At 46.1% G+C, this 144,179-nt stretch overlaps 1 protein-coding gene across 3 annotated transcripts; it reads right to left on the bottom strand.

Annotated features, from left to right (window-relative positions):
* Positions 1 to 40,903: 40,903 nt before the first annotated feature.
* On the bottom strand, positions 40,904 to 116,054 carry FOXRED2 (FAD dependent oxidoreductase domain containing 2). 3 transcript variants are annotated; one of them, XR_011202714.1, is made up of 11 exons: positions 115,950 to 116,054; positions 91,634 to 91,693; positions 70,813 to 71,339; positions 70,447 to 70,698; positions 56,171 to 56,419; positions 54,952 to 55,118; positions 51,626 to 51,791; positions 49,347 to 49,594; positions 48,211 to 48,381; positions 47,099 to 47,436; positions 40,904 to 41,624 (listed from the first exon to the last, which is right to left on the bottom strand). XR_011202714.1 is itself a non-coding variant. In XM_069231180.1 (10 exons), the coding sequence occupies exons 3-10, from the start codon at positions 71,316 to 71,318 to the stop codon at positions 47,180 to 47,182; spliced, it is 2,016 nt and encodes a 671-aa protein (XP_069087281.1). In that variant the 5' UTR covers positions 71,319 to 71,339; positions 91,634 to 91,693; positions 115,950 to 116,054; the 3' UTR covers positions 40,905 to 47,179. The 3 variants fall into 3 exon arrangements, 2 of the variants coding, with proteins under 2 accessions (XP_069087281.1, XP_069087282.1); XM_069231180.1 differs by having other exon boundaries at positions 40,905 to 47,436; XM_069231181.1 differs by having other exon boundaries at positions 40,905 to 47,436; positions 70,813 to 71,336.
* Positions 116,055 to 144,179: the final 28,125 nt, after the last annotated feature.

Genomic DNA, 144,179 nt, shown 5'->3' with positions numbered 1-144,179 from the left:
AGTTTTCAGTATGCATGTGCAAGGATGCCCTTATGTATAAGAATATCCCTGCAGTCTTTGCAGCAGGAATAATGGAGAACTTACAAGAAGATCGAGCGGCGATATCTTACATTGATGACATATACGTTACAGATGATGACTTGACTAAACACCTCAATAGGGAGGACTAAATAATGACATTTCTGACCCGATTTGGGTATAAAATACATTTTAAGAAATCTAAAATTGAACATATTAATGTGATATTCCCTAGATCTAAATTATTCAGTGTGGGCAAAGGACTGGTACCTGACTTCCTATAAAAGTGTGCTACTTTACAACCTGTAAATACTTCGAGAAAGTTCCAAGCCCTGATGGGGTTTTTGATGTTTGGAAGGGCTTACAAGCCACATTATGGTGAATAATATAGGCCTAGACATGATTTAATACATTTTCTAAAAAGAATTGTATGAAGCTGACATGTTTGAGACCCAGGGCCTATTTAGATATTGGTGGATGTGTTACTCCACCACAACGGTGACAGATATCCATATGCTTCATTGGCTAATCAATATCCCTACCTCAAAGCAAAGAGTCATCAATAACTGTTTTCTCTTCCTCATTATGGACACCATTACGTTCATTGGATTGATAGCCTAAGATAAATATATAATTAAACACAGTGTGAGTATTGCCAGACAGCTCCGATTAACATTCCTAAACATTTTCAGAAAAAGTTTTTATTTTTAACAGAGATGACAGATCTGACCCATATGCATTTTATTATTCTCAGAAGTCTTAAAAGCTGAAAATGATTTTGATTAATCACGGTTTTATCTATTCACCAGAATTCATTGATTCAATTTTTAGAACAGGGTTATGCACAGTGAAGAAAAATATTGATAAGAATGTTTTTTGGAACTAAATTTTGTCAAATTTGGGGGGCTGATCCCAGTACAGAGGATTCATATTTACTAGCTGGCATGCGAGTCATTTGCAATGGCAGTTATACTATGATTTATAGCAGGGGAGGTTTGTGGTCTCACCGAAAGTACAACAGACCAAGGACCAAAGAGTTGTTCAATATCCTATTGCCTAGCCATTTCCTCTAGAAGGCCTAGGAGGCCGTCTGCTCTCGCACCACATTTTGCCCTTTCGGTTGAACACATAGTGATAAGAATCATCCTTACTCTCCATTAGAGGAATAGGTTTGGATTCCCAACAACAATATATCACTATTTTAGAGGACATTATGCTGTTCTTCTCATATACCTTAGTTTTGATCCTGTCATTGATGAGAATTCAGTTTGAATTTGAGATGTCCTGATACAATTCATGCCAACAATGTGGTGCTCATTCCAATTAACATCCCAGAAAAAGATAACTGTAACGTCCAGAATCTGCCAACATTTTGCAGTACACCTCAGTACAATACTTAGGCATTCATTTGACTGTACCATGTGCTAAACTACACACCGCTTATACACCGGCCCAGCTTGGTCCCATTAGGAAAGACATCACTAAATGGAGGAACCTGTACTGTCATTGTAAGATTTCTGTACATCTTCCAAGTCCCCAGATTAGAATTAGAAAAAGATGTTTGTGGAACTGCAAAAAGGTATATTAAACTTGGTGTGCAGGCAAACCCTGCTCCCTCTACACAGTGAGCTTTGCTAATGAAAGCCCTAGAGACAAGAGGTGATCTGGGCTTCCCATACATAAGAGATTAATATAGTGCAGCACAGATTTAGGTATGAGGGAAGTGGTCTCCGACAGAATCTAACAAACACTGGGTGCATATGGACCAGGCAGTGGCAAGCATATAGGGGATATAGTCTTGCTTTCAAAACGATCCAGGTCTCAGAACCCCTCTATTGCAGCCAGGTAACAAGCACTTTTATAAATGTTGAGAACTCCCTGGTGCTTCCTAAACACTTGATAACATTTTCTGCTACCTTGACACTCATTCATTATAATTCAGATTTTACAACAGTCTTGGACTGGAGGGCCATTGAGAGTTGGAAGTGGTGATTGCAGAACTTTTTAAAATGTGCTCAGGGACACATGTGAAATCCTAGGCAGACATTCATCCTTAGGCTCTGAGGTTTCAGCAACAGCAGGTAGGTCCTGCGACAGCTCCAGTACATTTTATGACATCATTCACTCTCAGCATTCCGGACACCAGCTCAGAATTATAGGCAATGGATGTGCACATGATACTATACACCTCCCTTTCTTACAAGCAACAAAACAATGAACATTCCCTTGCATGTAAAGTACAAGGACAATCTTTCACAATGAGTCTCCAACATAGCTTTCTTACATATTCACCCAACTGTTAAACTATCCAATTCCCATGTAGCCAAACAAAGATAACAAATCGCAGTCACAGAAACTCTGTGACAGGCCAAGATATACGGCACCCCATACCTCATTTCAAACAAAGAAATGAGCAGCTCGAGTATGATTACCATTGCACAACGGCTCTTCCACAAAGGGATTACCATCATCCCCAGGTCTACCAGTTAAAGGCACAAAACAAAACGCAAACGGAAAGTTCAACCCCCTCAATGCCACTGACCAGACTTCAACACGAAATGTGCCATCACAACTACACTCATACACTATGTCCCCAGACACCACCTCACTTGACTAAACTATATGGCACAAAGTCTCACAGCTTCTTCATTTTCCAAAAGCAATACACACATCCCCACAAAGACAACTGACTGTACTACAAACTAACACTGAAACGTGCAGCCCAACACTTCAAAACACCCCACATCCAGTCAAACTAGCTGTTCAAATCACCATGATCAGGTGATAGACCAAACAAAACACTTAGGTCCTCATTATGAACTCGGCAGGAAAACCCACCGAGTTCGGCACTGGCGGTCAACAAAGGACCATAAGCGCGTTGAAGACCCCGCCGGCCACATTATGAACATTCAGCTGGGCCGGCGGGCGGAAACAGTGTCATATTTTAACATTGCAATTGGAGAGATACCAGGCAAGCAATGTTTTAACTTCCCATGATTTTAGGAGACAAACACAACACCCAGGTCTGGACATTGTTGAAGGTCAATCACAAGAAAGTTGAGCTGCTATGCCCCCAAACACAATGCCTTTTTACTCCAGTTCAGACTGACTCGCACAGAAGAGGAAAGTCCAAGGTTTACTGCTGCTATGCATTTCCTCAAGGCCACTGTCCATCACCTTCTCTAGCCACTATGCACTGGATGAAATAAAATATGTGGAATTCCTCTACGTGCTGTCTCCTCAAACTTGATCAGGCCTCATGCGCTCAAGGAGGATTCTTGATCACAATGCAGCACACTTGCCTTTAGTTATGGAGGCAGAGCTGTCTCTCAACAGAGCAGTGACTGGACTCGTGAATGACGTATGAGCCAGCACCTGTGACTCCTAACATAAAATGGAAAAATGTGCAACCATCGCACTACACCAACACCAACCAGGCACACAGGAGCTCCAAAAGCATGAACTAGTTTGAGCCACAATCACCTTTATTGGTAAATCATACTGGCACTCAATAACACTTCTCCTTATGTGACCGTCACTGTTGAATGGCTTACTGCCTGAGGCTCCATGGGTCACTTCACCGTAAAGGAGATTTTACACTGTCTCCATCGCGTTGTCCTTGTAACATTGTCTCACTCGCTAGCAATGCCCTTAAGTGAGGGATGTATGATGCATCCACGCATGTGTTTACATGCATGCGTTTACAACACGGTAAGTACAACGCATGAGTCATTACCATGCATGATTTAGAACAAACGTTTTTACCACGCATATGCCTTTACCACGAAAATTTCATTGTAAAGGCATGGTTGGTAAAGGCATAAGCATTTTAAAAAGTAAAGTGATAAGTATAACCTATGTATGTGTGTAGATATATATATATATATATATATATATACTTAAATAATGATATATATATAAAAATATATACATGTATATGTTTGTGTAATTAATCAAAAACTCAGTGCCGTCTCATGGGGCACCAACAAGCCGCACAATATCCAAAAGCTCGGGCTGAGTGAAAAATGAACACAATTACAAAATGAGTGCAATAAATAATCTTTGGCTCTATTTATTTAAAGAGAGTTCATGAATGAAACGGCACTTTAGAAAATCATATACAAAAACGAGTAAAGCAATAAAGTGCCAAAAACAAACAACTCACACACGCTGTCCCGGCCAAATGTCAACGCGTTTCGGCGAAAGCCTTCAACTGGACATTGGCAGACATTTTTAAATTCATCTATTTAAATGTTCTAGTCCTTCTTCAGTCTTTAGCAACCTAACTAACCAAATGTGCAAAATGTGCAAAACAGCAGCCATATTGTAACGTCACAATGTTCAAAGTGAGTTTATCTATTAAAGTCCAAATACTTAGGTCTAAAACCTACCTACTACATTTTATACATTAACTATGATCCCTTATATAAACCAATTCCTTTGGAGAGTCTTATTTATGCATTTTTAAGCATTTTTTAACAAGGAGACCTTTTGAACATTATTGAACATCCCACATTGAAATTGTTAATACTGATATACAAAAAAGTTATATTATATTTGTTCTTTTCTTTTTCTCTTTCTTTTCTTCCTTTCTTTTGCAAAACTATACATATTTTCTAACATCACTCTTAAATATATTATATATATAAATAGATTACTCAAATATTTCTCAATCAGATTTTTAAATGCAATCAATGTAAATATATAATTATATAAATAGTAAATGATTCCCACTTTTATATTAAAAGGGGCTGATAAGAGAAACAATAAAACAGATCACTTTCAATAAATCAATAAATATAAATATTATCATGATTGATACCGATAAAATGTCTCAGTTTATCGCAACAATATATTAGTTTTATGTATAAAATAGAATTTATAAATAATCTGCAGGAAGAATTGTAACCTTATCCAATGTTGATAATGTATCAATGATGAAAAATCCAACTGTGAGTAAGGTCCTATAGTTCAAACAAATCTCTATATATATAAGCAAAAGGAAAAGGAAAAAGGGACCAATATATAGAGATGGACATACAATAAAATAGAAATGGACATATAATAGACTGCATTTCAATCTCCCAAGGTGCTAATAAAAAATAATTTCATTCTAGTGTATAAAATAGTGATAAAGGTGAAAGGGGCATGTAAAAAATATACATAATCCTAAAAATGTCTGTATCATAGTCCGGTGTCCATAATCATCATCACAGAATCAGAGAAATTTATCCTAATTATAAATGCCCCTGAATGTACCTAAAAATTCCATTGTATAAATGAATAAAGACTGTAAGCATTAGATTAATCACAGATGTACATGGAGTTCTGCATCCAAATTGTGTCCCCACGGGTTTTCAGAACCTAATAATAAAATCATTTTTGATTCAGTTTGTCTTAACAGCGAAGTTCTATTGCCCCCTGGAGGATTGCCAGCAATGGTTTTTATGACATAGAAGGTCAGAGAACTACAATTGTCTTCATGAACATCCCAAAAGTGTTTGGCTAAGGGGTAAGATGGATCACGATTTTTGATGGCTCTGAGATGTTGTAGAAACCTCACTTTGAGTTTGTGAATGGTGCTGCCTACATATTTTTTGTGGCAGCCACATTCAATCACATATATACGACGTACTCAGTGTCGCACGTAATGCGATCAGTTATTTTGCAAACTCTTCCCTCAAATGTCATGTATGAGTGTGTATTCTGAGCATATGCACAAGATTTGCAATGCCCACATTTCCAAAAGCCTAAACTTTTCTGAGATAACCATGATCGATTAGCTCTAGGACAGAACAAACTTCTAGTGAGGTGATCACCTAGTGATTGGGTTTTACGATAAGTGATCTGAGGATGTAAACCTATACTCTCTTTGATCGAAGGGTCATGTCTCAAAACATGCCCATTTTTCTGTATAATGTTGTTCAGTTGAGAATGATGAGAGTTAAATTAAAAAAACAACCTAGGCGGCGATCTACCATCTTGTTGATCAACATTTGTACATCCCGATTTGAAAAGCAATTTTTCTCTAGACATGTTTAATACTCTCAAATATGCATCATGCAAGATGTTCCGGGGATAACCTCTATCTAAGAATCTTTGTGTCATAGTAACAATTTAATCATTGAAAGATTCATAATTGGAACAGATTCTACGAGCCCGTAGAAGTTGGCTGTATGGAATGCTCCATTTAAGAGCTTTCGGATGACCGCTATTCCCATGTAAAATGGAATTACATGCAGTTGGTTTGCGAAATATGGTGGTTTGTAAAGTTTTCGTTATGGACTGTTACCAGAACATCTAAAAATTCTATGATATGAGAACTGTATTTCAAATCCAAATGAATGTTGAACTTGTTGTTATTGAGTATGTTGACATATTGTATTAAAGAATGTTCATCACCATCCCAAATGAGAAAGAGATCATCAATATATCTGACCCATAGCACAACTGGTTCCATATATTTACTATTGGAATCAGACCAAGCTATTTGCTTCTCCCACCAACCCATATAAAGGTTTGCATATGTTGGAGCAAATGAAGCTCCCATTGCTGTGCCCTGTTTCTGCATATAAAATTGATTATCAAATAGAAAAACATTGTGGGTAAGGCAAAATTCTAACATGGTCAAAAGCATATTGGTGTGTTGGAAGAATTCAATAGTACGAGTGCCCAAAAAATGTCTGCAAGCCTGAATACCATATTCGTGCATGATAGAGGTATAAAGAGCGGTCACATCCATGGTGACCAGTAAAAAACTAGGTTGCCAAGGGATATCGTGTATTTTGGCTAAAAAATCATTAGTGTCTCGCAAATAGGAGGGCAGTTCGGTTACATAGGGACAGAGGAAGAGATCCAAATACCGAGAAGTATTCTCTAGAAGGGAGGAGTTCATACTGACAATGGGACGACAGGGAGGATGATTCTTGTTCTTATGAATGTTTGGTAGGAAGTAAATGCAGGGAATTTTGGGAAATTCAATCTTTAAGTAGAGATACTCATTTTGGTCAATAAGGCCATTGGTGCACCATATGTCTAACATTTCCCAATAGATAGTTTGATATTGGGTAGTGGGATTGCTACCTAATTTTTCATAGTGATTTCTGTTGGATAGCTGATGATGGGCCTCCTTGACATAACTGTCTACATCCATGATTACTATATTGCCTCCTTTATCTGAGGGTTTGATGACAATAGTGTTATTAGATTTTAACTCATTCAATTCTTTCCAATCTGTGGCAGAAAAGTTGGTACCCTGGAGTCTTTTAGATCTATTGCCATTCCAACTGGTTCGAAAATGATCAATATCATCAACCATTAATTCATAAAACGTGTCAATAAGATTGCCAGTGGGTATTGGTGGATTAAAGCTACTGGATGGTTTGAATGCACTTGAAATTGTATGATCCACTGTAAATCCCATATTTTTCAAAATTTCATCATCGGTGTCTCTGGTGTTGCTAATGGTGTCTCCTATATTGGCCAAATCACTGATCTCTACTAAATCAGGGACATCATTAATGTGAAACCCAGATAGATTATCCACATTTCTATTGAGCCCCAATGGATTAGCTCGAGTTTTGTTGGAAAAATGTTTCATTAGACGCAACTTGCGTGTAAATTTGTATAGTTCTATTCTTGTGTCAACATAATTCCAATGCACATCAGGGCAAAAACTCAACCCTAGGTTGAGAATGCGTTCTTGATTCTGGGTCAGTTCAACCTTGGAAATATTTACAATGATGTTAGGGTTGTCAGATAAAGAATCTCCCTCTAATCTAGATGTTTATGTTTGTGTATATATATTTAAATGATAAATATAAATATATATGTATGTATAGGTTTGCATATATATTTAAATAATGATTAATAAAAAATTTGTGTGTGTGTGTGTATATATATATATATATATATATATATATATATATATATATATATATATATATATATATATTTGATCTAGTGGCAATTGCCACTAGGTAGTTATAGTTAGGACCATGTTTCCTTAGCAAAAGCGGTTTTTGACTTGCATATATCTTTGGCACCTTTTGACAAATCTTCACAAACATTTCCAAAAAAAGTGCCCCGGGGACTCTTGTTGCACAAGGAAGGTTTTGGGGTTATCTGTCCAGCAGGGCTGAGAAAAACTGAGGCTGGGAGGGGAGGTCAAAAAAGTTGTTTTTCCCATATTTCTTCCCATAGGACCGTTTAACAAGGCTACAGCCTGAAGCACCAGACAGAAGTACATCCAATTTAGCAGGAAGCTAGGTTTTGATACGCAGATTAAATTTTCACTTATTTGGCATAAATCTGCTTTAGAGATATTAAAGGGAAAGCAATTTTGTATACCTGATGTCGGAATGACTTTGCGAAGATTAAGAGCTTGTGCATGGCAAATGCACAGCTCTGATTGGCTGCTAACACTTCAACCAGGAAGTGTGGACAGCCATCTCGTGACCGGCCTTCAACCAAATTCTAACACAAAAGTGAAAAAAAAAAAAAAAAAAAAAGAGAGACAAGGGCCCAGGGTAGGGTAGAGTCACCCTGACCCCTTAGCTCTAGTGCTGGGGTCCCAAAGAGACCCCCCACTACCTCCCCAGGGTGTTCCTGTATCTATGCGTGGGGAGGGGGGGGATTGCGTGCCCCCCAGCGACCACCACCTACCTGGGGAAAATGTTGAAAAAAAGAAAAGGAGCTCGCAGCCCTTGGGATCACCAGCTCCCCGGGGCTCTTTTTGTTGGAGGGGGGCTGCACAGCTCCCCTCATTGAGCTACTGATGGCCCTGGGGACTGCCATCCTCCCAGGGCCGGCTCCTGCTATGTCCCATGGTACCTACCCCCTGGACATAGATGTTTGCTGTGGCTTGGCTGCAGATTTGACAGTTGCTGCCAAGTCACAGCAAGCACTCTGCTCGCACCGAGGGAGAGCTGTCCAACAGCTCTCCCTTGCTGCGAGCAGAGGTTTCCTCTTTCTCCCTGCCTGCAATAAACAATTGCTTTCACAGAGAGGAGCTACTTTAGCAGCTCCCTCTCTGTGACAGTAATGCTGGCTCCCACATGAGGTGGGGAGCCAGCTTCGACCATGGGGGTCTTCAGGCTCCCCCCCTATTGTCCCCAACATTGTAACTGGGTGCCCTGTTGGGCACCCAGGTCGCCTGGCCAGGCTTTGGGCGAAGGGATCCCAGGGGCTGAGATAGGCCAGGGGAGAAGGGGGGGGATGTGCAGCCCCCCTACCCCCAAAAAATTAAATATTTAGGCTGGGCCCCAGGGGATGGGTCGACACAGGGCCTGGCTGCAGATCCAGGCTCTTCGGCAATCACTGCTGCGCATGGACAAAGGCTGAACGTGGTGGTGGTTGGATTAACGGACTGTAATGAAAATTACTTTGTTAAAAATACCATAGACATTCACTGAAAAAACCCAAAGGTTACATGGACGTTATAGTTATGTTCTGAATTTACGCAAACAAAACCACAGAAATTCAGCAGTTATAGTTAGAGTTCTTTTAAGTAACTATAACTCCCGCCCTCACCATGCACTGCTAATTACCCCAGATATTAAAACAATCATGACAACTTCTATAATGTCATTAAAACTATAAATGAAACATTAGCAGTCAGAATTTTGAAGAAAAAGCTGTGCATAGCGGGAACGCGAGTTATTATTACCTTGGGGCGCAAGTTATAGTTACTTGAAATATCTCTAACTAGAACTGCTGAATTTCTATGGTTTTGTACAAGTAAATTCAGAAACTGTCTATAACATCCCTGTAACTTTTGTTTTTTTAGTGAAGAAGAAAAAAAAAATATATATATATATATATATATATATATATATATATATATATATATATATATATATATACACATATATATATAGATAAAAATGGAAAATATTGACCGTGGTTCTCCAGTATGCAGCACTGCTAGCATGCCGTTTTGAGTGTGCGTGGAACTTTATACCGGAGAAGTGAAGCATCGATTATACACGCAGCACCGTGCCCAGCTTCTGGAAATATGATATGTGCCACAGAACCACTGTAGGATTGTTCCTTTATTCTGGGGGGAGGGGGGTGGGGGAGGTCGGAGGGCACCCATAGCTAAAAGGCTCTTTACCGTAGATTCACGGGTGGCAGCTCCATTGAATAGCGGCGCACGTCCTGGACGTGCCAGTGGTTGGCGTTTCAAGTCCTTGTCAAATCAACAACAAGGAATAATGTATCCTAATATCACCAATAGGTGTTGAGGACTATGGCGGTCATTCTGACTTTGGCGGGCGGCGGAGGCCGCCCGCCAAAGTCCCGCCGTCAGAATACCGCTGCGCGGTCAGAAGACCACCACGGTAATTCTGAGTTTCCCACTGGGCTGGCGGGCGACCGCCAGAAGGCCGCCCGCCATCCCAGCGGGAAACTCCCTTCCATGAGGATGCCGGCTCCGAATGGAGCCGGCGGAGTGGAAGGGGTGCGACGGGTGCAGTTGCACCCGTCGTGATTTTCAGTGTCTGCTTGGCAGACACTGAAAATCTTGGTGGGGCCCTGTTAGGGGGCCCCTGCAGTGCCCATGCCAGGGGCCCCACGACACCCGTTACCGCCAGCCAGGTTCTGGCGGTCAAAACCGCCAGAACCAGGCTGGCGGTAAGGGGGTCGGAATCACCATGGCGGCGCTGCCTGCAGCGCCGCCATGGAGGATTCCCTTGGGCAGCGGGAAACCGGCGGGACACCGCCGGTTTCCCGTTTCTGACTGCGGCTGTACCGCCGCGGTCAGAATGCCCATGGATGCACCGCCAGCCTGTTGGCGGTGCATCCGCGGTCCCCGGCCCTGGCGGTAGGCAACCGCCAGGGTCGGAATGACCCCCTATATCTCATCTGCTTCTTCGTAAATATATATTATCGAACACTTTCAAACGCTGCCTCCAGTGAAGTTTTTTCCAGCACAATTTCAAAATTCCACATATTGAATTTGTTCTAAACGATGGGCAACACTCAACTGATTTGAGACTGAATTGTATGCGGCTTTCTTGTGATTTAAATACAATGGCAGAGCGTAGATTGCTATGGGAACAAGCAGCAGCCGAACTATTTGCTGAAACCAGGGAGGCCAATGTAGCTCATGGTACCCGTAGTCGCACAACATCAAACATTATTCACGAGCTAGAAAAAGCTGGTATTTCAGAACTAAAAAAGTGGTGGGAGATGACCTCACTAACAAAATATATAGAAAATGGGAGGGTACCACGAGGTTTACGTATTTTGATATCACCAACCCTAGGTGACATGGATTCGGATCTGTTAGAACAGTGGAGGATCCACACAGCGGACTGCTCCCTTAAACTCATGGGCACTTTGATTACCCAAGCCAAAAGACGCATGGAGGAACAGATTAAAATCATTGAACAACTGACCAAATAATTAGAAAGACCAGCCAATCAGCAAGAAGTACAACATCTATTAATGAAAATGGAGGAACAAATTAAGAAAAAAGAAGATGAGATAAAAACACGCAAGGCACACAAGTTCAATAGAGACTAAATGGATTATGAATATGGGAGGATCTATACCTTTGCACGTAAGTATGATACATTAAGATTGAAAGAGAAGATGAATAACGGAGGAGATGTGAATGTACATCATAATCATACAGATGAGAGTTCCGACCCGGGCTCCTCAGCGGATGAGGCGCCACTTAATAAATAGGATTTTCTAGCAAAAATGCGACTTATGCAAATGACCATGCTGCAATCAGGCAGAAGCAGCCGACGAGGTCGGGGAGGTACAAGACGAGGCGGGGGAAGAGACAACAAACACAAGGAATAGATATTGAGACCGATTTGAACAATGTTAACATCATTGTAAATTCTTCTAAAATCAATTTGACCCCTAATCAAGAACGCATCCTCAATTTAGGACTCCATTTTTGTCCAATTATTCATTGGGATTATGTGAAGACACATATTGAATTATACAAATTTGTTCGCAAATTGCGTTTGATGAAACACTTTTCCAGCAAAACCCCGGTTTCACATTCTAACAGAGAAACCAGTGAGGTCAATTTTTCAGGATTTAATATCGGTGATACTTCTGAATTGGTTTTGATTAATGATCTAACAAATTAAGTGGCAATAGGCAAACAACAGATAACTGAGAATGTATGCACAGATATTACTACATTAAAGAGGATGGGTATTATAACCAATTGTCATGCTACCAGTTCCCTAAAACCTTTAAGCAAGTCTAATTCTCAGCTACCAAGCGGAAATTTGATTTACACATTCCATGAATTGGAAGTTGAGGATATTGACAAATTTTGCACAAACTCTCAATCTAAGAAGTCTAGACTAACAAACTTCACTGTTAATGATTGGAAAGATTTGAACTCCCTTAAATCCAATACTACCATTATCATCAAGCCCTCTGATAAGGGTGGTAAGATTGTTATCATGGATGTACAAAACTATGTCAAAGACTTCAATTGACAACTAACTAATGTTGATCATTATGACAAATTATGTATTAATCCTACGGCCCAATATCAACAAATCTACCGGGAGGTGTTAGATGGTTGGCTCACAGAACGTCTCATTGATCATGATGAGTATCTATACTTAAAAATCGATTTTCCAAAAATTCCATGCATTTATTTTCTACCCAAAATTCATAGGAACAAATTTAATCCTCCAGGTAGACCAATTGTTAGCATGAATCAATCCCTGTTGGAAAACACTTCGCAATATTTGGATCTTTTCTTATGCACTTATGTCACTGAATTACCATCCTATTTATGTAATACCAATGATTTTATATCCAAAATACACAATATTCCATGGCACGAAAACTATCTGTTGGTCACCATGGATGTAGCTTCTTTGTATACATCGATTAAGCATCAATATGGGATGGAAGCTTGCAGATACTTTTTAAGAACACAACCTATTGAGTTCTCTCAACATGCAAATATCCTCATGTCTATGCTATTGTTTTGTCTTACACACAATGTTTTTCTTTTTGATAATGAATATTACTTTCAAAAACAGGGCACAGCTATGGGGACATCCTTTGCTCTGACCTGCGCAAATCTCGACATGGGATGGTGGAAGAAAGAAATAGCTTGGTCTGAGGCCCACAATATCTATATGTATAAAGTAGTACTATGTGTGCAACATATTGATGATCTCCTTCTTATATGGGATGGTCATGAACAGTTCCTGTTGGAGTATATTGGTGTGTTAAATAATAATGAGCTAAATATCCATCTTGAACTAGTATACAAGTATATGAACTAGCAGACACACTATTGAATTTGTGGATGTCTTGTTGAAGTTAAGAATGATAAGTTGGAGATCACAGTATACCGCAAACCCACTGCATGCAATTCTATATTGCATGGTAATAGTGGGCATCCTAAGGCATTGACATGGAGCATACCTTACAGCCAATTCCTGCGGGCTCGCAGGATATGTTCAGAGGATGATGGGTTTGAAGCAGAAATCATGGCAATGACCCAAAGATTCTTGAAGAGGGGATATCCACTTAAAAGTTTGATTGATGCACAGAACAGGGTTAAGAGTAAAACTAGAGAAGAATTGCTTTTTAAGAACTCACCCAGTGAGGATAATTTGAACATCAAAAGATCTCCTCAGCAACTATTTTTTTAAGTTAACCAACAACATGTGGCACTTAAAAACATTTTACAACGCAATTGGCACATTTTGCAACAAGATCCTCACATCACGGACAGTATTGGTCAACATCCCCAAATTACCTACCGTAAGGCTCACTCATTAGGAGATTATCTGACTAGGAGCCTTTTTTCTATAAAAGACAGTACATCATGGCTAACAAAAAGAAGTTTAGGTTTTTGGAAATATGGTCATTGCAAAGCATATAAATATGCACAGAATACACAGAATTACAGAACATTTGATGGTAAAAATTGTGAGATCAAAGATCAGATTACTTGTGAAACTGAATATGATGTATATGTCAATGAATGTGGCTGCCAGAAGAAATATGTAGGCAGCACCATTCATAAACTTAAGATCAGATTTTTACAACATTTTAGAGCAATCAAAAATCATGATAGGGCTTACCCTTTAGCTAAACATTTCTGGGATGTACATGTGGGAGATTGTGGCACTTTGACTTTTTATGGAATTAAATTGATCAGACTGAGTCCCAGGGCAGGTGACAGAACATCAGAATTGAGACTGATGGAATCCAAAATGATACTATTGCCCCCATGGGATCAGTTAAGGCCCCCCTAGAGGGACTGCCCTCCAGTTTGAAGACTCCTCCTTTACACTTAGGACCATACACACCTCAGTTTATAATTCCCTTCAATGGGCACCTTGTCCTTGCCAGACCTTGCCCACCCTCCTCACAGGGCTTCTTTTGTCCAGCAGTTTGATTTTACACCACTTTCCAGTGAAATAGAAATTAAGTTGCCTTAAACTGGTCCTCCATTGTACCAGTGCCATTTTACCTCTTTCCTCTCATGATAGACCTTCTCCCAAATGCCACAAGAGTCTGAATGCATCTTCATGCAGGTCCTTTTTTTCAACTCGTTGCCTAAATGCTGGTCAGAAGGCAGGGTCTTCATACGGGAGTATAGCCTTCAGCCACTCCGGTAGGAGCTAGGTCCTGTATTTCATGTAAGGCCCTTAGATTACAGCAGCAGGTAGCTTCAACCTGGGCTCCATTTTCCCTCCAGCTGGCACTCTCTCTTACCTAGACCACACACAAACATTTGGTTACATCATTTACTCTGAGGATGCATCATGGATTACCACAGGACTGATACAGTTTGTTGTACATGGGTTCTGCTCATCTAGTCCATCAGGATTTTTTGCTTATGACCACCCAGTTTTTGGATTTTTACTGTGGTCAGCGGTGGCCAGTAATTTGAGCAGACAGCGGGCAGGCGGGTCACACACATACATACATAATCACTCCCATCTACATGCACACTTACACCCATATTCACAAGCACGCACACACACACTCATCATTCCGAAGCACATACACACGTACACTCACAGCATGCACTAATGCACATACATTCATACATACACGCAGGTATGCACCAAATGTTAAGAAAGAAAAAAAGAAAGAAAAAAAAACAACTTACCAGGGCACAGCAGTGATCTCAGAAAGTGGGAGGGAAGCCTCAGAGTTTCCGGGAAGTTTGGAACTGACACCTCCTCTCATTGGCTGACCATGCATGAGTGAGTAAGAGAAGGCAGCAGTACCTTACTCATCACAGAGGGGGTTGGGGTCAGTGAGAGCTGCTGACCTCACACCACTCCGTGATGTGCATCACTGATGGACGCTCAGCCAAGGGCACTAACAAGCTTAAAACTGAAGCGCCCAGGTCCGAGGCTATCAGTGATTCGGCCCCTCATCATGAGGAGGAGGATCTCCAAGCACTTTGCCAGGCTGAGGCCATGCCTGCAGTGCTGTAAAAGCCTCAGTCCTAAAAAGTTCAGCTTAGGGAGCCATGCATCTATGCATTTAGCACATTAACAGCGCCTGGTTGTCTGAGCTGAACATGAAGAGTGTCTGTCAAGCTGACCTTTCCTCAGCTAGACAATCTTCTTGGTTGAAAAAAGATGGAGGTAAGGCCCCCCCGCCCTTAAGGATTGGCAGCGCATAACTGTGGGTGAGTCACTGCCTGAGTGTCACCCATGGTAAATTCACGGTAATTGGACTGAGCATGTTTGCCATCAGTGTCTACCTTTTAAGATAGGGTGGCTGCAAAATAGCTATAGAATGTCAAACTGGGGTGAAACATAACACACAGTTTGATTTTGCAGTTACCAACACGGTAAATCAACATTTTATGGGTCTTCAAAAATTGTCATGTTTCTCTGGCTCAGCTCATAATCAGATTACAGGCCTTTGTCCCTCCTACTGGAAAAAGGTGATTACTCTGCTCTCCAGCAGATGGAAAAAAGGCCTTCCCACCCAAAGAGGAGTCGTTCTCAGTGACTGACTCCTACTAGGAAAAGAAGGGGCAGGGGAAAATTTGCATCTAATAATTAGCTTGTCACACTGGACCCAGGAGACGACAACAGTGGAAGAATGACCAGCAGGAAAGAGAAGCCACCTGGATACACTGCCAAGCTAGACTAAGGACTTTGAAAGCAGATGACTCCAGGCCTTAGATGGCCCTCTCACTGGCCCCCGTAAACTCTCATTTGGGGGAACACTTGGACTTCACTGCCAACCCAGAGCTCTACAAGACAGCTGGGAGGCTCTGGGGTCTAGGAGTGCAGGCAGAAGGGAGTTATGCTAGCTGGTAGATGGGGTAGCTCTGTGAGATGCCCCCACCAGGAGTAGAGGTGCACCAAGGGCCAGGCAGAGGAGAAAGCTGGGAAAGGGAGCCAGAAAACCAAGATCCTAGCAAAGCGTGCTGATTTAGAGCCCAGAAGCCCTATTAAAAGTGTCTCTGGTGGATAGCTCTGGCCATACGGAGAAAAAACTAAGTGTGACGAAAATTGGCCCACTGGGACTGGAACTATGGTGCAGTAAAAAATGTGACCTTGGAAACAAAAGAAACACAAGCAGACTAGTGCACAGAGCTCCGCCCAAACTCCTCTTCACATGCACAGGGTGGGCCTGGCCCAGGAGTCAGCACACAATTGATTAATTACCTGGGGGAACGAAATGCATGGGACCCCACATCCCCTGAATGCTATTTGTCCCGGTGGACCCCATCTCCCTCGAGGCTGATGCAAAGAAATACCAAAGCCAGTGCATTATTGGAGGACCCTGGGACCCTATCCCTGTGGCACAGAGCAACACTGGAGCAATGAGGCTGCCTCCTCCACCCACTGTGCCTGTGTCTGCTGCTGCAGCACCTGCCTGCACTCTTCAGGGGCAGATAGGAGTTAGCCAGCCATACCGACTGGCTGGAGCAGGAGCACAGACAGGAAGGGAAAAGGAACTGGCATGGAAACACAGGAGTAGGCTTTCCGCACTGCCCCTACCAATGGTCAGGTTGTGGGGGTGTCTCTAGTGGAACAGGGACACCCCACAGAACAAAAAGAAACAAAAGACAAAAAAAAAAAAACCAAAAAAGACTTGCAGCATGAGGAGGGGCACCAAAGCTCAAGAGAGGAGCGAGTTGCTCATAAAATATTAATGGCTCCCGGCCTGGCAGCAGCTCATAATGTCCTGTGAAGGGTTATTTGCATATGATCTTTGTGCTTGTGGTGCCTCAGTGTGGGCATTGGCACCACCAATGTATTCTCTAAGTTTTGGGGGGGGGTGGTCTGCATGGAATGTAGCAGCCCCCAGCATGTTATTTTAACAAAATGCCAGTAATCCTGCGGACCCAGGGGCTGGAGATTCCACCATGGCCGTTAGGAATCTGTAACATATGGGGTTCTGCAATGAACAAGCCTGGGGCAATGACGTCAGTTACGCTGGTTGTCCTGACAACGCATCATTGGAGGAGGCGGTAAGAAAAAGGAACATGTCCGGACAAGAGGAGGTTGGCGGGATTCTGAAGTTGGAGATGGAGCAGGCGTGTGTGTGAGACAGAGAAGACTTTGGAGACAGAGAGAACCAGAACAAGAAGCAAGACGGGAGACAGACGGAAACCAGGATCCAAAACTCTGTGTGTATGTCCAGCGATTCAGAAGATACTGTGGCACGCACTGAGGTGGTTCAGAAGAACTGAGGCGCCAGGCAAGCCTAAGGGACTGGGAGCATGAGAATGAGGAGGTGGATGGAGGGACAAAGGGGCACTAACTAAAGGTTGGCCACAAGCAGTTAAAAATCACTAAACTACACTGGGTTTGAGCACCATACAACGTAATCAAGCACGGGTATGTAATGTCGCTAGGCCACGTTATCACTATGGTGGCACAAAAATGTTTAAGGGGAGCGGCACTAGTAAAGAGAACAAGTCCTTTGTCTAATCAAGGTGTTTTTGCTCTATTCTTTCCGAGGCGATTGCCAAGCATACTTCCTGTCCTGCCTCTTCCCAGACGGCTGTGACGAGTGGATCAGAGGGTCGGTGTTGGAACTACCCCACTCTGGTGGAACCAGGGGATGTAGAACAGGACAAGATTGGGAGAAAAGGAAGAGAAACAAACCTGTAAACTTAATAAACCCCAAGTGTAGGAAGTTGGCTCTGTATGTACTATTTCAAAGTAAGAAATAGCATGCACAGAGTCCAAGGGTTCCCCTTAGAGGTAAGATAGTGGCAAAAAGAGATAATTCTAATGCTCTATTTTGTGGTAGTGTGGTCGAGCAGTAGGCTTATCAGAGGGTAGTGTTAAGCATTTGTTGTACACACACAGGCAATAAATGAGGAACACACACTCGGAGACAATTCCAGGCCAATAGGGTTTTTGTATGGAAAAATATATTTTCTTAGTTTATTTTAAGAACCACAGGTTCAAGAATCACAAACAATACTTTAAATGAAAGGTATTTCACTTAGGAACTTTGAATTAGCAAAATAGCATATACAGTTTTCACATAAATGACATATAGCTATTTTAAAACTAGACACAGTGCAATTTTCAACAGTTCCTGGGGGGAGTAAGAGTTAGTTAGTTTTTGCAGGTAAGTAAACCACCTACGGGGTTCAAGTTTGGGTCCAAGGTAGCCCACCGTTGGGGGTTCAGACCAACCCCAAAGTTACCACACCAGCAGCTCAGGGCCGGTCAGGTGCAGAGGTCAAAGTGGTGCCCAAAACGCATAGGCTTCAATGGAGAAGGGGGTGCCCCGGTTCCAGTCTGCCAGCAGGTAAGTACCCGCGTTTTCGGAGGGCAGACCAGGGGGTTTTGTAGGGCACCGGGGGGGACACAAGTCCACACAGAAAGTACACCCTCAGCGGCACGGGGGCGGCCGGGTGCAGTGTGCAAACAAGCGTCGGGTTTTCAATAGGAGTCAATGGGAGACCAAGGGGTCTCTTCAGCGATGCAGGCAGGAAAGGGGGGGGGGGGCTCCTCGGGGTAGCCACCACCTGGGCAAGGGAGAGGGCCACCTTTGGGTCGCTCCTGCACTGGAGGTCGGATCCTTCAGGTCCTGGGGGCTGCGGATGCAGTGCCTTTACCAGGTGTCGGGTCTTTGAAGCAGGCAGTCGCGGTCAGGGGGAGCCTTGGGATTCCCTATGCAGGCGTCGCTGTGGGGGCTCAGGGGGGTCAACTCTGGCTACTCACGGTCTCGCAGTCGCCGGGGAGTCCTCCCTGAAGTGATTGTTCTCCACAAGTCGAGCCGGGGGCGTCGGGTGCAGAGTACCAAGTCTCACGCTTTCCGCGGGAAACGCGTGTTGTTTCAAAGTTGCTTCTTTGTTGCAAAGTTGCAGTCTTTGGTGAACAGAGCCGCTGTCCTCTGGAGTTCTTGGTCCTTCTAGATGCAGGGCAGTCCTCCGAGGCTTCAGAGGTCGCTGGTCCCTGTGGAACGCGTCACTGGTGCAGTGTCTTTAGAAGTGGGGAGACAGGCCGGTAGAGCTGGGGCCAAAGCAGTTGGTGTCTCCGTCTTCTCTGCAGGGTTTTTCAGCTCAGCAGTCCTCTTCTTCTTAGGTTGCAGGAATCGGAGTTCCTAGGTTTTGGGGAGCCCCTAAATACTGAATTTAGGGGTGTGTTTAGGTCTGGGGGGTTAGTAGCCAGTGGTTACTAGTCCTGAGGGTGGCTACACCCTCTTTGTGCCTCCTCCCTGAGGGGAGGGGGGCACATCCCTAATCCTATTGGGGGAATCCTCCATCTGCAAGATGGAGGATTTCTAAAAGCTAGAGTCACCTCAGCTCAGGACACCTTAGGGGCTGTCCTGACTGGCCAGTGACTCCTCCTTGTTTTTCTCATTATCTCCTCCGACCTTAATGCCAAAAGTGGGGCGTGGCCGGAGGGGGCGGGCAACTCCACTAGCTGGAGTGCACTGTGGAGCTGTAACAAAGGGGGTGAGCCTTTGAGGCTCACCGCCAGGTGTTACAGTTCCTGCAGGGGGAGGTGTGAAGCACCTCCACCCAGTACAGGCTTTGTTACTAGCCACAGAGTGACAAAGGCACTCTCCCCATGTGGCCAGTAACATGTCTGGAGTGTGGCAAGCTGCTAAAACCAGTCAGCCTACACGGGTAGTTGGTTAAGGTTTCAGGGGGCACCTCTAAGGTGCCCTCTGGGGTGTATGTTACAATAAAATATACACTGGCATCAGTGTGCATTTATTGTGCTGAGAAGTTTGATACCAAACTTCACAGTTTTCAGTGTAGCCATTATGGTGCTGTGGAGTTCGTGCATGCCAGACTCCCAGACCATATACTCTTATGGCTACCCTGCACTTACAATGTCTAAGGTTTTGCTTGGACACTGTAGGGGCACAGTGCTCATGCACTTATGCCCTCACCTATGGTATAGTGCACCCTGCCTTAGGGCTGTAAGGCCTGCTAGAGGGGTGACTTACCTATACTGCATAGGCAGTGTGAGGTTGGCATGGCACCCTGAGGGGAGTTCCATGTCGACTTAGTGGTTTTATCCCCACTAGCACACACAAGCTGGCAAGCAGTGTGTCTGTGCTGAGTGAGGGGTCCCCAGGGTGGCATAAGACATGCTGCAGCCCTTAGAGACCTTCCCTGGCATCAGGGCCCTTGGTACCAGGGGTACCAGTTACAAGGGACTTACCTGGATGCCAGGGTGTGCCAATTGTGGAAACAAAAGTACAGGTTAGGGAAAGAACAATGGTGCTGGGGCCTGGTTAGCAGGCCTCAGCACACTTTCAAATCAAAACTTAGCATCAGGAAAGGCAAAAAGTCAGGGGGTAACCATGCCAAGGAGGCATTTCCTTACACAACCTCCTCCCCCCAATCGAAAGAGGATGAGACTAACCTTTCCCAAGAGAGTCTTCATTTTCTAAGTGGAAGAACCTGGAAAGGCCATCTGCATTGGCATGGGCAGTCCCAGGTCTGTGTTCCACTATAAAGTCCATTCCCTGTAGAGAAATGGACCACCTCAACAGTTTTGGATTTTCACCTTTCATTTGCATCAGCCATCTGAGAGGTCTGTGGTCAGTTTGAACTACAAAGTGAGTACCAAAGAGGTATGGTCTCAGCTTCTTCAGGGACCAAACCACAGCAAAGGCCTCCCTCTCAATGGCACTCCAATGCTGCTCCCTGGGGAGTAACCTCCTGCTAATGAAAGCAACAGGCTGGTCAAGGCCATCATCATTTGTTTGGAACAAAACTGCCCCTATCCCATGTTCAGAGGCATCTGTCTGCACAATGAACTGCTCGGAGTAATCTGGAGCTTTGAGAACTGGTGCTGTGCACATTGCTTGTTTCAGGGTGTCAAAGGCCTATTGGCATTCTACAGTCCAGTTTACCTTCTTGGGCATTTTCTTGGAGGTAAGTTCTGTGAGGGCTGTCACTGTGGATCCATATCCCTTCACAAACCTCCTGTAGTACCCAGTCAAGCCAAGGAATGCCCTGACTTTATTCTGGACTGGGCAGCTCCAAAAACCCAGACTCGTCTGGATCTTAGGCTGGAATGGCTGAACTTGGCCTCCACCTACAAGGTGACCCAAGTAAACCACAGTTCCCTGCCCTATCTGGCATTTGGATGCCTTGATAGAGAGGCCTGCTGATTGCAGAGCCTTCAAAACCTTCTTTAGGTGGACCAGGTGATCCTGCCAGCTGGAGCTAAAGGCAGCAATATCGTCAAGATAAGCTGCACTAAAGGACTCCAAGCCAGCAAGGACTTGATTCACCAACCTTTGGAAGGTGGCAGGGGCATTCTTTAAACCAAAGGGCATAACAGTGAACTGATAATGCCCATCAGGTGTGGAGAATGCTGTCTTTTCTTTTGCTCCTGGTGCCATTTTGATTTGCCAGTACCTTGCTGTCAAGTCAAAGGTACTTAAGTATTTGGCAACACCTAGTTTGTCAATCAGTTCATCTGCCCTTGGAATGGGATGGGCATCTGTCTTGGTGACAGAATTAAGTCCTCTGTAGTCCACACAAAACCTCCTCTCTCTCTTTCCATCTTTGGTGTGAGGTTTGGGGACTTAGACCACTGGGCTAGCCCAGGGCCTGTCAGAGTGCTCAATGACTCCCAATTCCAGCATCTTGTGGACTTCCACCTTGATGCTTTCCTTAACTTGGTCAGACTGTCTGAATATTTTGTTTTTGACAGGCATTCTGTCTCCTGTGTCCACATCATGGGTACACAGGTGTGTCTGACCAGGGGTTAGGGAGAAGAGTTCAGCAAACTGTTGCAGGACCTTCCTACAGCCAGATTGCTGTTGGCCAGAGAGGGTGTCTGAATAGATCACTCCATCTACTGAGCCATCTTTAGGGTCTGTGGAGAGGAGATCAGGGAGAGGTTCACTCTCAGCTTCCTGGTCCTCATCTGTTACCTTCAACAGATTCACATCAGCCCTGTCATGGAAGAGCTTTAGGCGGTTCACATGGATCACCCTCTTGGGGGTCCTCTTAGTGCCTAGGTCCACCAGGTAGGTGACCGGACTCTTCTTTTCTAGCACTGGGTAAGGGCCACTCCATCTGTCCGGAAGTGACCTGGGAGCCACAGGCTCCAAAACCCAGACTTTCTGCCCTGGCTGAAATTCAACCATTGCAGCCTTTTGGGCATACCAAAACTTCTGGAGCTGTTGTCTGGCCTCAAGGTTTTTACTTGCCTTTTCCATGTACTCTGCCAACCTTGAACGTAGGCTTAGTACATAGTCCACTATATCTTGCTTAGGCTCATGAAGAGGTCTCTCCCAGCCTTCTTTCACAAGAGCTAGTGGTCCCCTGACAGGATGGCCAAACAGAAGTTCGAAGGGAGAAAACCCTATTCCCTTGTGAGGCACCTCTCTGTAGGCGAAAAGCAGACATGGCAAGAGGACATCCCATCTCCTTTTGAGTTTTTCAGGGAAACCCATGACCATGCCTTTCAATGTCTTGTTGAATCTCTCAACAAGGCCACTGGTTTGTGGATGGTATGGTGTGGTGAATTTGTAAGTCACCCCACACTCATTCCACATGTGTTTCAGGTATGCTGACATAAAGTTGGTACCTCTGTCAGATACCACCTCATTAGGAAAACCCACTCTGGTAAAAATACCAATGAGTGCCTTGGCTACTGCAGGGGCAGTAGTCGACCTAAGGGGAATTGCTTCAGGGTATCTAGTAGCATGATCCACTACTACTAGTATGTATAGGTTCCCTGAGGCTGTGGGAGGTTCAAGTGGACCCACTATGTCCACGCCCACTCTTTCAAAGGGGGCCCTCACCACTGTAAGTGGAATGAGGGGGGCCTTTGGGTGCCCACCTGTCTTACCACCGGCTTGACAGGTGGTACAGGAGACACAAAACACCTTGACCTTCTGGGACATGTTGGGCCAATAGAAGTGGTTGACTAGTCTCTCCCACGTCTTGGTCTGTCCCAAATGCCCAAAAGAGGAATATCATGGTCTAAGGTCAGAATAAACTCCCTAAACTCCTGAGGCACTACCACTCTCCTAGTGGCACCAGGTTTGGGATCTCTTGCCTCAGTGTAAAGGAGTCCATCTTCCCAATAGACCCTATGTGTTCCCGTTATCTTTCCATTGGACTCTTCAGCAGCTTGCTGCCTAAGGCCTTCAAGAGAGGGTCAGGTTTCTTGCCCCTTACACAACTGCTCCCTTGAGGGTTCCCCTGGGCCTAGGAGCTCAACCTGATAAGGTTCTAACTCCAGAGGCTCAGTTCCCTCAGAGGGCAGAACTTCTTCCTGAGAAGAGAGGTTCTCTTTCTCTTGTTGTGTTGAAGCTGGTTCCCCAGCCTTCTTTCCTTTTCTCTTGGTGGGTTGGGCCCTTTTTCCAGGCTCCAACACCACTTTTTCACCCTGAGCCTTGCACTGTGCCCTTGTCTTGACACACACCAGTTCAGGGATACCCAGCATGGCTGCATGGGTTTTCAGTTCTACCTCAGCCCATGCTGAGGACTCCAGGTCATTTCCAAGCAAACAGTCTACTGGGATATTTGAGGAGACCACCACCTGTTTCAGGCCATTGACCCCTCCCCACTCTAAAGTTACCATAGCCATGGGATGTACTTTAGTCTGATTGTCAGCGTTGGTGACTGGATAAGTTTGTCCAGCCAGGTATTGGCCAGGGGAAACCAGTTTCTCTGTCACAATGGTGACACTGGCACCTGCATCCCTCAGGCCTTCTACACTTGTCCCATTAATTAAGAGCTGCTGCCTGTATTTTTGCATGTTAGGGGGTCAGGCAGCCAGTGTGGCTAAATCCACCCCACCCTCAGAGACTAATGTAGCTTCAGTGTGACACCTGATTTGCTCTGGGCACACTGTTGATCCCACTTGGAGACTAGCCATTCCAATGTTAGCTGGAGTAGAGTTAGAAGTGGAACCTTTCTTGGGACAGGCCTGGTCTCCAGTTTGGTGTCCAGGCTGATTACAGCTACGACACCAGGCCTTTTTGGGATCAAAGTTTTTACCCTTGTACCCAAAATTGGATTGTGAGGAGGTTCTGGGCCCACCCTCCTGTGCAGGTTTTTGGGGGCCTGTAGAAGACTCTTTACTATTTTTCCCTTTGGATGTCTCAACACTCTTCCCCTGGGGAGGCTTTGTGACCCCTTTCTTTTGGTCACCCCCTGTGGAAGTCTTGGTCACCCTAGTCTTGACCCAATGGTCCGCCTTCTTTCCCAATTCTTGGGGAGAAATTGGTCCTAGGTCTACCAGATGCTGATGCAGTTTATCATTTGAACAATTACTTAACAGGTGTTCTTTCACAAATAAATTGTACAGCCCATCATAATCATTTACACCACTGCCTTGAATCCAACCATCCAGTGTTTTTACTGAGTAGTCAACAAAATCAACCCAGGTCTGGCTCGAGAATTTTTGAGCCCCCCTGAACCTAATTCTATACTCCTCAGTGGAGAATCCAGAGCCCTCAATCAGGGTAGCCTTCATAAGGTCATAGGATTCTGCATCTTTTCCAGAGAGTGTGAGGAGTCTATCCCTACACTTTCCAGGGAACATTCCCCAAAGGAGAGCACCCCAGTGAGATCTGTTTACTTTTCTGGTTGCACAAGCCCTCTCAAAAGCTGTGAACCATTTGGTGATGTCATCACCATCTTCATATTTAGTTACAATCCCTTTAAGGATTTTCAACATGTCAGGAGAATCTCTGACCCTATTTATGTTGCTGCCATCATGGATGGGACCAAAACCCATCTCGTCTTTCTTTTTCTATGGCTAGGAGCTGACTCTCTAAAGCCAATCTTTTGACCATCCTGGCTAACAGTAGGTCATCTTCACGGAGGCTATCCTCAGTGACTCCAGAGGTGCTGGACCCTCCTGTGAGGGAAGCAGCATCTCTGACTATCACATTTGGAGTCAGGGTTTGAGGAGCCCTGATCTCCCTAACTAGGACTGGAGGTGGGACTTCCTCCACATCACTAGTTTCTTCCTCTAGGAGGTCATCCTCAGAGGGGTTGTCTTTGGCAAACTCTGCCAACAGCTCCTGGAGCTGTAATTTGGTAGGGTTTAAATCAGCTTTAATAATTTTTAATTTGCAGAGAGACCTTAACTCTCTCATCCTAAGATGGAGGCAAGGGGTGATGTCGAGTTCCATCACATTCTCTTCTGCATTAGACATTATGGCGGTCATTCTGACCGCGGCGGTCAGCGGTCGCCGCCCGCCAAGCGTTTCCCGCCGAAAGACTGCTCCGCGGTCAAAAGACCGCAGCGGCCATTCCGGCTTTCCCGCTGGGCGACCGCCAGAAGACCGCCGCCCGGCCCAGCGGGAAAGCCCCTTCAACAATGAAGCCGGCTCCGAATGGAGCCGGCGGAGTTGCAGGGGTGCGACAGGTGCAGTGGCACCCGTCGCGATTTTCACTGTCTGCAAAGCAGACAGTGAAAATCTCTGTGGGGCCCTGTTAGGGGGCCCCTGCACTGCCCATGCCGGTGGCATGGGCAGTGCAGGGGCCGCCAGGGGCCCCACGGCACCCGTTCCCGCCATCCTGGTTCTGGCGGTGGACACCGCCAGAAACAGGCTGGCGGGAAGGGGGTTGGAATCCCCATGGCGGTGCTGCAAGCAGCGCCGCCATGGCGGATTCCCTGGGGCAGCAGGAAACCGGCGGGAAACCGCCGGCTCCCCTTTTCTGACCGCGGCTTCACCAATGTAGGAAGTTGGCTCTGTATGTACTATTTCAAAGTAAGAAATAGCATGCACAGAGTCCAAGTGGCAAAAAGAGATAATTCTAATGCTCTATTTTGTGGTAGTGTGGTCGGGCACTAGGCTTATCAGAGGGCAGTGTTAAGCATTTGTTGTACACACACACCAATAAATGAGGAACACACACTCAGAGACAATTCCAGGCCAATAGGTTTTTGTATAGAAAAATATATTTTCTTAGTTTATTTTAAGAACCACAGGTTCAAGAATCACAAACAATACTTTAAATGAAAGGTATTTCACTTAGGAACTTTGAATTAGCAAAATAGCATATACAGTTTTCACATAAATGACATATAGCTATTTTAAAACTAGACCCTTAGTGCAATTTTCAACAGTTCCTGTGGGAGGTAAGTGTTTGTTAGTTTTTGCAGGTAAGTAAACCACCTACGGGGTTCAAGTTTGGGTCCAAGGTAGCCCACCGTTGGGGGTTCAGAGCAACCCCAAAGTTACCACACCAGCAGCTCAGGGCCGGTCAGGTGCAGAGGTCAAAGTGGTGCCCAAAACGCATAGGCTTCAATGGAGAGGGGGGTGCCCCGGTTCCAGTCTGCCAGCAGGTAAGTACCTGCGTCTTCGGAGGGCCGACCAGGGGGGTTTTGTAGGGCACCGGGGGGGACACAAGTCCACACAGAAAGTACACCCTCAGCGGCACGGGGGCGGCCGGGTGCAGTGTGCAAACAAGAGTCGGGTTTTCAATAGGAGTCAATGGGAGACCAAGGGGTATCTTCAGCGATGCAGGCAGGCAAGGGGGGGGGGGCTCCTCGGGGTAGCCACCACCTGGGCAAGGGAGTGGGCCACCTGGGGGTCGCTCCTGCACTGGAGGTCAGATCCTTCAGGTCCTGGGGGCTGCGGATGCAGTGCCTTTACCAGGTGTCGGGTCTTTGAAGCAGGCAGTCGCGGTCAGGGGGAGCCTCGGGATTCCCTCTGCAGGCGTCGCTGTGGGGGCTCACGGGGGTCAACTCTGGCTACTCACGGTCTCGCAGTCGCCGGGGAGTCCTCCCTGAAGTAACTGTTCTCCACAAGTCGAGCCGGGGGCGTCGGGTGCAGAGTGCCAAGTCTCACGCTTCCAGCGGGAAACGCGTGTTGTTTCAAAGTTGCTTCTTTGTTGCAAAGTTGCAGTGTTTGGTGAACAGAGCCGCTGTCCTCGGGAGTTCTTGGTCCTTCTAGATGCAGGGCAGTCCTCTGAGGCTTCAGAGGTCGCTGGTCCCTGTGGAACGCGTCGCTGGTGCAGTGTCTTTAGAAGTGGGAAGACAGGCCGGTAGAGCTGGGGCCAAAGCAGTTGGTGTCTCCGTCTTCTCTGCAGGGTTTTTCAGCTCAGCAGTCCTCTTCTTCTTAGGTTGCAGGAATCTGAGCTCCTAGGTTCTGGGGAGCCCCTAAATACTGAATTTAGGGGTGTGTTTAGGTCTGGGGGGTTAGTAGCCAATGGCTACTAGTCCTGAGGGTGGCTCCACCCTCTTTGTGCCTCCTCCCTGAGGGGAGGGGGGCACATCCCTAATCCTATTGGGGGAATCCTCCATCTGCAAGATGGAGGATTTCTAAAAGTTAGAGTCACCTCAGCTCAGGACACCTTAGGGGCTGTCCTGACTGGCCAGTGACTCCTCCTTGTTTTTCTCATTATCTCCTCCGGCCTTGCCGCCAAAAGTGGGGCCGTGGCCGGAGGGGGCGGGCAACTCCACTAGCTGGAGTGCCCTGGGGTGCTGTAACAAAGGGGGTGAGCCTTTGAGGCTCACCGCCAGGTGTTACAGTTCCTGCAGGGGGAGGTGTGAAGCACCTCCACCCGGTACAGGCTTTGTTACTAGCCACAGAGTGACAAAGGCACTCTCCCCATGTGGCCAGCAACATGTCTGGAGTGTGGCAGGCTGCTAAAACCAGTCAGCCTATACGGGTAGTTGGTTAAGGTTTCAGGGGGCACCTCTAAGGTGCCCTCTGGGGTGTATGTTACAAACAAATGTACACTGGCATCAGTGTGCATTTATTGTGCTGAGAAGTTTGATACCAAACTTCACAGTTTTCAGTGTAGCCATTATGGTGCTGGGGAGTTCGTGTTTGACAGACTCCCAGACCATATAATCTTATGGCTACCCTGCACTTACAATGTCTAAGGTTTTGCTTAGACACTGTAGGGGCACAGTGCTCATGCACTTATGCCCTCACCTATGGTATAGTGCACCCTGCCTTAGGGCTGTAAGGCCTGCTAGAGGGGTGACTTACCTATACTGCATAGGCAGTGTGAGGTTGGCATGGCACCCTGAGGGGAGTGCCATGTCGACTTAGTGGTTTTATCCCCACCAGCACACACAAGCTGGCAAGCAGTGTGTCTGTGCTGAGTGAGGGGTCCCCAGGGTGGCATAAGATATGCTGCAGCCCTTAGAGACCTTCCCTGGCATCAGGGCCCTTGGTACCAGGGGTACCAGTTACAAGGGACTTACCTGGATGCCAGGGTGTGCCAATTGTGGAAACAAAAGTACAGGTTAGGGAAAGAACACTGGTGCTGGGGCCTGGTTAGCAGGCCTCAGCACACTTTCAAATCAAAACTTAGCATCAGCAAAGGCAAAAAGTCAGGGGGTAACCATGCCAAGGAGGCATTTCCTTACACCAAGTGTGAGCAACCTACAGCATGGTGTCGGGTCAGTTACTCTGATCAACCACAGGGATTACATTGCCTTAAGATTCTTGGGTCATGGAAATTAGGACCACCCTTGACAAACTAATCATGTTTCTAGGCACTCTTAGGGCTAGAGCTTTTGCTCTTAGGTTTTGGAGTGTGTGAAGCCCTAGTGATTTTCATTATGGCTGCATTATGTCATATGGATTTCCTCCTTGGGCACCATTGTCAAGCACAATTTCCAAGGCAACTCCAGTTCCCTGTGCGGTTCAGTTCTCGTCTCCAAGGCACCTCTGGTATCTTTGATGCTGCAGCATCTTATAGGCCATTTATCGTGTCCCTGCGCATGTCAGTCTTGAGAGCAAGCATGGAATTGTGAGACATATCCCTTTTCCTGTATGCATAGGAATTATCTTGTCTATGGTGTGGTATTAATATATATATATATAATAAGTCTTAATGCACACTATTGTATGAATGGATATACTTTTTATTATTTATGTTTAGTGTTTGTTTCCCCAAATCAAAAGGGTCGAACCCTTTTCTGGGTTACATCACATCCTGTTTGCGACTGTGGAAGGAGAGTACAGTTGTGCGTGCTAGATTGCTCACTGACTGGATTTATGGACTCTCTACCTTCTCTAGTTTTTGCTGGTTATGCCTTGCTCTTCACCTTGCTTCATGGCCTGGGCAGTTTGAAGGTTTTTCTGGCCTCCAGAGCATTATGAAAACTCTTCACCCTTCACCAAGAAGATATCATCTTGACATATGTGGTCAGAAAATGTTAAAAGAAAACCTTGGTCCCACACGTTTCTGACTGAATTGAAATGCTTTACGAATAATATTTCATTGGCAATTATTATTGATGAGCACTGCATACTTATACAGGGAGTGCAGAATTATTAGGCAAATTAGTATTTTGACCACATCATCCTCTTTATGCATGTTGTCTTACTCCAAGCTGTATAGGCTCGAAAGCCTACTACCAATTAAGCATATTAGGTGATGTGCATCTCTGTAATGAGAAGGGGTGTGGTCTAATGACATCAACACCCTATATCAGGTGTGCATAATTATTAGGCAACTTCCTTTCCTTTGGCAAAATGGGTCAAAAGAAGGACTTGACAGGCTCAGAAAAGTCAAAAATAGTGAGATATCTTGCAGAGGAATGCAGCACTCTTAAAATTGCAAAGCTTCTGAAGCGTGATCATCGAACAATCAAGCGTTTCATTCAAAATAGTCAACAGGGTCGCAAGAAGCGTCTGGAAAAACCAAGGCGCAAAATAACTGCCCATGAACTGAGAAAAGTCAAGCGTGCAGCTGCCACGATGCCACTTGCCACCAGTTTGGCCATATTTCAGAGCTGCAACATCACTGGAGTGCCCAAAAGCACAAGGTGTGCAATACTCAGAGAAATGGCCAAGGTAAGAAAGGCTGAAAGACGACCACCACTGAACAAGACACACAAGCTGAAACGTCAAGACTGGGCCAAGAAATATCTCAAGACTGATTTTTCTAAGGTTTTATGGACTGATGAAATGAGAGTGAGTCTTGATGGGCCAGATGGATGGGCCCGTGGCTGGATTGGTAAAGGGCAGAGAGCTTCAGTCCGACTCAGACGCCAGCAAGGTGGAGGTGGAGTACTGGTTTGGGCTGGTATCATCAAAGATGAGCTTGTGGGGCCTTTTCGGGTTGAGGATGGAGTCAAGCTCAACTCCCAGTCCTACTGCCAGTTCCTGGAAGACACCTTCTTCAAGCAGTGGTACAGGAAGAAGTCTGCATCCTTCAAGAAAAACATGATTTTCATGCAGGACAATGCTCCATCACACGTGTCCAAGTACTCCACAGCGTGGCTGGCAAGAAAGGGTATAAAAGAAGGAAATCTAATGACATGGCCTCCTTGTTCACCTGATCTGAACCCCATTGAGAATATGTGGTCCATCATCAAATGTGAGATTTACAAGGAGGGAAAACAGTACACCTCTCTGAACAGTGTCTGGGAGGCTGTGGTTGCTGCTGCACGCAATGTTGATGGTGAACAGATCAAAACACTGACAGAATCCATGGATGGCAGGCTTTTGAGTGTCCTTGCAAAGAAAGGTGGGTATATTGGTCACTGATTTGTTTTTGTTTTGTTTTTGAATGTCAGAAATGTATATTTGTGAATGTTGAGATGTTATATTGGTTTCACTGGTAATAATAAATAATTGAAATGGGTATATATTTGTTTTTTGTTAAGTTGCCTAATAATTATGCACACCTGATATAGGGTGTTGATGTCATTAGACCACACCCCTTCTCATTACAGAGATGCACATCACCTAATATGCTTAATTGGTAGTAGGCTTTCGAGCCTATACAGCTTGGAGTAAGACAACATGCATAAAGAGGATGATGTGGTCAAAATACTCATTTGCCTAATAATTCTGCACTCCCTGTATTTACAATTAATGCACTTGAAACATGGTTATTGATTCCATTGGTTTGAATGCTAAAACGTAACGTGATTATTCTTATATTAATGTGGTTACCACTTGACCAAGCCATTAGACCTGTGATATATATTCTGATGTGGTGACTACTTGATAAATTGTTAGGTATAATGACACACCCTTATAGAGTGATGCTACATCAGGTATATGTGGGGGACATTGTGGTTCTGGTGTTCAGGGCCCACAGGGGTGAAATGCAATTTGGAAGTGTCAAAGGAATTTCCATCTACCTGTTGTATGAGTTTGCAATTTGATGCATAGTATTTAGTAGCATGTGTGTAAGAAATGTACTTTTCCATTTTGAAAAGAAAAGGCCCTGACTGGACAATAGTTTATTGATTGTAGTTGTTGCATGACAGAGAATTGGGATTGATGGCCAACACATCCTCATCTGAGTACTCCTTGAAGTGTTCTGTTTGGATGCTCTGCTTCGCTACCCTGGGAGAGTCAAGTGCTACAATGGGGTACTTGGTTCCCAGTAAGAAAGCAAAACAACGCATGTAGGCCTCAGGGGATTGATCTAGGAGCTTCACAAAACATTGAAAATACCTAGACGAGTAGGTATACTTGCTGAGGTGGTAACAAATATTATGGGGAGAGAAGCCCGGGAGCACCGGTGGAAAGACATAACAAGAAACAATGTAGCAATAAGACTCCAGGAGTCATTGATTAAGGTTATGACAGGATGGCTTTGTCTGTACATATATGGGAGCCCAATAATTCACTGAATCCCAATAGTTCAATCAACCCAAAATTTACCTCTGGCAGCTCAGCTCCAGCACTCTTGATCTAGCGATAAGAGTAACCACCCTCCCCCACAGTAGGCACAACAAAATTAGCAGAGTAAATCAATACAAAGTTAGAGTTTTATTTAAAAAATCTCAAAATAGGAGATACATGAAAATGTAGAAAATACTGTGAAGGCTCAGATACAGATTGCATAGTCAAAGTGAGAGTTTCTCTAAAATATAAATGTCAGATTCACAAGGAACACTAGAGCAACTCTAGGGCAAAAGAAAAGTCTCAAAATAGTCGGACATAGTTCTCGGAGGAAAGCAAAAAATCTCCTTCAAAATAAAAGAGGACAGAAACCCAGACAGAAAAAGCAGTGGCAAAGCCAATATGTCTCGCCTATACAAGAGCTATTGGCTTTGGCAATGTGTTTTAGCCATGTTGTCCACCAGTGTGGCTTCTGGCCAGCATGGTTAAAAATTAGTGGCATGGAGTGGGGTGGGGTAGATTTAAGTGAGGCAGATTGGGATAGAGTGGAATGGGGTAGACTGGGGAAGAATGGAGTGGGGTAGACTGGAGTAGAGTGAAGTGAGGTAGACTCAAGTGGAATGGGGTAGATTGACTTGGAATGGGGTAGATTGGCGTGGGACAGATTGGGTGGGGTAGAGTGGAGAGGAGTAGATTGTGATGGAGTGGAATGGGGAAGACTCAGAGAGTGGGGTGGAGTGGGGTAGTTTGGTGGTAGTTGCATAGGGTGGAATGGAGTAGATTGAGGAAGAGTGGGGTGGGTTGGGGTACAGTTGAGTGGAGTGCAGGAGAGTGGAGAGGGAACGATTAGGGAGAAGGTGGTAGAGTAGGGGGATTGGGGTAGATTAGGTAAAGTGCGGTAAAGTGAAGTAGAATAGTTTGTAGTAGGGAATAGTGGGTGGAGTAGAATAGGCTAGATTGGAATGCGTGGGGGTAGAGTGGAGTGGGTTAGACTGGGGTAGTTTGGAGTGGGATACATTGGAGTGGAATACATTGTGGTAGAGTGGAGTGGGGTATATCTGGATGGGGTGGAGAGTGGTAGATTGGGGTAGGGTACATTGGAGCATGTAGATTGGAATAGAGTGGGGTGGGATAGACTGGAGTGTGTTGGAGTGGACTGGGGTAGAGTGGGTTAGATTGGGGTGGAGTGGGTTAGATTGGGTGGAGTGGGGTATATTTGAGTGAAGTGGAGCAGGTTAGAATGGTAGATTGGGATAAATCTGAGTGGGTAAATTGGACTGGGGTAGATTGGTTGGACTGGAGTTGGGCAGACTGCAGTGGAGTGAGTTAGATTGGAGCGAGGTAGTTTGGGGTAGACTGGAGTGGAGATTAGAGAGGTGGGTAGATTCTATCAGACTGGAGTGGGGTAGACTGAGGTAGGTTGGAGTGGGATGGAGTGGAATAGATTGCAGTGGAATGTAGCCTGGAGTGAGGTAAATTGGATTGGGGTAGATTGGGTGAAGTGGGATGGATTGGAGTGGCATCTGGTAGATTGGAGTACAGTGGGGTGGACTGGAACAGAGTGAGGTAGATTGGAGTACAGTGGTGTAGATTAGGGTGGAGTTGAGTGGGGTAGATTGAAGTGGAATGTGGTAGATTGGAGTGGGTAGATTGGGGTGATTAGAATATGGTAGATTGGAGTGCAATTGGGTAGACTGGAGCGGAGTAGGGTAGACTGGAGTGGAGTAGGATAGACTGGAGTGGGATAGAGATTGTAGTGGGGAAGTTTGGAATGGGGTAGTTTGGGGTGGAGTGGAGTAGATTGTGATGGACTGGAGTGGGGTATACTCGGGTGGAGTGGAGTGGGGTAGATTGGAGAGGAGTCAGAATGGAGTGGAGTAAATTGGGAAAGCGTGGAGTAGGGTGGCTTGAAGTACATTTGAGTGGAGTGGGATAGAGTAGGGAGGAGTGGGGTAGATTAGGTGGAGAGAGGTAAAGTGAAGTGGGGTATATTAGAGTACAGAATATTGGGGGGATTAGTGGAGGCTAGACTGGAAAAGAGTGGGGCAGAATGGAGTGGGTTAGACTGGGGTAATTTGGAGTTATATAGATTGGATTGGGGTACATCGTGGTAGAGTGGAATGGGGTAGATCTGGATGGGATGGAGTGGGGTAGATTTGAAAGCAGTAAACTGGGGTGAGGTAGATTGGAGTAGGGTAAATTGGGGTGGAGAAGGCTGGGATAGATTGGAGTGTGTTGGAGTGGATTGGGGTACAGTGGGTTAGATTGAGGTGGAGTGGCCTAGAGTGGAGTGGGGTCGATTGTGATAGATTTGAGCGGGGTAGAGTGGAAACTGGAGGGAGTGGGATAGATTCTGGTAGACTGGAGTGTGGCAAACTGGAATGGAGTGGTACAGATTGCGGTGGAGTGGAGACTGGAATAGAGTAAATCAGAATGTAGTGGGGTAAACTGGACTGGAGTAGATTGAATGAAGAGGGATAGACTGGAGTGGTGTCTGGTATAGTGGGGTAGTGTGGCGTGGGGTAGATTGGGGTGGAGTGGATTGGATTCGGGGAGATGAGTGGGGTAGACTGAGGTAGAGTGGAGTGGTATAGACTGCAGTGGAGTGGAGACTGGAGTGGGGTAAACTGGAACGGAGTGGGGTAAATTGAACTGGGGTAGATTGGATGGAGGGATAGATTGGAGTGGCATCTGTAGAGTGGTGTGGAGTAGTGTGGAGTGGGGTGGATTGGAGTGCAGTGGGGTAGACTGAAGCAGAGTGGGGTTGATTAAAGTGGAGTGTCGTAGACTGGGGCAGAGTGAAGTGGGGTAGATTGTAGGGTTAAGTTAGATTGAGTGGGATAGATTGAAGTGGAAGGGGTAGATTGTAGTGTGGTAGATTGGATCATAGTGGAGTGTGTTAGGGTAGATTGGAGTGGGCTAGATTGCAGTTGGAATGGAGTAGGGTAGAGTGGAGTGTGATAGATTGGGGTAAATTGAAGTAGAGTGGGCTGGGGTAGACTGGGGTGTGGCGGAGTGGAGTAGATTGGGGTGTGGTGAAATGGGGTTGGGTAGATTGGGGGTGGGTGGAGTGGGGTAGAACGGAGTGTGATGGAGTGGGTAGAGTAGACTGGGGTTTAGTGGGGTGGGGTAGATTATAGTGGGGTGGATTGGATTAGATTGGATTGAAGTGAGGTGGGGTAGATTGAATTGGAGTAGGGTAGACTGAGAGGAGTGAGGTAGACTGGAGCAGACTGGATTAGAGTGGAGTAGGTTGGAGTACAGCAAAGTTGACTGGAGCGGAGTGGTGTAGGTTGGAGTGGAGCAGATTGTGGTAGATTGTACTGAAGGGGAGTTGGGTTGATTGGGGTAGACTGGAGTGGATTGGGGTAGAGTGAAGTTGGAATGACTGCAGTAGAGTGCTGTGGCGTAGATTGGAGTAAGTGGTGTGGAGGGGTGCAAAGTGGAGAGGTGTAGAGTAGAGGGGCGTGGAGGAGCATGTTGTGTCATGGAGTGGTGTGGAGGTGAGTAATGTGTCGTAGAGTGTCAGAGTGGAGGGCAGTAGAGCGGAGGAACATGCAGTAGAGTTGAGTGTGAAAGAATGGAGTGGCATGGCATAGAGTTGAAGCGCATACAAGTGGAGTTGACTGTTGTAGTGTGGAGTCCTGTAAAATGGAGTATGCATGGTGTAGTAGCGCACCGCCATGACAGACAACACATTTTCATTTGAAATGACCATTACATTTGCACACACAAACTTTTACTGCACACAAATGTGTAGAAATTTCATCACCTAATTTATTGATGTGTTTTGACCGTATTCAAATATTTGTTTCCACCACACTTCAGAAGTACAAAAAAATGGACTTCATTTGTATTTTGGAATGCTGATATATTCTGAAATATCAGCACAGTTCATTTTTGTTGTGTGCAAGAAAAAATAACATCCTACACCCTCTCCTATCCTCTCACATGTCTGCTTAGCAGGATTGTCACATAAATTCTCTGAGCATTACATTTGACCTCTGTCTTAACACACAGCAAATGAGACCAGATAAGAACAAGATTTAGAGAACTGTTTACAGAAAGCGAGTACTTGGAAGAATATAGGAAACGAGGAATGCTTTCTGAAGTTTGGCAGCCAAAAGAAATACAGAAAGCAAGCAAAGGTTAGTTACAAACTACAAAGCCTATATTAAGCAATGGGTGAAATGGATTTCCAGGGAAACTTTCAGAATACCAAGAAGAAGTCATAAGCAGACCTGCTGCGTTGTCTTGTAGGCTTCGACCTAAAAAAAGATACCATCTCCGCTCATCCCCAAAACAAAAAGTATTTATACACATTTTATGCATAAACAAAGGGCAAAACTGCAGATTCAGCATATCATGACTAGAAATAGCACATGTTAGAGAAGTCAGAAGTGAGATCATCATTAAAAGTTTCATGACGCTAATCCATTTCTAAAGTAGTCCGGAATCTTCCATTAGCTTCAGAGGCAACAGAAGTCCAGAGATGTAAAATACAATAAGAAACATTCTCAAACACAGACTAATACAGTAGTGTGCTAGCAAGCCTGCATGGGAACTTACAGCAGAAGTGTCCTTCAGAAAGATACATCAGGAACAGGACTGAAAGTTTCATTCACAATACATGCCCTCTAAGGAAAACAGCCAATTGTGTCAGTGCTGTGTACCATGAAATCTGTGGGGAGAAAGACTTTCAGAGGCAGTGTTTTGGAGGAAGGGATGAGCAGAATGAACGAAACACTAGGAACAGCAGCCACCTTAATAATATGGTGGTTCTGTGAAAATGTGGCATAACTAAACTTTGTTAATAATAACCACACTTCTAAACATCATAATGTTTTAATTGCAACATCATTAACTCATCAGTTATAAATATATTCAATATAAAAAATTAAAAATCATTAACATACACAAATTGTTTACTACCCGAAATTGCAGATTTGAAAAAGCTTTGACACACAAACAAGTAAAATGTTCCCTTGGACTCCAGACACTTGCTGGACACAAAGTGGGGGGCTAGTAACCCAAGGCACATAAGGTGACAACGTCCCAGAGTACAAATATACTGTAAAAAGGGTTTGGCTGCTATTAAAGAGAAACTGGATCTTCTCATTACAAAGAACCCGTGAACAATCATTCTAGGTCTTAAACCAGAGAAGTAGTTTGATAGCAAATATAGGGGTTAAAAGGAATATGTTACTTACTCAGTAAGCATCAGTTCGTGGTATGTAGTGCTGCAGATTCACATGCTCTGCATGCTTCTGCCATCTAGTGTTGGGTTCAGAGTGTTGCAAGTTCGAAGCATTTTCGAGTCAAGGGATCCAGTGATGACGACTCCTCTGTGGTAGTGCGCATGGGAATAGATTCCTTTGTTAGATTGTTTTCTCGCAGATGTAGATGAAGTACAGAGAAAAGAGATGTCCATGCAAATGTATCTACATATGTACATCTACAAATATAAAAGCAACTGAGAGGAGGAAGGGCGCATATGAATCTACAGTACTACATGCCACGAACAGATGCTTACTTGGTAACATTTTCCATTTGATGGCATGTGTACCTGTAGATACATATGCCCTGCATAGACTGTAAAGCAGTCCCTCATTGAAAGCAGTGTCTAGCCTGTGGGAGTGGCAGTTGGTTGGAAAAGAGATTTTAGTACTGCTTGGCCTACACTAGCTTGCTGATGTGCAAATACATCTACACAATGTTTTCTAAATGTATGTGGTGTAGACCAGGTAGCTGCTTTACAAATGTCAGCTATAGGTATGTTTCCAACGGAAGCCACAGTGGCTCCCTTTCTTCCTGGTAGACTGTGCTTTCAGAGTGGCAGGAAGTTGTTGTTTTGCTTTAGCACAAGTCTGAATACATTTAACTATCCACCTAGCTATGCTGCTTTTGGATATTGGATTGCCTTTGTGTGGTGATGAAAAAGCAAGCTGTTTAGTTTTTCTGAACCCTTTTGCTTTACCAATGTAGAACATTAATGCACGCTTAACGTCTACAGTGTGAAGAGCTCTTTCAGCAACTGAGTCAGGCTGCGGAAAGAAGACTGGTAACTCAATGGATTGATAATATGGAATTGAGAGACCTTAGGAGGGAACTATGGATTGGTGCAAAGAACCAGTTTGTCTTTATGAATCTGAAAGAATGGTTCTTCCAAGGTTAGTGCGTAATGCGGCTGCTCTAGCAATCACGTGTTGGTAGGATGTATTATCCTCTGGCGGTGAAGGTAGTGTGGGGTATAGATCCATGTCCGTAGAGATCATAGGGTCAGAGTCATATGTATTCCAGGGATCTGGGTCCTGATGTGCGTCACCTAAGTCTCCCGCAGTGAATAATGGTGAAACCGGTGGTGTAATGTCTGCTGCAGTAGAAGCGGTGGGTGAATGAGGAGGAGTTAAAGGTGGAGGAGAGGTAGGTGGTGGAGATATTGAAGGAGGAGGAGGAAGAGGAAAAGGCTTGTGAATAGAGGAATCCATTTTCTTGGTCTTCTTTGGAGATGGTAATGTGTCCAGAGCCTCCTGGAAAAACAATTTTCTCTTGGAGGTAATGGAGGGGATGCAATGATGCACCATGTACCCTCTTGAATGTGTAGGCTGTGCTGACAAGAGCCCATAACCTCTAAAATGGGTTCAACTGGAGATGGAGTGGCCGAAGATTGACTAGAATCTTTTGGTTCTGAAAAAGTTGAATCCCTTGTTTTCAGCACCAAAGTTTTCGATCGGTGCCCTTTCGACGGTAGCGGTGCTGAGGTGGTGGTTGTTCGGCTCGGTGCCTAAGTGGTCAGTGCTGAGGTTTGAGGTGGAGAGACTGCTGTCTCGGACTGAAGATGTGGAGATCGACGTTGAAGATTTTGTCTTGGTGATTTTTGGTGCCGAGCCAGTAGGCAGGGCATCTGAGCCAGTTTTTCAGATCTGACCACAGCCCGAAAGCAGTGGCAATCCAGCGAACTCGGTAAAGAGTCTCTTGGAAGTCTTACAGGGGCCAGAGGAGGAAACAGTACTCGCAGGTTGTGCCAGCGTGACTTCTTGACTTTCAATGTCCGACTGGACGTCGGAGTCAGAGTCCTGGATGGTGAAGGCCCCCTTTTGTTCCGGCTCCTCCTGAGCATGCTGCTCCCTGAAAATATCCGGCATGTCTTCCAGAGTCTTGTGCACCATCTCTAGCCGTCGAGCACTCCAGTCCCGAAGCGTCTTTTTCGACCAGAAGGATCTGCAGGTGTCGCAGGAGGCTTCTTGATGGTCAGGGGAGAGGCACAGGTTCCATTCCAGATGTTGGTTGGTGTACGATAATTTGGAGTGGCACAGAGGACAAAATCGAAACGGCTTCCATTCAATCAGCACAGCATGTTGGTCGGTGCCACGCGGTGAGGGAGGCCTGAATGGGTGAAGACGCCCTGAAGGGTGTTCGGTAAGTTCCAGGGCCAAGGGAGTGAGACAAACACGATAGTGAGAAAACGCAATCAAAAACAATACCGTCGATTTTAGGAAAGACGGAAGAAAGGTTTTGAAACTGGAGCGAAGGGAGAACGGAGCGAAGAAAACCACGTCCAAACATGACAGCGCAGAGAAAACAATCTAACAAAGTACTCTATACTCATGCGCAGTATCACGGAGAAGGAGGAGTCACTCAATCCAGTGACTCGAAAATGCTTTTTTGACTAAAAACTATTTGCAACACTCCGAACCCAACACTGGATGGCAGGAGCATGCACAGCATGTGTATCTACAGCCACTCATGCCATCGAACAATGGCTTTTTCGGCTAGAACTGTGGCAGTTAAATTGCGGAGGAAAACATCTACCCCTTCACTTACAGCGTGGCTCCTAAAGATCTGGGAAACTATGCTTTTGGAAAAGCTCACAAAATCTAGTTCCTTTACATGAGCAAGAACTACAGAGTCTGGTCCTCTCCAAGACTTAGAGTCCTACACTTGTCTAGCTGACATGCCACATTAGGCGACAAATTAGCCCTTACTGTTTTGAAGTAGTGAGACTATCAGAACTGGATTGCAAGGTAGTATTCTGGTCACTGTGGTGGTTGGGCAATTTATTCCAGAAGAATTAAAGGGCTGTAAAATAGCAGGATGAGCGAGTTTGGTACATTTAGAAAATAAGGGGAGGATAGGAGAGTTCTTAAATCTTTTGTCTGAGACTCCTATATTGCAGATGCCCACAGGATTGATACCCTTTGTGGGTATGTCTGAGTGATGTCTGGTAACTCAAAATGTTCCAAAAAGGAGTGCTACATCAGGTATACACAGGTCCACTGGAATTATATGAGTCAGCTGCTGCTGCATTTTCCACATAATTATGGATTTCCAACACTTGCCACATAAACCATAATTTTCTGCATGAATTACAGATTTCAACAAAAAATGTGCTTCTTAAACGAATCAAAAGGTTTTAAGCACAGTCACTACACATGATGCTGCCTATGGACAGATGGTCTGAAAGGTTAAAAAGGTACAAACGAGGTGACATTTCTGAGCAGACAGTATTAATATGTATTAAAAAAGTAATAAAATAATACTATAAAATAATGTGCTGTACCATAATTTGGTCCATTTCTACTTCATTCCAGTGGCCTGGTGTATAACCCTTCACCAAGGAGAATCTAGCACTCAGTTGGTGAGCAAAGAACCACAATCTGGTACGGCTCTCTTCCGTAGATTTGTGACACAAGTCTCTGGCTGAACGGTAAATAAGGGCAGGTTTTCACATAAACTTTGCAACAAGGGCTTGTCGGCCCTATATTTCTTTGGGGGTGGGTGAAGCAGAAAAAAAAAAAAAAATAAAATAAAAATCACTAGTGCACATTTTGAAGCTTTTTGGATTGGATGCAATCAACAATAATATCCGGCAGAAACCGCTTTTTTTTTTAAACAAAAATAAATATTTTATTTACATCTGTGCCAAAGGGAAAAAACAAGTACAGTTGAAATAGAAGAAAACAATCAAAACACATAGATCAATAAAAAAAAATCATTTTTCTATAGATGTCAGAAACAGTCAACTTAGCTTCAGTTGTTGCAGTGGTCAGCAAGAGTCCGGCAGACCCAGGCTGCAGTAGAGTAAATAACATATGTGAGACAAAAGGTGTAAAAGATAGTCCATGAGGCATGAATCCTTGACTGATTTTCAGGATAACCGCTGGTTATGCAAATGTAGTTATTTTATGTTATCTAACAATGTTATTTACCATTAGAGTGTTTTACCTATAACTCAATTAAAAGTCACAATCAAAAGGGATCACGACAATTAAACATTATATTGAGTTATACAAAAACAGGTAGATGCTAACACAGAAAAGATTAACACAGAAAAGTATTTAAAATAGAGGTTAACACAGAAACGGCATGAATTAAAGTAATCAGAATGTGTGTTTGTGGGATAGTTTGGAGAGGGTTCAAGCCTTACTACAGGAAGTGATGCTATTCTAGGGTCTTCCTGAAGGCAGAAAGAGTGGGGTCAGTTCTTGATGAAGAACTGAAAGGAATTCAAGAATATTTGCGGGCACCAGAAGGAGACGTGCTGAATCTTGTGATCTGAAGGTGGCGTTTCTCCCTTTGGTTATATTTGGTCCTCCACATTTAGATAATAGCTAAAAAAGATAAAGAGGGTAGTTTTGGTGAAGAAATTGGCATGCAAGGCAGAAGAGCTTGAAATTGAGCCTTGCAATTCCTGGGAGCCACTGGACATCAAAGAATATGGAAGCAATAGGTTCTCTCTACAGAAAGAACATTAATCACCAGTTATTTTGACATTTTCACATTAGATGCGCTCTAAACAGAAAAACGTCACAAATGGGGAAGAAACTGTAACAGTGAGCTGAAGGGGCAGGGAGTGGCTGGACATGGAATATATAGGCCCGATATAGCTTTAAAATTATGTTGCCTCAGTATTTAGTGCTTTAACATTTATATGCAGCAGCTGTGTTACTGCATAGCACTTTAAAGATAGTTTATGCTTTGAAGATGTTTATGTTTTTGGGCCTCCAGGAATAATGATTTATTTGTTTGAGCGCAATATTATGACTTTACTGAACTCCTTAATAAATACCTTTTAAATGTGTGCAATGCGGACGCTTCCAAACCCTGTGCAGGCAGCCCACCACAGCTCATGAGCTCTAGCTGCAGTCTATCATGAAAACAGTTAGGTAAGGTGCTGAAATCCTGCCTTTGCCATGTTTTTACTATGAGACACTACTATTCAAGAGGGCATTCCAAAGACAAATATCGTAAAATAGGATGCCAGCCTTGGGAGTAGTATTCGTAGAGTTGTCCAGCTCCCTAGTTCAAAACGTCATTTGCTCATTTAGTTTCGGTTTTGCATTCTGGGACTTGTAGTTTCATTAGAGAACGTGATAGAAGCTGTGAATACAAAGCAGAGACCTGACTGGATAAACTGCACACGTTTGAGTCTGGGAAACTTGAGCTGTGTCAGTGTGTATTTATCAAACCAATTTTGAGGAAAGCTTACAGTTGATTATGCTGTACAATGGTCAATATTTTATAACCAATATAACTAATATTTCAGTTCAAGACTGAGGATCATTAATATGTGAGATGGTTCTCCTCTAGTGTGAAAAATCATGGGTGTTTTGTTCAACTCCCCAGACTGCAGTAAAGGGACAGTAAGCACGCATTTCTGGAGTACAATTATTTATTCATTGACCCACGGGCAATGTCGCCTGTAGCAACTACCAAGTAAATATGTTTTGCACCAGGGAGTAGTCTGTCTCTTAAGGGCCTTGTTTAAAAAAAATATTCCAGTAAGCCTACTAGCTCTTTAGTTATATGCAGGGCCACTGGAATTATGTGGCAGAAAGGACCAACATATGTGGCAGGGTCGACCAATTAATGATGGAAAAATGTTGTGTCATGCATATACAACGCCAATAGCTCCAACTCAAGTAAATGTAAGACCTACTGCATTGCAAATGCTTGTTTACTGTTATTGTAATTGTTACTTAGCACTTGTATAGCCACAATCTAACAGTAGTAAGTCATCACATCACCTTTTAATAGACCGGGGTATGACTTTCCAAATGGTGCAGTCACAGACTTGAGTCTGATTCAGTTTTGTGGATGGGTGCGGCCAGTATGGTGGTTATGTCTGTATTACATTAATATTTTTAGCGAGTGACTTGGGGACTTTACCAAATTGTTTTCTTATTTCCTCTGAAAACGAACACACATTAGTCAAATATGGCAGCAAGCACTACTGGATGCCTTACTAAACCAGTAACTGCATGATCTGGCTCTGTAGAGTATATGTTCAAGTTTCTGTCTTAACCTGTTGTGCAATTATGTTTTTACGGTATTTTCGGTAAGCTCTGCTTTTATAACACATCTAACATTCTTCTTCAAATGCATTTCTGCAGTGGTCCTGGGCTTTTCTTTCATACCCTTTGCTTGTTTTTTTTATTTAAAAAAACTAAAATAAGTCATTTTTATTTATATATGAGTTTGATAGATATGTTAGTCTCTACTTTTTATACATTGAATAGCTGATACATCCAGCTGCTGCTTATGTTTTGTGAGTTTGCAATTTAGAGATTGTATCTGCTGTTAGTGACAATTTCTGTTTGGCTCAGGATCGCATAGGAGGTCTGCATATTTTATTTTTAGGAGCTCGTAACTGCAGCTATACAAAGTTTGTCTATATTTTATGGTTAATAAAAATACTTTCGGGTAAAACAGACTGATAAGAACGGTGTGTTATTATCAATTAATCTGTATCCAGTGAGCTTGAAAGTGGGGCTGCCAATTAGGCAGTTATTAAGGCCAAGAAATTATTTCAGAGGAAGATTTTTTTTAAACATAGTAAATGCTTCACACATTAAGCCACTGGGCTTAAACTATGAAAATATGAACTGAAACATTAGAAAGAGTTCAGAGACAGATCTGAAAGGGTCTTTGACGTCTAAAATGTGCATTGACATTGAAGTAACACTTGTTTGTGTTCCTGAGGATATTTTGATTCGGAGCTGTTACAAAGAAGATGCATTTATGTAATTGGATGCAATATTTTGTAAACGGTGCCCAGGATTAAAAAAATAGTTAATGAGGTATTTGCACACGAGAGAAAACAACTTAAGGGTTAAATCAGTAACAGCAGACATTTTTCTATCAATAAGCCTGTCAAAAGTCGCTAAGACCCAGAAACAAGGGGACGTTTTGTGACGTGTGCTTCCACTGAAATAATATACTGCAAGGGCCTGCAGTGCTTTACCCACTGATGGGAGGGGTATTATTCTTAAATATTCTTCCCCAAGAGATAGCAACTATAGTAGTTATCTGTTCAAAAGACCATATAGAACAATAACGAGTTACCACAAGGAGGGACTGTGACATGCATAGAAAGAATGTGAAATCGTTGGTTGCAAGCCACTTTCAGGGACAAAAGCAAAACAGCCAAAACGCATCAGTAAGTATTAGACAAGGTCTGCAAACACCCCAGGGGTAGACTGCTTTCTAAATTTAAACCAGCGAGGAATGTACTAGATACGGCAGATCAGTGTTTCACTTTAAATTATTTATATGATGATTGTGAGCAGGCTATTTTTTTTTTTTTAGGTAACACGTGAATTTCAGCTGGATTAAGCATTATCGTATCACAATCCAGGCCACTGGAAATATGTGGCAGGTGAGGGTACAATTAAGCTGCAAGAAAATCCAGATTTTGCGGCATAATTTGGCACATCTTGCGACACTAACATGTCACTATTTTGACATTTTCATGCATACTAACACTGTCTGGGAAAAGGTTTCACCTTAACACCTAAATGCAGCAATCAGTAAGTGAAAGGTGACCAGGCACTGTGAAGTAAAGGGAATGCCACTGCACGGAAGCGCCTGTGGCACTGTTTTAGTTACTTTTGATCTATTTTTGCTAGAAACAAAATATTTTTGTTAAAATCTGCATTTTATGCAGAAGACAATGGATTATGTATCAGGTGCGGCAAATCTTTAATTATGCAAAAAACACTGCTGCTGCAGAATCGAAAAAGTTCAGTGGCTCCGACAATAATATACAAGAATAGGCTTTTTCAATCAAGGGCAATACATTGGACATTGTAAAGTATTGGTTAAAAGGTCTGTGCAACTTGGCGGTCACATCTGAAGGAAAAGTAATTAATAAATGGTGTGTGTGTCCAAGACAATTTAGATCGATATATACACTTGAAGAACCTCAAACCCAGTAGTTTTGCGATGGAGCACTCGTACTGTTTTGGTATTGAACAGCACTTCTCTACTAGTTGCAAGGCCCAAAGTGCTATGCTCTCCGTTGTTGTGTTTTTTAATATTGTACTTGTATCATGTATGTATCATGGAAAAAGTACTGGAGGATTGTGATTTACCATTAAGGATTGCTTGCATGCTCAGAACACTTAAAGCTTGAATGACTGAAAAATCAAGAGAACTGAATAAGCACAAAATTGTCTTCTCAGCATAAAGAGTGCTACCTGTGCTGCCAGACATTATCTGCTTCAGAATTTCTTTTTTGTAATTTAGAAATATTTTAGCTTTTATGTCTGTTTAGCATTTGTCTGTTCTCAGTGCCAAGAAGCAGTGCTTCGTGGCTTTAACGAATAAATAATAACATAACATTAAGACATCCAGAGCTACAGGACATTCCCCCATGCCTGACCTCATAAGATGATTCCTAACTATCAAACACAAACCTGCATCTGTAGCACCCTCTGTGCACTTGGGCAAGTTGGATATTAGAGTTAGGATATGCATATCACAAACATCAAGGCTGCACCAGGAGCTGCAGCAGCGTGATACTGAGCAGTCCAAAGGAGTCATCAAAACCCACAGGTGTTCAGACATTCACATACGAGATAAAGATATAAGGATAGCAAATAATATCTTAAATAGAAGCCTGCTACCATTCCAAATTTTTATGATAGCATGTTGTTGATACTATCATGCTTTGCCTCGCTCTTGCTTCCTAGCACTTTGTGCTTCCCTCTGTGATTTGAAGGTCATGCTCTCTTTATTTCCCATCATTCCCTAGCAGTTCCTTCTCCCCATTTATATCCTTTATCTCAGCACTTCCTGATCTCCCTCCTTTTCTCCCTTCTCCGACATTCCTCCAGCCTCTGCTTTTCCATTTCTCAATCATTTAACCATATCAGTTCCTGCTCTCACTCTGGGACTCTACTCTTACCACAGCAGGCCCAAGTCTCCTTCCTTCACCATATCTAGTACCACTCAGTCCTCTCTCCCCAGCAGGTTACAGAGCTCATGCTGGAGAGTTTGAGAGGTCAGCCAGCTCTATGGTGCTTTGCTGAATTTAGCTCGATGGCAACCCTGGAAGTAGAGTATATCAAGCTGTGTGGCCTGTCAAACCTCCTATAGATAAGCAGAAGTGAGACTCAAATAATGTAAAGCTCTACCAACTGCGCTTAGTTTGATGATAATGAGTGTGGACATTAGTACCTATGTGCAGTCATTGGCAGTACTTACATTGATGGTAGTCATAAGACCTGAATGCTGACCAGCTTTATGGTCAATGGAAGAGTTCTAGGGGGGTTGTACCAATGGGACCCTGGTGTAGACCTGCCCTGTGCACCTTTCATTGGTAGTAGCATTGATACTGAGGTGCAGACATGATCTGTGGTCCTTTCCACCGTTCACATCGGTGGCAGAATTGAAATCTAAGGGCTGGCATGCTTTGTGTTCATTGGAAAAACTCATGCTTGTGGCCATATACTAGAATGCTTTCAGCCGGCATGCTCTGTGGTCGGTCTCAGTTTACTTTGGTGGCAGCGGTAGGATCTCTGTGCTGGCATCATCTGGGATCTGGATGTTGATACTGGAGTGTAATGTGAGGAAGCTTAGCTGGTTTGGCATGAGTTGGACTAGTCATCCTTTGCAAAGTCTAGTTTTTAAACAGCTTCACAGTGGTAAGCACTGTGGGTGTGTAATACTTTGGAGACGTCTTACTTGTGGACTAAAATACACCTCAATGCCAGCACATCCTGAAGTTCTAGAAGATATATTTTACCATTGGTATGTGAGGACCTGTATGATAAACCAGAGGAAGCCACCGATTGTCTCTTACCTCTCTCCTCAGAGCCATCAATATTAAAGTCCTGTTTAGGAAAACATATATGCATCATTTGCTGCTTTCAAGCTGGCGGCATTATAGTTCATCCTTTGCACTGGCTTGGTTCACATGGTTTCCTGGGTTGGTGGAAGATTGATCTGTGACCCAATCCCACATCCGTGCGTCATTCTGAGGAGTCTCTGGGCTTGGGGCTGTATAGTTCTGCATGAGGCCAGCCTCCACAGCATGGCGCCAGAGGTGTTCATTTCCCAGCAGCCCTTGCATCTTCAAATAGCCTAGCTGGCAGAAAGGGGGCTGCTTCCTGCGAGTCAGTGCAAATAGAAAGCAGGACTCTGAGGGCAAAGGTGTAGAAAATACATTATGACCCAACTACTCATGTTTTCCAGTCCACGTTCAACTTTCTCATAAGTATGCACAGTGTTTTAAAATAATAAATGAATCTTATGGAACTTTTCAGATATTGACTTACCCCCCATACCACAGGCATCTGTCGCACGCTCAACTCTTTGGTGGGCTGCAGAATAAGGTTTATGCAATCTTACAAATACAGGAACAAAAGTCCCAACACATACCTTTGCCACTACTCTCCCCACTGAAAGCCTAGTCCCTAAAGTGATGTCAGAGTTCGCTCTTTGATCCATGTATTCAAACAGTGACTTCACAAACCAAACGTAAACTGTGACATCACTCTGAGGAGCTAACCTATAATTGTGCTGTTACGCCAGAAACTTGGAGACAGACTGTTATATCTTTGCAAGACCCAGGTGCTAACGATGACACCTCACCACCTTCTGGACCCTAACATCACACTGTGACACCGTCACAGAAAACTGGCACCAGGCCGTGACGTCATTCCTGGAAACAAACCTCACTCCATGACATCACTCAAGCGACCTGATCATGAACATGATTAGAGACAGTAAAATAACACAGGAACCTCAGATCTGTCTGATAACACTCCACAAATGTGTCACACTGTACCATCAAGTTGCTCTACCAGCAATGTGAAAGGGCACACCAAATTTTCTTTTTCTCCCCCATCTTTCCTTTCCCATAACTCCAACCCATTTATCCTTGGTCATTCCCCCACCCAGCTGGATTGGCACCTGCAAAGAAGCTGCGCAGGTCGGTGTCCAGGCAGTTTTCCAGGAAGCGGCGGAGAGGCAGGATGTGGGAAAGTGGTGCTGTCCAGTCTGTCAGAAAGTCCTCCACCACATGGTGAATGGCATCTGGGCGAGGGAGGGGCCAGTTTTCTGGACGCAGTTTCATTTGTTTCTCTGTACAGGAAGAGAAGATATCATAAAGATATAAAGTGTTTGGAAAAAGAGGGATGTCGCAGCTCCCAACAGTCTGCTCAGGGATCATTGGGATTGATTCCAGGGGATGTCATTGTGGCAGAAGCCACAGACTTTGGCAATGGTGAAGCAGCTCACATTTGTGGCAATTGTTGATAAAGCTCAGGGTGGTGATCAAGGTTAGAAAGAGGTTCAGTAGTCATATTAGTCATAATGAACTTCAGGTGAAGGGCTGAGATAGACCACTCATTGTTAGCAGCAGTGGAGCAGAAATTAAGTTGGTGGGAGCAGAAGGATAGATCTCACTATGGTGTGTTAGACCTTGGATTGGTGACAGCAGTTAGATGCAGCTCAGGTTGGTGGCAGCGGGTGAGCAGCCCTTAGGTTAGTAGCAGTAGAGGGTTAAAGGTCTGGTTGGTGGCAAAAGTGGGGTAGACGTTGCAGGGGTGTGTGATAAAAGACAGGATGATGAGACAACTCATGGTGTTGGCACACAATTTGGGATGGTGACCGCAGTGGAATAGACTTCTGATTAGTAGCTGCTTTTGGATAGCTTACAAGTTTGTGCAAGCCGTATGATAGAGATTTCAGGGTGGTGGAATAAAACTCCAGGCAGGGGCAGCAGGGGGGCAGAGCTCAGGTTGGAGGCAGTTGGTGGTCAAGGCTGGTTTGAGGTCCAGATGTTGGCAACAATGGAATAGAACTCAAGGAGGTGGAACAGACTTCTAGCTGGCAACAGCGGTGGACAGAGCTCAAGCGGATGACAACTGTGGGACAGAACTCAGGGTAGTGGAACAGTCTAGCTCGTGACAGCACTGGGGCAGAGCACAGGTTTGGATGAGCAGTGGCAGATCGCACCATAAGCACAGTGCTCAGTTTGGCATCGCCCAGGCATAAACTATTTTTCGAATTCTTCTCCAGTCAGAGACACACTTCTTTCTACTCACCTGTCGGCAGGGATCTATAATAATACACAACTGGGTGCAAGAAGTTGGACTGCCATGCCTCCTGGGCATCCCCCACTGCTCGATTATAGTAAAAGACATCTTTCTCTGGACCTGAAAAGTTCTTGCCGTACTCCATGGTGATGACAAACAACCCCAGGCCTTCCTCCACTTCTCTTCCAGTTATGGCCTTCAACTCCGGCAGCACTCCCAATGGGTACTCTTCCAAGTATTCGAACTGCAAGGACTCGCTACAGCAAGATGATAAAAGAATAAATAATTCAAACCACTAGCAGAAGAAGGCAGATTATTTTCAAAAATGGAAAATAACTCGGCTGCAGTCTCTCAGTAACCTGGCCAGGTTCAGGAAGAAGCCACGGATACCAAAATTATTTCCTCAATACTCGCATATACATGGTTAGATAGTTGCTGAATACATCAAGCAGAATACTGGGATAATGTCACAGAATTAGGAATTATAATGCCCCTTCTATGGAGTTCTATGGACTACTATTTTGATGTACTTTGCCTCTGTTTTATCTGCGGCGCTTGCAGTGCATTTCTCTAAGCTTCGTGTTGCCAAGGAAGGGTTGTTCTTAGGGTCAGAGACACCAGAGGTTGGGTTACAAAACACCCTGTTTCAAAATGGTGCTCAATGCCGCTTACACTCTAGCACCAGGGCTAAAGTGAATAACTATAACTTCCCTGCAATACAGGCTCTGAAGACTGTTACTGCCCTTGTAATATTTAACGGGTAATACACACAAAGTAGATGTTTACCCATGTGTGAATCTGCCCTTTCCCTTGGCCCAGCTCAATGGAGTTCTCATTTTATACAACCGATTCACATTCATACCTCCATCTGACTGAGTAAATTACCTCAAAGCATCATGGGATGTCTGTTGGATATTGACGACCACATTGTTTCTTGGTTCTGCCCACAATATTTTAAAATTCAATTGAGGTGATATTTTTTAGTGGGGTGGGAATACTTTTTTTAAACTAACCGGAGAAACTCTCAATGAAGGTGTGCAATTGGGTAACTGTTCACGAGCACATGTAACATGGATCCCAGGCAGGTCTGAAAGAGGTTGGGGGAATTGGGAAGGCAATAGAAGGGTGTTATAGGTGCACCATACAGGTAATAGACAGACGAGAGAGAAGGGTTTGCGTTTAACCCACAAGGGTGCAGATAAGGGGGAGATGAGAAAGGAGGTGGTCTATGCAGTTAACAACTATGTGGAAAAGAGGGACTGTCCGGGTGACAAACAAATGGAAAAGAGGCTGTGCACATGAAGGATATGCGATAGGGATGGAGAGACTGTGCAGGCAACAAAGGGCACGGTTCCGGTGACAAGTGAGAGAAGTAGTGAGAAACTGTGCAAGCAACCGAGAGGTCACAAAAGAAACTATGCTGGTGAAGGTGAGAGCGAGAGAGAGGTGGGCTGTGAATACCAGAGACCGGGGTGAAAGGCCACTGCGCAGGCAAAAGGTACACGGTAGATGGACTATGCAGGTAACGTAAGGTAAGACATTGGCATACATGAGGTACTAGGAAGAAGGGGAAAGAGGACGAGAGAGAGACAGAGACCAAGAGAAGCAGAGAGAGTAAGGAAAAAAAGAGTTATGGGTAGGTGTGCAAAAGAAGGGCTGTGCAAGTAACACTTGTTAGAGATGAACTGCATAGGTAACATCACAAAACAAAATAAAATGATGGACACAGTGTTGAAACTTTTCAAACACTCACCCCAGTCACAGATCTGGGTTTAATCCATCATTATTTTGTTCGCCAGGTCACCCCAGTTTAGACCCAGCCATATGCAACTCAGTCTTGACCCTGTTCCCCATGAACTGCACAGGTAACCAGCAGGTTCAAAGGGGATTTCAAAGGTACCTGACTGGTGAGAGAATATGATTATGTAGGAGTGAGACAGAAAGCGATTGTGCAGGTAAAAGGGGAGTGCGAAAAGTACTGTACACAAGCAACAAGTGTGAGGGGGCCTGTGTGGATAAAGGGTAGGTGTAGGTATGAGGAACTCTTCGTGTGAACAACAGGTGTGCAACGGACTGTACAGGTAACAAACAGATGTGAAAGAGAGACTGCGCTGATATACACTTGTGAAAGGGGGTGCAACAGACAAAAGAGGTGTCACAGATGAACAGCAGAATATAAAAAGGCGTGAGATAGATGGACTGCAAAGCTAACTCGCACGTGGGGAAAGGTAAGAGACATGCTTCAAAGGGGTGTAAAACGGTTGTGCATACAGCAGACAGTTACTTACTTCCTCAGAAGTACCACGTCCCCTAGAACCTCGAACATCTGGTACAGGCCGGATGCCTCGTTGACTCTCCTTAGGATGGCAGTGATGAGCTGGGTGATGGGGTAATGTGTTGCGGGCCAGGAGACCCCGTGATAGCGGTGCTCCAACAGACGGTGCAGGGCTCGCACTGTGAGAGATGGGGTGAAAGCAAGTCACAAGGCGCTTTATTCCTAACATGCTTATATTACCTGTAGAAAATAACCAGTACCAAAAGAGCTCAACCTGAGGCCAAGTGAAGCCACCCGCGGGGTGCATCAGTAGATCACCCACCCGGAGAAGGGTGGATTTAGAAAAACAATTAATCAGTCACACTACACTAAAAAGTACAACGCCGCCGCATTGGGGGTAGTAAGTGCTGGATGGAAAATGTCACTTACCCAGTGTACATCTGTTCGTGGCATGTAGTGCTGCAGATTCACATGCTATGCATAGCCCTTCCAACATCTAGTGTTGGGCTCAGAGTGTTAAAAGTTGTTTTTCTTCAAAGAATCTTTTCAGAGTCACAGGATCAGTGACTCCTCCTCTCTGTTCCATTTCGCATGGGCATCGACTCCATTGTTAGATTGTTTTCCCGTAGAGGGTGAAAAAAGGAGTGATAGAGTATAGAAAAAAGAGATGTCCATGCAAATGTAAATGTATATACATATGTACAAATGTTAGCAACTTAAACGACTACAGGCTTCCAGGGAGGAGGGAGGGTGCATGTGAATCTGCAGCACTACATGCCACGAACAGATGCCGACGGCAGAAAGAAAACAATCTAACAATAGAGTTGATGCCCATGCGCAATGGAACCAAGAGGAGGAGTCGATCCTGTGACTCTGAAAAGACTTCTTCAAAGAAAAACAACTTGTAACACTCTGAGCCCAACACTAGATGTCGGGAGGGATATGCATAGCATGTGTATCTGCAGCTACACATGCCATTGAACATAAATATACATGTACTGCTAACATCAATTTCTGTGACGTAATGTGCAGTTTTCATGCCAAAAAAAAGTATCATTGTGCTTTTTCCACTTTTTGTTAAACATTTTCTGCAGTTTAGGTGAAAAAAACATATTATAATGGACGATCTGCATATCTTCCAGCTCACACTAGTCACTGTATAATTGTTTTAGGACAGGGCGCCTATTTTGAGGGCAACCGTAGCAGACAAACTGTAACAAAACAACTTCTAATACTTTTTTTTTCCTCATGGATTTCTTGTGTGCCCACTCGCTGGGGTCAAAAGATGCTTGAAAGAACAAGCATTGACAAACCAACAGATATCGCCTTTGGGACCCATTGATTTTGCCAATGGTTTTAAGCCACGCTCTACAGCATGCCCGGTGCATCACAAAGGACGCAGTGGGGTACACGACACTGAGGGCATGCATGAGGGGGCATCATAAAGGACGCAGTGGGGGTAAACCGCACTGAGGGCACGCATGAGGGGGCGCATCACAGAGTACACAGTGCGATAAACAGCACTGAGGGCTTGCATGTAAGGAAGCATTAGAACAGGGCATGGCCAGCAGAATGCAACACGAAGGGCGTGGGTGGATGGAAGCGTCACAAAGGACGATGGTGGAGGGAGCATGACAAAGAATGTGGGTGATGGAAACATCGAGGGAAGCCACACAGAGGTAGGGGGAGAAGCAACAGGCGAGAAAGCATCACAGAGCTGGTAGGGAGAAGCACATGGGTGAGAAAAACACACTTCTGTGGAGAAGCAGAGGAGGGCAGAGTAACATGGATGTGGCGAGGGAGAAGCACATGGGTGCCAGAGAGAGCAACACAACAAGCGACCACTGAACAGAAGTACAGGAGGGACGCAAAAGCACTGTCTTGGACTGCTTAATCCTAAGGACGAAGTATTGTTTGAAAACCAAGCAGTGGAAGAACCCAAGTATTGCATCTATGCTCCAGGGGAGACACACACAAGAAGAGGAAGGAAAGCACAAACATGGTAAGAATTAAAACGCAAGACAATGAGAGTGACAATAAGCCCAATCAATGCTAAGCAACAAGACGGCTCTAGGCCCACTATTTGCTAACAAGAGATCTTTTCACCAACCGACATCTGTGCTGTCTTGAAGGCGAGACCTACAAAAATACGCAATTTGAATGCTCAAATAGTTGTGGCACACCTACATAAATCCTACATTTCAAATGCCAGTTCTTGAAAGTTTTTTCCACATAAGTAAATACTTTTGCTAATTCAATTCTGGTTTAGCTAAAAACCTGTGAGGATTTTTGTGTAGTAAGTTATGAGCTGCTTTTGAATGTCCCATTATTTTCCGGTTCCAGAATTACTATTACCGGTGGGCACAGGGGCCATCCATGTTTTTGTGAAACCAGTGCTGCTTGTGGTGTGGTATTGGTGGCAATAGTGGTATAGGTGACAGTGTTGTTGTATTGGTGGTTGTATGGTACTGGGGTGTGATTAGAAAGCAATTAGGTTCAGTGCTTAATTTGTAAATATAAACGTGCCGGTGCCCAAAGCCCTCCTCTTTAACATGCGCCTCCAGCAATTAAATGTGCGCCGACGGAATGCTGAGGCAGCGTAATCCTGAAGCCATCTCAGGCCTCTTTAATCCATTTACAGCCACCCCATGCCCCTTTGGCTCACTCTTGCAGCTTTCTCCCTTTGTGGTGCTTTTTCATTTTTCTCTTCCTCCATCTTTCCCATATGTGTCTTTTGCTCGCAGTAAGTGCTTCGGGCAGAAAAATAAGTGCCGGCTCTAAAAAATAAGTGCTGGTGCTCTGCACCAGAAACAAGAAGCACAAATTAAGCACTGGTGGGCGTATTGAGTAAGGCTTACACCTAAACCATAACAAAACATTTAAAAATGCCCACTGCAATACATAAAAACACAATAACATTGCTATCCGTATATAGTGCGTACAGGTGACAAAAACGTAAATGAGACAAAAAAAAAATGGCAGAGTATTTTTTTAAAGATGTAAAACGTCCCTTATGCCTTGCAACTAAAGTTGTCCTTACGAAGCGTATGATAACCAAAAAGCCAACAGCATGCTGTTAAGAGAAAATCACTCTTTGGGGCGGCTGTAAGATGTGATTGACAATACCTTAAGCAAATGCCTGAACAAGCCAATGGCTAAAGTTGGCGGACTCAAAGGTCACTCTACGTTCATTGTTAGCAGTAGGTCCTGAAACAGATGTGCTGTCAATCCAGACCTACAAAAGGCCAAAGTCTGCTGTTCTGCCAGCAAATGCAATTTGCTCTTCTAAGAGCTACTTTGTAGACATTTGCCATTTACTGGGTACCAGAAGGTGCTTACCTGTATATCGGAAGCCATGGATGAAGCCGCCGGCAGATCGTCGGAAGTCGATGGAGTGGCTGGCTGTGCCCAGTACATAGAGACCAGCTGTAGACCGGGCCTCATAGCTGGGCTTGAGCAGCGGGTACTTCTTGCGGCGCCCAGTGCCAGACACCAGCCTTACAGTTCTGAAGAAAGGAGACAGAAAAATGGATCGGGCTCTCCTAGAGGGGGTACACTGCTGAAAAGAGTTTGTCACTTGTGTAAATGACAATGTTTCAGTTCTATATGATTTTTAGAGCTCATACATTTATATTAAGTCATACCACCTAGTCCCAAGAAGGCAGTATTTAAAAAAAAAAAAAAAAAAAGATAAAAAATTAACAAAGCTATCCATTATTCATTTTTATTTTCTGGTGTAGCTTCGAGAAAAATGGTAAAGAACACCATGCTGAGGAGACAGGCTGATATTTGTATGCTAAAGTCAGAATGTTATAATCTGAAAAACATTTAACAAATATGCTTTTTTGTTAATTGTGGGCATTTTGCAATGTTACCTTCCATAAATGTGGCGGGAACAGTAGATTTTTTCGGTGACCTTGTGATGCACTCCCAGCGCATAGTGGATAATCAGGAACGTTGCCTTATCTAGTCTGCATTTCTCCAGGATACAGCTGTCATCTTGCTAAGGTCACTGCCCATAGTGTGTAATTTGCGGTGTCACCATAACTAGAGTGTATGTGTCTGCCCATATAGCGGTTACAGTGTCAATCCTGTGTTATTTTGTGGAACTCCTTGTGTACTGTGGGTAACCAGTGATGTAACTATGGCTACAGTTAAGAGCAAGAATGACCCAACATAGGCGAAAGTAGGCGGTTGTTTGGCTGATTTTCAGGCTATCCTTATATGATACATCTAAGTAAAGTGCATTGAATGGAACTTATTGACACAGTGAGTGATTACCGTAACAACCTAGCATGGATATGACCCTCCAAGACCTATGCTGGAAATGCCATGCTTAGAGTGTATCTTGAAAGTAGTAAGACCCACTGTATGGTGCCATCTTGGGGAGCTGTCTGGTGCGTTTTGGGTATCCTGAAATCACTTCAACTAGGGACACTGGGGCCTGAACAGATGAAAGTAGCCTGTGTCTCAAATTATCAAAACAACGCTTGATCTTTCTTTGATAACAGAGACAGAATAGCTGTTGACTTTAGACTTGTTCAACTGAGGCACATACTTGTCAAAGATGGAGAAGTCGAAGTCCCAGCCTAGGCAGCGGATGACGCGATCGTAGGCCTCGCGGGCAGCAAAGTTGTCCAGCTCGTCTTGCGGAAAGGCCTGTGGGTCCCGCTCCAGGTAGCGCTTATGGCTGACATGTAGTCGACCTGTGGTGTCCCTGACAAGGGCTAGATTCTCAAGGTCGCCTTCTAGGAGCCCATCAAGAGACTTCAGCTGGTAGGTATCCAACAAGCCATTGTTGATCGCCCTTGCGATGAGAAAAGGAAATGGTGAGGTGCCCTTGGAGAGACAATGATTAAAACCCACATCTGCAGCTGGCAAGAAGTCATTCTGTGGAGGCAACAACTCCAGCCCTCATCTATTTGAGCCATTTGCAGCAATCATCAATGGAAGGAGGAAATGTATGAATCCCTCATTATGGAAAGTCAAAGGATTAAAAGCAGAAAGAGCCATTGAGAGAAGGAAAGGACAAAGTTAAGGACTTCCGGAGAACTACACTCCCAAATAGGTAGGCTGATATGGGGGCCCAATGCTCATAGGATAGCTTTGAAGACACAGACATTGCCAAGAGTGAAAGACTGTCTGAGGGTCCCTGATCTGCAAAAGTATTACTTTGCTGTGCAGCTCTCGTGGGCAACCATGTGATCATCTAAGACACTGATGATTGAAAAGAAATATATTACTGCTGGTCCACTGGAGAGAGGAATAATTGCTATACTCCTCTGGCAATCAGTCTCAAAGGGCACACACACTGGGTGGGAGAGCGGACACACACACACACTGTGTGTGAGAGCACAGTGGTACATTGTTGGAAGCAATGCAAACAAGCATTTGTAATGAAATAGGTCTCGCATCTGCCGCATATTTTGGTCTTTTCTTCCACACAATTCCAGTGGCCCTAAATATAACTAAAGGGCTAGTAGGCCTAACTGAATTTTTTTTCAAACAGGTCCCTTGAAACACAAACTACTCCCAGCTGCAAAACAAAAGTCCCAGCCAAAAGAGAGCTTACAAATACACTGAATGGGGGGATGGGTTATTATTTTGGGGTCCCCACAAACGTAGTGTGGGGACCCAGAAATGAACTAGACAGAAAAAGCATGCTGTGGTTAACCCATTTTAAAGATGGTCCCAGTGTCCTACAACCACCACAGGCTGAGTTATGAGCAAAAATGTTTTGTGAAAGGAATGCCCTGCAAAGCATTATGGGGCAAGTTTCCAAGAGCCACAAATATTGTAGTCTGTTGAATTTAATACTCAGAACAGTTCCAAGAGGTCACCACAATAAAAATAGCATTTCTAAGAAATATGGTAATGTGACCATATAATTAGCCCCTAGAGGGCATAACCCCATGAAAACATAATGGCAGAAAATAATGCACAACCACCATATACTTAGCCCTAGAAGGCGTACTGCATTACACATTTTGAAGGCTAGCAGGCCTACTATACTGATTTTACAAACAAGACCCTTAAAACACAAATTACTTTCAGCTGTAAAAGAAAGGTTCCAGCCATGAGAGTGCTAAAGAAGACACTGAATGGTGGGACGGGTTATTTTGGGGTCCCCACTAATGTAGTGTGGGGATCCAAATTGACCTAGACAGAAAGAGTGCACTGCACTGATGGTTTTGGTGGTGGTCTTACTGCCCTAGGACCACCAAAGGCTCAGTTATTGGCAAAATGTTTTGAAAAGAAATGCCCTGCAAAGCATTATTGGGCGAGTTTCAGAGTGCTGCAAATATTGTAGTATGTTATGCTCAGAAGTGCCCCTCTAGGAGAACACAGTAAAACTAGCATCTCGAAGAAATATGGTCATGTAACCATATAGTTAACCCCTAGAGGGCATAACCAAATGAGAACAAAATGGTAGAAAATAATCCAGGGTAAGCATATATTTAGACCCCAGAAGGCGTAGTGTATTGCACATTTTCAGGGCTGGCAGGCCTACTGCAACGATATTACAAACAAGACTGTAAAGAAATGGCTCCCTGTTGCAATTACCCCCCACTTTTTGCCTGATACTGATGCTGACTTGACTGAGAAGTGTGCTGGGACCCTGCTAACCAGGCCCCAGCACCAGTGTTCTTTCACCTAAAATGTACCGTTGTCTCCACAATTGGCACAACCCTGGCACCCAGGTAAGTCCCTTGTAACTGGTACCCCTGGTACCAAGGGCCCTGGTGCCAGGGAAGGTCTCTAAGGGCTGCAGCATGTCTTATGCCACCCTAGGGACCCCTCACTCAGCACAGACACACTGCTTGCCAGCTTGTGTGTGCTGCTGGGGAGAAAATGACTAAGTCGACATGGCACTCCCCTCAGGGTGCCATGCCAACCTCACACTGCCTGTGGCATAGGTAAGTCACCCCTCTAGCAGGCCTTACAGCCCTAAGGAAGGGTGCACTATACCACAGGTGAGGGCATAGGTGCATGAGCACTATGCCCCTACAGTGTCTAAGCAAAACCTTAGACATTGTAAGTGCAGGGTAGCCATAAGAGTATATGGTCTGGGAGTCTGTCAAAAAATAACTCCACAGCTCCATAATGGCTACACTGAATACTGGGAAGTTTGGTATCAAACTTCTCAGAATAATAAACCCACACTGATGCCAGTGTTGGATTTATTAAAAAAATGCACACAGAGGGCATCTTAGAGATGCCCCCTGTATTTTACCCAATTTTTCAGTGCAGGACTGACTGGTCTGTGCCAGCCTGCTGCTGAGAGACGAGTTTCTGACCCCATGTGGTGAGAGCCTTTGTGCTCTCTGAGGACAGAAACAAAAGCCTGCTCTGGGTGGAGGTGCTTCACACCTCCCCCCTGCAGGAACTGTAACACCTAGCAGTGAGCCTCAAAGGCTCAGGCTTCGTGTTACAATGCCCCAGGGCACTCCAGCCAGTGGAGATGCCCACCCCCTGGACACAGCCCCCACTTTTGGCGGCAAGTCCAGGAGAGATAATGAAAAAAACAAGGCGGAGTCACTGGCCAGTCAGGACAGCCCCTAAGGTGTCCTGAGCTGAGGTGACTCTAACTTTTAGAAATCCCCAATAGGATTAGGGATGTGCCCCCCTCCCCTCAGGGAGGAGGCACAAAGAGGGTGTACCCACCCTCAGGGCTAGTAGCCATTGGCTACTAACCCCCCAGACCTAAACACGCCCTTAAATTTAGTATTTAAGGGCTCCCCAGAACCTAGGAACTCAGATTCCTGCAACCTAAGAAGAAGACTGCTAAGCTGAAAAACCCTGCAGAGAAGACGGAGACACCAACTGCTTTGGCCCCAGCTCTACCGGCCTGTCTCCCCCATTCTAAAGACACTGCTCCAGCGACGCTCTCCCCAGGGACCAGCGACCTCTGAATCCTCAGAGGACTGCCCTGCTCTAGAAGGACCAAGAACTCCCGAGGACACCGGCCCTGTTCACCAAAGACTGCAACTTTGTAACAAAGGAGCAACTTTAAAACAACTTGCGTTTCCCGCCGGAAGGGTGAGACTTACCACTCTGCACCCGACGCCCCCGGCTCGACTTGTGGAGAACAAACACTCAGGGAGGACTCCCCGGCGACTGCGAGACCGTGAGTAGCCAGAGTTGCCCCCCCTGAGCCCCCACTGCGACGCCTGCAGAGGGAATCCCGAGGCTCCCCCTGACCGCGACTGCCTGCTTCTCAGATCCCGACGCCCGGTAAAGACTCTGCACCCGCAGCCCCCAGGACCTGAAGGATCCGAACTCCAGTGCAGGAGTGACCCCCAGGAGGCCCTCTCCCTTGCCCAGGTGGTGGCTACCCCGAGGAGCCCCCCCTTGCCTGCCTGCATCGCTGAAGAGACCCCTTGGTCTCCCATTGAAACCTATTGAAAACCCGACGCATGTTTGCACACTGCACCCGGCCGCCCCCGCGCTGCTGAGGGTGTACTTTCTGTGTGGACTTGTGTCCCCCCCGGTGCCCTACAAAACCCCCCTGGTCTGCCCTCCGAAGACGCAGGTACTTACCTGCTGGCAGACTGGAACCGGGGCACCCCCTTCTCCATTGAAGCTTATGCGTTTTGGGCACCACTTTGACCTCTGCACCTGACCGGCCCTGAGCTGCTGGTGTGGTAACTTTGGGGTTGCTCTGAACCCCCAACGGTGGGCTACCTTGGACCCAAACTTGAACCCCGTAGGTTGCTTACTTACCTGCAAAAACTAACAAACTCTTACTCCACCCCAGGAACTGATGAAAATTGCACTAAGTGTCTAGTTTTAAAATAGCTATATGTGATTTATGTGAAAAGTGTATATGCTATTTTGCCAATTCAAAGTTCCTAAAGTACCTACCTGCAATACCTTTCATTTGAAGTATTACATGTAGATCTTGAACCTGTGGTTCTTAAAATAAACTAAGTAAATATATTTTTCTATACAAAAACCTATTGGCCTGGAATTGTCTTTGAGTGTGTGTTCCTCATTTATTGCTTGTGTATGTACATAAAATGCTTAACACTACTCCTTTGATAAGCCTACTGCTCGACCACACTACCACAAAATAGAGCATTAGTATTATCTCTTTTTGCCACTATCTTACCTCTAAGGGGACCCTTGGACTCTGTGCATACTATTCCTTACTTTGAAATAGTGCACACAGAGCCAACTTCCTACAAAGACCCTCAAAACATTAGCTACTCTCAAATGTAAAACAAAATTTCCAGCCATGAAAGAGCTTAGAAAGACACTGAATGGTGGGAGGGGTTATTATTTTGGAGTCCCCACAAACCTAGTGTGAGGACCCAGAAATGAACTAGACAGAAAGAGTGTTGTGCCAAACGTTTGGTGGTGGCCGCATTGTCCTAGGGCCACCACAGGCAGAGTTATGGGCAAACATGTTTTGTAAATGAATGCTTGCAGAGCATTATGGGGCAAGTTTCTGAAGTGCAGTAAATATTGTAGTATTGGCTCTCCTGCTGTGTCGGGAGAGCCGCTGTGAGGATTTCTGTGTTTTTTACGTAACATATATATCTATTGCAAGTGTTTTAGTGAAACCTATGGAGCTTGAAGGGGAGAGCCCAAAAAAAAAATTACTCTGACTAGACAACAGTGTGAACAATGTGACCATCGCTCCAGTACCTCCAATAGAGTTTGCGCTGCTGTTCTGCGCTGTTCGCGCCATGGCTGCCATGGAGCATGAAGGGGGGAGGCAAAAGAAAAAAAACTGTTCACTCACGCTAAAGTATATCGGCAATCCCGCAATAATCAATTTAAGAGGGTCAGCCTGCAAGGTGGTAACAATACCGCCCCAAGACGGGACAAACGTAAAGCGTTTTCCAATTACATCAAGGGATTTCTGAAAGGCAAGCCCACGAAGGATTGAAAGTGATGGGTATGGTTTAAAGCCCACAGAATTCTTACAACAGGCTGAAAAGCGCTTGACCTAAAAAATACAAGGAGTGGATCTGGAATCGCCTGTGCTCCCCATACACAACAGAGGAACATATAGAAAATAATTGATAAATGCATTTGAAAGCTGAGCACGAGTTCAAACAGAGACTATTGAAGATTTAAATGAAGCAGGAAACTGCAGCTGTTCCATACTCTCACCCAATCATACAAGATCCCACCTAGTTATTTCCTGTGATAAGGTTGCCTGCTGAGGAACATAGATGATATCTAGGTGGCAAAAAGTGTGATGGAATCTCCCGCAAGTCCAGTACTGCAGATGTTCTTTAGCCTGGGGATGAGCAGAAAATTAGGGAAGCTATTGTAAAATACACTGGTAGAAGAAACAAAAGTGAACCTGGACGAATTGAGACAGAAGTGGTCAAATGATATTAGGAGTAAAATGAGCAAAATGGCCTAGGATAAGATACTGGAGTACACATAGAAATTGTCTTGCAATGCATGATTTGTGATGAAAGTCCAAGCAATTAATAACGACGCCTTTACATTCGGTGTTTATTTTGTCCCATTTGTAGGTGCTTCAAAGATAGAGGTCACATGTCAAGCTATATCTTTTGGCAAACTGTTGCTTGTTCTTTTAACACTGGATTGGTGTTTACTTTTCTTTCTCTGACTGCAAAGCAAGAGGACTTTTTAAAGTGAATTATAATAAAATCATGAAGCAGCACAGGGAGTGTGAAAGAAAAGACAGCATGGTGTTTTTTTGGAACACACAATAAAATGTAAATACCTGTAAATGAATTAGGCATTCAGCAGTTGGGAAAGCAATCATCAAGCATTTTTTACATTTTGAAGTGTGCTGGAAACCGAGATTGTAATAGCATTAAAACAAAGGAATGCTGGAAACAGAGGTTTTAATAGGATCAAAACAAATCAAGACACCTTACTTGGTAATGCACAAATGCTAAACATTCACAGAAAACAGATTTCCACAGATTATCATATGTGTCCTATTTAGTTCCATCAGTAAAACCATATGTTTGCAAAGTTAATGGCCATTTCAATAGAAAATGTGCCATCTGTAAATGACAATGCACTACCACACAATGCTTTAGTTACAATCAAAATTTGCCCCTGCTCATGTCCATTAATGGAGGGTGGTCGTGAAAGTTTGTTGTTCTATAAAGTTTGGGAACCACTGCCTAAGACAGAAAAAGTTACATAGGCTCTACCCTGCAGTCCTGTCACGCTGCCTCTACTGTGCTGAGCCAAAGGCAGGCTTTGTGTATTAGGTATGGAACTGTGAAGTGCTCCAGAGCTACTGGGGAAAAATAGCCAAATTAATAAGACTAGAAGTTGAGGGCCCAGATGGAACAGCACCAATGTAATGCTTATTTAGACCATTTACTAGGTCAAAGACAAACAGACTTAATAATAAATAGTTCTATGTACATTTTGTTGGCTGGTCCAATGTTTGCATATTTAATATCCATAAGGGTGTTAATAGAGCCCTGTGCTTTGCAAACAAGACATTTTCCCATCTCAAGATGCAACATAAGACTCTTTCATAGTAAGCAGGGTGCTTTAGGGAGGGAGAGCGGTGCATGGATTGGAGGTGCTGACCTCAGGAGGACCGCTGTGTTTAGCAATAATTTACTAAACTTGCGATTTAAAAGCACCTGCTGAAAAGTTCCCTGTGCGTCCAGCCTTCCGGAAGCAATTAAAATGTCAAGATACCTCTTGCGATTAATGTTCCTGCTAGGGAGAGAGATGGGAGTTTTGTCTAGTAGCAGCTTTGACTCACCATAAAGTAGCGTAGAGAGTTAACATGCCTGCTGCTATGTGGATAGCTGAGTGGGTTAGTAAAGCCAGCCTTTACAAGCACTTTAAAACAAATGAATGTATGTGAAATGGGGGCTATGGAGAGATATGGGGCTTATTTGCGGAGTGGTAATAAGGGATTCTGAGGAGTTGGCCATTGGGTGGGGGGGGCATCAAAAAAGAATGTTGTACAGGGCACCACAAGCGCAAAAGCTGGCCCTGCTAGCAAAATAAGTACCTTATTATGACTTGAAAAGGTAAGGTGTCACAAGATGCAAATATTTGTATGTGTTTAGAGATAACTATTGCTCAACAGTGCGTGTTCTCTCAGTGTGTTAGTTGTAGGTCCTATGGGACAGACTAGCCTTAGGAATTATAGCCACAGCAAACCCACTTATTACAGGCAAAAGTGAGACGATAGGTGATGGAGTTACAGAGAGAAGGGAAGTTTGTTGGCGCAGAACCACTGCATGGATGCAGGGAGGGGAAGACAGGAGTAACAAGCATTGGTAAAGCTAATAGATCTCACCTATGTGATTGTGTTTTAGCCATGTTGTACACCAGTGTGGCTGAGGTTCAGCATGGCTAAACGCTAGTGGCGCGGAGTGGGGTGGGTCGATTGGAGTGGGGTAGACTGGGGTAGAGTGGAATGGGGTGATTTGGAATAGAGCGGGGTAGATTGGAGTAGGGTGGATTGGGGTACATTACAGTGGGGGAGTTAGGTAGATTAGAATGATAGATTGGAGTGGGGTAGATTGAACTGGGGTAGACTGGGTGGAATGGGGCAGCTTGTTGTGGAGTTGGGTGAAGTGGAGTAGATTGAGGTAGATAAACGTTGGGTAAATGGGAGTGGGATATATGGTGGTAGAGTAGAGTGGGTAAGACTGGGGAAGAGTGGATTGGGGCAGACTGGAGAGTGGGGTAGATTTGGATGGAGTGGTGTAGATTGCAGCAGAGTGGAGTGGGGGTACACATGAGTGGAGTAGGTTGGAGTTTGATAGAGTGGTGTGGGGTAACTGGGTTAGGGTGGGATAGACTGAAGTGAGTGGAGTCTATGTGGGTAGACTGGAGTGGGGCAGATTGGATGGGGTAGATTGGAGTAAGTTAGTTTGGGGTGGAGTGCGGTAAGGTAGACTGGAGTGGGGTGGATCTGAGTGAAGTGGGTTAGATTGGACTAGAGTGGGGTAGATTTGAGCAGCATGTGGTAGTAGGGAGTGAAATGGAGTGGGACAGATTCGTTAAAGTAGAATGGAGTGTAGTAGATTGGGTGAACTGGGGTAGATTGGGTGGATGGAACTGGGGTAGATTGGGACAGAGTGGAGTAGGATAGATTTGAGGGGGTGGAGGGGAGTTGGACAGATCGGAGTGGAGTCGAGATTGCAGTGGAGCGAGATAGATTGGGAAAGAGTGGAGTATAATTGAGGTAGATTAAAGAGCAGTGGGGTAGAATGAAGAGGGATGATTGGAGTGGTGTTGTTTGGAGTAGGGTGGACTGCAGTGGGGTGGAGTGGAGTGAAGTGGGGTTGAATGGGGTAGAATACATTGGGGTGGAGTAGATTGGTGTGGGATAGTTTGGGATGGAGTGGTGGGGTAGACTGGAGTGGAGTGTGGTAGATTTGAATGCAGTGGAATACATTGGAGTGAGGTAGATTTGGGTAGGCTGGAGTGTTACCACACTCCAGCCTACCCAAATCTAGTGGAGTGGAGTAGAATGGGAGAGTGGTGTACACTGGAGTAGTGTGGGGTAGAATGAAATGGGATGGGGTAGATTGGGTTGGGGTGGAGTGGTGTAGAAAGGGATAGACTGGGGTGGGATACATTGGAATGGGGTATATTGGAGTTGGGCAGTGTGGTTGATTGAATTGGGGTAGATTGGGGGTGGAGTGGAGCAGACTGGGGTGAAGAGGGGTAGATTGGAGTGGGATATATTGGAGTGGAGGGGGTAGATCTGAGTGGAGTAGATTACAGTGGGATAGACTGGAGTAGAGAGGAGTGAGATATATTGGGGTAGACTGGAGCAGAGTGGGGTAGACTGGGGAAAGGTGGAGTGCAGTGGATTGGGGCAGAAAGGAGTGGAAAGGGGCAGATTAGAGTGGAGTGGGGTTGATTGAATTGGGATGGATTGGGTGGATTATGGTGGGGTACACTGGATTGAAGTGGGCTATACTGGAGTTAAGTGGGGTAGATTAGATTGAGATAAATAGGAGTGGGGTAGTTTGGAACAGGGTAGACTGGAGTGTAGTGGGGTATATTGGACTGGGGTATGTTTGAGCGGGTAGAATGAAGAGGGGTGGATTGGATGGGGTAGATTGGATTTGGGTACTGTGGGATGAAGTGGGGTGAGGTACATTAGAGTGGGGTGGATTGTGGTGGAGTGGGTCAGATTAGACTGGAGAGGGGTAGATTTGAGTGGCATGTGGTAGATTGGAGTAGAGTGGGGTATACTGGGTGGAGTAGAATGCAGTGTGGCAGATTTGGGTAGAGTGGGGTGGTGTGGATTGGAGTTGGTAGACTGAGGTGGGATAGATTGGATAGAGTGGAATGAAGTGTGATAGATTGGAGTTGAAAGGAATGGCCTAAATTGCGAGGACTGGATTTGGCAGAGTGGAGTTGGATAGACTGGAGTGGAGTAGAGGGAGATAGACTGGGGAAGAGTGGAGTGGGGTAGAGTGGAGTGGGGAAGATTAGGGTGGGGTAGAGTGGGGAAGATTAGGGTGGGGTAGATTGGGTGGAATAGAGTAGGGTAAATTGGAATGAGTGGGGTAATTTGAAGTGGATAGATGGGAAGAGGGATGATTGGACTGGGGTAGTTTAGAGTCGAGTGGGGGTAGATTGGAGTGAGGTGGATTGGAGTGGGGTAGAGTAGGGTGGAGTAGATTTAAGTAGAGTGGGGTGACGTGGAGTAGATTGGTGTGGAGTAGACGGGGTAAACTGGGATGGGGTAGGTTGGGGAGGGTAGATTGGAATGGAGTGGATCTGGTAGATTGGAGTGGGGTAGACTGGGTTAAAGTGGAGTAGATTGGCCTTGAGTAGACAGGGTAAACTGGGGTGTGGTAAATTGGGGAGGGGTAGATTGGTAGATAGGGATGGAGTGGGTGGGGTAGACTAAAGTGGGGTGGAGTGGGTTAGATTGGGGTGGAGTGGGTTAGATTGGAGTGGAATTGGGTAGATTCGATTGGAGTGGGTGGATTTGGATGGAGCAGACTGTGGTACAGTGGAGTGGAGCAGACTGGAGTGGAGTATGGTAGATTGTGGCAAATTGGAGTGGAATGTATTGTGGTGGAGTAGGGTAGTTTGGAGCGGAGTGGGAAGAAAAGAGTAGAGAGGAGTTGAAAACATTGCAGCTGAGTTTGAAGTCAAGTGGGGTAAATTGGATTGGAGTGGGGTAAAATGGACTGAGGTAAACGAGTGTAGTGGAGATGACTGGAGTGGGGTACACTGGAGTAAATTTCAGGTAGACTGGCGTGGAGGGGCTTGGATTGGGGTACATTTGAGTGGGTGAACTGGGGTACATTGGGGTGGGGTGGACTGGGGTGGTCTGGGATAAATAGGAGCAGAATACGGTATATTTGAGTGGAGTGCAGTAGGATGGGGTGGAGGGAGGTGGAGTGGGGGTTGACTGGGTTAGCTTAAGTGGGGTAGATTGGTCTGGAGTGGAGTAGTTTGGCGTGGAGTAGAGTGAAGTAGATTGGAGTGGAATGTGGCAGACTGGATCGTAGTGGAGTAGATAGGGAAAGAGGGAGTTAGAGTGGGTTAGACTGTTTGGGGTAGATTGAAGTGGTGTGGGGTAGACTGAAGTGGTGTGGGGTAGAGTGGGGTAACGTGGGGTAGACTGGGGTGGGTGGCATGGAGTGGGTAAACTGGGGTGGGTGGAGTGGAGTAGATTGGGCTAGACTGTAGCGGAGTGGGTGTGTACATTGGGGTACACTGGAGTGGGATAGGCTGGAGTGGAGTGAGGTAAGTAGGGTAGAGTGAACTGGCGTGTTGTGGAGTGAGTGGTGTGGCGCAGAGTGTCTTAGAGTGAAGTGGCATGTCTTAGAATGGAGTGGAATATTATAGAATGGCATTGCATGGCAAAGTAGAAGGCCATAGAGTGGAATGGCGTAGTGTGGAGTATGCATGGTGTGGTAGCGCACTGCCATTACAGAAACACATTTCAATTGAAATGGCAGTTACATTTGCACCAAAATATGGTTTTACTGCAGACAAACAGCAATATGTGCAAATGTCATCACCTTGTAAATTGATGTGTTTTGATTGTATTCAAATATTTGTTTCTACCACATTTCGAATCACACAAAAAATGTGCTTCATTTCTACTAATTCTGAAATATTCCAACTCTGATATATACTGAAACATCAGCACAGTTCATTTTTTTGTTGCGTGATAGAAATAAAACAGAACATCCCTTCTCATCTTACATGGGTACTCAAGCAGGATGTTGTATAAATCTCTCACTTTGAAGTCACAGAAAGAAAAACAAACAAACAAGCTCCCGGAAGAGAGAGCCTGATATTTGACCTCTAACTTTAAATGCACAAAAAATGTGACAAAATAAGAACAAAATTTAAAGGCCTGTTTACAGAAAGCAAGCTCACGCAAGAATACAGTAAACAAGGTTCGGGCAATGGGCGGGATGGCCTGATGCTGGACAGCCTAAAGCAAATAAATCCAGCAAACAGAGAGCCAGAAAACGTGTGCTATAGACCACAAAGCCAATGGCAAGCAACGGGCAGAATGCATTCATAAGTCACTTTTCTGAATGTCCCCAAGAAGTATTCAACAAACCAGACAGCAAAGTCTGTTAGGCTACAATCAATAACAAACACTGGCAAAGCCAATAAGTCTCACCTATGCAAGCGCTATTGGCTTTGCCAATGTGTTTTAGCCATGTTGTACACCATCATAGCTGCTGTTCAGCATGGCTAAAAGTTAGTAGCGTAGATGAGAGTGGGGTGAAGTGTGGTAGAGTGGAATGGCACATTGTCATGTATTAGAGTGGCATAGTGTGGAGTTGCGTAGAGTGGTATACACTGAAGTGGCAAAGAGTAGAGTGGACTGCTGTAAACTGCACTGTTGTAGAGTGTTGAAGAGTATAGTGGCATAGAGTGCTGTGGCATTGCGTGAGGTGGCATTGAATTCAGCGGCATACAATGCAGCATCGTAGAATGCAGTGGCATAGATTAGAGTGGTGCATAGTAGAATGGAGTAGCACAGAGAGGAGTGGTGCAGAGCAAAGGGGCATAGAGTAGAGTTGCACAGTAGAGCAGAGTGCAGTGACAGAGTAGAATGGCGTAGAGAGGTGCAGATTGGAGTGATGTTAAGATGAGTGATGCAGAGGACAATGGTGCAGAGTAGAGTTGAGCGGCATAGAGCGCAGTGCCGTATAAGGCAGAGTGGAGTTGAGTGGCATAAAGTGCAGTGGTGCGAGTGGAAGAGTGGTGCAGAGTATAGTGTCGTAGAGTGCAGAAGCGTATAGTGGAGCAGTGTAGAGTGGCAGAGTGCAGTGTTGCAGAGTAGTGTCAGGGAGCACTGGTGTAGAGAGAAGTAGAGTGGCGTACAGTACAGTGATGCAAAATATACTGCAGTGCCTAGAGTGCAGTGACTGAGTGCAGCTGTGTAGAGTGCACTGGCGTAGAGTGCAATGGTTAAAAGTAGAGTGGCAGAGTAGAGTGCAGTGGCGTAGATTGTTTCAGAGTAGAGTGAAGTGGTGTAGAGAGGAGCAGAGTACAGTGCACTTGTGTAGAGTGGTATAGAGTGTAATGACAAATTAAATTGGTGTAAATTAGATTAGTACATTAGAGTGGTGTACAGTGGATTGAGTGCCATAGAGTTGAGTGCTACAGAGTAAAGGGCATTGTCAAGTGTACTGGCATAGAGTGCAGTGTAGCAGAGTGGCGTAGAATACAGTGGTGTAAAGTGGAGTTGTGCAGAGTAGGCTGGTGTGGCCTAGAATGGAGTGCAGTGAAGCAGAGTGGCAAAAAGTGCATTGGCTTATAGTGGTGCAGGGTAGAGCAGAGAGATGTAGTGTGAAGTGGTGTAAAGTGCAGTGGCATACGGTGGCATGGTGCAGAATGCAGTGGTGTGGAGTGGTGTATTCAAGATGTGGTAGCGCACTGCCATTACAGACAATACATTTTCAATTGAAATGACCTTTAAGTTTGCACATACATACAATATTACTAATAATACTATACAGTGCAGAGACGAAAATGTGTGGAAATTGCATCACTTAGTGTAATGATTTATTTTGACCATATTAAAATATTTGTTTCCAACACAATTCAGAAATAACAAAAATGTTCTTTATTTGTGTTCCTAATTCTGATATATGCTGAAAAAGTTAAAAGGTTCATGTAAATGTTGTTGTGTGCTAGAAAATAACTATTTCCAACCCCCAGAATCTGGCAAGATTGTCACATAAACTTTTCACTTTGAAGTCTGGGGAAAAAAAGTAAACCAGCACCCTTGGAAGAGAGTGACTGACGTTTGACCTCGGTCTTTGATTGCACAGCAAATGTGACAAGGTAAGATTTACAGGCCTGTTTTCAGAAAGGGAGCGCTCAGAAGAAGACTGTACATAGGATTTGGGCAGGGGAAGATACGAACTCAAGCTGGACAACCTAAAACAAATAAATATAGCAAATGGAAAGCAAGAAAATGTGAGTTAGAAACTACAAAGCCAATGGCAAGCAACGTGCTTAATACATTCCTAGGTCAACTTTCTGAATGCCCCCAAGGTGCCTTTAGCAAACCAGGCAGCTGGGCTGTACGGTAGGCTGTGACCTAAGAAACAGTTGCCACAAAATGTTAGAGAGAGGATAAAGCAGAGGTAAGTAAGTGAAGAGAGTAGAAGCTACAGAGGAAAGAGGGTGCATAAAGGAAAAAAGAAGGATGTGCATGAACTGTTGTGAAGGAGCTTGTTAGGAGAAAAGCATTCACTGCTGAAGGAAAAGGAAGCAGCATAGACAAATGCTCATTGAAGTGAAGCGAGAACAGCTAAGGGAAGAGTACAAAGAACTGCTGACAACCGAGATGATGGTACTTTTGGGGAGTGAGTAAAAGGAACAGGGGATGGGGGTTAGACTTACCTCAAATCGCCCACATAGTGGGTGGCCCACGACAGTCGCACCCGAGAGCGCCCCAACATGTGCAGGAAATTGGTGACACCCAAGATGTTGTCAGCCGTCTCGAAGGCGGCATTTCCGCGTCCAAGAACAAGCACTGTCTGCCCAGCAAAGTCTTTGGGGTCCACAGAGACGGACTCGTAACCTTCTGCATACTCCGAGCCTGGGAAAGGCACCTGATGGGGAATTCCAAGGCCTGTGGCCACTAACAGGACACTGAGGAGAAAGGAACAGGGAGAAAGCCCTTCAGAGAGATTGTCGGTAGCACACTGAAATCTGGACAGCCACTTAAAACGGGGGACTACAAAGCTGACCCTACAGCAAGCTCACCTGCACCTATAATGCTGCTCATCTTGGTTTGTTAAGTCAAAATAATGGCCGTTCCAAGCAGCTGGATCTTTGTGTAGTCGCACATGTGTAATATGAGTGTTGTGGCGCACCCGCAGCCCCGCGCTGAAGTCCTGGAGGTAGCGCACCATCTCATCGGCATGCGGGAAGTAGTCCTGGGAGTAGCGGGTGAAAAGGAGCCGTTCATCGTGACTCAACAAAGAGTTCCAATCATGGCGCAGGTTGAACTCGCTGTTGTGGCGGCCCGTGTGGCGTTTGTTGATGCTAATGAGTTTGCGGTGGCGTGGGTAGTTTAGAAAGAAGCTTCCAGAGACATTAGCACGCTCAAACACTATATAGTCTCGTTGGGATTGCTGCAAGAAGTAGGCAGCCTGTAGACCGGATGGACCTGCCCCAATGATGCAGTAATCATGGTGAGAAGTGTCGGCATACACAGGAGCCAGCGCAAAAGGCACCAATAACATCATAAGGCCTCGACAGAAAGGCATGATGAGGTTGTAAAGAATCTGCTGTGAAGAGAAGGGAGGTTTAACTGACAAAAAGAGGCAATGCCCTCAAACTTACTGACTCCAACCTGTAGTCACCCCAGTATTACAGACTCGTATGCTCCACATCCTCTAACTCCAAGCAGCATCCACCACCCTTCTTCAGCCTCATGCATCCCTGACACCAACCTGAGCTTTCACCAGTACTACAGCCTCGGTGTCTTACACTCAAAGACATGAAGCTGAGCTCTCTCCAGTATTCTAGCATCACACACCACGTGGGCTCCAACTATTAGCACATCCTTACAGGTGCTACACTCACCGAGTTGAGCTTTTCCAGTATTAGTCTCAGGTTCAACACTCACGGAGTTCTGACTCTTATTACCAAGGTTTTAAGTGGGATGGGTCATGCCCATCCTCAGCATTTAAAACCAAACATTGAAACGGAAAGCCTATCGGGTCTTATATTCATGTAATTAACTTTACAAGCAAAACACTGATTTCCTTCTTAGTCATGTACATAACAGCCCTTCAGGTAATCTAAACATCAGTGATGGATAATCTGGTACACTTCATGTTTTACTTCACATTGTATTTCATAGGAGCATTTGCTTTCCCAAGATGTGTTTTTGCAATTTAGTTTTTCTTGCAATGTTAGTCTTGTGGAGCTCAGGCTGGAAACAGTGGCATCGAAGTGAATTCAGGGTGTGGAAGTGCATTCGGGACAGGATCTGATTGAGAGCTCTGGAGCTGAAGTTAAACGTAGTGAAAGTTTTTGACAGGGCCTTTTGCTTTGTCATAAAGATGTTCTCTCTACATGTCCACCCATCATTAGCCACTCTGCAGAGCACACAGTGTTTGTCCCATATGAGCCAATTGTAATTATGGTTCTATGGGGAAGCGTGTGAAGAAGGTATCGAGTGATCACAAAATAGACATCCAAAAAGAAAATGTGTATATGTGGATTTGAAAAGAGGGGCAAAGTGGAAGAGACCAACGAACACTAAGAAAGAGTGAAAAGCAGGCAATGAAAAAGTAGATGAAGTGTGAGAGAGCAAGACAGGCAGACTTCTGAAGGATGTGTGGAGAAAAAGGGTGTAAGTGACTAAAGCAAAGAGGGATCATAACCCACTCACTTGGCCCCTCCAACCTGCACATGCGCATCACATCACATTTGCCAATAAATAAATTGTTCACCCGCGACGTGTTTCTTTGCTTACTTGTGGAAGACCAATGAACACTAAGAAAGAAAAGCAGGCAAAGAAAAAAATAGATGACGAGTGGGAGAGCAAAATGGACAGACTTCTGAAGGATGTGTGGAGAAAAAGGATGTAAGTGACTAAAGGAAAGAGGGATCATAACCCCCGCACTTGGCCCACTCCAGTCTCCACATCCGCATCACAGCACATTTACATATGCCAATAAAAAAAATTGTTCACCCAAGACGTGTTTCTTTGTTTACTTGTGAAAAAAACTTGGACACATTTTAATTGGCATGCATGTGGACAGTGCCCAGCCATAAATCAGTATGACAGGGCCATAAATCAAAATTACAGTGTCATTAATCACTGCGGCATCATGAATCATTGTGACAGGATCATAAATCACCTAGGTCATAAATTATAAATGATGGATGGGCCATACATCAGGGTTGTCATATCAATACAGTCCTGTCATCTGCTTGCCATCCTTTATGACACCTTTTTGTTATTAATGCAATCATACACTCCGCTTTTGGGGGGTCATCAAGTTTCTTGTTGGTTTATCTCTGCTTGCGAGGGGGGTAGCGTTTTCCTGCTGTTTAGGCTCAACTCGCTACATTGTCTGTGCCTTGTGGTCTATAAGGTCTGGGCTGCGAATGCTGTGCTCTGCTTACTCCCCCTGTTGGCCACACTCACCTTGCCTAAGGCATCTCCAGGTGAGTGGCCTCCTTAGGCACACTGCCTTGCTGGTGGGCCTCTTTAACCAACAAATGTCCCCCCTTTTTACCACCAGTACTGTGAAAAATGCTGTTGTTTGGGTGTGGGTGTTGAGGTCCTGCGCTACCCCAGCTTCTCTGAATGTAAACTTGGCTTTGGCAGCGCATCCTTATAACCCCCCCTACTGCCTTTGTGAGCTGCAGTGGCACATTCCCATTCAGGGGTGGCAGCGTTATAGTTAAAAATATTACCTGGGCCCCTACTGGCCCAACTCTGTTCGCACCAACCTTGGTGCGCTTTCCAGTTTGTGTATGGGGGTTGGGGGGGGTCTTTGATAAGAGGGCATCCCCTTTGATGGGCCCGCAAGGTGGCCCAAAACCAGTCAAACCGGTCCTTACAGGTCTCCAGCGGCTGTTATGGTGATGGCCCTTGAGGGCCCCTTTCAAAGGAGGCCTCTGCAATAATCCCCGCTCTTGGCCCACACCAATCCGCACATGAGCATCACAGCTTATTTACATATGCCAATAAAAGAATTGTTCACCTGAGAAGTGTTTGTTTACTTGTGGAAAAATTTAGCATGCATGATAACAGTGCCCAGTCATAAAGCAGTGTGACAGGGCCGTAAATAAAAGTTACAGTGTCATAAATCACTGAGGCATCATAAATCATTGTGACAGGATCATAAATCATCCCTAAGTGACTGGTCATAAATCATAACTGGCTGATAAGTCATGAATCAGGGTTGTCATATCAATCCAGTCCTGTCATCTGCTTGTCAACCTTTATGACACCTTTTTTTGTTAATGCAATCATACACTCCGCTTTTGGGGCTCATCAAGTTTCTTGCTGGTTTATCTCTGCTCGTGAGAGGGGTAGCTTCTTACTGCTTGTAGGAAGCTGGCACTCTATATAGTGCACTAAAATGAAGTACACTGTGCAGAGAGTCCAGTGGATCCCCAATTACTAAAAGAGAGGCAAAAGTAGATAGGACTAGTGCTCTATTAGTGGTAGTGTGGGCGAGCAGTTAGGCTTATCAGAGGGTAGTGCTAAGCATTTATTGTACTCACAAAGACAATAAATGAGACACACACTCAAAGAATTAATCCGAGACCAACTTAGAAAAATAATTATTTTTACCTATGTTTCAAACCAAGAACTGCGTAATCAGGTAAGTAGACTTTTAAGAATGGATACTTTGCAGTTTCAAACATAGACAGTGCAATTTTCAGAGTTCTCTCAAAATTATCCTATGGAGCTAAAACAATGTTCAGCACTTACAAATCCAATAACAGGGAGTTAAGATAAGTACTGGGCACGGATCAAAACCACACACACAGACCACACTGGGGCAGCTGGGTGCAGAGGTGCAATAAGGCATTGGGTCCCCAATGGTTTTCTAAGGGAAATTGACCACGTGACAAAAGGGCTGCAGGTTCTGTCTGGAAAGCCAGTCGGGGACAGCAAACAGGAAGGTAGTAGACTTGGGATGCTCAGGGACCTATGTGCACCTTTGGTCCTCTTCTCCTGTGCCCCGGGGCGACAGATGCAGAGGTGTCTTTTGGTGTCAGGTTTTCTCGTCCAGGAGCACACATGGTAAGGAGGTCATGCAAGTTGAAGCTGCCGGCATTGTGAAGGAGTCCAGCAGATGTGGACCCAGGTGGACTCGAGCTCTCAGGAGCCAGGAGACATCGTTGGCACCAATGACCCACCTCAGCTGGGGTCAGGGGTCACGGGTGCAGTGGTTGCTGTAGGTGTCTGGATTTCTCTCACCACCAGGCTGGGGGAGGAGGGGACCTGCATCCAGGGGATGAGTCCAAGAAGGATGGACTTGGGCTAAGGACAGCTGGGGAGCCCTGCTGGCACCGTTGGTAGGTTTCTCAAAGGGCGAGGTCGTCGGGTCCAGAGGTCACTTCAGGTGTCAGGTTTCTAGGCTGCAGAGGCCTTATTGGATACTTTGTTGCTGAGCAGGTCTGCTGCTCACGGGAGCACACGTCTTTTTAGAAGGCAGGCAGACAGACAGGCTTCCTGGGTTTCTTGAAGCTGCAGCTGCAAGACAAGTCATTTTGTGCAGAGTCCAGTAAGGTTAGCAGGCATGCCGGAAGGACTGATAGTGGGTCAACTCTTCTTTGTCCTTCTTCGTAGGTAGTCCGGATCTGAGTTCTCAGGTTCATGGGTGCCACCTAAATACTCAATTTAGGGGCGTTACAGGGAGTGCCAGGCGGTAGCCAATGGGCTGACCACTTTTAGGGTGACTACACCCTTTATACGACAACTTCCGGTGGGAGGTGGGCATAACCTTAACCTAATTCCTTCCAAACAAGATGGAGGAATGTAAAAATGTTTGTCCATTTCAGCTCGTCCACCTTAGGGGTGGAACTGGCATAAAGTGGGCACTCCTCCTAATTTAACTAATCTTCCTGCCGGTGCTCCCGCCAAAAGTGGGGTCAGGACAGGAGGGTTGGTCATCACTGCCATTTGGAGAGACCTGGGTTGCATTTCAAAGGCGGCAAAGCCTTTAAATCTCCCAGCCCTGGAACGGCCATCCTGCTCCGAACAAGGTGTTATCACCTCCGCCCAGAGCAGGGCTTTGTTCTGGGCCTTTGAGAGCCTTGGCTCTCACCTCAGGGGCCAGAACTCAGTCTAGGGCGGCTTCACTGGTTTGGACCAGTCAGTGAACACACCAGTGGCTGTGTAGGTTTTCAGGGGGCTCCTCTAAGGTGCCGTCTGTGTGTATTTTTTAAATAAATCCATCATTGGGGTCAGTGAGGGTGTATTGTTCTGAGATGTAGGATACCAAACATCCCAGGATTCAGAAAAGCCATCACATAGCTGGGGAACTCGTAAAGACCAGTGTCCAGCACATGCATTGAAAATGGCTTCCCTGTGCACTTATTATGTCTCAGAATCGACAGACATATCAGGGGCATATCTGCTCATGCATATATGCCCTCACATGTGCCTGGATGCACCCAGCATTAGGGTGACTCACACCTAGTACATGCAGTGATAGGGGATCTGGCACACAGGGGTGTGCAACAGGTTGTGTATTCAATTTGGCCTGAACCAACACAAGCAGTTGACAATGGCAGCACAGTGTGGGTTAGGTGAGGGGTCCCTGAGGGTGGCACAATTGGTGCTGCAGCCCTCAAAAACCTCCCTTAGTACCCCAGGCACTAGGTATCAGGGGTACCATTTACTAGCGACTTACAGTGGTAGCTAAAGAGTATGCCAATTGGGCCAAACAACTGTGCAGTTTTGGGAAAAGAGATCTGGCACTGAGACCTGTTTACCAGGGACCCAATGTGTAAGGAAATGCCTCCTTGGCATGGTTGCCCCCTGACTTTTTGCCTTTGCTGATGCTATGTTTACAATTGAAAGTGTGCTGAGGCCTGGTAACCAGGCCCCAGCACCAGTGTTCTTTCCCTAACCTGTACTTTTGTATCCACAATTGGCAGACCCTGGCATCCAGATAAGTCCCTTGTAACTGGTACTTCTAGTACCAAGGGCCCTGATGCCAAGGAAAGGTCTCTAAGGGCTGCAACATGTCTTATGCCACCCTGGAGACCTCTCACTCAGCACAGACACACTGCTTGCCAGCTTGTGTGTGCTAGTGGGGACAAAACGAGTAAGTCGACATGGCACTCCCCTCAGGGTGCCATGCCAGCCTCTCACTGCCTATGCAGTATAGGTAAGACACCCCTCTAGCAGGCCTTACAGCCCTAAGGCAGGGTGCACTATACCATAGGTGAGGGTACCAATGCATGAGCATGGTACCCCTACAGTGTCTAAACAAAACCTTAGACATTGTAAGTGCAGGGTAGCCATAAGAGTATATGGTCTGGGAGTCTGTCAAACACGAACTCCACAGCACCATAATGGCTACACTGAAAACTGGGAAGTTTGGTATCAAACTTCTCAGCACAATAAATGCACACTGATGCCAGTGTACATTTAATTGCAAAATACACCCCAGAGGGCACCTTAGAGGTGCCCCCTGAAACTTAACCGACTGTCTGTGTAGGCTGACTAGTTCCAGCAGCCTGCCACACCAGAGACATGTTGCTGGCCCCATGGGGAGAGTGCCTTTGTCACTCTGAGGCCAGTAACAAAGCCTGCACTGGGTGGAGATGCTAACACCTCCCCCAGGCAGGAGCTGTAACACCTGGCGGTGAGCCTCAAAGGCTCACCCCTTTGTCACAGCCCAGCAGGGCACTCCAGCTTAGTGGAGTTGCCCGCCCCCTCCGGCCACGGCCCCCACTTTTGGCGGCAAGGCTGGAGGGAACAAAGAAAGCAACAAGGAGGAGTCACTGGCCAGTCAGGACAGCCCCTAAGGTGTCCTGAGCTGAAGTGACTCTAACTTTTAGAAATCCTCCATCTTGCAGATGGAGGATTCCCCCAATAGGGTTAGGATTGTGACCCCCTCCCCTTGGGAGGAGGCACAAAGAGGGTGTACCCACCCTCAGGGCTAGTAGCCATTGGCTACTAACCCCCCAGACCTAAACACGCCCTTAAATTTAGTATTTAAGGGCTACCCTGAACCCTAGAAAAATTAGATTCCTGCAACTACAAGAAGAAGGACTGCCTAGCTGAAAACCCCTGCAGAGGAAGACCAGAAGACGACAACTGCCTTGGCTCCAGAAACTCACCGGCCTGTCTCCTGCCTTCCAAAGATCCTGCTCCAGCGACGCCTTCCAAAGGGACCAGCGACCTCGACATCCTCTGAGGACTGCCCCTGCTTCGAAAAGACAAGAAACTCCCGAGGACAGCGGACCTGCTCCAAGAAAAGCTGCAACTTTGTTTCCAGCAGCTTTAAAGAACCCTGCAAGCTCCCCGCAAGAAGCGTGAGACTTGCAACACTGCACCCGGCGACCCCGACTCGGCTGGTGGAGATCCAACACCTCAGGAGGGACCCCAGGACTACTCTAAGACTGTGAGTACCAAAACCTGTCCCCCCTGAGCCCCCACAGCGCCGCCTGCAGAGGGAATCCCGAGGCTTCCCCTGACCGCGACTCTTTGAATCCTAAGTCCCGACACCTGGGAGAGACCCTGCACCCGCAGCCCCCAGGACCTGAAGGACCGGACTTTCACTGGAGAAGTGACCCCCAGGAGTCCCTCTCCCTTGCCCAAGTGGAGGTTTCCCCGAGGAACCCCCCCCTTGCCTGCCTGCAGCGCTGAAGAGATCCCGAGATCTCCCATTGACTTCCATTACAAACCCGACGCTTGTTTCTACACTGCACCCGGCCGCCCCCGCGCCGCTGAGGGTGAAATTTCTGTGTGGGCTTGTGTCCCCCCCGGTGCCCTACAAAACCCCCCTGGTCTGCCCTCCGAAGACGCGGGTACTTACCTGCAAGCAGACCGGAACCGGGGCACCCCCTTCTCTCCATTCTAGCCTATGCGTTTTGGGCACCACTTTGAACTCTGCACCTGACCGGCCCTGAGCTGCTGGTGTGGTGACTTTGGGGTTGCTCTGAACCCCCAACGGTGGGCTACCTTGGACCAAGAACTAAGCCCTGTAAGTGTCTTACTTACCTGGTTAACCTAACAAATACTTACCTCCCCTAGGAACTGTGAAAATAGCACTAAGTGTCCACTTTTAAAACAGCTATTTGTGAATAACTTGAAAAGTATACATGCAATTTTGATGATTTGAAGTTCCTAAAGTACTTACCTGCAATACCTTTCGAATGAGATATTACATGTAGAATTTGAACCTGTGGTTCTTAAAATAAACTAAGAAAATATATTTTTCTATATAAAAACCTATTGGCTGGATTTGTCTCTGAGTGTGTGTACCTCATTTATTGTCTATGTGTATGTACAACAAATGCTTAACACTACTCCTTGGATAAGCCTATTGCTCGACCACACTACCACAAAATAGAGCATTAGTATTATCTCTTTTTGCCACTATCTTACCTCTAAGGGGAACCCTTGGACTCTGTGCATACTATTCCTTACTTTGAAATAGTGCATACAGAGCCAACTTCCTACATTGGTGGATCAGCGGTGGGGTACAAGACTTTGCATTTGCTGGACTACTCGGCCAATACCTGATCACACGACAAATTCCAAAATTGTCATTAGAAATTCATTTTTTGCAGTTTGAAATTTTTCTAAATTCTTAAAAGTCCTATTAGGGCCTTGTGTGTTAAGTCCCTGTTTAGCATTGTCTTTTAGAGTTTAAAAAGTTTGTTAAAAGTTTGAAATTAGATTCTAGAAACAGTTTTAGATTCTTTAAAAAGTCTTCCAACTTTTAGCAAAATAATGTCTGATACAGAGATGAATGTGGTGGAACTCGACACCACACCTTACCTCCATCTTAAGATGAGGGAGCTAAGGTCTCTCTGTAATATCAAAAAAATAACCATTGGCTCCAGACCTACCAAAATTCAGCTCCAGGAGCTGTTGGCAGAGTTTGAAAAAGCCAACCCCTCTGATGATGACATCACAGAGGAAGAAATTAGTGACTTGGAGGCCAATGTCCCTCCTCCAGTCCTAAATAGGGAGAACAGGACCCCTCAAGTCCTGTCTCCAACTGTGTTAGTCAGAAATAGTGAGTCCCTCACAGGAGGGTCCCACATTTCTGAAATCACTGAGGATGCTCTCAGTGAAGATGACCTCCTGTTAGCCAGGATGGCCAAAAGATTGGCTTTAGAGAGACAGCTCCTAGCCATAGAAAGGGAAAGACAAGAGATGGGCCTAGGACCCATCAATGGTGGCAGCAATATAAATAGGGTCAGAGATTCTCCTGACATGTTAAAAATCCCCAAAGGGATTGTGACAAAATTTGAAGATGGTGATGACATCACCAAGTGGTTCACAGCTTTTGAGAGGGCTTGTGTAACCAGAAAAGTGAACAGATCTCACTGGGGTGCTCTCCTTTGGGAAATGTTCACAGGAAAGTGTAGGGATAGACTCCTCACACTCTCTGGAAAAGATGCAGAATCTTATGACCTCATGAAGGGTACCCTGATTGAGGGCTTTGGATTCTCCACTGAGGAGTACAGGATTAGGTTCAGGGGGGCTCAAAAATCCTCGAGCCAGACCTGGGTTGACTTTGTTGACTACTCAGTGAAAACACTAGATGGTTGGATTCAAGGCAGTGGTGTAAGTAATTATGATGGGCTGTACAATTTATTTGTGAAAGAACACCTATTGAGTAATTGTTTCAATGATAAACTGCATCAGCATCTGGTAGACCTAGGACCAATTTCTCTCCAAGAATTGGGAAAGAAGGCGGACCATTGGGTCAAGACAAGGGTGTCCAAGACTTCAACAGGGGGTGACCAAAAGAAAGGGGTCACAAAGACTCCCCAGGGGAAGGGTGATGAGACAACCAAAACTAAAAATAGTAAAGAGTCTTCTACAGGCCCCCAAAAACCTGCACAGGAGGGTGGGCCCAGAGCCTCTTCACAAAACAATGGGTACAAGGGTAAAAACTTTGATCCCAAAAAGGCCTGGTGTCATAGCTGTAAACAGCATGGACACCAAACTGGAGACAAGGCCTGTCCCAAGAAAGGTTCCACTCCAAACTCCCATCCAGGTAACACTGGTATGGCTAGTCTCCAAGTGGGATCAACAGTGTGCCCAGAGCAAATCAGGGTCCACACTGAAGCTACTCTAGTTTCTGAGGGTGGGTGGATTTAGCCACACTAGCTGTCTGGCCGCCTAACATGCAAAAATACAGACAGCAACTCTTAATTAATGGGACTAGAATAGAGGGCCTGAGGGATACAGGTGCCAGTGTCACCATGGTGATAGAGAAACTGGTTTCCCCTGGCCAATACCTGACTGGAAAAACCTACACAGTCACCAACGCTGACAATCAGAGAAAAGTACATCCCATGGCAATGGTTACTTTAGAATGGGGAGGGGTCAATGGCCTGAAACAGGTGGTGGTCTCCTCAAATATCCCAGTGGACTGTCTGCTTGGAAATGACCTGGAGTCCTCAGCATGGGCTGAGGTAGAACTAAAAACCCATGCAGCAATGCTGGGTATCCCTGAACTGGTGTGTGTGAAAACAAGAGCACAATGCAAGGCACAGGGTGAACAAGTAGAGCTGGAGTCTGGAAGAATGGCCCAGCCTACCAAGAGGAAAGGAAAGTCAGTTGGGAAACCAACTGCAACACAGCAAAAGAAAGGGAACCTCTCTTCTCAGGAAGAAGTTCTGCCCTCTGAGGGAACTGAGCCTTTGGAGCTTGAACCTTATCAGGTTGAGCTCTTAGGCCCAGGGGGACCCTCAAGGGAGGAGCTGTGTAAGGGACAAGAAACCTGTCCCTCTCTTGAAGGCCTTAGGCAGCAAGCTGCTGAAGAGTCCAAGGGCAAGAAAAATGGAACACATAGGGTCTATTGGGAAGATGGACTCCTGTACACTGAGGCCAGAGACCCCAAACCTGGTGCCACTAGGAGAGTGGTAGTGCCTCAGCTGTTCAGAGAGTTCATCCTAACATTGGCCCATGACATTCCCCTTGCTGGACATTTGGGACAAACCAAGACGTGGGAGAGGCTAGTCAACCACTTCTACTGGCCCAATATGTCCAACATGGTTAAGGAGTTTTGCCTCTCCTGCCCCACCTGTCAAGCCAGTGGTAAGACAGGTGGGCATCCAAAGGCCCCCCTCATTCCACTTCCAGTGGTGGGGGTTCCCTTTGAAAGAGTGGGTGTGGACATAGTTGGTCCACTAGAACCTCCCACAGCCTCAGGAAATATGTATATCCTGGTAGTAGTGGATCATGCTACCAGGTATCCTGAAGCTATTCCCCTTAGGTCGACTACTGCCCCTGCAGTAGCCAAGGCCCTCATTGGTATCTTTACCAGAGTGGGTTTCCCTAAGGAGGTGGTGTCTGACAGAGGTGCAAACTTCATGTCAGCGTACCTGAAACATATGTGGAATGAGTGTGGAGTGACTTATAAATTCACTACACCTTACCATCCACAAACTAATGGCTTAGTTGAGAGATTCAACAAGACATTAAAGGGCATGATCATGGGGCTCCCAGAAAAACTCAAAAGGAGATGGGATGTCCTCCTGCCATGTCTGCTTTTCGCTTACAGGGAGGTACCACAGAAGGGAGTAGGGTTCTCACCCTTTGAACTTCTGTTTGGTCATCCTGTAAGGGGACCACTTGCCCTTGTTAAAGAAGGCTGGGAGAGACCTCTCCATGAGCCTAAACAGGACATAGTGGACTATGTACTAGGCCTTCGCTCTAGAATGGCAGAGTACATGGAAAAGGCAAGTAAAAACCTTGAGGCCAACCAACAGCTCCAGAAGTTTTGGTATGACCAAAAGGCTGCAATGGTTGAATTCCAACCAGGGCAGAAAGTCTGGGTTCTGGAGCCTGTGGCTCCCAGGGCACTCCAGGACAAATGGAGTGGCCCTTACCCAGTACTAGAAAGGAAGAGTCAGGTCACCTACCTGGTGGACCTGGGCACAAGCAGGAGCCCCAAGAGGGTGATCCATGTGAACCGCCTTAAGCTCTTCCATGACAGGGCTGATGTGAATCTGTTGATGGTAACAGATGAGGATCAGGAGGCAGAGAGTGAACCTCTCCCTGATCTTCTGTCATCAGACCCAAAAGATGGCACAGTAGATGGAGTGATCTACTCAGACACCCTCTCTGGCCAACAGCAGGCTGATTGTAGGAGAGTCCTACAACAGTTTCCTGAGCTTTTCTCCCTAACCCCTGGTCAGACACACCTGTGTACCCATGATGTGGACACAGGAGACAGCATGCCTGTCAAGAACAAAATCTTCAGACAGTCTGACCATGTTAAGGAAAGCATCAAGGTGGAAGTCCACAAGATGCTGGAATTGGGAGTGATTGAGCGCTCTGACAGCCCCTGGGCTAGCCCAGTGGTCTTAGTCCCCAAACCTCACACCAAAGATGGGAAGAAAGAAATGAGGTTTTGTGTGGACTACAGAGGGCTCAACTCTGTCACCAAGACAGATGCCCATCCAATTCCAAGAGCGGATGAGCTCATTGATAAATTAGGTGCTGCCAAATTCCTAAGTACCTTTGACTTGACAGCAGGGTACTGGCAAATAAAAATGGCACCTGGAGCAAAAGAAAAGACAGCATTCTCCACACCTGATGGGCATTATCAGTTTACTGTTATGCCCTTTGGTTTAAAGAATGCCCCTGCCACCTTCCAAAGGTTGGTGAATCAAGTCCTTGCTGGCTTGGAGTCCTTTAGCACAGCTTATCTTGATGATATTGCTGTCTTCAGCTCCACCTGGCAGGATCACCTGGTCCACCTGAAGAAGGTTTTGAAGGCTCTGCAATCTGCAGGCCTCTCTATCAAGGGATCCAAATGCCAGATAGGGCAGGGAACTGTGGTTTACTTGGGCCACCTTGTAGGTGGAGGCCAAGTTCAGCCACTCCAACCCAAGATCCAGACTATTCTGGACTGGGTAGCTCCAAAAACCCAGACTCAAGTCAGGGCATTCCTTGGCTTGACTGGGTATTACAGGAGGTTTGTGAAGGGATATGGATCCATTGTGACAGCCCTCACTGAACTCACCTCCAAGAAAATGCCCAAGAAAGTGAACTGGACTGTGGAATGCCAACAGGCCTTTGACACCCTGAGACAAGCAATGTGCTCAGCACCAGTTCTAAAAGCTCCAGATTATTCTAAGCAGTTCATTGTGCAGACTGATGCCTCTGAACATGGGATAGGGGCAGTTTTGTCCCAAACAAATGATGATGGCCTTGACCAGCCTGTTGCTTTCATTAGCAGGAGGTTACTCCCCAGGGAGCAGCGTTGGAGTGCCATTGAGAGGGAGGCCTTTGCTGTGGTTTGGTCCCTGAAGAAGCTGAGACCATACCTCTTTGGGACTCACTTCCTAGTTCAAACTGACCACAGACCTCTCAAATGGCTGATGCAAATGAAAGGTGAAAATCCTAAACTGTTGAGGTGGTCCATCTCCCTACAGGGAATGGACTTTATAGTGGAACACAGACCTGGGACTGCCCATGCCAATGCAGATGGCCTTTCCAGGTTCTTCCACTTAGAAAATGAAGACTCTCTTGGGAAAGGTTAGTCTCATCCTCTTTCGTTTGGGGGGGGGGGTTGTGTAAGGAAATGCCTCCTTGGCATGGTTGCCCCCTGACTTTTTGCCTTTGCTGATGCTATGTTTACAATTGAAAGTGTGCTGAGGCCTGCTAACCAGGCCCCAGCACCAGTGTTCTTTCCCTAACCTGTACTTTTGTATCCACAATTGGCAGACCCTGGCATCCAGATAAGTCCCTTGTAACTGGTACTTCTAGTACCAAGGGCCCTGATGCCAAGGAAAGGTCTCTAAGGGCTGCAGCATGTCTTATGCCACCCTGGAGACCTCTCACTCAGCACAGACACACTGCTTGCCAGCTTGTGTGTGCTAGTGGGGACAAAACGAGTAAGTCGACATGGCACTCCCCTCAGGGTGCCATGCCAGCCTCTCACTGCCTATGCAGTATAGGTAAGACACCCCTCTAGCAGGCCTTACAGCCCTAAGGCAGGGTGCACTATACCATAGGTGAGGGTACCAATGCATGAGCATGGTACCCCTACAGTGTCTAAACAAAACCTTAGACATTGTAAGTGCAGGGTAGCCATAAGAGTATATGGTCTGGGAGTCTGTCAAACACGAACTCCACAGCACCATAATGGCTACACTGAAAACTGGGAAGTTTGGTATCAAACTTCTCAGCACAATAAATGCACACTGATGCCAGTGTACATTTAATTGCAAAATACACCCCAGAGGGCACCTTAGAGGTGCCCCCTGAAACTTAACCGACTGTCTGTGTAGGCTGACTAGTTCCAGCAGCCTGCCACACCAGAGACATGTTGCTGGCCCCATGGGGAGAGTGCCTTTGTCACTCTGAGGCCAGTAACAAAGCCTGCACTGGGTGGAGATGCTAACACCTCCCCCAGGCAGGAGCTGTAACACCTGGCGGTGAGCCTCAAAGGCTCACCCCTTTGTCACAGCCCAGCAGCGCACTCCAGCTTAGTGGAGTTGCCCGCCCCCTCCGGCCACGGCCCCCACTTTTGGCGGCAAGGCTGGAGGGAACAAAGAAAGCAACAAGGAGGAGTCACTGGCCAGTCAGGACAGCCCCTAAGGTGTCCTGAGCTGAAGTGACTCTAACTTTTAGAAATCCTCCATCTTGCAGATGGAGGATTCCCCCAATAGGGTTAGGATTGTGACCCCCTCCCCTTGGGAGGAGGCACAAAGAGGGTGTACCCACCCTCAGGGCTAGTAGCCATTGGCTACTAACCCCCCAGACCTAAACACGCCCTTAAATTTAGTATTTAAGGGCTACCCTGAACCCTAGAAAAATTAGATTCCTGCAACTACAAGAAGAAGGACTGCCTAGCTGAAAACCCCTGCAGAGGAAGACCAGAAGACGACAACTGCCTTGGCTACAGAAACTCACCGGCCTGTCTCCTGCCTTCCAAAGATCCTGCTCCAGCGACGCCTTCCAAAGGGACCAGCGACCTCGACATCCTCTGAGGACTGCCCCTGCTTCGAAAAGACAAGAAACTCCCGAGGACAGCGGACCTGCTCCAAGAAAAGCTGCAACTTTGTTTCCAGCAGCTTTAAAGAACCCTGCAAGCTCCCCGCAAGAAGCGTGAGACTTGCAACACTGCACCCGGCGACCCCGACTCGGCTGGTGGAGATCCAACACCTCAGGAGGGACCCCAGGACTACTCTAAGACTGTGAGTACCAAAACCTGTCCCCCCTGGGCCCCCACAGCGCCGCCTGCAGAGGGAATCCCGAGGCTTCCCCTGACCGCGACTCTTTGAATCCTAAGTCCCGACACCTGGGAGAGACCCTGCACCCGCAGCCCCCAGGACCTGAAGGACCGGACTTTCACTGGAGAAGTGACCCCCAGGAGTCCCTCTCCCTTGCCCAAGTGGAGGTTTCCCCGAGGAACCCCCCCCTTGCCTGCCTGCAGCGCTGAAGAGATCCCGAGATCTCCCATTGACTTCCATTACAAACCCGACGCTTGTTTCTACACTGCACCCGGCCGCCCACGCGCCGCTGAGGGTGAAATTTCTGTGTGGGCTTGTGTCCCCCCCGGTGCCCTACAAAACCCCCCTGGTCTGCCCTCCGAAGACGCGGGTACTTACCTGCAAGCAGACCGGAACCGGGGCACCCCCTTCTCTCCATTCTAGCCTATGCGTTTTGGGCACCACTTTGAACTCTGCACCTGACCGGCCCTGAGCTGCTGGTGTGGTGACTTTGGGGTTGCTCTGAACCCCCAACGGTGGGCTACCTTGGACCAAGAACTAAGCCCTCTAAGTGTCTTACTTACCTGGTTAACCTAACAAATACTTACCTCCCCTAGGAACTGTGAAAATTGCACTAAGTGTCCACTTTTAAAACAGCTATTTGTGAATAACTTGAAAAGTATACATGCAATTTTGATGATTTGAAGTTCCTAAAGTACTTACCTGCAATACCTTTCGAATGAGATATTACATGTAGAATTTGAACCTGTGGTTCTTAAAATAAACTAAGAAAATATATTTTTCTATATAAAAACCTATTGGCTGGATTTGTCTCTGAGTGTGTGTACCTCATTTATTGTCTATGTGTATGTACAACAAATGCTTAACACTACTCCTTGGATAAGCCTATTGCTCGACCACACTACCACAAAATAGAGCATTAGTATTATCTCTTTTTGCCACTATCTTACCTCTAAGGGGAACCCTTGGACTCTGTGCATACTATTCCTTACTTTGAAATAGTGCATACAGAGCCAACTTCCTACACAATGCACTAACAGTCAAAGCCACATCAGAAACCAGGCAAAAAGCGGGGGCTAACCATGTTAAAAAGGGTGCTTTCCTACACTGCTGCTTAGGCAAAACTCACTACCTTGTCTGTGCTTTTTAAGTGTCCTGCCATCTGTCCAGCGTGTGTGGGCTGTGAGAACTGTGCTCCGCTTGCCTCCCCAGTCGGCCCCACTCACCCTGCCGTAAGGCATCCCCAGGTAAGTGGCCTTCCTTTGGCACACTGCATTGCTGGTGAGCCTCCTTAACCAACAAATGTCCCCCTTTTAACCGCTATGCTGCCTGCGAGGCCCACGTCTCGAGGTGGCTCCCCCAGTTTCCTTTGGGGTTTTCTGTACCACTTTGCATGCCCTATCGGATGTGTACTTTTACAGGAGTCTTGGGAGGATGGGGCCATGCCTGGTGCTCTCCAAGCCGTTTGCCTTGGAATATTTGCTGATTGTGATATTCAACTTTCTCGTGGAGTTGTCAACTGCTCCGTATGGACATGGGCCCCAGGCATGTGACCCTGGGGATCATATCTCTGCCCAAGCTGGATGTCATGTAGCAGTTCCTTTCCGTCCAACTGTAAGAGGTGGTTGCCCCCTCAGCTGCTGTAACCAAACAAGGGGCACGCCACAAGAATTACTGACGGATGTGTTTGTTGCTTTGACAGGGGCCCAACCCAGAATGGTTTGGGTGGTCAGGCACTTATAAATTCACAGGCTGCAGGCATGGTGGACCCGCAGAAGACAGGCGGGGGGATGGGGGAAAAACGGAAGCCACAAAGATCAAGTGGTGGGGCTACCCTGGGATGAGATGGGGCCAACTTTTGGAGACACTGGGTAAACTACGGGCATCAAGTTGGCCCCATCTCTACTGCTCCTCTCTCTAGTCGCTGGAGTCACTCGCATATGGATTTAAGGACCCTAGCATTCTTAGTCGAAGTGACGTCCATTATATAGACCTTACACGCCTGGCCTGCCAAAGTTCCTCCCGAAATGCTGCATCCAGCAATGAGTTTGGTGGGAAGGGCCATGCGAAAGCAGGCGGTCGAGAAGAATAGACTTCGAGATCCATGCGGACCGGTGAATGTTCAGAGTACGTCCGCGGCAGGGTTGTACGGCCATGCACTCGGGGAGTCAACTGTTGTGAGATCAACCAGTAGTCAATGCGGGTATAGATTTTGTGAACTGATGAGTAATATGTGTATCCCGAGTTAGCCGGAAATCTATGCCACCAGACATCAATTAAGCCCTCATGCAGCGCTATTTAAGTGAAAGCTCGTGCCGGCTCCAAGGTGGACCCCGGGAAGGATCCCGGTCTTGGTCGAGGACACAATTAAAATCTCCTCCCCATATTTATGGCAGATCGTCCCACTGCAAGAGCCTAGCATTGAGCGCATGATAGAATTGTGGATCGTAATGACTGGGCCCATATACTCCCAGCAAAAGGGCCGCTAAATCATCTCTATTGCATCTAGCCATGATGTACCTGCCGCCCTCATCGGCACAGAATTCCTGCAGTCCGGACTCAAATGAGCATGCCCATGGCATGTGATATAACTCCTGCCACCTAGTATTGGCCCTGCATCCTGCACTGCGTTAAAACTCCACTCCCAGGTGCAAAGTGTGTTTCCTGCAACATCAATCCTGTGCCTTTGCAGATAAGCCACAACCTTGCAAATTTTCCGACAATCATTCAGTGTAAAATTCGGACAGAACAACAAATCAGAGCCTTTTCGGTTCACAAGCTTTCCGAAGTGCTGTATCCCTATCTCTATAGTTGAGGAGTCTTGCAAAAATAGGTTGGGGTGGGGTACATGGGACCGGGCGCAACAACCGGTGTGCATGTTCCACTACAAATATAGCAGACAAAAGTCTCACACCCCAGTAGATCAGTCAGCAGATGTTCCATGTTCCGTTCCGTATTGTCGATTCAGGTGGATTCTGGCACACCAACTATCCTGAGATTGTTCCTGCGGAGCCAGCCTCGGGGTCTTCGGTGTTAGCCGGCATGGCAAGCAGCAGCTTGTCCATCTTTTTCTGGGAGGCGGAGGGAGCAACTTATTCATCTTTTGCCTCTGAAACCCAGCTGCAATTTCAAAGAATGAATTATTAATCCAGCCGGCTGGAGGACGCCAACTTGCCTCTGCAAGTTGGTGTCATCCGGCCGGCTGGATTAACAATTAATTCTATGAAACTGAGGTGAATAACCCTTCACAATAGATGAAGCGTTCTGAAAATTATGCCATGACTAAGTGAGACCTTCCATTTTATATACTAAGAATTGAAACCTGTGGAGGAAACTCCAGCATTTTCCCTGTGTTCATGAGGAGCACCTAAATGTATTTAACTTCAAATTGAAACCTTTTTTTTTATACTATCATTCCCCCGAGGGCCAATTTGTTGCTATACATCTATTTACCCTGGTCCTGGGGTTACTGGGTGTGCCTAATTTTATTAAATTATTTTTCCTCCTCTGCGGAAGCAGTTTCCTGGGTCTTGGTGGTGATCGACGATCCTGGTGAGAAAGGGGATGAGCATGCACCACACAGATTTGCGTTGCCGTAGATTGCAGCAGTCCTCTGGCAGTCACAGGTGCCCGCTACCCAGCCACGGTGGTGATCCAGGAGAGCAGAAAAGGTGCCACGGAAAAAACGACAAGTCTTGTAATTCCACAGCAAACTTGTTTTAAAAAATGGTCCTCTCAATGTCGTGCGAGCTGCCCCTGCTTCTCTCGTTGTAAATCTGGCAGGGCATCCTTATAACCCCCCACTGCCTTTGTGAGGTGCATTGGCACATCTCCCCATTGAGGGGTTCAAAACATTACCTTTGCCCCCAGTGGCCCAACCCTTTTCGTGCCAACCTTGAAGCAATTTCCAGTTTGTGAGGGGAGTGGTGGGCACCCCCCCTCTAACGGGCCTGCCAAGGTGGGACAAAACTGGTCAAACCAGTCCTTACGGGTCCCTAGCAACTGTTATGGGCCTGGCTCTTGAGGCCCCCTTCGGGGGCGGCCTCTGCAATTTATTTCATACAGAATACAAATGAGTGCCATAAAGAGAATTTGTAACAACGTGTATGAATTGTTTTAGGTGTATGTGTTCTTTGTCATGCGATGTATTTTGATGATCTAACAGAAACCATAAATGGAGGCACCCAAATACTAGTCAGATGGCATGCTGTAACAAGCACAAGATCCTAGTTTACATATTTAAGCCATGTCTATAATTAGACAGGCCATATCTCTTGTAGTTATTCTTTTTGGAGTTAGACACCCTCCAACTTACTGGGTCCTACACTAACTGAGCTCAGCTCTCTCGGTATTATAGCCTCATGGTTCCACACTCACCGACACCAAACTACGCTATCCACTACAAAAGGCTCATGGTTCCACACACATTTACACCCAGCTGAGTTCACCCAAACCTAGGTCTGCAATCACTGACACACGACTACGCTCTAACTGAAATCTCATGGGTCCTACACTCACTGGCACCGAGCTCAGCTCTAACACAACTAAGGCTTTAAACGCCAAAGACACCAAATTAAGCTCTTCTAGAAATACTGTCCCAAGATCCCGCATTCTCTGACACCAATCTTAGCTCTTCAACTACTACACCGGCTGGGACTTCATATTCACTGACACAAGGCAGGGCACTTACGCTACTATGGCCTCAGAGCCCCACGCTCATGGACACCAGGATGAATTCTCTCAGCACCACAGCCTTAGAGGCCCCACACTGACAGCAAGCCAGACTCTCCCAGCAATACAGCCTTGGGACCCCAATTGCTTTGTCCCTAAGCTGCGCTCTTGCAGTACACAGTCTCTGGGTTCCATGCTAACAGACTATCCCTACAGGTCACCAGGGTCACAATGACAAAGCTGCGATATTAAAATTAGGAGGACCAGGAGGCCAAGGTTACTGAGAGAGGCTAGTTACTTTAGTAGTGGTACTTGACTGATACTAAGTAGAGCATAGAGCTTCAGGTCATTAGAGGCAGCCTGGTCTAGCCACTGGTATCTGATTTTAAAAGGCAGGAGGTGCACAAAGCTCCAGAGCACTAGACACTGCCGGATGCAGTCCTGACACTGCAGGTCGAGATATCACAAACCTTTAGGTTACTAGGACAGGTAGGTTCAGTTCTGGTTTAAAAAAAATATATATGAAAAAAAAAGAAAAAAAGGGAGCGCCAAGGGTCAGGTCACTCAGACAAGCTAGTCCAGGCCTGGTATTATTAAAGGTAGGGGAGACCGGCGCTCCAGGTCAAGTATGGACATGCCCGCCGAGTCGTGATAGTAAAGGTAAGGAGCACAGAGCTCCAAACCACTGTACAAAGCAACTAAGTGCCCCCCCCCCCCCCCACCATCTTACGTGACACCTTCACCCAGTAGTAGCTTTTTAAACCAGCATACCTTGCATGCTCATTTTTACCTACAAAGTTAAAATAATAAAAACGAAATTACAAGCCGGAGAGTAAAGGACTGGCTGGAGAGCTTTCAGTTATTTTATGGGGGCTACATGAGCATGAACAATTAAATGCACAGTAACTTATCCCTTATCTCTCTAGGCGCTGCCTACACGCCTGGTAATCGAAATCACGCAAGGAGACTGAAAGCCCCTCTCTTCACTTACCCAGCTACAGCAAGCCGAAAGTCAGATTGACAAAATTTATCAGATTTCCATGGTAAAAACCTGTCAAGAAACATGCAAATATGTCAGACATTTTTAGCTGAGGGGCTAGGTTTTCGTTGTAACGAGGACCGCAAACATATAAAGTAAATCATTTATTCAACATTGATTTTTTGTGTGCGAAACATTGCATAATTGTGATTGTCAAATATTAAATATTTACCATTTTCAGACCGGATTCAAATAAATATATTTTCTTTTAAATAATGTGAACCAGTTAATGATTTTTTTCATTTTTTATCAGCATTCATTTTTTTGACTTAATGTAGTGCGAGCATTTGACTTTACTCCACGTTCTTGCTGTAATTAATTCAAGCACTGATTTAATCACAACGGCAACAGAGTTGTTTTCGAAATCCCTGGGGTTTTTTGTCGTCAATGGTGCCCACGGTAAAGTGCAGGCTCTGCGTGGCTCACTTTAAGCCATCTCCCATTGGCTGAACCTCGGGCAGGCTCCTGCCTGAGAGTCACGCTTTGAGTGGCTGAAATGGTCACAGCAGTAATATCTGCCCTGCCAAGAGCCTGGTGCCTGTTTAAAAACTGGAATAACTGCATCCCTGCAGCGCACTTGTCAATCTCTTTACTGGATATGGTGGGTGCATGGGGGCTCGGAGCCAAAAGGTGGAGCAAAACATGGGAGGAAATGGATTGTGTGACAGGGCACCGCACTTCCTGTCTTTTGTAATTAAAGCTGTTGCGGGCGCCTATGGGAGGGGCAGGTGGCAAAGGGGTGCATGCGAGGTCCAGGATTGGCTAATACACTGTAATGATAGGTATGATGTAGCGATAGGTATACATTATATTGTGTTAAGCAGTGCTTTAAATGGGGAGAAAAAAGGTGCAGGTGCTCACCAAATTGAGCTAGAGGGAACAGGACGAGGAGGCAGGTTTAGGGGTGGGGTCTGGGAGCGGGGCTACTGGCAAACATTTATCGGCAATAGGTGTGGTATCTAACTGGTGGCGGATAGTGTGGTAGGCACTGTCATTTAAAGACAGCATTGTTCCCATTGTCATGGTCACAATATTTGCACAGACGTAGTTTAACTGGCAAAAACTATGTAGCGCACCAAGGATAATGTGTGGAATTGGGTACCAGCAAGTGGCGTAGCCAGTCCATTATGGGCCTGAATACAAGGAAGAAAATGGCAGCTGGCCCCCTATTTGATCTGTGAAATACAGCAATAACCTGGTTTCAGTAGGCTCCTAGGCCTCCGTGCTATTGTACCTGCTGCACCTGGTAGGCCCCTGGCTCCAGAGAATAGTTATCTTTTGAGCACCACCCAGTAACAATATCATGCTTTGTTTTGATTCCATTAAATTCTTCCAGGACACTTAAGTATAACAAAATAACTGCTTCAATTGTCCTTTCTTATTTTCAATTTTTAAATATTTTTACTGTTCATTTACAGGTATTTATGTTTGCAAACTTTCAAAAATCCTCTCACTCTGTAGTCAGGGAAAGAAAAGTAAACTTCAATCTTTATTCTAAAAGAATAGGCAACACTTTGTCAGACGGTATCGCCTGACATTCAACCTCGGTGACAAGAGGAAATACAAAATTTAAAGGCATCTTTTTGTTCTTTCACCTCAACTCCAAAGCGGTTTATTTTGGTCTACTTTCAGCACCTGTGCCACTTCAAGGAAAGGTTAACAGCTCGAAACAAATGTCCCAAAAAATAAATAAAGAAATTAATCAGCCCAACAATATTACCAGGGATTGTGCTCACAGAGAACCAGCCTTAGCCTTGCTGAAAGTGGCGAGTCTAATTTACCTTTTTCCATTTCCTTAAGATCTCTGCCGCAGGCAACGTCTGATTGGGATTTGGAGGCTCCACAGCCGGAGAGCCTAAAGGGTTCAAGGGATATGAAGAGGAAGAGTCCACCAGGGTAGAGGCGTCCTCCAATTTCACCTAGGATCCAGGGTGGCCACTCAGGCCATATCCCCCACCTCCTACCCACCCATCAAGGGCTCAATGTCCCAGCTCGGCAGGGGGCAACAGAGTCTGGTGAAAAATACTGTCAGATTCCAGTGGCACATGGGCTAAGGGGTGAAAATGTTCGATCATACCTGGGTTTCTGTTTGGTCACTCATGCTCAGGCCCTCCCCTCCCCCACTCATTCAATTTGCACATATCAGTGTGCCCATGTCAGCCAATGTCCTGTACACTGACACTCCGGCCTGAAAATGAGAGCCCCAATATTTGTGCGGAGGTAGCGGAGGCCTACTTGCCTGTGTGATAGGCCTCCAGCAAGGCAGTTCATTTGGCCCATGCAACAATCAAATGATACAGACACCAAAACCGGCCAATATGATGCCAAAAAGTGGCCCACAGCTGGCCCTCATGGACCTGCCTTATCAATTTGATCCTGGCAGCAGGTACTGCATGGGTGTAGAATCCAGCAACTGAAGGATTTGTGTTCTTCCTTGGTCCTGGATGGCACTGCTGTAGGAAGGTAACCTCTTTCTAGCCTTGTTACCCCCACTTTTGGCCTGTTTGTGAGTACATGTCAGGGTGTTTTTACTGTCTCACTGGGATCCTGCTAGCCAGGGCCCAGTGCTCATAGTGAAAACCCTATGCTGTCAGTGTGTTTGAATGTGTCACTGTGATCCTGCTGGCCAGGACCCTAGTGCTCATAAGTTTGTGGCCTATATGTGTTCCCTTTGTGGTGCCTAACTGTATCACGAAGGCTCTGCTAACCAGAACCTCAGTGTTTATGCTCTCTCTGCTTTCTAAAATTGTCACTGCAGGCTAGTGACTAATTTTACCAATTCTCATTGGCACACTGGTACACCCATATAATTCCCTTGTATTTGGTACTTAGGTACCCAGGGTATTGGGGTTCCAGGAGATCCCTGTGGACTGCATCATTTCTTTTGCCACCCATAGGGAGCTCAGACAATTCTTACACAGGCCTGCCAGTGCAGCCTGAGTGAAATAACGTTCACGCTATTTCACAGCCATTTACCACTGCACTTAAGTAACTTATAAGTCACCTATATGTCTAACCTTCACCTGGTGAAGGTTGGGTGCAAAGTTACTTAGTGTGTGGGCACCCTGGCACTAGCCAAGGTGCCCCCACATCGTTCAGGGCAAATTCTCCAAACTTTGTGAGTGCGGGGACACTATTACACACGTGCACTGCACATAGGTCACTACTTATGTGTAGCGTCACAATGGTAACTCCGAACATGGCCACGTAACATGTCTAAGATCATGGAATTGTCCCCCCAATACCATTCTGGTATTGGGGGTACAATTCCATGATCTGCCGGGTCTCTAGCGCAGAACCCGGGTACTGCCAAACTGCCTTTCCGGGGTTTCCACTGCAGCTGCTGCCAACCCCTCAGACAGGATTCTGCCCTCCTGTGGTCTGGGCAGCCCAGTCCCAGAAAGGCAGAACAAAGGATTTCCTCTGAGACAGGGTGTTACACCCTCTCCCTTTGGAAATAGGTGTGAAGGGCTGGGGAGGAGTAGCCTCCCCCAGCCTCTGGAAATGCTTTGATGGGCACAGATGGTGTCCATCTCTGCATAAGCCAGTCTACACCGGTTCAGGGATCCCCCAGCCCTGCTCTGGCGCGAAACTGGACAAAGGAAAGGGGAGACACCATTCCCATGACCAGTACCTCCCAGGGGAGGTGCCCAGAGCTCCTCCAGTGTGTCCCAGACCTCTGCCATCTTGGATTCAGAGGTGTTGGGGGCACACTGGACTGCTCTGAGTGGCCAGTGCCAGCAGGTGACGTCAGAGACCCCTCCTGATAGGTTCTTACCTCTCTTGGTAGCCAAACCTCCTTTCTTGGTAGCCAAACCTCCTTTTCTGGCTATTTAGGTTCTCTCCTCTGGGCTACTCCTCAGATAACGAATGCAAGAGCTCACCAGAGTTCCTCTGCACTTCCCTCTTCAACTTCTGCCTAGGATCGACCGCTGACTGCTCCAGGATGCCTGCAAAACCGCAACAAAGTAGCAAGACGAGTACCAGCAACATTGTAGCGCCTCATCCTGCTGGCTTTCTCGACTGTTTCGTGGTGGTGCATGCTCTGAGGGCTGTCTGCCTTCACCCTGCACTGGAACCCAAGAAGAAATCTCCTGTGGGTCGACAAAATCTTCCCCCTGCTAACGCAGGCACCAAAAGACTGCATCACCGGTCCTCTGGGTCCCCTCTCATCCTGACCAGCGTGGTCCCTGGAACACAGGAGCTTGGTCCAAGTGTCTCCCACAGTCCAGTGGCCCTTCTGTCCAAATTTGGTGGCGGTAAGTCCTTGCCTCCCCACGCCAGACAGCAAACCTGTCTACTGCGTGATTTGCAGCTGGTCCGGTTTCTGTGCACTTCTCCAAGGATTCCTTTGTGCACATCCTAGCCTGGGTCCCCAGCACTCCGTCCTGCAGTGCTCAACCCTCTGAGTTGGGCTCTGACGCCGTGGGACCCTCCTTTTGTGACTCTGAGTTCACAGAACTTCCAAGTGCCTGCTGCGGTACTTCTGCGGGTGCTGCCTGCTTCTGCGGGGGCTCTCTGAGTTGCTGAGCGCCCCCCGTCTCCTCCTTCAAGGGGTGACATCCTGGTCCTTCCTGGTCCCCAGCAGCACCCAAAAACCTCTACCGCAACCCTTGCAGCTAGCAAGGCTTCTTTGCGGTATTTCTGTGTGGAAACACTTCTGCAACATCCAGCACGCCGTGGGACATCTTCCATCCAAAAGAGTAGTTCCTAGCCCTTTTCGTTGTTGCCGAATCTTCGGCTTCTTCCACCCGGAGGCAGCACTTTTGCACCTTCATCTGGGGTTTCCTGGGCTCCTGCCCCCCAGACACTACCGCAACTCTTGGACTTGGTCCCCTTCCTTTTCAGGTCTTTAGGTCCAGGAATCCGTCTCCAGTGTTTTGCTGGTGCTTGTGGTTCTTGCAGAATTCCCCTATCACGACTATTGTGTCTTTCTGGGGTAGTAGGGTAACTTTACTCCTACTTTCTAGGGTCTTGGGGTGGGGTATTTTGGACACCCTTACTGTTTTCTCACAGTACCAGCGACCCTCTACAATCTCCCATAGGTCTGGGGTCCATTCGTGATTCGCATTCCACTTTTGGAGTATATGGTTTGTGTTGCGCCTAGACCTATGTTCACCTATTGCATCCTATTGTGATTCTACATTGTTTGCACTACTTTTCTTACTGTTACTTACCTGTTTTGGGTTTGTGTACATATATCTTGTGTATATTACTTACCTCCTAAGTGAGGGTATTCTCTGAGATACATTTGGCATATTGCCACTAAAATAAAGTACCTTTATTTTTAGTAACTCTGAGTATTGTGTTTTCTTATGATATTGTGCTATATGATATGAGTGGTATAGTAGGAGCTTGGCATGTCTCCTAGTTCAACCAAAGCTGCTTTGCCATAGCTACCTTCTATCAGCCTAAGCTGCTAGAAACACCTCTATTCTACTAATAAGGGATAACTGGACCTGGCACAGGCTGTAAGTACCACAAGGTACCCACTATAAGCCAGGCCATCCTCCTACACTGCATACAGGAATCCGGTCCTGGGCCACTGCCTGCACTGTAGGGACACCACCTCTGCAGGTGCCGCTCTTGGCTGGCTCTTTCACAGCGATCCTTGCTGCTGTATGGCAAAGAAGGAAGGATAGCCACTGCAATTTATGTTTTCCCATAAATTTAGGCCAGTACAATTGTCAATAAGGACGGAATTCAAGGCTCTTCTTTATAAGTTACTTAAAGAAGGTGTGATTACCCAAACAGACTCCTCTGAGTGGGTAAGTCCCATTGTCATTGTACAGAAAAAGGATGGGGATATTTGGTTTTGCACAGATTTGCACACCCTGAACAAAAATCTGGTTACAGACTGTCATCCTCTCCACAAGAAAAATGATTTGTTGACAATCAGTGGAGCTAAGTATTTTTCATTGTTAGATCTATGTTCTGCATATCACCAGATACTGATTGCTGCAGATTCACAAGACCTTACAACTTTTTTACTCCACTTGGAGCTTTCAAATTTCTTGGATTACCATTTGGTCTTGCAACTGCAGGAAGCGTATTTCAGAAATTGACAGATACCATTCTATCCAACATTTCTGGCACTCAGGCCTACCAGGATGATTTTCCGATTGTTGCACACACAACTGCAGAACATAATGCCACACTTACCACTGGCTTGGAAATTTTTTAAAGAGCTGGACATTATTCTCGAACCAGAGAAATGTCCCTTATTAAAACAGTTGGACTATTTGGGTAATCATATTTCGAGTATGAGCATTAAACCTAAATTGCCTTTAATTCAGGCCATACATGATGTTACACCACCAAAAGACAGTGACACTTGGAGATGTTCCTTGGCATGAGCTAATACCACTCCAGGTTCATTCAAGCATATTTTCCATAAATAACACAATTGTAAATAACACAGTCGTCTTCGCCTCCCACTCATTATAATTCTAGAGACACCTTACAGCACAATTGAGAGGGAGTAGTTAGCCTGCTCATGGTCCACTGAGAAGTTTAAAATGTTTCAGGGGGGCATGCACTTTGATTTATTGACAGATCATAAAACCTTTAATTGTGTCAGAAAGGGTTGGCCCAGAGAGAAATCCTGAGAAACCCCTCTCAACCTTTATTCCATGTTCAACCTCAACGCCTGGACTCACATCAGCACGGAGGTGTCCAAAGCTACCATGAACTCCATCCACTCCGGTGCCCCCTCGGACCCCTGCCCACACTTCATCTTCAACAAAGCCGACGACATCATCGCCCCGCATCTCCAGACCATCATCAACAGCTTGTTTGCTTCTGCCACCTTCCCTGAGAGCTGGAAACACGCAGAAGTCAATGCCCTACTGAAGAAACCTACGGCGGACCCCAGCGACCTGAAGAACTTCCGCCCCATCTCGCTCCTCCCCTTCCCTGCCAAAGTCATAGAGAAGACCGTCAACAAGCAACTTACCAACTTCCTTGAAGACAACAACCTACTCGACCCCTCTCAGTCCGGATTCCGAGCCAAACCCAGCACACAAACCGCCCTCATCTCAGTCACAGACGACATCAGAACTCTGATGGACAATGGAGAAACAGTCGACCTCATCCTCCTCGACCTCTCGGCTGCCTTCGACACCGTCTGCCACTAAACCCTAATATCCCGCCTCCGCTCCACCGGTATCCAAGGACAGGCCCTGGACTGGATCACCTCTTTCCTCTCCAACTGCTCCCAAAGAGTCTACCTCCCACCGTTCCGCTCAGACCCCACTGAGATCATCTGCGGCGTCCCACAAGGCTCCTCGCTCAGCCCGACTCTCTTCAATGTCTACATGAGCCCCCTCGCCGACATCGTATGTAAACACAACATCAACATCACCTCCTACGCCGAGGACACTCAGCTGATACTCTCCCTCACCAAGGACCCCACCAGTGTCAAGACCAACCTGCAAGATGGAATGAAAGACGTCGCAGAATGGATGAAACTCAGCCGTCTGAAACTGAACTCAGACAAAACGGAAGTCCTCATCCTCAGAAACACCCCATCCACCTTGGACGACTCCTGGTGGCCCACAGCCCTTGGCACCGCACCTACCCCCTCAGACCACGCATGCAACCTCGGATTCATCCTGGACCCACTTCTCACCATGACCAAACAAGTCAACGCCGTATCATCTTCCTGCTTCCTCACCCTCCGCATGCTCCGAAAGATCTTCCGTTGGATCCCCGCCAACACCAGAAAGACTGTGACCCACGCCCTCGTCACGAGCCGCCCGGACTACGGAAACACCCTATACGCAGGAACCACCGCTAAACTCCAGAAACGTCTGCAGCAAATACAAAACGCATCAGCCCGCCTCATCCTCGACATACCCCGCAACAGCCACATCTCCCCACCAACCTCAGGACCACCTTGCATTCCGGAGGCACCTCAAGACCTGGCTCTTCGAGCAGCAGTAACCCCCTCCCCCTAGCGCCTTGAGACCCTCACGGGTGAGTAGCGCGCTTTATAATTGTTTTTGATTTGATTTGATGGTAAAAGTGGATTATCCATTGTTGATGATGTACTGTTTCATAATGATGTTGCTGTTCCTCCATCTGCAATTAGACCTACATTTATTGAAGCTGCGCAACAAAGACATTTGGGGGTGGGAGCCACTAGTAAGAATTTGAAACAATACTTTTGGTGGCCTTCCGTAGATGCCCAAGTGGCGACTTGGATCTCATCATGTAACACTTGTTTACTTTCTGACAAACATTGCTTTGTTCATCAGACACCTTTACATGCAATTCCATTTCCAGAGGAGGCATGGTCCAAAGCTGCACTTGATTTTGCAGGGCCTTTTGATATGCTACCATCAAACAATTTTTAATAGTCTCAATAGACTATTTCTCCAAATGAGTATTCTTTGAATTTGTTCCAGCCACCAGTACAGCCATGTTCCTAAAATTCTTAAAGAAAGATTTTGATGCTGAAGGTCCCCTAAAATAATTAGTTACTGATAATGGGACACATTTTGCTTCCTTACAAATGAAGGAATTTGTTCATAATCTCCACTTCAAACATTTGAGAGTGGCATTATACTCGCCGACCTCTAATTGTCCGGTGGAAAGAAATGACCAGGTTCCTTAAAGAAGGTATACAGACTGTATTGGCAAACAGACTCCCTGTAGAAGAATTTCTTAAAATAAAAAAATAAAAATCTGGGCATATCACCATACTATACGTTCAACTACCAGCGTGTCACCTTTATCTTTATTCTGCTTGTTTTACTGAACATCATACCAGTCATTTGTGCAGCATCCAGAAAAAAAGCAAAAGGAAGGTTGTAGGTTTAAAAACTGGAGCCATCTACTATGACAAAAGTCTCTATTCAAAGCCCTTATCTGTAGCGTGGCTGCGCTGCTTAGAATTGTCAGAGACGAATCTATGAAAAAAGTCACTGGTCCTAATTAAAAAAGCTGAATGCCGTATCTGCCCATGAAAGATGATTTGTGCTAAAATATTCATGCCCTTGCATTTTTCTTAAACCATTTATGTTGATTAATTGATCTCTGCAATCATAAGACACATGATAGTGAGGTTTTTGTAATTGGCTGTAAACAATGAAACAAAACGCAACTATGCAACTTCTTGACGCTTTAACCTTATTTGAGGAAAATCTCATGGGATGTAATTGCTGAAAAGTAATGTCTATTCAATGTTGCCCATGAAAATGCTCTGTTTTTATTTTGTGCTGCTGTGCTATCTGGAAAAAAAAAAAAAAAAAAAAACAAAGCTTTGTTAATTTTTTTTATTTTTATGGATGAGTTAAACTAAATAAAACGAAGGCCTGTGGCGTGGCAGCACTGGCCATCAATTTGGGGGGGGGGGGGGGGGGGGGGGGGACGGTTGGAAGACAAAAACAAAGCAGGAGGGTGTGGGAGGGTGGTCGGGATAGGGTTAAGAACAAGGACGGGAGAGGTGGTGGAAGCGATTAAGAGGAGTAGAAGGAGCTTGCAAACACATGCACTCTTAAGGAGTGCCTGATTATATTAAAAAAGTACCTGTACAAACTGCGGCCAGAGGAAGGACTCTGGCTGCAAAAACCGGAAATTGTACTTGGTCCTATCTCCAAGTACCACCGGAAGTCAGCAAACACAGAAAAGAAAGTGGAAGCAGCAGGAGGCCCTGACCAATCAGAAGCAAGGAGATGAGAGCGACATGGGAGCCAACTAATGGTGAATAACGATATGTATGGGGCGGGTTGTAAGCCTGTTTTTAAGCTTTTTTGTTTATTTGCAATAGCTTTTGCTGACTATGCATGCGCGCTTTACAGGCAAAACTTAAAAATATGTGCTACTAATTATTCAATAGAATTGGGGTGATCCACAAGGGTGTCATACAGTTGCAGAGGGCGCAGGAGATGGAAAAAGATGTTTGCTAGTATTAGTATATCTCCTGCCCACACTATAAACCAGTGCACTTGATAATATTACTACATTACTAGCTACCTGCACACTATGAGTTCCATATGGTCTAAGTCTAATACAATTGGAGATACTGGAAAGGTTTCCCATGCCCAGAAAGAGTGGGAAAGAGGATATGAGACTGAGGCATGTTGTTAACATATAAGGCATGTGTGATATATGGAAACCCTGCAATCAGGATACTAGACAGTACTCCTGTTACTCAGGAGGACAGAGTTACATACTTGCCTAAAAATAAAAAAAAAACATCAGGCACAGACCTTTACAGGTGTGATGGATCAACGAGACATGACTGAAAAAAATACATTTGATTCGCATTCCTCAGAGTTACTAGGATTTTTTGCAGTAACGTAACGTTTGCAATGAATAGTCAAGGTACACTAAAGCAACTCCTTTAAAAATAAATTATCAACTTCACGTTATCTCTGGGGCACTACTGTTTTGTGACACACACTCCCTACCAATCCTTTCCATGTCAGTACTCTCCCAGTACCGAGATACAGGACAGACCGAAGGTGTGTCTACACTTCACAGACAAGGGATCGGTGAAATGTTCTAGATATATGGAGCACATGGCCTCCTGAGGCTCTGGAGATAGTTTGTTGCAGTCATGTTCCTACTAAGATACACACAATAAAGCTTGGTTTCTCACAGCTTGTGAAGTGTACCTGTCTTTCTTACCCTCCCACCTTCACTACTGCTACACATGCACAGACTGCTCTGGAACTGTCTGCAGCGGAGCAAGCAGTGTCTGTGGTTGAGCTGCGAGCACCTGTATCATAGCTGAAGTTCCGTCACGTAACATGGGACCGCCTGCAGCTGAGCAGGGAGTTTCAGCCTGTGCTCTCAGAGGTTTAGAGCAAGGGCTCTATGCAGTTTCTCAGTTGCATGAGTGAATAAGTCTTCAATCCAGTCTTTTAATTGCATAGTGGGGTTTGCAGTCCGTATAAGTCATGAAACCAGGACCACATGTCACCAAATTCAAACAAAAAAGTACATTCCTAGACTGAGCTGCTCCCCACGAATGGAACTGTGAAACTTTAGGGAGCCTGCACTTGAGCTGGGAGTGTTCGCAGTGCACCTAAGAATACCGAAATCTGTACTGAGAGGGCCGGAATTTGTGTTGCTAGTGCTGCAATCATGAGGTGGGACTGTCTACAGCAGAGCGGGGAGCAATTGAGTTGGAAGTGACTGTAGCAGTTGTGGGTTTATCACCATTTACTTGGGAAAATCTGCAACTTTACTGGGGTGCTGAAGGTGACCCGAGAATGTTTGAGTATGGGGGCATCTGCCCCTAGAAGTGTCTGTGCTGTGAATACCTTCCCCACAATGAAGCTCTTTTTGTAGTAATGTGGGGAGAAGGGGTGGAGGGCAAGAGGGACGACAACAACAAAGTGGGAGAGGGTGGTCGGAATACGTGAAACAACAAGGACGGGGAGATGGTGGGAGGGATTAAAAGGGTAGATGGAGCCTGCACACTGGTGCACTCTTAAGGAGTGCCTGGTTACAAAGAAAACAAGCATTTGCAATGCAATATGTCTTACATTTCCTTCAGTTAGAGCTATTGGTGTTGTAAATGCATAACTGGACTTGTCTTGCCACATAAATTGGTCAAACCTGCTGCATAATTTGGTCCCGTCAGCCACATAATTCCAGTGGCCTGCATATAACTAAAGCATTTCCACTTACTGCAGACAGTCTTGTCCTGAAGACCTTGAACATATCTTAGATTGTTTTAATACTGTTTTCTTGTAATTTATTTTTAATGTGGGTGATGTGTGAAGGACTGCTACTGACATTTTCCGAGAAATGTTGCGTTTGTTTCATACAGCATCCATAAAAAAGGTTCTTTAATACCAAAACAGGACCTCACATATAAGAAATGTGAGGGTGTCGCAGGGGTTATTTGCAGTAATATTAGTGAGCTTCTGCTGTGTTACAAGTATTAAAAACACACATCACTATCCCTGAATATTAGATGTATATACATTAAGAAGAATTTGGACGGGGGTGCCTGTGCATTGTCAGTGACCTGGCCAAAAGTGTGAGAAAGAGCTGGAACTTGATCATAAATTCACATCTGTTACGAACAGGGCCCCCCAAAATACGTTTGGCCCAGGGACCCAAGTAGGGAAGAGGATTAGGCTGCAGTTATCAGTAGCTGAGAGAGTATATCTTATGAAGAGATTTCTTCTCCTGACAAATCATTCGCTAAAGAGTTTTCTGACAGACATGGAGCTTTACATGGGGCAAAATTTAGACATGATGGCTGACATATCCTCGCTGCTGCTCCCAAGAAGACGTTGGAACCGGAGGTACCACAGGCTGTCCCTAGAAGTCCCTTGGGACCTCTTTTGGCTGCATAAGGTACTGCACCCTCCAATCTTGAATTAAACACATCCTAAATGACTTTCGGGCGCCGTGCTGAAAAATGAAGCGCAGCACCTGTTTTGTGAAAAGTTTTATACTGTGCATTAAGGTTATGATGGAGACAAGAGTTATAAAGTGTTTGAAAATAAAAATAAGTACGAGAGTGCGCTATATGTAACCTCAAGTAGTGATGCAAAGTGCTCTTTCGATCAAGTTCGCGCTATATGCACAGTTATGTAAAGTGCTCTTGAGTTCACACTATATGAAACTTCACGTCCTCATGTAAAGCGCTCAGACACCACAAAGAAACAGCTGCATGCCCAAAACAAGGAAGAGAAACAAACAATATTCGGCCACGCAGTGAGAAGCAGCGAGGCAAAAGAAAAATATAGTGCGCCACACAAAGCTATATGGCAGGTCGTGCAATCATTCATTTAACAGGGTCGGTCTGCAAGGCGGTAACAAAACACCCTCAAGGCGAGACAAACGTGAAGCATTTTCCTACCAAATCAAGGGAATATTTGAAAGGCAGGCCAAGGAACGAAAGAGATGAGCGTGGTTAAAGCAAACAGATGTAGATTACATGTCGAGAGACAGCGCTTGCATGCTTCTCAGGGTCAACTTAAAAAAGTACCTGTACAAACTGTGGCCCGTGGAAGGACACTGATTGCAGAAATTAAAACTGTACTCGGTCCAAACTCCATGTACGACTGGATGTGAACAAGCACAGAGTGAAAGCAGCAGAAGGATCTGACCAACCAGAAGCAAGGGTATGATGAGAGCGTCATGGGATCTAACCAATCGGTAAGTATGGGACAGCTGTAAGCCCCTTTTTAGTAAGCTTTTTAAAATGTTTTTATTTACAATCGCTTTCGTTGACCGTGCATGCACACTGCACAGCCGAAACCTAAAAATCTGGGCATATCACCTTATTCCACATTCAGCTACTGGCGTGCGTGTCCCCTTTATGTTTATTAAGAAGAAGGCACCCTAGGTCAGAATTATGCCCTGAATGGGTGTTTTGCTGTACTTCAGATTGAGAGGAGATAAAATTAAAGGAATGCCACGAATGCAACACTTTTAGTCTGAGTAATAAATTTATTAAGGCACTTCTCAAGGTTCGTACAGGGAAAGCATAATGTGAGCGTTTAGGTCAAATGCAGCAAGACAAGTGCACTTCTGAAAATAATTAGAGCAGTAGAATAATAATGGTCATAGAAACCAACAGAGAAAATACACTGCTTCACCATGGATAATATATCTATATATAGTGATTATATATTCATGCACAACGTGAAGCCAAAAATAAGAATTAAAAACGCATCACCATGGGGCTTGATATGGACATCATCTCTTTGCCAGCTTCAAGTCGTGGACCCCAACGACCACAAAAAGAGAGAACTACCCACAATGGGATCCGAGCAAGGCATCCCCTCCAGGAAAGAAGTTCTGTCTAACCCCGGTCATCAAGCTTCCCTCTTCTATACTTTAAACAAGCTGGAGAGGAGAATTCTAGAAACTCCCCCTCCCATACAGTAAGTTGTAGTTCAAACGCTGGCTGTACCAGGTCAGTGGTGAAAGAGCACTTTTAGAGATTGGCCACAACCCAAGATACACTCCCAAGACATAACTGTTCCCAGCCGTACCATAAACATTCTCTGGTACATCCTTATCTCTCCTTCACTCCTCCATGTTATGTCCCTGTCTTGTGAGAAAGAACGAGAGGAGCGAAAAACATGTTGCATAAGTTGTGTGCGGAAAAATACCTGCACCACCAATATGACAGTGTTTGAAGCTAAGCACAAAACGGAGTCAGTGGTCAAGATGGAGCTGAGGGTAACATACAGATAGAATTACACTGGGTTAGTGGGTTTATGCCAAGAGAGAAAGATCACCAATGCAGAACTGATAACTTAGTCTAAGAAAGAGTTGCTGAACTTCAAGCAGAGCAAAAGGCATTCTATAACAAGTCACATGGAGTTAAAAATGTGGAATTCAAGGTAGCAGTCTGTGTTTTGATCAAACGCCCTGTTAAAGTAAAACAGAAGGAATCAGTGTTCTCTGGTCCAGTACTAACCAATAAAGTGGCCAAAGGGTCAGCATTATTGAATGAGAAGGGTTGGTGGAGTAAGCAAGGTCTTATAAAAATTGCACCTGAACAAGCGAATAGAATTTGTATGCATAAATCTCATGTAGTAAAAGAAGATTTTGATGGGTGGTTCCTTGATGCAAATAGGTATGGACTCTAATATCACTAAAGAAAGATCAATTATAGATTCTGATACAAGCGCTGACTCTAGCTCTGACGCAAATTCAGATTTTGTAAACCCATTTGACTGCGTTAGTACATCTTCATGTAATATGTCCAAGCCTGTGAAGTACGAAAGCTTTTACTTACATTGAGCTATTCATATTTTTGTTCGTTTAAAAAAAAAAAAGGGAGATGGCGTGATAGGTATGATGTAGCGATGGGTATACATTATATAGTGTTAAGCATTCATCAGTCCCTCCTTCATGTTTATATTTGCAACAAGCCTTTAATTTATGTTTGGTTCATCTCGCTATGTATTGATTTGTACATGTTTCATTGTGATAAACGACACGCTATGCATTCTGTCTCCATGGTTTCCAACGACAACTGAGTCAGTTGCAGCTTCGATTCCGTGGAGATGGGACATGCGAGACGTGGCTAGAATAAAATGAAGATAGTGCTCAAAACAGATATTTTGCCTTCATTCATTTATTCTACATACATCTAACATTCCCACTTAACCCCAGTGCTTCAGCTGGTGTATTTGACTGCTTTTTCTGTTTGTTTAGGCTTGTTATTCTCAGATAATGCACAAAGTCATGGTAGTCACTTGGAACCATTGGAGCTGATGGGAGATTGGGTAGGCTTGGCATTAAAGCTTATGTGCACTTCACAGCTCCCAAGTTTTCTGATATTTGTATAGTGTCAGTGAGTGTACAAGTGACCTTATACTTTCAAATATGTGACTAAGGTTACCACATGGCTGTAATGTTGTGGGTCCCAGGACCACACGCTTAAATAAATGAGGAGACAGACTCTGCACGTATGGATACTTAACTGGCTCATGGCATCTCCGCCTGCCCCTTTTATTGGCAGGGTCACATGACTGGTGATGCCTATGATGGATAGATGTGTGGTGGGTGTTAAGGCAGTCTTGGGGAGGGGGGATGCATCACTACGTGTCCAGCAGGACTCTACATTCCTCCCAAAATCCAAACAAAAAGACAAGTCCAACTTGTGGAAACAAAACAAAAAAAGCTAGACACCACCGAGTCTATAGGTCTCTTGAGTTGATCAGCAGGACAACACTGGATGTATGGACTGATGACGCTGGCTGAAATAGGACATCCTTGCTCACCTTCATAATTTAACCTATATGAAACAGGACACAAACTTTGGTTCAAAGAAGTTAGAAACCTTCTGGCTGCATGCCAACTGGAGTCATCATGTCCGTTGTATGGAGTTGTCATTTTGCGGATGCTCCAGATGATTAGTAGCTAGTATCAATAATTGAAAATGGGTGCATGAGGAGCGTTGTTGGAGTCCTCTTGAAAGCTTGACTGGTTTTGTTGTTTTACTTACTGACAACAGTCTTCTGACTGGGAAGACAGTCCACAACCCATTGAGATCTCCACTCTGAAACCCCACTACCTCCTGGGATTTGTCGGTTGGGCAAAGTCAAGGCCATCCCTCCCGATTGCAGAGAGGACATTTGGATAGATTGCCATGGGACTATGGGTGGTCTTCGCTGGAACTGCATGTGTGCAGCTTCTGGACCACTAAAAGACCGCAGTGGTGTCACTGCTTAGTCCATTGTGCAAACTGAGGGGTAGATTGGTCATGGTCAAGATGTGATCTTGCCACTTGGATCAGGATGCAGGTGGGGTGAGCAGGTAGTTGTTGGCTGGCTTATTCTTCAGACGGTCATTAAAGCTTCTTACCTGTAAGTATAACAACAGTGTTGGACTCCACTTAGGTTGTTCAATGCTTCATGGGTGGTAATAATGACACACTAGACAGGGACTGGTGTGATGTGGTTGCTAGCCATGTGATGAACCTGTATGAGGGATGACAACAACTAGCCTTGATGGTTGCAGGCATTCCTTCCTGTGCAGTCGCCGACTTGTAGTGATGGTAGTCAGGTGCTAATATCCGGTCTTCGTAGCAGCATCTGCGTCTTTCAACCTGGATTATGTTGGTTGCTAAGCGGACGGTTACTGTGTCTGGATGGTTCTGCTGGTAAGTATGGGGTAGACTCGGTTTGCATGCGAGCACAGCTTACTTTTGGTTTTCCAACTGGGCTGTTGCCAAGTCATCCTCATTTCACCTCCGTAGCTTGTGTGTCTAGATGTGTGTCATATCGGCTCAAGTCTCTTCGAGTGTGCCTTCCAGGCCTGGCCATTCCCAATCTTCCCTCCTGGGCTTGGTCAGTCGTCAGGTTTCCCAGTGTGTACCGATTTGTCACAATTCCCTCTCTTCTTTCTCCTTGGCGTTTCGGCATGCACCATCTTTTCTAATTATGTTGTGAGATTTCTCATTGCTCGAGTCTCTTCTGGGTGCAGAGTTGTTCACCTTCTTTGGGACCAGCCAACTAGGCTTACTAACCATCTCTGTAATCTGGCCTGTGGGCTCTGGTGTTGAGATCTGACTTGGAGATGTTCAAGGCAGCTGCGGATTCTGTTCTCCTCTTCTTCTTGAGTGCTGTGTAGTGTCTGTCCACCTATTGCATGTGTCCTCTTCGGGGATATATTTGTGACTCCTACTCCGTGGTGTTACCACTTCTGGGACCTTCTTCTGTGGGCATTGAGGAGCTGAGGTATTGACTTCTCTCATTGGGTGGTGCAGGACGTGTGCTTTGAGTCTTCACTGCCATGATGCATGGTTGGTGGGGTGTGCCTTCAGCTTGTGGGACGATGTGGTCCTCGTGTCTGGACTAGTCATGGAGTTGTGTGGTTCTGATTACCTTGTGGTCTGGCCTCCCTTTCCTTGGACCTTTTCCAGCCTGGGGTTATGTCCATCTGGTTGGCCTGGAAAAACAGTGTGGTGTGTTTGTGTGGGGGGGTCCTCAGTCTTTTTAGTCAGTGGCACTTTGTGGGATGCACCAGGTGATCCAGGGGTCGTCCTGCAAGGCTTCCACATCTCCATCATGCAGAAGTAGAGTTAGCAATCATCTTTGTGCTGCTCAGCTCCTCGTTTCATCTCAGTACACCGAGTTCTGTATCATTCTGTGGCCGGGACAGCAGTCTGTTCTTGGATGGGTGGCGTTGCAGGCTTAGCCACTCTGATTTGCCTGGGGGCCTTCGTTGACCCGCACCAACCTGTTACTTTCTTCCCTTGGCAGTGGCTTTTACTTGCTCTGTGGAATGCTTGCCTCATTCCGTTTTTGTGTTTCTAGGGCAGGCGATTAGATACTGGTGTATTATCTCACTGGGTGTGCATGCCGGTCAGCGTCTCAGGGGAGCTCTTGGACTCACCTGCAGGTGTCAGTGTGCTCAACCTCACTGTTTGTTCTTCTATTTGGTGAGTCACTTCTCTTGCTGGGCAGTGGCCAAAGCACGGCTCTCCTTGAGTGTGGTGCTCTGCCTCCCCTCACAGGCCAGTAACTGAAGGCTGTTGCAGCTGGGGCAAACAGTCTTTTCATCTCCCTGCAGTGCTGGCAGGTGACTACAAGGGGGTGCGTAGTGTGAAGCAAGCTTGGTATGGCCTCTCACTTGTACTGCAATCATGCTATGAAATGATGTCAGGCCTCGAAAAATCTACTCACTCATTTGCTATGGTGAGTTTTATTTTATCAGATCTAGCTATTCTTAGGACCTACTTGCCCCTTCTGGCCTGTTGACAAAGAACAGGTGTTCTGTTCAGTCAGAAAGTGAAAGAGCAATAAAGACACCTTTAAATCTTCTTTTCATATTTGCTCTGCTTACAGAGATAGAGGTCAAAAGTCAGTTGTCTTACAATTAATATTCCTTCTGACTGCAGAGTTCCAGTATTTTGTAAGGTGAACTGTCTGACCTGCTGTGGAAAGTGTGTGAGATGGAAGGCTGTACTGTGTCAGGTTTTTCTTAACACACAACATTTAAATAACTAATTCAACTGTACAAACATTTCAAAATGTATTTCAGTAGTAGTGAAAACCCATTGTTTGTACTTCTGTATGATGATACAATATTTTAATATGATGAAAACAAATCAGAACACTCTACTTTGTGGTGTGCAAAGAATAAATGTGTTTTAGTTTTATCAGTAAAGCTGCAAGTTAATGGGAAGGTTTTTGGACATTTCTTGGAAAAATTACTGTCTGTAAACAACAGTGTGTGACCACATCATGCTTTAGTAATATATTTATTAAAAGTGAGTGCTCAAACATAAACTGTGAAACAGTCCTGCCCTGACAGCAAAGCTATCAGTAAACTAAGAGGCAAGTCATGAATCATGTGTCCCCTATATGTGGGTATGTGGGCTAGATTATTTTAATACATGGAGCAAATGTTTAGATTGTTTAAATCAAACAAGAAGTTTTTTTGTACAGCAGAAATGCTGAGCTCATATATTTGAAGGTGCACTCATATGTGAGAATAAAGAAAAAGGTGACTTTATAAACTAAAATATTTGCCTAGGATCACACAATTTGAGACCCGTTTACCGGTCAAGTACATTACAGTTATGGTTGAACAGATTATTCAAGTTACTCGACGTGCAGGTCTAGTAACATTTTTATATTTCGAGGCCTGAAGGTATCAGCCACTTGCAGAATTACAATAAGAGATATTAAGGTAGAGAAGCATAAGACTGACAGGAGGCTATAGTAAGAAACAAAGTGTGCAGAGGATGAAATATAAGAAGATGGTCACAATGAAAAAAGAAATAAGAGGAATCAAGCGGAAATAAGTCACGGTCAATTTTTCATGCAGGATTTTAGGTGTACAGTGGAAGAAGGCTTTCTGAACTAGCAAGCAACTGGTGATGTAAGCTGTAAAAAGAAATAACATTATACATAGTGCTCCATTTCTGGGGCAGGCAACTTAAGCACGTGATTCGGAGTATACAGATCATTTAAACATTAAAAGCCCTGGCTGTTGCATCTCAAGCCTAGGGCAGCCCTTTTAAACAACATGGAGGAGCTCAACCGTGGTACGGAGTCTGTATGCCAAAAAGGGGGCGTGGTGCCAAGAGAATATTGTTTGTTTATGTATGTGGCCATTGTAGTTTATTCTATTTATGTATAAGCGAAGCAGAGTGATGGATGCCAGCGGTTCCATTTTGAAAGCCCATGACGTGTTTCTGTGTACAAGACGACAATGATTTTATTTCCTCAGACAGTGGAAGTGTATCACGACTGATGCAAGAGGAAGGAAGCCTAGACAATGGAGTGACATCAAAGAAGACAAGGCTCCTTTAATAATTCGATTACGTCTTTTTTGCTGAGAATGGCTCCTGACTGATCTTCCTGTAGCAGTGTATCTTGGTGGATAGGAGGGTGCAGGGGCTGCAGGCTCTGTTGTTTAGAGTGACAAGGGTATTTTAGCTTAAACCACCCTTCAATCTCTTTCCTGATCACTTTTTGTGACTGTTCACAGCCAGGTGCAGGTAGTTCATACCGCTTTGTGTCTGCTGCGGGTGCTCCAGGCTGGATACTACACTGCTGTGAGGAGCATCACACCACTGTGTATGCAGAACACACTAGAGGCAATTAAAACAGAACGTACCGTAAACCAATTCTCTCATCTGTGGATTTCTGAAAAATAGCACATTCAACAACTGAGAGCTACAACAACAACAAAAAAAGCTGCACTTGAGGGCTTTCACACATGTCCCAGAAAAACACACCTAGCCACACAGAGCATGAACTTATGTCACAAAGCAGGGAGAAATATCCCAGCACAGTTGTTATTGCACTTCGACTGATAAGTGTGTGCCATCCAGAACAAATTTTATTCAAGTCACTGGGAAAAATATACACTTCATCACAATGTGACCAGTCTGTTTTCAGCAAGCTCCATAAAATGAGCTGTACACATAGCGAGTCATGCTTAGGAGATGCACATAAACATGTACCAAACTGCTGAACTAGTATAAAATACAAATTTTGTTGCGCAACTGCATAAAATTGGAAATTATGGTTAGAAAGCGAATGTTAAAAAAAAGTCGATAAACATCATACTGGGTTGAATGGAAAGAATAGTCAAAATAGAAGACGGAGCTCTGAAAGCATGAACGGAACATGCCACTCTAACATCCTCTGGGTATTCCAGGAGCGCAGCTAGTGCATAGGACGCGACTTACACAGATTCGGATCCTGGGCATCCACACTGAGGCTCCCAAACTTCATAACCGTCAACATACAGAGAGGGATGACAGAAAAGGAACGATTAAGGAGAAATACATCCTGATCATGCAGGCCTGAAGTGCTGTCAGGCCTCTACACGAATCAGAATTAACCATAAAGGCTATTGGGTTGTCAAGGATGCTTATGTCAACCAACACACTCACTTCAGTCTGTCACCTGCAGGAGGAAAGTGCCACTGATTCACTGTGATACATACTTGCCACTCTGTTTTCAGATCATGGAACATCATGTGTAACGCACGGCTGCAGCAAAGGGACAGACAAGCCTGGAGCCAGACCTTATCACTCAGGTCAAGTGTAAATGATGCACTTCCTTGAGGCAAGGGCACAGTGTCCGTATCAGAATGAATGTCTGTATTAGGAGGTTTAGGTAGCATAGTCTGTGGGTTCTGACGATGTTGGCGGAGGAAGGCGGGGGGGTCATGTAGGTGTTGAACAGTGTGAGGCTGAGGGCCTGTTTAGTTTTGGTGGATCCTGCTCCGGGGTGAATGTGGGGCCCACAGAAGGGACCGGTACAGATCTGAGAGCAGATCCAATAGGCCAAAATAGCCCCAACATAGGTCCCGCGACTGTAAGTCCAGATGGGAGGCCTCTCTGCTCCTTGGGACCTGAAAGTGTGCCAGAGTAAGTCTGTGACATGCCAAAAATTGCACATCACCACATTCTGAAACTCCTGCGTTTGTTGTTGAGTAGCCACAGGCTATGCCCGGGGCAGGATTAGGCAACAACTCTCTGAAGAATGGTTTTTGGAGCGAGACTGTGATGTTCTCCATGACCTAAACCAACAAAGAATTTAATCTGTGCTCACGAATAGCCTTCGGGTGCATCAATGCGCAGGGGCTGCAGGCCTTGAAGTTGTGGTCCATCCCAAGACATCTCACGCAGAGCAAATGGGGGTCTGTCACAGACCTCTGTTTGGATTTCCCATAGGGATTAAACCCAGTAGTTTTAGGAGGAGACAAGGTCCTAGCACATCAGAAAAATATTTTTGAAAGTTTGTAAAATGCATTCTCAAAGAGACATGGGTCATTCCAGATCCATGGCTGCTGGGGCAGAAATGAAGGGACTGATGTCAGTTGTGTCTCTATAGGCCTGCGCATGTCACCTTCGGCATGGAATGGCATTGACATGGAGCTATTGGTGGCGCCAACCAGTGCACAGGGGTAATGCTGAAGATTTTCCAGCTCCAGTCTGACGCCTATTCAAAAGCAGACCCCCAGCCCCACCACATCCAGAGAGGTGGCCTGCTTCCTGCATGTGCTCCAGTAGGTAGAGCGGAGTGTGCGGCCCTGAAGTTCTTGTAGATTTCAGAAATGAGTCAGTCTGCGATGGGGTTAGAATATGGGGCCTCCTGCCCAACCAGATCTTCCCTGCGCCTTTTCTGTCTTCAAGGACACAGCGTACGGCGCAACAAAGCTTCTCCCTGGTGGACCAGTGCTCTGCCTGTCACGGCCTGCCTCGCAAGCCCATTCATTTTGCCTGAGGACCTTTGTAAAAAGCACATTTCTCGCGCTCACTGCCCACTCACCTTGCTGTTCTTTCAGGTATGTCGGAAGCTGCCAGTGCGACCCTGGGTAGGTTGTGCTCTGCCAGGATGGGAATGCGGTACCGGGGCATGGTGGGATCAACCACCCTTGTCGCCAATGTAATGTAATGGGCCCTTGTCCCACATGCTGAGATGGATGACACAGGCACTGCTTGTATTGGTACTTAACTGGCCGAGGACATGTGTGCCAGGACCCTTTTATTGGCAGGGTCACCTGACTGGTGGCATCTAGCCCTGCCATGTATCAGGACTCTCGCGTTAGAACACATTTCCGATCATTTTCCTACATTACTGCAATGCATGAGATTGTCACGCAAGTCCTGAAGTACGAGAAAAACCTTCTTGTTCTAGTTCTCACTGTGCTAAGTAAGCTCCGAGTAGTGTTTAACAAAGGCCACAAGGTGGTGCTGGCGTACAACGGCAGGTATAGGATTCTCGCTATATTAACAATATTTATATGGTTCCCTCGTCTTCACTGCTTGATTTTGCTTGAGATAAAGGGCCACTCATAGTCGTTGAAATGTCACTCATAATTACAGTGAAATTATGAAAATATCACACATAGCAATTTGAAACCTTGGCATCTATTGGCATCTGTGATGAATGTTCGTGGGAGTAAAGAGTCTTTAGGAAGGGGCTGCATCACTACATGTCCAGCAGACACGACTATGGCCATTTTTTCTACTGGGCTGACCAGTATTTTAATGTCCTGGCCTGCACAAATATTCGAGAGAAAAAAAAAAAAAAAAAAAAAAAAAAAAAAAAAAAAAAAAAAACACACGCAGAAAGCCTGTATTTCTCCCCTTATCCTCATATATCTTAAACAGCAGACATAAGAAGAAAACACTTTAAAACATGCTCTAGAGCTGCTTTAATTTTCCTCGACTGATAACGTAGAGTAAACAAAAACAGAAGGTTCATGTTACATATGAACACAGATGATTTATTTGAAATGTTATATAAGTATCAAGTCATGAATAAACGCCAGGTATTTTACTTTTGGAAAGGTTGCAACCCTTCTTGTAACAGTTAAAATTAAGCAATGACAAGTATTTTGGTACGTCCTAGTGCGTCTCGGTTGAAGGAGTACTACTGATGTTTGAATGCCTCGACCACTCACATTATCCCCAAGACACAACTTTCCTCTGCAGTTTCTTACTGTTTGCCATGTAGGCCTGTTTTCTCCCCACATCTTTCTGAAAACTTATGTCTGTGTATCTCGCACACCATGCCCTTTTCCCTTTGTTCTTCTGCATTCACTTTCTACTCTTGCTTCCACCACACACCTACACACTTTCTCTTGCCCCACTTTTTGACCCATTTTCACATAAAATGGTAATTGGAATTGTCACATATATGACCGTTGCCTTGTGCTCTCAATAGAGAGGCCAAAGATTGAATGAGCACCTAATTTGAGTACCTTTATGACCTTACCAACACACCGATACTGTGAGAAGCTCTAATTGCCTTCGGCTGCAACCCCCAGAGCTCCTAATCAATTCAAGTCTTACACACCCACATATATAGTTACCTGCAGGTGAAAGCCCAGTTCCAGAATAATTAATTCCTTTAAGACACATCTTTGACCCCTACCGCCTCACGCTCACTGCGCACGCACCTTTGGCACCCAGAATTACAGTTCTCATAATTTTGTTTTCACTTCAACCACTGGCCAGTGTTCACGGCCTGCAGGCTTCACCTCGGTGGTGTGACAAAAACTGCCCTCATCCGGCCTCGCAAGGCCTACAGGACTGACACCATCCGATGATGCTCCTTTAGGGAAGCTGAGCTCTCAGGTGCTAAGCGTCTGAGCCTCTGTGCTTGCTGCTGGGCGCCGCACTGCTCAGTGGGTCCTCAGCAAGGCACTCAAAGCGCCTTGAACTTTAAATAGTGCCCGGGTGTTCACGTTGTCATCTAGAGGGTACTGCAGTGGCGGCTCGGGCGGGGGAGAGGAAGGCGCGGGTGTGGAGGGGGGGAAATGGACAAACAACAACAAGAATAATAATAACAATAAAAATTACCTTCCTCGCCGCCTCCGCAGCGCAGCTCCTTGGTCCTCACAACAAGCACAGGCTCCGCACCCAATCCTAACGCTGCTTTCATCAGCTGCTGGCAGCATGAAAGCAGCGTTAGGATTGGCCGCAAGCGGATGAGCCACCGCTGGGGTACTGGTGCGTTGTATTGACTGAATTTGAGACAAAACCTCCTAAATGTTGGGGACGCTGAGAGGAACTGCAGATTAATCCACCCCCGACTGTGTTCCTTTGAGGCAGCACTAGCAGCGCACAGCCAGCGGGGCTGCTTTGTTTACTATCACACGCTGTTGCCTACAGTGCCACAGCTAGGAGCTAGTATGCATGACGCGACACCATCACTAAAATGCTTTAGCGTAACCTGTGCCTGATTTTGGTTAAACTGTGACGTTGCCTGTTAAACCATTATTGTTAATGAGTTGCTGGTGATTAACACTGTTTTTAGTTTCTCTTTGAAGGGCCGCAGATTCATGAATAGGGAAGATAAAATAATTGGTTTTTATAGTTTTTAAGAAGAATTTTCTGGTGTAAAATGATAGCTATCGTTTTATGGCTTCTAATATTTCAGATGCAGGAATAGTTTAGTGATTGGATTAGGTCTATATAATGATTAAAATAATATATTGTCACGACTATATAGTGGGTGTAAACAATGCATTGTTGCATTTTTTTAACCGATAAAAGTAATAAAGCATTTTGAACACTTTGAGTGGGCGAGAAAAATCAGTAAAGTGCATATTTAGAAATAAAATGAGGAATATTATCCGATTTTTTGATTCTAGAGTTGGGAGTTTTTCATTTGAATCTGTGTTGGATTGAATTGAGAGGAGGGACTGAGGATCAACATGAGATTGATAAGTAGCAGAGTAAATGAAAGCCAGGGGTTCCCTATGCTATGGAAGTATGGATAGCCAGTGCTTTAAATGGAGATATAGAAGTGCAGGTACTCACTATTTAGAGTACCTGTTTGCTCCTGAGAAGTGCCGGTACTCTGCCATTCAAAGTATAGCACAAATGCTGAGAAGATCAGATACTCTCCTTTTCAAACAAAATAATTATTGGTACTCAGTACCGGACAGTACCTGTCCATTCAAGAGCACTGTGGGTAGCACAGGAAGTGGAATGTTAAGAACCACCAAGCTGGGAGCTGTAGGAAGTTCCCCTCTTTCTGGCATGGTGTAAGGAAATGCCTCCTTGGCATGGTTACCCCCTGACTTTTTGCCTTTGCTGATGCTATGTTTTGAATTGAAAGTGTGCTGAGGCCTGCTAACCAGGCCCCAGCACCAGTGTTCTTTCCCTAACCTGTACTTTTGATTCCACAATTGGCACACCCTGGCATCCAGATAAGTCCCTTGTAACTGGTACCTCTGGTACCAAGGGCCCTGATGCCAGGGAAGGTCTCTAAGGGCTGCAGCATGTATTATGCCACCCTAGAGACCCCTCACTCAGCACAGACACCCTGCTTACCAGCTTGTGTGTGCTAGTGAGAACAAAATGAGTAAGTCGACATGGCACTCCCCTCAGGGTGCCATGCCAGCCTCTCACTGCCTATGCAGTATAGGTAAGACACCCCTCTAGCAGGCCTTACAGCCCTAAGGCAGGGTGCACTATACCATAGGTGAGGGTACCAGTGCATGAGCACTGTGCCCCTACAGTGTCTAAGCAAAACCTTAGACATTGTAAGTGCAGGGTAGCCATAAGAGTATATGGTCTGGGAGTCTGTTTTACACGAACTCCACAGCACCATAATGGCTACACTGAAAACTGGGAAGTTTGGTATCAAACTTCTCAGCACAATAAATGCACACTGATGCCAGTGTACATTTTATTGTAAAATACACCACAGAGGGCACCTTAGAGGTGCCCCCTGAAACTTAACCGACTATCTGTGTAGGCTGACTGGTTCCAGCAGCCTGCCACACTAGAGACATGTTGCTGGCCCCATGGGGAGAGTGCCTTTGTCACTCTGAGGCCAGTAACAAAGCCTGCACTGGGTGGAGATGCTAACACCTCCCCCAGGCAGGAGCTGTAACACCTGGCGGTGAGCCTCAAACGCTCACCCCTTTGTCACAGCACCGCAGGACACTCCAGCAGTGGAGTTGCCCGCCCCCTCCGGCCCCGGCCCCCACTTTTGGCGGCAAGGCCGGAGAAAATAATGAGAATAACAATGAGGAGTCACTGGCCAGTCAGGACAGCCCCTAAGGTGTCCTGAGCTGAGGTGACTCTAACTTTTAGAAATCCTCCATCTTGCAGATGGAGGATTCCCCCAATAGGATTAGGGATGTGACCCCCTCCCCTTGGGAGGAGGCACAAAGAGGGTGTATCCACCCTCAGGGCTAGTAGCCATTGGCTACTAACCCCCCAGACCTAAACACGCCCTTAAATTTAGTATTTAAGGGCTTCCCTGAACCTAAAGATTTAGATTCCTGCAACTACAAGAAGAAGGACTGCCGAGCTGACAAACCCCTGCAGAGGAAGAACAGAAGACACCAACTGCCTTGGCCCCAGACTTACCGGCCTGTCTCCTGCCTTCCAAAGAAACCTGCTCCAGCGACGCTTTCCAAGGGACCAGCGACCTCTGAATCCTCCGAGGACTGCCCTGCTTCGAAAAAGACAAGAAACTCCCGAGGACAGCGGCACTGCTCCAAAAGAACTGCAACTTTGTTACAAGGAGCAGATTTAAAGACCCCTGCAACTCCCCGCAAGAAGCGTGAGACTTGCAACACTGCACCCGGCGACCCCGACTCGACTGGTGGAGAACAACCAACTCAGGGAGGACCCTCCGGCGACTCTACGACTGTGAGTAACCAAAGTTGTCCCCCCTGAGCCCCCACAGCGACGCCTGCAGAGGGAATCCCCAGGCTCCCCCTGACCGCGACTGTCCGAACTCCATTTCCCGACGGCTGGAAAAAAACCCTGCACCCGCAGCCCCCAGCCCCTAAAAAAACGGAACTTCTGTGCAGGAGTGACCCCCAGGAGGCCCTCTCCCTTGCCCAGGTGGTGGCTACCCCGAGGAGCCCCCCCCTTGCCTGCCTGCATCGCTGAAGAGACCCCTTGGTCTCCCATTGAAAACTGAAGGAAACCCGACGCGTGTTTGCACACTGCACCCGGCCGCCCCCGCGCTGCTGAGGGTGTACTTTCTGTGCTACTTTGTGTCCCCCCCAGTGCCCTACAAAACCCCCCTGGTCTGCCCTCCGAAGACGGGGGTACTTACCTGCTGGCAGATTGGAACCGGGGCACCCCCCTTCTCTCCATTATAGCCTATGTGTTTTGGGCACCTCTTTGACCTTTGCACCTGACCGGCCCTGAGCTGCTGGTGTGATAACTTTGGGGTTGCTCTGAACCCCCAACGGTGGGCTACCTTGGACCAAGAACTGAACCCTGTAAGTGCCTTACTTACCTGTTGAAACTAACAATAACTTACCTCCCCCAGGAACTGTGAAAATTGCACTGTGTCCACTTTTAAAACAGCTTATTGTGTTTTATGTAAAAAGTATACATGCTAAAGTAATGATTCAAAGTTCCTAGAGTACTTACCTGCAATACCTTTCAAATGAGCTATTACATGTAAAATTTGAACCTGTGGTTCTTAAAATAAACTAAGAAAAGATATTTTTCTATAACAAAACCTATTGGCTGGATTTGTCTCTGAGTGTGTGTACCTCATTTATTGCCTATGTGTATGTACAACAAATGCTTAACACTACTCCTTGGATAAGCCTACTGCTCGACCACACTACCACAAAATAGAGCATTAGTATTATCTCTTTTTACCACTATTTTACCACTAAGGGGAACCCTTGGACTCTGTGCATGCTATTCCTTACTTTGAAATAGCACATACAGAGCCAACTTCCTACACATGGTTACCTGCATTTTTTGCCTGATGTCAGTATGCTTAGACTGTTTTCACTGGGATCCTGCTAATCAGGACCCCAGTGACTGTGCTCTCTCCTCCAAATGTGGTTGTTTTGGCATACTGGTGTACCCCTGTAAGTCCCTAGTGGATGGTACTTAGGTACCCAGGGCATTGGTACACCAGGGGTCTCCCGTGGGCTGCAGCATGTATTATGGCACCCAGGGGAGCCCATGCAAACTATGTCTTCAGGCCTGCCATTGTAGCCTGCGTGGAATGGTGCGTACACTGTTTCACTGCCAGTCACTACAGCAGGTCACTGTTAGTCACCCCTATGATAGGCCTTTTCAGCCCAAAGGGCAGAGTGCAGGTCCCTGTGTGTGTGGGCACCCCTCCATGAGCAGAAGTGCCCCTACGAACTCCAGTTCCAATTTTCTGGACTTTGTAAGTGCGGGTAAGCCATTTTTTCTATGTACTGGACACTGGACACTACCTGTGGTCCAGTTACATAATGGTAACTCCGAACCTGGGCATTTTTGGTATCAAACATGTCGGAATCATATCCCAATACTGATTCCAGTATTGGTGGCATGATTCCATGCACTCTGGAGGCTCCTTGGAGGATCCCTCAGGTCTCCTCCTACTAGTCTTTCAGGGTCTGCAGCAGCCCGCGCTGCTGCAGCCCCCAGACACTATTCTGCCCTCCTGCTCCTTGACCCACTTGAGCAGGGGATGTCAGAACAAATGATTTGCTGTAGGAGAGAGGTGCAACCTCCTCTCCTTTGGAAATAAGTTACTGGGCTGGGGAGGGGTAGCCTCCCAGCGCCACCGGACCACTTTGAAGGCCGCATTTGGTGCCCTCCTTGCATAATCCGGTTTGCACCAGTCCACTGATCACTGGTCCCCACTCTGGCACAAAACACACAAAAGAAAGGGGAGTGATCACTCCCCTCTCCATCACCACCCCCAGGGTGGTGCCCAGAGCTCCTCCAGGTGGTCTATTTGTTCTGCCAACTCAGAAACAAGATGTGCAGAGGCCTCTGGGAGCATCTGACTGGGTAGGCCAGGTAGCTGACACCAGTGACCCCTCCTGATAGGTGGTCACCCTAGAGAGGAACCAAAACCCCTTTTTGCGCTATTTAGGGACACCCTTGTGGGTGGGTCCCTAGATTCGTTGTGCAAGACTCCTCCAGGAGCTCCCTGCAAAGACCTCTTCTGATCATGGCCTCTGGAACTGTTGCTGAGCTACCCAGGAACCGGACAGGATTGCACCGCTTGAGAAGACCTATCTCTGCAACATTGTTTCTGCGGCTCCTGTCAGTATTCTGCAACACTTCCAAGGCTGTGCATCCTGTGGGTTCGATAAGACTTTGACTGCACCAAGAAGCAAGAGGGAATCTCCCTTGGAGTGAAGGAGTCACTCCCCTGCATTCGCAGGCACCTAAGGCAACGACATCCGGCTGGTCGGATCTTCTTTCCTCTGGATCTGCGAAAATTCTCCAACACAGGTGGTGGTTCTGAGGGATCCTCTGGGTCCTATCTGCTTTCTTTCCAAAGTGGGAGATGATGAGCTCTTGCCTCTGCCACTGGGACAGAACCCCTGTGCACCGCCTCTGTTGCACCTACCAAGGCTTGTTGAATCCTGGTCTGAGGGATCTTCAGGTTCCAAGTAGCCCTGGCCAACAACACTCTACCTCTGCAAGGACAGTCTCCTCTCTGCAGCTCCAGCAATGTGGGGCTCCTCTTCAGATGTGCTGACTGGGCCTCACTGCAACTTACTGTGCCTGCTGCCAGGGGGTTGCTTGTAGGGGCTCCGAATGCTTCTTCTTGCTCTCCTGCATCCTGAGAGTCAGCCTGAATTCCCCTCCAAGGGGCAAGTCCGTAGGACCTTGATGGTCCTCCACAGCGTTGTAAAACCTCAAACCTCTCCTTTTGCATTTGCTTGTGCTTGTTGGTGGTACTCCTGACCATTGACCTGTCTGCAATCCAGCAACTGTTGAGGGACAGCTCGTAGGTGACTTCAGGGACTTCTCTGCAGCTCCTGGCCCTGCTGCTTGACTCCATCCATCACCGTCAACCCGGATCTTCAGCTACAGAGAAGGGCAATGTCTCCTGCCCCACATGGACACTCCCGCATGAACTGGACTGTGTCCCCTTCTTTTGCAGGTCCTCCTCACCCGGAATCCGCCCTTGGGTTCCACGGGTCTGGCCCTGTTTCTGAATTTCCCCAACCACCACACCCCCATGTTAGCCTATGGGACGACAGGGAAACTTACCTCTCTGCACCCAGCCACTGTGGATCTTCTAGGTACCTACCTTTTGGGGTTCCACTCTTCCCCATATCTTGTCCAACTACTCCATAAACTCTGGTGAGAGACACCCTTTCGCATTCCATTTTTGTAGTATTATTTATGCTTTTCCTGAGTACTTATCAGTGTATATTTTGTGTGTTCATACCTCCAGAGGGAGGTATACCAATGATAGTCTAGTTTGGTGTGCCTTTGATAAAGTACCTTTATTTTTGCAACACTGTTTGGTTCTTTTCATGTGTGATACGTTACTGCATGACTACGGTGGTATTGCAAGTGCTTCACATGCCTTCTAGATAAGTCTTGGCTACTCACCACAGCTACCCTAGAGAGACCTGGCTGTCTAGACACTGTAACACTAAATAATTGAGATTGCCCAGACTAGTATAAGGTGTAACACCATAGGTGTCCACACACTGGGCCAGCTTCCTACAGGGGCGTCTAATCAATCAATCAGTATAAAGCGTGGCTAGTCACCTGCTAGGGTCTCAAGGCGCGGGGGCAGTAAGTGAGTGGTCATCGATGAACAGAGGGGATCAGATCTAGGGAAACAAGGGTGGAAGATGCTCCAGAGCTTGCCAGTATCCTATGTCCGCTTGCAAGTAACTCAACCTGTTAACTTTTTCTTTGCATTCTGGTGCCTGTTGTAGTTTTTATCCCAACAAAACTAATTGGCAACTCTAAGAAGAAAATCCATGCACATTCCCATAGTATTCCTAAATGTAATATTGATTAAAGGTGCTCATATACTAAAACACATCGTTGCCATGATGTTTCTCCCGGAATTCTCCAAAGAAAATCATTAACAGACAAAAAAATATATATATAGCGGAGCACACAAATTATTCTTAGTATACAAATATAAAGGGTCAAAAGTGACTTCTGAGTTAGCAACAAAAATTCCAATATGTTCTTACAATACTATATTTCACACTAAGAACCCTGGTGCGAGTTCTCTTATTCACATGTGCATGCCAACTCCTTTAAATATACAAAAAACGTTGTACTTTATTTAACAGAAAACACATAACATACAATACAAGTCATGACACAAAACAGACTAATACATTAAGAATGCACTAACAATTGGCTATACAAAAGTCATGATAAATTCTTAATACAAAAAAGCAAACTTGAAGGTAATGGGCCTAAAAGACATATGTTGAGCCCATATACAGCATCAGCATTAACTTCAAGTTTGCTTTTTTGTATTAAGAATTTATCATGACTTTTGTATAGCCAATTGTTAGTACATTCTTAATTTATTAGTAAAGGAGTTGGCATGCACATGTGAATGAGAGAACTCACACCAGGGTTGTTAATGTGAAATATAGGATTGTGAGAACATATTGGAATTTTTGTTGCTAACTCAGAAGTCACTTTTGACCCTTTATATTTGTATACTAAGAATAATTTGTGTGCTTCGCTATATATATATATATATATATATATATTTTTTTTTATCCCATTATACAGTCTGTGCCAGAATAAAAAAAAATGGCCTGGTGGAGACACTCTCTGACAGGCATAAAACACATGAAAACTTGATTTCCTTGGTAAGGCAGGTTAGGACTCCTCAAAAGACTGAACTTCTGAGATCCCCAAAAGGAGAGGGGTGAATAAAGCAATATAGAGGAGTGTGAAGATCAATTCCCCTTCTCCAGTGGGGCAGAAGGAGAGCACAAAATGTGGAGAAATATCACTTGGACAAAAAGTGTGTGATCTCTCTCATATAATGACTAATGATACCAGCAAAGGTGAGAGTGTGAAGCAAACAAGCAAGGGAACTGGTGATCTGGGGAAATATGTGCTAATGCCTTCAGAACTAAAAGGATTGTGAGGGCCTCAAAAGCAGAAGATGAATAAAACAGAAAAGTTGTCTCCTAGGTCTAACATTAAAAAATATAAGGGGGCAAGGATTTGGGGTTGCTGAAGTAACCGTTAAAGATTGATGGGTGGCCAGTTTGGGAGGGGGGTTTTCGGAGGTGCTCTGAGTCCTGGCTCGTGAGTCAGCTATGTTGCAAGTTCTGGCTCATGGGGAATAGTTCCGCCTTACTAGTGGATGATGAGGTGGCTGGGGCATGGTGAGTTCTGACAGGTTGGACGCAAAGTATGGCTGACTGGAGCTTAGTTCTGGCTGGTGGGCTTTCACATTTGGCTAGAGGGTGGGTGACAGAATCCAGTTGGTAGCTCCTTATGTCTGGCTAATTGGTCATGACATCTCACTGGTATGTTCTGAGGACTAGCTGGTAGAGAAGAAAGGTCTGGTTGGTGAATAATATGATCTGGCTAGTGAATGGAGGCCTAGCTGTTGACTGATGAGGTCTGGAGGATGTGATCTGGCATGAAGTTCCCAATGTGTGGCTGGTGGGTCATGAGGCTGGCCTTTTGGGTTGCAAGTTGTTTCTTTTTGGTTGCACGTTGGCTCAGGCAACATTTTGTTTACTCCACTGTATTCTAACTAAATTTCTGGCTTTACACTTGTTACATAACATACCTGCAGTTACACAACTTTGCACAGTTGAGTTTACATTAGGGTAAAAATACTATTGCTGGAGGGCAGGAACGACACAGACTAATAGTACCTGAGTGGCTGTTTGCATCACACACAATTTTACTCAACTTTTTTTAGCGCATAGTGTAACCGTGCTCCCAAAAAAAATGAACACTAGGACACATTCACACTAGACAATAACTCAAATTGCTGAATCTGTTTTTCTTGCAATTTTTCATGAATGTTATGGAATTTCCATAAAGGAAACTACACAACCTTCACATACCCTAGTGTCAAGGTCTGGCTGATAGGTAATGAAGTGAAGCTGTTGGTAGCAGAGTTTCAGCAGATTGGAGATATGTTCTGGCTTTTTGGAGGTGAGGTTTGGCTGGTGAAATGTCATATTCAACTTGTGGAAGCTGGTGTCTGTCTGCTGGGAACTGAAGTTTGACGTCTGGATCATGAAGTTAGCCTGGTAAGCTCTGATATCCAAATAGGAGATGTCAAGATCCAGCTAGTGAGTTCTGACATCATGCTAGCAGGTCCTGAAGCATGGTTGGTGGGTCCTGAAGCATGGTTGGTGGGTCCTGATGCCTGGCATGTCCCGAGGCTGGGCTGAAAGGGTGCAAGCTCTGGCCAATGCGTTCCAGTTCCTGGCTGGTGTGTCAAGATGACCAACTGGTATGTCCGGAGGCTTGACCTCTGAGTCTTGAAGCCTAGGTGTTGAACCCAGGTGATTGTCTGATGTGCTCTGGATGGTGTGTTCAAAGGGCAGGCTAGTGTGTCCAGAGACCTTGATAGAGTGTCAGGGTACTGGCGGTTGTGTTCATATGAGAAACTGGTATGTCCTGACTCCTAGCTGGTGTATTCATAGGCCTGGTTGGAGTATCCTTAGGCTTAGAAGGTGGTGGTGTGTCATGTGGCCGGCCTGGTGTGCCCTTAGTCTGGTATTACCTCAGGCCTCTTTATAGGTTCTAACAGATGGCTATCCAGATTTAGGTTCTGATGCTTAGATGAGTTGTAGAGGAATGGCTAGTGTGTCCAGAAAGTTGGATGGTGTGCCCAGAGATTTGCTCAGTGTGTCCTGAGGTATGGGCTTTGTATCATTAGGCCTGGATGATGTGGCTTGGGTAGCGTATTCAGAGACTTGAGTGGGAGGCTGGAAGATAGTGTCCAGAAGCTTAGACGATGTGTCCCAAGGCCTAACTGGTGTGTTCCAGGGTCTAATTGGTAAGTGCCAATGTTGTGAATTGCTACGCCCAGGTAATGTGTCCTGAGGCCTAGCTGGGGTGTCTCTAGGCCTGGCAGACAGGTGGCAATGTCTGCCTGGTGGGTCCAGTGTCTTGGGTGGTGAAAGTTGGGTTTTTCCTAGCAGATTGCAGTCTTGTGTATGGGGCAGGCAAGTCTGGCTGGTGGGGGCAAGTTCTGCCTCATTGAAAGTGTGGCTGATGAGTGCCGTAATCTCATTGAAGGAAGCTGAGGTCTGGTTTGTTTGTCTTGAGGCTTGCTTTGTGTTTTCAGAGGCCTGGCTGTTGTGTCTGTAGGCCTGAATAGCAATGGTTTATCCTTAGGTCTAGCTGGTGAGTCCTGAGAACTGGCTGGTGGGTGACAAGATCCAGGCAGAGGTTGTGATGTATGTGTCCAGATGCCTATCTAAGGTTTCTAGAGGTATGGATGGTGAGCTTGTCCTTAAGCAAGGCTGGTTTGTGTTGAGAATTGGCTGGTGGGTTCTGATGCCTGGCTGAAAGGGGGGTTGGCTACCTGAATCTTGGATAATGTGACCAGAGGCATGGCTGGTGAGTCCCTAAGCCGGATACGTGTGTCCAGGGCCATTTAGGTGGATGGCGATGTTTGGCTAGTGGGTCCTGAAGCCTGGCTGGGTGAGACTTTAGGCCTGGCTGGTGAGTCCAGAGGCATGGGTGGTCAACATTCTTCTGCTATGTTACAAAGTCTTACTGGTGGGGAGGACTTATTTGTGGATGGCAAGGTCTAGCTGACGAGTGGTGTGATCTAGGTGAAGTAAGCAGAGATCTGTTTTGTGTGTCCTGGGGCTTCTCAGCATTTCATGACTGATGTGTTCATAGGCATTATTGGTGATGCCTTTTTTTATGTCTAGATGGTGTGTCCTGGGAGCTGATGGGTGGAAGACAATGAGTTCTGATGCCTGGCAGGTATGTCCAGGGGCCTGGCAGATGTGGTCCTGAGTCAGATAGAGACTGTTTGCCCTTAGGCCCGGGTGAAGTATCTTGATAACTGGCTGCTGGGTGGCAAGATCCAGGTGCGGGTTCTCATGCCTGACTGATGGATCTTGAAGCCAGAGTCATCTGTTAATAGACTAAGGCCCTCATTACAACCGTGGCGGTAAATGCCGCCTACCGCCGCGCTGACGGCCGCCAACATACCGTGCCCACTGCGGAACGGGTATTATGACCCACACTGAGAATTCCGCCACAATACAGACACCCACACAAGTCCGCCAGCCCAAAGGTCAGAGATAGATTGACGATAGCCAAACCCACACCGTTACGCCAACAGGAATACGCCCACAGTATCACAACCCACAAATCACCGCTCAAAACACACACACACTAGCAAAACAACACTACATTGGACAATTCAAACTACACACACCTGACACACATACACACACCGCACCCACACACTCACACCACTATAAAACACACACCCACATTACCCACAACCTTTCCAACAAAAAAAAAAGATTGCCAACACAGAGAGACACAAGCCAGGAGCACCCACTCAATCAGAGCCACAGAACACCACCCATACACCATCCACGCACATCACAGCATACACCCCAACACATCACCCCACACATCACGCACACCACATCCATGGCACCCCGAAGACACCCCAGGTTTCCTGAGGAGGAGCTAAGGGTCATGGTGGAGGAAATCATCCCGGTAGAGCCACAGCTATTCGGATCACAGGTGCAGCAGACGTCCATTGCAAGGAAGATGGAGCTATGGCGGAGAATTGTCAACAGGGTCAACGCCGTGAGACAGCACCCAAGAACCAGGGATGACATCAGGAAGAGGTGAAATGACCTACGGGGGAAGATGTGTTCCGTGGTTGCAAGACACCAGGTAGCAGTACAGAGGACTGGCGGTGGACCTCCACTGCCTCCCCCACAACTAACAACATGGGAGGAGCAAGTCTTGGCAATTATGCATCCTGAGGGCCTCGCAGGAGTCGCAGGAGGACTGGACTCTGGTAAGTCAAATCTTTACTACTTTATCCCCCCACCCTACCTGCATGCCATCACTAACTCCTACCCCTACCCTCACACCCATCACTCCAACACCTCACAGATACCCCACTATCACAACCCACCCATCCCAATACCAAGCCCTGCATGCAACACCAAAGCATGGACCCCCAGCACAGACCTGCATGGACACCCATCACCACAGCATGCCCAGTAGAGAGACTCACCCAGCCCACAAAATCACCACTCACACAAGGCCAAGCTGACAGGGAAATCACAACCATACAGGGAAACACACCCATGCACAAGATGGCACACGCAGATACATTAACACTGCATTTGCATCCCCACAGGACCAATACTCAACGTCAGCGGAGAGGAGGTGCCAGCTACATCTAGTCCCCCCCCCCCCACCGAAGAGGCCCACAGTGACGACAGCAGCTCTGCACGCCTCCCAGCAGCCCCTCAGCATGTTCCCCGTGCCCGCTCCCCCAGGAGGATGGGCATCTCCTTCACCCCAGGCACCTCAGGCCCTGCCCCAGTCAGCCCTATTGCCCTCAGTGAGGAGGCTATTGACCTCCTGAGATCCCTCACTGTTGGGCAGTCAACCATTCTGAATGCCATCCAGGGTGTTGAGAGGCATTTGCAACAACCAAATGCATACCTGGAGGGCATTCACTCTGGCGTGGCAGCCCAACAGAGAGCATTTTAGGCTCTGGCCTCTGCACAGATGGCAGCCATTGTCCCTGTGTCTAGCTTCCCCCCTCCAACTTCCTCTACCCAGTCCCAATCCCCTCAACCACAGCCTATCCCAAGCACACCTTCAGACCAGCATTCACCCAAATCAACACACAGAAGTGGTTCAGGCAAACACAAGCACCACACATCATCCCACAGGCACTCACACAAGCACCATACCCATGCAGACACACCAACATCCACTGCCTCCACTGTGTCCCCCTCCTCCTCATTATCCACCTCCCACCAGTATTGTCTCCACTCACACCTGCATGCACTACATCCTCATCCACTACCTACATCATCAACACGCCCATCACTACTCACCTCTCACTGGCAGTTACCACCCCCACATCCATTCACACGTCCCCTGTGTCCTCTCCCATTGTGTCTTTGACCCCTCCTCCCAAAGTACACAAACGCAAGCACCCACCCACCCAACAGCCATCCACCTCACAACAGCATCCAGCACATGCACCTTCACCCAAACTCAGCAGACAGACACCTCCTACTACCACTCCCTCTTCCTCCACTCCCAAACCCTCTCCCTCTTCCCGCCCCAGTGTGTCTAAAAAGCTTTTCCTGGCAAACATTAACCTGTTCCCTACCCCTCCACCCAGTCTTTCCCCTCGGGCCAGGGTGTCCCGAACCCAGGCTAGCACCTCAGCCACCAAGTCTGCGTCCGCTGTGGTACCTGTAACTCCCAGAGGCTCAAAGGAGGCACCAGTCAGGCCTGCCAGTGTGCCACCAACCCCTGCAAAGGACCAAACCATTCCGCCACCTGCCAAGGTAAAGAAGGGGCCAGCCTGCAGCACGACCCACCCAGCAAGCCCTCCTCCAAAACTCCAGCTGCCAAAGCCAAGGTCACAACAGCATCTGCTAAGGTGAGGAAGGGGCAGAAAACCCAAGGCAAGGCACTTCAGCAGTCAGCGGCTGCAGGTGAAGGCCTGGTGCCCACAGCAGAACCGCCAGTCCCGCCACCTGCACCGTGGGCAGCACCGCCAGCAGCCCCGCCGCAAGCACTGCCACCTGCACCGTCGCTGCCACCACTACTGTCAGCAGCAGCATCCCCAGTGAGCAGCTGTCCGAGGCTGCAGGAGAAGGGCTGGGGCCTACCTCCACCACTGGCAACACCGGCACCTGCACCACGGGCAGCACCGCCAGCAGCCCCGCCGCAAGCACTGCCACCTGCACTGCTGACAGTAGGACCACTACCAGCAGCCCCAGTGGGTGGCCCTCCGAGGCTGTAGGAGACAGGCTGGAGCCTCCCACCACCGCTGGCAGCACCCCCACCAGCACCAGCACTACCACCAGTTTGCAGCCTTAGGCACCGCAGGATGGAGTCTAACCCTGCCTCCATGGACTATCATGCAATATGGTCCCTGCAAATCTCGTGCCTCAGTCACCCAGGTGAGGGAATGTGAACTGTCACAACCCAAGTGCTGCATCACTCGGCAGAATGCCCCCTCCAGAACTAGTGGAGAAAGGCATCCACTCACCCTATCCTTGGCAGGATGAAGCACACTGGGCACCAAGCCCCCTTCAGAACCAGTGTAGAAAGGCATCCACTCACCCTATCCTTGGCAGGATGAAGCTGACTGGGCACCAAGCCCCCTCCAGAACAAGTGGAGAAAGGCATCCACTCACCCTATCCTTGGCAGGATGAAGCACACTAGGCACCAAGCCCCCTCGAGAACCAGTGGACGGAGCCATCCACTTGAGAGACTGTGGCCTTGCACTCCCCATGACCAGGCAGTGGTCAAACCACCCATTTGAGAGGCTGTGGCTTTGTACTCCCCAGGACCAAGCAGTGGGCAAACCACCCACTTGAGAGACTGTGGCCTTGCACTCCCCAGGACATTGCTGTGGGCATGGAGCCCCCTTGAGGAGCAGTGGCGTTATTCCATCTTCCGGCTGAGGGGCCCCTCCTTCCCTGTCCCCCTGAGGTGCCTGTGTGTTTTCGACCTGATGCCCCTTCAGTGTTCTGTCTGTATTGAGGCAGGAGTCAAGTGTGGGCTTGGCCCATGATTTCTGGCCCAGTGACCCACAGACATTTGGAAAGGACAATGTACGGCCTTATGTACATATTGTATATTTTTGTAGATACTGTTTTTATAATCATTACGTATATCTGCCTATTTCTAAAATATCAATGACTTAACTCTATTCCTTTTGTCCTTGCGTTCTTCCGGGGGTTACGGGGTGTAAATGTAATGTTGCTGCATGTGTTTTTTGTGTGTGTGGTGTTGTGGGTGGGGGTGTTGCGTGTGTGTGTCACTCTCTTTTTGCTCCCCCCCTCCCCTGTGTACTAGGTGCAGTACTCACCGTGGTTGTCGCCGCCGCCACCGCCTTTGGTATTCCTGGTAGCTGAGGAGGTAGACCAGCATGGGCAGGACCTGTAACTCGGGCTCCATGGTGTCCTGGTTCTTTGTTGAGTGTCAGGAGGTGAGTGGTTTCCCTTCCAAACACTGTTTCTGCCGTGCTTTTGATGGTGTTGGTACCGCACCGGAAAAGCTGGCGGATTGGCGGGTTGTGATGGGGTGGGCGGTACATTGTCTTCCGCCTGGCTGTTGGCAGTTACTGCCACGGAGTTTGTTGCTACTGGCGTGGCGGTCGGAGTGTTAAAGTGGCTGTCTGTGTTGGTGGTTTCCGCCGTGGTCGAGATCCCATTTTTGTTTACCGCCGGCCTGTTGGCGGTATTACCGCCGCTTTAACACCAACCGCCAGTGTTGTAAAGAGGGCCTAAGTGATGTGTTCAGAGGTCTGGATATTGTCCTGAGGCCTGGCTGGTGTGTTTTAAAGCCTAGCCGATCTATCCCCATGTCTACCTTGGGTGTAGCTAGTCCTGGTTGGTGAGTTGTGATGTCTGGCTGGTGTGTCCGAAGGTCTGGCTGGAGGGTGTTGAGGTTTTGCTAGTAGATTGCAAGGTTCTATGTGCAGTCAAAGTCTGGCTGATTGGGGTGCAGGGAGGGTCTGTCTCATTGCTGGGTGGCAAGGTCTGGCTGACGTGTGGTGCAATCTGGGTGGAGGAAGCTGAGGTCTGGATTGTGTGTCCCCTGAACCTTGCCTGGAGTTTTCAGAGGCGTGGCTGTAGGGTCCATAAGCCTGAATGATGCTTCTTCCTTTTGCCTGGCTGATGTGCCCTCCGAACTAGCTGGTAGGTGTATCTCTTTGTTAGACTCCTCGGTTTAATTAGTGGGTTGAATCATCTTAGGCTGATAACCTGGCTCACGAACAGTATGTTTGTCCGAGTTACAGTACGATTTTCGCTCTGGACTTGGGACACTAGAACAAGGTCTCAACCTACATCTCTTGATCGGCAAGTATAAATTGGCTAATTGCAGCTCCATTCATCTTTCTTTTATGGACCTTTCAAGCACATTTGATAGCGTGAATAGATCAAAGCTCTGAACCCTGCTGACTTCTATGGGGGCTGAGGGGTTGGTGTACTTCCTATAGGCATTGCATTTCGATCTTTCTGCCTCTATATGGTTTCGTGATGAGGGAGAATGTACTGATCCCTTCAGGCTAACACGTGGACTGTGTCCTGACCTCTATTTTATTTTTCTTGAATTTTAGCAAACTACAGACTGTCATGGAAGCAGGAAAGGATCTACCAGTTATGAAAAATAGGCCACTGCCTGCACTCCTTTACGCCGACAGTTCAGTCTTACTAGCCAGAACCCCTAATGGGCTTAGAGCCCTTGTAGATGGGTTTGTGGATGTTATGACTTGAGGCAACAACAAGTCCAAAGCCTTCATTATGGCATGTGGCCCAAAAAACATGAAAATTAAGGGCAAGTGCCTGGAGCAGGTTAATTGTACACCCCATTTGGGTGTAATATTGCAGAAAAACAGTACCTGGGCTGCTTGTCTGTCGAGCAGGAGGCATGTTTTTCATGGGCAGTTGGCTCTGCCTTCAGGTTTGAGAATAAGCCCATCTGCCTGCTTGTAGAGATTTACAAACAAATGTGTATTGCCTTTCTCACATATGGGGCAGGTTTCTGGTGCTACTATAATGTTAAAATATTGCAGACTGAAGAAATAAGGGCACATAGAAGCATCCTGGGGGTTACAGCAAGCAGTCCCCACTTCATGGCCCCCCCGAAGAACTAGTTCTTTTTACACAATAGAGGGATGAGAGGTCTTCTACCTGGACCATCCGCCTCCCAATATATCCAAATACACATCAAAATGATCTGGCTACTTATAGTTGCGTCTCTGCTTACCTTATGAAGAGTTATCTCTGGGAATTGCAAGGCCCTCGCCCACATCTTCAAGTCCTGAAGAAGGCCGCTGACCTTTGGGGCATTTTTGAAGTTGGATGAAACATTCTGACAAGTAACTTCGGATGGTAGGGTAATTATTATCCCTTGCTATCATCTATTTTTGTTTGTAATTCTATGAGGACATCCAATAATAACATTGCTTTAGGATAGTTCTAAGTAGTTTTAACATTTCATGTATTTTATCACTGGTAGATGTGGAGTGATAACTCTACGAATGAAAAATAAAAAAACATTCACTCCCACTCATATTGGTAGAGCCCACCTTGGACTCGTTTGGGTCCAGACTGTGGGAAACCTGGGAACCAGATGAGGAAGCATGCCGCATTTAGATGTGTGTGAGGGCTTGGCAGCTCCCAGAGATTACTCTGCATGAGGGAAAGGGAAGCACAACTATAAGCAGACACAACCAAGAAGAACTAGGCCTGGACTCCGTAGAGGAAGAGGTTGAACTGGCATCTTTGCTCTTATAGTGCTGTATTCGGAGTTGCGAACAGACCACATTTAATAGGGATGTTTTTGAGCATTACCTGGGGTGTGCCCTGGCCCCCTTGATACCTTGGCTCCAGCATATTCAGTCCAACTTTCTGAAACTGGGTGGACTCTCTCCCTTCCTGAATCTGAGGACTCTTAGGAAGGAAGATAAAGTTTGGGTCACAAATATTTTTGTGGTGAGCAGAGCACGGGAGAAGGGACTATTTGAGCCTGCAAAGCACTCCTTTAAGAAGTACGCACTGACCTAAACAAGCTCTGGGCTGAAGACATATCTGGAATGGGTTTGTCATCCCTGGGAAAGAATGTTACCAGGTTTGGGCTGGGATTAGTTAGATGGTAACTTTGCCTCCCTCTAGGTTAGTATGATGTAGCCAACAGATGCTGTTTCCCCTGTGATGAAACTTCTCACCAAACCACGCTTCATTTTGTATTCTGCCGTAAATATTACAAACACCTGCTGAGAGGCCGTTTGAGCTCAATGTTAAAGACATTTCAAAAAATGTAGAGCAGCACTGATCTATTTGTAGTCTATGCACAGAAGTTTCTTAAAATCTGCTATAAGACTTCGTAATTCGTTACTGTTTTAATGAACATGGTTGGTGTTTTTATTTAGATATTATTTATTGGAAATCATCTTGATGTACCTTTATCAAGTGATTTTTCGAGGATGTAAATTTTCTGTTCTTTTGGGATCGCTTTATCGTTATCTGGATAACGAACATCTGATTATGATGACGATTGATTCTAGAGGTGGCCTTGAATACGCCTTTGAATATAGTGGACCCACACATGAGGCTTTATTTTTGACAGGCAAATGCTGTGTGCGTGCACCTGACGATAACTGAGAGTTGTGTACTATAATCTTTGTTTTGCACACAGCATTCTGTACTGCTTCTGAATATTTGTAATCAATTTTATGTGTGTTTTTATACATATGTGCTTTTATGGTCTGAACTGACCGAAATAAAGAATTTCAAGGAGCTGGTAGGTGGCAAGATCCATGTATAGATCTGATGAATGGCTTGTGTGTCTGGAGGCCTGACTGTGGTGTCCGAAGCCTGAATGGTGATGGCTTGGCTTTAGGCCTGGATGTTGTATCCTGAGCATTGTCTGGGTGGTTCTGACACCCAAGTGATGCGTACTGAGGCCTTCCCGTTGTATCCTAAGGTCTGGCTGGTGAGTCCCAGAGGCCTGGTGGGTGGGTGGTGATGCTTGGCTGGTGGGGGTTCCTGATGCTTTACTGGTGATTATGCCTGGCAGTGGGTCCACAGGCCTGGGTGGTGGGTGTTATGCTTTTTTCTGGTAGGATGTAAAGTCTTATAGATTGAAAGGTGCAAGGTCTAGCTGGTGGGGAGTGTACAGAAACAGTTTATTACAAGGACCTCACTGTGTTATAAACTCACAAACCTGTCTTGGGTCCAGTTAGGCTTGTTTGTAAAACCTTAGCTCAACCCTGGGTAGCTGTGGTTTTGAGCGGTCAGGCTTTATCAAAGAAACAATGCAAAACATTTAAAAATTCCAAAGCAATTGAATAAGAAGGAAATGCGACACAAAAGAAATCCGACACCAATTAATAAAAATCTTATTTTTATGAATGTTTAGACACCCAAATGATCAAAATCCACTGGAGGGTTCCAGAGTAATACATTAATAAGCAAATCATAATCCACAGCTTTTCACTCAGAATGCAAACAAGCATTAGCAATTACTGCAGTTAGCTGTTACTTTGAAAACTTTTTGTAAAGTTGTTTTTGGATACTTCAGTCCACTTTGGGTGACCAACTCTGGGAGCGAATGAGTCACAGGGGCTATTAGGGCTTAGCTGGACAGTTACCTTTCAATAAAGGCAGTCTTCAGTCCAGTTCTAAGTATCATGAGCAAACCACCAAATACATCAATGGAGAGGTCCTGATTCAAGGGATACAGGATGCTGGAGATGCTGAAGGATGCGGATCTGGTTGAGGGGGGTCTTCCGGTGAGCACTCCTCAATCCACAAACATGGTGTGGTGGCTTTAGCTACAGAGATCTATGTACCTCGAAGTCCAGGTGAAGTTCAGCCAAAAAACAGTTGTCACTGGACTACTGGTCTCCAGCCCCAGCAAAACCAGCGGTTCCTATTAACTGAGGCTACTGTCCATCTTGGGATCTAAACTGCACTTCAATGACTCTCTCTGGTCCAGCAGACTCAGGTGGAACTTTTGAACATCAGGACTCGGTCTCCCTGCTTCAGCAGTCAATAGCAATCAAGTGATTGTGGCTAACAACATACCAAGATGGCTTCTTCAACTTTTATGGCCCTGGAGCTGTAACAGGACGTAAGTCAACTGAATGTTAGAGTTCATCTCTTCTGTCTGGGGCTCAAGGACAACTTTCCTTGAGGAGGGCACCACAGACATAGTCCTCTTTTTGCTAGCCCAGGAGCAGGCATTGATTTCCAGTCATTGTGCAGCTTGGCTTTGCCAGGTACAGGGAACATCAGGGCAGTCCTTCTTCAATCCTCTCTCTAGTGCAGACATGATCTGAGGTCTGAGTTTTGGAGGTGCTACTTTTATGCCCAAACTTTGCCCTTGGGGGTGCAGTGACTACTAGCCAGTGGGCTACCAGGTCCCCTCCTGCCTGATGACCACTTCCTGCAAAGTGTGGCATCTAGCTATCCCCCAAAGGCAATAGACCTCCCTCTCCCAAAGCGGTAGAACCCTTTTCTTAGTGTGTGAAGCTTCTCAGCCCATCGTAGAGGTAGGGCTACCTGAGGGCTACACCCCCATGGGAAAACTGGTTTGGCCACTGTTTTCCCCTCTGCCCTCGACGCCAACCTGTGTACCAAAACAAAAAAGTAGGCCCTCTCATGTGTGTCCAACATTTGCTTTTCAAAGCTGAGTTTGAAGTACACCTTTTGGGTTCACACCCTGTGTGGCTTCCTGCCAGGGAGAGATAACACCTCTTCCAACAGCAGGCCTCTACTGTGTTCTTTCGTAGGAGTCCATCACACCCCTCCCCAGGAGGGCAGAAGGCTCTCTTTTTCTTTTTACTAAGCGCATGGCTACCTGGGACCGGGCCTCCATGTGTTCGAGGAGGAACAGCGAGGGAAGAAAACAGAACAAATAATGGGTTTTTAACTGCTTTCTAAAGTTCAAGAATTTTTTTTTGCTTTTCAGATTAACAGGCAAAGAGTTCTAGAACTTAGGGACAAGATATGAGAATGATCGCTCCGCACATCTAGCTCTGATTATTCTGGGCACAGCCAGAAAGTCAAGATTGTTGGATCTGAGGACCCTATTACGTTTGGTAAGGTGTGATCGACTGGTGAAGAACTTTAGAGCCAACCTTGTGTTTGCCCCGGTGTACCAAGCAAAGTGCCTTAAACTGTACTCTAGGGCTTTTAGTGCTTCCCTGGCTGACTGTGATTTTGGAAGCCCTAGTAATGTCCGGGCTCCAGCATTCTGAATGATTGGAACTTTCCCTTTCATCAACTTGGGACTACCCAGATAGAGTGAATTGCCATAACCAAGGTGTGATAGGATCAGCCCGTGGATCACTATTCTCTCTGACTTGGCCTGGAGACTTCTGAGGGTTTTTCTAAGTGCTCTTAGTAAACCAAAGCAGCTACCTTGTTCACCTCGGAGGCCATGGAGAGCTGATTATCTAGGGGCCAGATGATCTGTTGCAAGTGGGATGGGTTATTGCCTACCACCATCACCTCTGTTTTCTCCCCGTTTAATTTTAAGCAACTGTTCGCCATCCATTCAGATACCTTCTCCAAACAGCCATTAAGTTTTGTTGAGGTGGAGATGGTATCAGGAGACAGCAAGACTATCAGCTGTGAGTCATAAGGAACAACACCATTGTGAACCCAAAGGACCCAATGATGTCTGATAACGGGCGGACATATATATTAAAAAGTGTGGGACTCAATGAAGAGCCCAGAGGAACTCCGCACCTCAGCTGATGAATAGTGTAGAAAAATGATTTCTCACTTACTTGGAAGCCTCTCTTGTCCAAAAAAGAAGCGGGCCATTTTAAGGCAGTTCAGTAATGCCAAGTTCTTCAAGGCATTGCAATAAGATAATGTGGAAGACTGTATCAAAAACTCTCTTGTGGCCAGATCTGCAAATGGCCACTGGAAAACTTTGGCAACTGAGTGGGAGCTTTCTGAAGGTTGCCTTTTACTCAAAGGTTAAATGAAATTCAACTTGGACATCTGTCAGGTTTAATGTAACAATTCTTTTGATGCCTTGAATTACCAGCTTTGGAAGTCTCATTCAGAAGTTAACAAAGCTGAGTTAACAGCTTGTAAATCTGTACTCACCAATGGGGCTACAAGACTTTCTACAAAAAATAGACAATATGGGTTTTTACTGTTAGGATATATAAAACACATGTCCTACTTTTTAATATACAGCACCCTGAAAGCCCTACTTTAGAGGTGACTTACGTATATTAAAATGTAAGGTCTGAACTTTGTCATTAGTTTAAATGGCAAAGTCGAGTTAGCTGCTCTAACAGCCTGCAGTGGCAGGTTAGGAGGCTTGTTTTATTTTGTTACACTCACGGTGGCTCAGCACACAAGGGATGCTTTACCCAACAGGCCTTGCGTACAACATACTAGGGATTTATAAGTATGTTAACATGCCAATTGGGTTTTTGCCAATTAAATATACACTTTTAAACATACACTGAGGACTGGTTAGTAGGCCTCAGAGTGCTCTCAGAGTTGAAAAACAGCAGCATCAGTCCACAATGTTGGGGGTGATCATGCAAAAGGAGGTTCTTGTGTTCACAGCATTTGTCCTGAGGACTGAATAATGTGTTCAGCTGCCTAGTTTGCCTTTCCAGAGTCCTGTGTCTGTTGTGTATATTAAGGTCTGACTAGTATGTCCTTAGGCCTGGCTGATGTTTCCTGAGAACAAGCTGTTCTTTGGCTAAATCCAGGAATTAATTCTAATGTCTGGCTGGTGTTTCCTGAAGACTGGCTTTTGTGTCCAGAAGCTGGCAGGTGTGTTCTGATGCCTGGATTCTGTGCCCAGAGTACTGGGTGTTGAGTTCAGAGGCCAGCCTAGTGTGTCTTGAGGTCTACCTTGTGTGCTCATAAGCCTTGTCATGCGTCCATAGACAACGCTAGTTGTAGGAGGTTGGCTCAGCTTATAGTGTACACCTATGGTGTGGCACTATTTACTGAGCCCAGGCAACCTTTAGGGATAGTGAATAGGTGTCAAGATAGCAGAAGATCTCTAGGGGTAGCTGAGGCGAGCATCTTAAGCTTATCCAGGAGGAATGACCAGCACTTGCAATGCCACAGTAGTCAGACAGTAACTCACTCACAAGAAAGAACCACACAAGTGTTTCAAAAATAAAGGATACTTTATTACAGCACTACTACTAGACTAGCATTGGTATGTCTCCCTTTGGAGATATCTACAAACAATAGAGCATAGCTGTGGGTCAATCGCCTTGTTCACTTGAGGAACCTTTGGGGGCTGAGAGATTATGAATAAGCCTGTACTGCCCCAGATCCTTTTTGGGAACCACTCCCAGAGGGGAACACACAAAGTTCCTCAGAGAAGGGGTGGGGAAAAGGCCGGCTAAACTATCAAAAGACCTCTCCTTCTCAATCTTCTTGGAGACCACTTCCTGATGCATGAGGGTGGACAATAAATAGCTACAATGAGGGATGGGGGCCACTCTAAAGGCAGAAATCCTGAAACCAGAGAAGGAACCTCGATACAACACTTTTACAGTGTCATTTTTGGGCTATGAGTGCAATCAAGGTATCAATTTAATGATTTGGACTGGAGTCAGAAAGTCATGATTAGCTAGGACTGTAGTGGGCAAGTCATGATTAGTTGGAAGCCTTAACTCCTTTACCTTTGTCTTTGGACTTTTTGTTGCATTTAAACTTGGGGTGAGATGGATGGCCGCAAAAGCAGCAAGAGTGCCTATACTTGCGGGACCCTGCTGGACGCATGCACACCTTCCTATTAAAGGCCCAACAGGAACCTTTCTTGTCTCCTGCCTGTTGCTGACGAAAATGCTGCTTCAATGTTGTCTTATTGATAACACTCTCCAGCCATACATTAACCTCAGTCTGATCCCAGCCTATGCCAGGATCCTCCACCTTTGCCCACCGGAAATCACGGTCATAATCCAACCAGGCGGTACCCCATAAAAGTGATGTGCTTTTAATATCATGGACTCAGGCTTCTTCTCCAACATTATAGACACATACACATTAAACCCAAATAACCAATTTGTTATGTTCTATTCGACCTTGGGTTTCTTGTCCTTTGTTGATGCGTCTTTACTATCTTTATCTTTCTGTTCACATTATCTTCTGTTGACCCAAATCAATGAAAATATATTCACAAAATCCCCCTTCCAAATTGTTTCTTTCACATCCATAGGAACACATGACATCAACTTTCCTGGCTGACATAATGTATCCTGACCTTGGCAGACCATGGCAGAAACAGAACCCATTTTTCCCCCGCTTAAGTTGGCCACCTTATCTGGCACCGAATCAGCCTTAGGGGGCTCCTTCCCTCCAGATGGAGTAGTGCTACCCGTGCCATTGTTGGAGACACCTGTTGTCCCGCTAATGTGCATAGCACTGATGGCCTCTACCTGCTTTCTAAGGTCCCCAATGGCATCCCCTATGTCATTGGAAGGCTCCCAGGAAGTGATAGGTGGCACCGAGGTCGGGGCTGGGGAGGATGTAGGAGAGGCCAGCTTGGACAGCAACTGGGCCACTGAAAGCAGAGCCTGAGCCATGGTATTGAGTGATTCAGTTGGTGGCCACTGGGGGGCGGGGGGTAGAGGAAAGCTGCTGGGGGCCGGCGGGACTATGGGCAAAGTGTGTGTGACCTGTGAGGGGACAGCTTCTATGGATAAAGATGGGTTGCCCTGTAGTTGGTCATTATTAGCCCCAGCTGGTACAGAGGACAAGGTCATAAGTGCCTGCCTGAGGTCAGACAGGATGGTGCAGGCTCCCTATGTTTCTACTGAAGATGCGGGGGGTCTTTAGAGCTGGGCTGCGTCCTGTGACCACCCTGACCACCTCCCTCTTCGCTACTCCTGCTGCTGCGCTGTAAGGTTAGTGAGGGAATGAGTATCGGGCCGGCATAATGGGCACAGTGTGAGGCGCCATTGCAGCAGGAGCTTCAAGCGTTGCTCGTGGGGGAGTTGGTACAGACCCGGCCACCACATCCTCAGGGTGGGCACGGAACTGCTTCTACACCCTGCACTTGACTGCGGGGTGGAGGCAGATCGGGGGGCACATGGGACCGCCTAAGGTGGCCCTCTACTACTCTGGCTTCCTCATTCTCTGACTCGGACCCAGAGTCCTCAGAGTCCCCCTCACCCCAAGCTTAGCCAAAACCAATTTCAACACCTGGGTCAATTCATGGTCCCTGCCTTTCCTCTTGCCTACTCTACCTTCTCCTGAGGCCATGACCCAGAATACACCCATTGAACAACAATATATGAAGAGTAGTGTCAAAGGATGAGCCCGTCCATACCAGCAAAGCAAATTATGCAGAGAGAAAACAATCAATTCCCAATACACAATGACCCACACTTACCCAATATTCACCTGGTGCACATTCCTGGCCCCCGGCTGGAGTCAAACAATGATACAAGGATAATTGGCAGGGCCTGGATAGCCACCGAAAGTCAGGAAGGTGGGCAGGGTAGCTGGGGATTTAATAAAATGTTGAAAGCCCTAAATGGGAACAGAGCCTACATAGCCTGCTCTGCTTGAAGTAGGCAAGCAGCAAGCGTAGGCCTTAATACCCCAGGGGTAAGACTACTTCAATACAAACCCAATTACGGTGCTAAGAATGCTTCTTAAGATACTCCAGCAGCATTGGCAGGATTAGAACCCGTGCCCAAAGAAGCAGGTACTTTCAGATGCCCAGGGACCCACCACTAAGGGATAGGGACACAAGCACCTAAACAGGAGGCTCCCTCCATGGGAAAGATTTAGCCGTGAAAATGTAATGTAAGAGGGCCCTTAAAACACAAACTACTCCCAGGCTTGAAATGAAGGGAAAAAAGGCGACACGGGTGCCAGAATTGACCGCAGTACACTGAGGGATGTACAGCTGCAGCGGAGTTGAGGAAGGAAGGAGACATGGGTGCCTAAACTCAGCCAAGCGACGTGCAGCAGCTGCCGGATCCTCCAAGTCGGGTCGTCGAAGTGTCACATAGAGACACCAAACTTGTCCGCACACCTTCGCTGCACTCTCTGCAAGAAAGGCAGAGGCCAGGGTAGGGGGCACATAAATACCCTCACTGGTATGGCAGGTGGAAGTGATGCATCTCCAGCCTTCCTAGCGCTCCCTCGTCATGCAAGGGGGAGGAAGGCAGCTCGGCTAGCATGATGCCAGAATGGCTGCTGGGCCACAGTGGCCCTGGGTCCTAAACGCCACACCACCCCAATTGGGGGTGGTGCTCCGTCCATTGTAAAGTACCTTTGTAAATTTGTAGCGACATTCAGCGTCATAAACAAGGCTCAGTCTTCTCTAAACAAGGTTTTCAACTGTGGCCTTTTTGGTGGAGCCGGATGGCCATGTTTACCACCAAGGCTCCCAAAGAGGATATAGCCCCCAAGGGCTTGGGGGGGGGGGGGGGGTGATAGGACACATCTAGAAGAGATGCCTTCTTCCTGCCCTGTCAAGAAGCGGAAAAGGAAGATATCAGAGGGACGGATATCGTGGACCATTTGTCGCAGGATCAGAATCCAGTTTTACGGGTGAGAGTCATCCCTCTACACTAGATAACCTTGGTGGGCACAGTTCAATGGTTTGGTTCAAACTCGCATCTCATTTTTCAAGACACTTGGGTCCTAGAAACGGTCATGGATTACAAACTAGAGTTCATTAGCAACTCCAAAACAGCAACTTTCCCAAAACTACCGTTTTCCCCTACACAATCAATCCTTTATAAGTTGCAAAATTCAGGAGCTTTTAATGAAGCAAGATATTTGTCATATATGTTTACCCACCCCAGGGCTTTATCAGTCCAAAATTCCTAGTTGGCAAGAAAGGTGGGAGGTCCAAGTTGAATTTGAATGTGAAAGACTCCAATGCACGAATACGTTACCATCCTTTTAAAATGGCGGATATTCCACTACTGAGAGACCTCCTGTGGGAAAAGACTGGATGGTGCATCTAGATCTGAAAGACGCTTACTCAACAGTCCCAATTTCTCCACCACTCTGGTGTTTTCTACAATTATTTGGCAGAGGAATTGTTACAACTTCAAAGAGCTCCCCTTTGGCTCTTCCTCACCTCAATGGTGCTTCGCCAAGCTGATGAGGACAGCTGTGGAAACACTAAGAACCAAGGGAATACGACTGATTGTCTACCTGGATGATCTGTTCATCATGGCACAATACAAATAGACAGTAATTCTACATATTTCCTGGACATTATAGTTACTCTAACAATTGGGGTTTGTGATAAACACTCAGAAGTCAGTCCTAGCCTCTCTCCAGACTAGAGATTTCCTGGGCTTTCAGGTGGACTCAACAAAAGTACAGCGTTGAATGCCCTCTCAGAAAGTCAAGGTGATCAAGAAAGGGTTGAACGCAGCTTTCTCTAATCAGATTTAAGATCTGTGGCCAGGATTTTGGATTTACTAGCTTCATTGATCCAGGCGATTTGTCTGGGTCCTCTCCTCCACAGGTTGTCCTGACCCAAATGCCAGGACAGAACTATCCTGGTGGCTTGACCACATGGAGGTACAGCAAGGCCATCTTTGGTAGTCTGTCAGAAGTAGTGATAGAGCAAATGTCAGCAGGTGGGGCTAGGGAGCAAGATGCAGATCCATATCCACAGGTGGAAGATGGTCTGCACTTGAGCTTCGTCTCCACGTAAACTGTTTAGAACTCCTAGCGGGATCATTAAGACCTTGTACCATAAACCTATTGTTGATGTAGCCTCCATTGTTGTGGGACAGCTTTGAACAAGCATAATCTGAGCCTCTGGTCCTGACATGGAATAAAAAAATAAATAAAAAAAAAAACTTTCAAGCAAACGCATCAAGAATTTTCAATTCTATTATTGACATAGAGGCAAATATTATCCCACCTAAGAAATGATTGATTAATAGCACTGTTGCAAGATCAAGTATAATCAAATCTCATGATGCTAGATAGCTGTGATGATGTTTATTCCCACTCTTCATACTTTAATGCTTTGGGTATGCTGTGACAATTTTATGGTCCAAAATATTTCAGGTTCAGAAGCAAAGCAAGGATAGCGGCTTGATGGATGTTTGGGGCAGGCCTTTGACTAGTCTGTGAGGTCAAGATTAGGTTGCCATGATCACATTGTGAGTAGCTGCAGTTGCTGAGTTGATTATGAGACTGTTCAGTCTGGAGAAACAATTTGACAGCAAAGATTATATATGTTTTTGTTTTCTGGCATGGTTTATTTCTCTTAACACAAGAAAGAGGAGGAGAAAATGGTGTCTCGAGCATTTATGGGACGAAATTGAAAGTGACTGATGTATGTGACTCGAGATGATTACTAGTATTCATGGGAAATGTAGTTTTCTTTATAATGTTGTGTATTGGCTGCTGTTTAATCTGCAGTAAAGCAAGACAAACCTAATTCTATGTCAGGTCCGGAGACTCAGATTATGCTTTTCTATCTTTACTGCATTTTTTGACAGCAGCCAATTACAGTTAAAAACATTAAAAACTACTTTTCTAATAAACACTATCACATATCAACAGTCACATGCTCAAATCACTATGAAGCCAGCCCTATAATAGCTGTCACCAACATCTTAGGTTCTCTTTCTAGCTGCT

Source organism: Pleurodeles waltl, chromosome 4_2 (assembly GCF_031143425.1).
Source record: "Pleurodeles waltl isolate 20211129_DDA chromosome 4_2, aPleWal1.hap1.20221129, whole genome shotgun sequence".
Lineage (NCBI taxonomy): Eukaryota > Metazoa > Chordata > Amphibia > Caudata > Salamandridae > Pleurodeles > Pleurodeles waltl.
This window is presented reverse-complemented; position numbering and strand designations above follow the sequence as displayed.

What these genes read in the sequence shown, in the direction of transcription:
- FOXRED2 (XM_069231180.1), bottom strand. Translation starts at nt 71,318, where the DNA reads ATGCCTTTCTGTCGAGGCCTTATGATGTTATTGGTGCCTTTTGCGCTG. An exon ending in GACTTCTCCATCTTTGACAA is followed by an intron (nt 55,119 to 56,170) that starts GTATGTGCCTCA and finishes TCCTTTCTTCAG; the next exon opens with AACTGTAAGGCTGGTGTCTG. An exon ending in TTATAGATCCCTGCCGACAG is followed by an intron (nt 48,382 to 49,346) that starts GTGAGTAGAAAG and finishes CTTCCTGTACAG; the next exon opens with AGAAACAAATGAAACTGCGT.